Source organism: Melanaphis sacchari, unplaced genomic scaffold (assembly GCF_002803265.2).
Source record: "Melanaphis sacchari strain LSU unplaced genomic scaffold, SCAv2.0 Contig50_pilon_pilon, whole genome shotgun sequence".
NCBI classification, from domain to species: domain Eukaryota; kingdom Metazoa; phylum Arthropoda; class Insecta; order Hemiptera; family Aphididae; genus Melanaphis; species Melanaphis sacchari.
Window position 1 is genome coordinate 2172060 of NW_020271344.1, and position 144179 is coordinate 2316238.

A 144179-nucleotide genomic window follows, 5' to 3' on the forward strand; every position below is an offset into this window, starting at 1 on the left:
CAAAATATTTAAATTTGTATTTTCGGTTCACTTACACATTTCCAGCATATCATATTTTATTTTTATTTGAACTATATTACGTGATTATATGTATATTATGTAGTAGGTATTTATTAAAAAAAACTTAAGTTCCATGAGCATTATAGAATTTATAAAATAACATTTAACAGCTATTGATTGAATTATATTTAGAATTGTATTATCCTTAGACTATTTGAACTCTATCTACAATTCATAATCTTATATGAGAATCGTATTAAACTGTATATACTTGACAACACTTGAAGTGTACGTAATTTTAAACTAGATTTATTCATTTTTTTATAAATTATGTTTATAAAAATATGATGAAAAGAAAAACTTCCTTATTGAAACAAATAAAAAAGTATTATATTGCATAATAATGTACAATAAATATTAAAGGATATTATATTAAATAAAAATAATAAAGATATGATGTACCTACCGTATACAAATTATTAATAAAATTAGTTATTTAAAGTTAAAATTAAAACATATGTTTAAGAAATTATATTAAATAGCCAATAGGTATAAACTATTTATTTTTTTTTTTTAATTCTTAAGTAAGAAGTACTTACATTTGATTTTGTTATTAAATATTTAAAATAATAACATAAAATCTAAATTTAAATTATTTTATTTTATAAATTATAATTATTAAAATTTTGTAATCAACAAAATGTATAACAAAATAATAGACGAATTTATGAAACAATAAAATAAATTCGTATTGAATATTATCTTTAATATTAATAACATGAAATATTATTAAAAACATGCATATAGGAAAAACAAATTTAAATTTAAATTTTCATCATTGTAAACATGTAAGTAGATAGTTCGTGAATCATATAATCGTATTCGTGTTGTTTGCCGTACAAGTCACGGAATGCAATTGTCACATCATTATTTTTAAATTATTTCGTTAATGTTTTTAAACCTACGTATATTGCTACTATTATATGAAACGAAATTATAACACAAATAGTATACAAATGAAAATCTAACTATCCATCAATTTAATGTTAGAATAGCAATGTATTATTAAAGTGAAACATAAAAATTATCAGTAAGTGATATGTCCCCGTATATTAATATGTACAAAGTTACCTCATTAGTAAAAACTGTTAATTAGTAATTAGGTCCCACCAAATGGGGATCCATCAGCGATATTATAGTGAAGTACGATCATATATAACCCTATTGGTGTTGGTCAAATGTATCAGTCGTCTTCGATTTAGCTCCACAGAACATACATAGTCATAAACACAGGACACTTACATATAATCTAGAAATGGCATACAAGGTAAGTGTACTAAAAATAAATTTTTACCATAATATTAACGTTCATAAATACTAATATTTTTTTCTACCGATAGATGTTCTCCACCGGTTTAGTAATGCTCGCTTTCATTGGAGTGACTTTGTGTCAACAACAACTAAATCAATTAACCACCGGTATACCGTCTCAATACCTGCCGTCATCTATGTCACATGGGTCTTTCCAGGGGTCTTCGGTGGCTGTCCAACAACCACATGTCAAATTCGAGGACATCGAAAATCCATCTAATAAACTATCGGCTCCAATTATGTCAATACCTCAACAACCACAGTCTTACCAAAATCCTGAACAACGTCAAAGTTATGAACAATCATACCAGACACCTTTCGAAAACGCTGGAGTGCAGTACTCGATTGTCACACCAAACTCTTACCACAGTAACCAGGCTAGTCAACAGTATTACGTACCAGCCACTCAAATGTCAGCCGAACCTCAATTTAGCACCAAGGAATTGTATGCGGCCACCTTACCGGAAGTCGTCCCTGCCGCCATCCCACGACATGTTCAACCAGAATACAAAATACAGTACACCGCCCCGACTGAAAATCAACAAGACATCTCTTCCGTCAACGTTGCTCAAGCTCGACATGAATACAAACAACAACAACTTGCCGCTCTAGCTCAAGCTCAAGCAGAACATAAACTACAGTTTTCTGCCCTTGAACAGGCTCAACAAGAGTACAAACAACAATTCGCTGATCTTACCCAAGCCCAACAAGAACTTAAACAACAGTTCGCCGTACTTGCACAAACCCAACAAGAGTATAACCAAAAATTTTCCGTTCTTAACCAGGCTCAAAAAGAGTATAAAGAAGAGTTCGCCGCACTTAACAAAGCTCAACAAGAACTTAAACAACAGTTTGCTATCCCAACTCAGACTCAACTAGAATACAAACAACAGTTCGCCGACCTTGCACAAGCTCAACTGGAATTCAAACAACAGTTCGCCGGACTTATCCAGGCTCAACAAGAACTCAAACAGCAGTTCGCAACCACAGCTCAGGTTCCACAAGAATACAAACAGCGGTTCAACGTTCCAGGTCAACAAATACACAGGCAACAGTACGCCGTTGCAGATCAAGGCCGACAAGACTACAGACAACGATTTGTCGTTCCAACACCCACATATCAATACGTTCAAAAATCGACCGCCTCCGCTGCCACCAGTCCAGTCAATTATTCGTACGTCGCTCAGTACCCGGCCACCCAAGTAAAAGCCCAAACGACCACAGCTGTCAACCCTAAATTCCAGTATGCCATCATTCCACAACAATACTACTACTCCGTTCCCGTTGGGCAGGTCGCCGTCACCGAACAGCCACGCGTCCAACAGACAACTATGAATCAATCGTCGTCCGGAGTGATTATATCCACCACACAAGCTCCGTCTGAATCAACACCAAAAATGCAACAACAACAACAACAACAACAACAACTCAAAGCTGTTCCCAACAACTTCAAAACCATCGTCGCTTAGAAATCACACGTGACAATATATTACAATATTATTTATTAAATTATTTTAATACGTATTTAGGATAGGTATTTATTATCGGGAATATTTCCACACACTTCAGCTGGCAGGTTTTTACTTTGCAATGTGTTGTACGTGTTTACGTATGTATTCCCATTAAAAAAATGTTTGATTAAAATGTTAAAATGTTTGTATTTATTTGGTTTTAAAATAAATATTGAAATACTTTATTTTCTGGATCATTAATATACTCGTTTTCAATGCACCTAAACTTTTATAATTTATATAATACTCTAATAACTCAAGAAAACCGATGAATCTCATCATATGATTTTCGAATTATTCGCGCATAAATGTATAATAACATTAATAACACTATTAAATCGGTCACCGATTTCAAATCGTTCGACGTGCACAGCAGAACGTCATAATATTTATAAAATATTTAACACCACTCACGTTTATGTGTATATCGAAAATCAATCACATATTATATATTATTCAATTTATGTTAGGTAATATTTTATAACTTATAATATACACCTACTAAATACGCTAATAAGGTATTTAGCTAACGCATTATTTCTATTTTAACTATTAATTTATCATGAATAATGAAATGTTAAATCACTTAATAATTTTTGTACGGATAACGAAAACAGACGAATAGTGAGAATTTGTGAGATAGTTCAATAATATTACTATATACTTGAAGCATCACATACAATATACTTTATTTATTATTATTTATTAAAACTATAAGTTACAACACTTATTTTTATTGATTTTTAGCTTTAAGTTTTATTAAAGTATGCATTTGCTAGTAAGAACAACAAAAGTATTATTGGCAATCATAATTACAAACCAATACCAATTAATATGTGAATTACATATTTTGTGTTAAAATATTTTAATAATAACGTTAAATTCAATATAATTCAATGATATGGCAATAATAACATATTTTTTTAATTATTCAAATACGATCTATTATACATAAATATAAAAAATAAAAATGTTAATTTACTGAGACTATTTTTCTCACAGAATCTTCGATATTAAACTATATTTCTATGATAATTTAAAAAAATATGCATATACCTAGAAATCTAGTATATACTTTTATTATATGTTAGTATATTAATAATATTATGATAGATGTATTACCTGTATGACAATCGAATTATACATTTTCACACTGAAAATATGTTAATATATTTAATATATATGACATATAATAATCTTCGTAAAAATACATAGATATTAGAACAATTATGGTAAAATATTTTTGCCATTATTACAGTATAGAAACCTAATAATGTTATACATTTAACTATTTGGGCATTATCAAAACTGTATAAGCTTTATAGAATTTAGAAATAAATATATAAATTTATTAGAGGATATCAACGTAGTATTTTTTTTCTTCTAGATCTAACAGAAACATAGACAAAACTCTTTCACATAAAACCATTTTATTTTTAAGTTATCTCATGATACAATTAAGTATTAACAACATTTTAAAATATAATAATTTTACGTGTTGACAAATTGATTTTATATTTTATTATTATTTGAAAAGAAAAATATAAATTTAAATGGATATTAATTTTTGAAACAATACGAAAATACTTAAAAATAATATTCTTAATAAATTTTCTAATAGGTAAATTTATTCTAATATCACTCAAAAACCTAAACACAAAAATGATTTCGTATAAACGCGTTTTAACTGTGTTGTTTGTAGATCATAGAGATAACACACTAACATATTTTTAAATATCATTTAATTTAAATGTATTTTATTCATATTTACTATGATTTTATTGATTATTTATTCTAAAAATAAATTTCAAATAAATAAATAAATGTAAAGATATATTTCTCGATGGGTAATTTAAAAAAGCGACTGTATGAATAAGTTATTACGTCTTTTCACAGTACCTAAATATTATTGTGCGATATGAAATGTATTGGTACCTATCTGACAATGTCTTATTCATAAACATTTCAAGATATTCATTAAATTTATAAGAAATCGGTGACATAGAATTCTTTATAGACTGAAAAATATTATACAAGGAAGAAATTGGAAGAATAATAATTTTCTTTCACTAACTCGTCCATAAAAATATAATTTATTGATTCATTGTCAAAAAATAAAAAGCTTTGACTCATATTTCACAATAAATAGTAGCCTATTGTAATAGTATTTTTATATCTTAGTGCATATCTATTATTCAATTTATATAACTTTAATTATTCTATAGTGAAATTTATTAATTTAAGGTAAAACTATTGAGAAAGATATTAACATTTTTAAACAGTTATTATTTATTAAACAAATTATATCTCAAAATAAATAATATGATACATTTAAATCTATTTCTTAACAGTTATTTTTTGTATAGTATCAGTTTTTTACGTGTTAAAGTAATTTTATAAAATGAACTAATATTTTAACTTTATTATGAATTATACATAAACTTTCTATATGACGCAATACAATCATTAGATTATTAATATTTAAAACGATAAAATTGATTTCTTCAACTTATTTTTAATATAGATACAATACAGCATAATCAATATTACAACATATAGTAGGTCTTTATACTATTTATAACTATTAATTATATGAATTTAATTTAGATCTAAAAAAATTAAGATGTTCATAAAATCACTATCTATATTAAAATCATAAATATATGTTGTTTATCTATTTTATTTTTATTCAAAAGTCAATATATTATCTTTAAGCGATAAAATAGAATTCTATTATTGTCAATTTACTACATTTAATTAAGCTATAAAGTCTAAAATCATATTTATGTGCATTTTAAAATGGTTAAAATTAAATTTTTCTAAGATCTTTTTTCAAAAAGTATTTTACATTTTATACAAATTGTAAAGAATTTCTTAGTTTTAAATTTGAATTAAACGTACACAGATTTTATATAATTTAATATAATTTAAACATGGATATTGGAATAAGTAGATCAATTTATATTAAGTAGGAAACAAATTTCATAAGCTATTAAAATAGTGATACAGAGAATTTCATTATAGTGTTATTACAAATTATTTTTAATATTTAAAACGAACGCGTACATATTATTATAAAACAATTAAATAATGTAAACCATTATAATATGGAATTTGTTTCGTCTAATTGAAATGTACGTATGCTACATTCGTCCTACTAAAAACATTTTTTTTTTTTTTTTTTTATGTGCAAATATTACGTATTTTTCTTGGACTTAACAATTTATTGTGTAACATATTATTAATACATGATCAATAAAAAATAAAAATAATATATATATTTAATGGATGACGGTTATATTTAGACATGAAATGTGTATTAAAGCCATCGTCCATCAAACTATATTAAATCTAAAATACTTTCCCTTATGAATTGTTCCAATATTATACAATAGTCAGTAAACTCAAACAATTTTAATGATTCCGTCTCCAGTGCATAGAAAATAATGAAAATATAGAAGGAATTTAATAGTTTCTAAATTTCAGCGAAAGTTAAATAACTACCTACATATATTACGAATATATATTATTTTGTTTTAGATTTTAATATAAGTACATCAAGTATGAAAACTCCAAATTTATTAACTCGTTACAGCAATAACATAAACTAAAAATTAATAAAACCTAACAAAAATGCAATGACCATTGACCTAATTTTATGTTCACAATATAAATAAAATATACGTGTAAAACAACTCAATTATTTGAGCTCGCTATGCATGAGAAATTTACTACAGCTGTTATTGTATTATATGTCTTGTTAAATTTTTGTTTTGCATAATTCATAAAGATTAATAATTCTCAAAAATAAAACTTATCTGTTTTAATATGTTGACTATTAACATGTTTTAGTAAGTTTAATTGTTCAGATAAAAAAACTCTAAGTGGAAACTTTAAAAATAAAAGTTGAATGGTATTATTATTATTATTATTGAATTTATCGACTCATATTAATTATCACGATTATTGATTTTCAATAAAACCTTTTTTCCTCATTAAAATGTTTACATATTGATATTGTTATAAAATGTTAATGAAATACTAATAGTTTAATATTTCATTTTAATATTGTGCTTAATTTAATTTTTTATGACGATATAATATATCATAATTAAATTAATTATGTTGTTGCTTAATTATACTATCATGATAGTAATCCACAGATATTTATTTATTTTCATTTGCTATGTATATAGATTAATTTCTTTCACATATTTTCTGTTCATACATTTAGTGATACATTGCACATTAATAAAACGAATGTATTTAGAACTATATAACACAAATTATGATAATCTACCAAGTATCAAAAGTAAACTTCTCAAAAATCTTAAAATTTTGATTATTATTTTTATTTTTAATTCTGTCTATAATTACAATGGAATATAGACAATGACAAATTATAAGTTATAAATTATAAATGAATAACATATAGTAAATATATATGTATATTCTATATAACAAATAAAAATATTAATAATAATAATATGTATAATATAAAATATATTAATAAATAATTTATTAATAAAATTATGATAGATCACTATTTATCATACGCCTCATTCTAAAGATTGGCTGGATTATACATTAATACATTATTGTATATTTTAAAATTTTAGAAAATCTAAAATTATTTATGGTAAACCTCAATTTAAAACAGTCATGAAATTTTATTAGAACACAAAAGTTATCAAATAATTAACAGGAAAAGTTTTTCACGATTATGTTTAACTTACGAGCTATAAGACTAAATAAATTAGATTTTTTAAAATATTTAATTGTGATTAATCGACAAACTGTTGCTTAGATATACAATCAGAAGGTTTATAATATGCATTTATAGCATAGTAGTGTGCACACCAAGAAAGTATAATTCTTATCAAAAATTTAACTTAAGAATGAAAAGGACCGAATTTGTAGTCATCATGCTATATTTTTAAGTATTAGATACATATATTTTATCCAATAAACCAATAAGTCTCGAAAAATATATTTAAATCGGATTAAATGTGTTACATATTTATAGACTGTTATTATTTTAAACAGGGCGACTTCCAACTAATCACTGATTACCACAAACCAACAATAAGTCTTAAAGCTTAATAAAAAAAAACCTAAATACGCCACTGCAGTTCAATCTTGATTTTTTATTTAAAAGTTATTGTCTTGAGAATTTAAGCTGGGCTGTTATATGCAATTACTAATATTGTTATTACTTATTATTTAACAATTAAATATGAATAGTGATTACAATTTTAATAGATTTTGTTTGTTTATTTCCAATATTTCCATTTTCCATCATATTAATGTAAAATATTCAAAAATATTTTCTGAAAATAATATACTCGACAAAACAAATATACATAGTAGTACGTTAGTTACCTGTGTAATATATCGCACTGATTTTTATAAATTTTATCTACAATACAATATTGAATGTATAATATATTATTATGTTAAACTGAAATTTTAATTTTCGTAATTTATAGTAAATTTGTCTAAGGAAATATTTTTATCTAAAATCAAAACGAAAAGAACCACTTATGGATTATACATTAAAATTGGATTATAGATATTATAATAATATGTCAGCGCATAATACAATTTTTCATGTTCTCTCTCAGTTTCACTTAAAACATAAAAAATGTACATTCTGTTTTTAATTGCTATTTTTATTCTTGTAAAATTCTGAAATTCATTATTTTTTTGTAATATTTGTGATGATAAAAAATGCTGTTAATTGTATATTATATAAAATGTTTTGATCAATCTTAAAACACTATTATTGATTCAATTTATTCTCTAAGTTATTTACACTGGTACTAATATCTTGTCCATAAACTTATAGAAAACAAATTAATTTAGTTATATAAAAAGAACAATAAAACGTTCATATTACAATTATACCCAAGAGTATTTTATAGTGTTGCAATGTATTACATCAAACAAGAAATAACACATAATATTTAACAATAATAATTGTCACAAGCAGCAACACGTCATCTGAGTATAATATATTAATTTAATGTTTATAAAAAAAAAATTACACATGTGGTCGAGAGCACACTTTATGAGTAAATTAGTGACGGTTTAAAAATACGATTTATGAGGGAGAAACAATACAACAGAATTTTCTATATGTTTAAGGTGCTTGGGTCTTACTTTCCTTTATTATTTAATTAGTTTTTACTTAATATTTGTTTTAATTTATTGAACACATGAGTGTGGTTTTATTGCATTGTGATGAGTTTTCCACTTTCTGTCCGTCCACCACCATCCTTGCAATTATTCCGCTTTCTTGATGCGGAACTGTCTAGGATAGAGCTGACCAAAACGGACAGACATTCTTCAGTCGTTCAATAAAGATTTTCCGGCACGAGTCTGTTCGTCAATCTAGTACAGTCGCTCATGCAAAATCGTTGTTTTTTACTTAAGATACTATTTTTTCTCTCATGATATATTATTTTAAATTAATAACAATACCATAGAGCAGTTTATTTGATTATTTATGTGTATAAGTGTTACTGTGTGGTTTTTTTTTTTTAATCAACCAAAAATAATTTAAAAAAACAGAATCATTATGGCAAAATTAAATAGCATGGTAATACAAATAGATCTATATTTTACTACGGAATACTCTGTTTAATTTATTACTTATAAATTGTGGTTTATAATAATATCAACATTTTAATATGAAATTGTTGAGCTGTCATAGTTTTAACTAAAAGTTCTAAAAAAAAATAAATAAAAAAAAATAACTAATAATAATAGTATTAAATTACATTGACACTTAAGAAATTAATTTATTTTTTTTTTAGGTTATTTTTTGCTTAGTTCAACTAACGCTGAGCGAAGATCGAATATCCGTGGATACAGTAGGTACAATAACAGCTACTGCCGGTTATTCTATAGCAGATAATCATTCTCCTACAATTAAAAGTCTGACTTCAAGTATAGAATTTTCTGGTGATCACGATTCTTCTAAAGAGACGTCTTCGTCAAGTGAAGCTTATACGTCATTATCACCTGGCGTCCGAAGTTCACAAAGCTTGTCATTACGATCCAGACAAGCCAGAGGCAAATCGTCGAGCCAGATGTGGAGCGCTGAAGAAAAAGACCATGATAATCCATCTTTTTCATTGACCGATCATCGAATGAATGAACAACTATATAATGTCAAGCCTCAAACATTTGACAATCAATCACCACAGTCATCAGATGTAAAGAGTAATGAAAGTGTCGAGAAGTCTGTGCCATCAATCACGTATGGAAAAAAGATGCATAAAAACGATGAACACGACGATCGGCCAGTTTTCAACGATTGGTCCCAAGAAGTGCATATGGCATTTGACAACAACAAATCAATTAGATCACGCCGAAAGAATAAACACCAATTGGACACTGAACAAGAAAAAAGGAAAACGCAGAACAAAAAATTAACGGAAGACAGTAGTAATAATAAAGATGGCTGGCAAGAATTAAGTCCCAATATGGAAATCGCTACTGGCATTATTACATCAGTTCAAGAGCATGATTCTTCACGAGAATCATCTGGTAGTTCAGGTATGAAAAAAATAATTATTAATATAAAAATAATTTTTTCACAAAAATTATTACTTATTACTTATAAAAATAAGAGTACAATAGTTAGAAGTTAATGGTTAAAAAAGCAATAATTGAAAAATCATCAATAAAATATACCTGCATTGTTCGTATCAATTTATTTAATAAAATTAATAATTCAATATACTCGTAATATAATGAATATGGTTCTATAACTATTTAAATAAATATTTTTTATTAATAAAAATGGACCAAAAATCTATTTTTTAAATATTATTGTATAATGTATAAATCATATATTTTAATTTTTATTATTAAATACAAGTATGTATTTTATACAACTATAATAGGACTATAACATTAAATATTTGTTCAACTCAAATCTTGCTTGTGATTAGTTCGAAAAATTAATTAAAATCTATTAATGCTTAAAAAACATATATTTTATTCTTTTGCGTAAAATGTGCTAAATGTCAAATTCGAATAAATTAAAAATGTCTTTAGTTATTTACATAAATTGATAAATATTATTTATTATAATTAATATTGGACTTAAAATAATAAATTGGTAAAATAAATTTGATTGTGAGATGAATATAATTATAAATATAGTTATAGATGTACATTTTTGAAACAACTATTAAGATAATTTTTTTTTCACAAAAATATATTAGTCACTATGAACATACAAACTGTAAAATGGCTTAATTGCTATAGGGAAGTAAATATAAATTAGCCAAACTAAAAGGTAATGTTAATATTGAAAAGTAGATAGTCATTAATATTTTATCCTAAATAGTATACATGAAATATCTTTTAATACTATCAAGACTACAGCAATTAGTTTTTTTTTAAATTTTTTTCAGAAAAACTATACAAATTTAATAATACTGAAAACATAAACTTAATCTACTTTCTTTTCACATTAAAAAAATGAATTAATTAAAATTATTTTTTTTTTATCAAGATTAATGATTTTCATTGAAGTTGATATAGTTCTTTTCAAAATAAACATATATTCTATTTACAAATAAATTTTCAATAAAATGCAGATTTTAATATCTTTGATACACTATTAAAAGATGCTAAGATACCAACCTTTTTCTTTTTAATAACACATAACTATTATTTACTTCAGCTCTTTTACAAAATGTATACCCAATATGTACATATACAATGTAACATATAACTAAACGAGTCTCGTATTACGGGATATTTATCTTTTAATTAAAATATATGGTGATATGAAATTAGCATATAAATTTACTCTTGTTAAAATATCTCGGCGAGTCTATTAAACCATAATAAAATGTGTTTCTTGTAAAATGTGTAGATACATTTTGGTTTTTATAAATATTTCATTTTAATATTATCTCGTCATATGAATATATTATAATATATCAATGTATGGTCGTATTGTATAGCTAACGATTAGTACTGCGCGTTAAGCACGCGACCGAACAAATCGTTGTTTGACATTTAATTACGAAGGAAAAGTGTTAAAGATGAGGGTATATATATTACATTATAATCGAAACAATAACACGTCGGAGGTACATTTTATACGCTGTCATCGTATTTGATGACGACAGAGACTAAAAAAAAATTAAAAAATAACTTGTAATATCATTATTTTATTATCGATTACTACCAAGAACCGCTGGCGGTGAAAGTGTTTAGATCTTCAATTTTTTTCGTCGTTGACATTTTAAAAATGAATAATTTTGATTTGTTTTTTTTTTTGCTTCACGCGTTGCTGTCGCAGAATTGTTCAAGGCCATTCGTAATCCGGACCTGTACCACGAGGACAGAATTTCCAGCGTGGAGGACGACGTACACCAGACCGAACCGCCGCAGAACTTCGACCACAAGCAGGTGCTGTCGAAAATGAATCATTTCGACTTCAGCAACGCCGTGTCGCAGGCCAACAAGACGCCGCCGCCCAGGGAGAAGCGGTTGAACTACTTGCAGCCGGGCGGCGGCGGGAGCGGCCCGCCGGTGGCCAGGTACCCGTACACCGGCGGCGGGCCGCTGCAACAGCCGTCGCAGGTGCAGATGGTCGGACCCTCTTCGCAGCCGCACTCGGCCGCAATCAACGCAGCCACCGCCGTCAAGTCCGTGAAAATCGAACAACCGTCGGCGACGCCCAACTACCACAGCATCGTTGTTCCCATACCCATATCGCACCAGATGTACGCGTCCATCGGCGGCGACTCGTCGTCCCCCGTCCACGGCCACCAGTTGGCCAGCAGCACTGTGCAGCAGGCGATGATGTCACTGCCGGTCGTGCACAACGTGTTCTTCAAGACGGACGAGAACGGCGGCGGCAAGACCATGCCGGCCATCGTGATACCCCTGAAACCGGAATACCTGCACCAATTGCAGCAACAGCACTTCGCGCACGCGCAACAGCAACAGTCGGCGGCCGACGACTCGCTGAACGCTGCCGGACACCAGCGGCCGGTGCACCAGGGGGCCAAAGCGTTGCAGTTCCAACAGCTCCACCATCAGCAGCAGCAGCAACAGCCGTCCACGTCGGCGTCACCGTCGTCGCTGACGCCTTCGCCGTACCCGCAAAAGCCGAAAGCCGCCAAAGTGAAAAAACCGTTTGGCCTGCAGATGAAGGACAACGACCTGCAGCACCGCGTCAAGCAGCCGTTCGGCCTGCAACATCAGTTCTACAACAGCCCGTTTGTGGGCGGAGGCGGAGGCGGCCACGTGCAGCTACACCACGCCGGTCACCAGCAGCAACACGGCGGCGGCAGCGGCCAGCAACACCCGCAGCACGATCCGTCCGACGACTCGCGGTACGCGCAGACAGGCGTCGCGCCCGATTCCGTCCCCATCCACTCGTTTCCGGGCACCGGCCACCCCATTGTCGTGAAGCGGCCGCACGCTTACGGTTACGCGTCACCCGCCTCCCCGACGTCGACCAAGTACTCGCAAGCCGTAAACAAGCCGCCGCAACTGCACCATCACAGCCACAACAACCACCATCATCATCACCACAACAACAACAACAACCTGCACCATCACCATCAACAGCAGCAACAGCAACAGCAGCAACCGTCCACTGAGGAGCTGGCCACGGCCATCGCCCAACAGCAACTGTTACAGCAACCGTACAAGGCGACCACGTACCATCCGGGTTACGCGTACCTCAACGGGCCGGATGACGATTTCCCGTACAAGCCCATTTACAAGGACATGAACAAGCGCAACGACGTGCTGGTCGTCCGGACCGCCTGAGGCCGATGAACGACGGTCTGATTTCACACCGACCACCTATTACCTATACATTACCTATTATATTTTATGCGCTATAATAGTGTTATTAATTATTATAATTATACACGTATACGTAGGCAGACACGTTGGCGCCTTGGAGTGAGAAGGTTTGAGCAGGAAACACCCGTGACATTTTTTTGTTTTTTCATATTTCGGTATCACCTGTTTTCGTTCGCATACTATACAATTACGTAAATTAATAATTACAAAAAAGAAGAACCCTCCAACATAAATATTTCCTCGTGTGCGTGCCCGTGTATGCGCATATATTATATTATATACGTACACCTATATGTCCTGTATAAAGACTAAAATGCTTAGATAAAATAACGTAAATTACTATTGTTATTATTTTTATGCGATAAATTATTATTTTAAGTATTTCTATATTATGTTTTATGCAAAATTGTGTTTATTGAGTCGTATTATAGTAACTATATATTATAATATATTGTGCAATTCGCCATAGTATTCGCGAAAAATAAATCAATATATAATATTACACATACATAATACTTCGAAAGAATCTAATATTTTTATTCTAATCGAATTCCGTTTTAAAGGCACACCATCGATAAACACAGTAGATTATGCTGCAGCAACCTACTTAACCTAATTATCTTCGAACGGTTATGTGTGCATACTTTCGATTTGACTGCAATATTACGAATAGTACAAATATCCAAAGTAAGAAATTTCTCGACGACACGTGGTCTTCAATAATAATATAAGTCTAGGTACGATGTACATTATGGTTTATGGTCAAATTCTGCAGACACACTTCTGTATTGTTTTTATCCCTCTCATCCCCCTTCCATTTCATACAACACCCTTAAGTGGATAATCGTTGCTAAATTTTACGCTTGTGAAATGTCTCGGCTGTGTTTGCGTTGCTTTCACAGATATATATAATATAATTATGCATATATATACACAAAATATGTCCGTATTATTCCAATTCGTCCATTAAAATGCGATTTCCAAGAGAAATGTAGTAGAATTAGTGTACCTACAAATTGAGTAAACATACATTAGTATATATATATATATGTATGTATAGTAAATGGTCATTGCAACAATTTTTTTTTTTTTAATACTATCAACGAAATGAAATGCGAACACACCGATTTACGCACGATTATACCATCTTGCGAATCCGTTACGATGTTATTTCGTCCGTCATTATTCGAAGGAATAGTATCATTATTCCATATACATGCCCATTAATAAAATATCAAATTCGTTTCAAAGTCAACGGACCTTGTCGTTTTCATTTTGTAAATGCTGTTACTTCGCATGACCGCGTGTACCTATGCAGTTAATGATTCGAACGGTTAATATTCATGTTTAAATATTAATATCGTACGATAGATATTATATATTCTTATTTCTATACATGCCTAGTGGTTTTATTTTTACGATATTAAAAATAAAAATGTATTTACTTCTTATTTTTATTAAAACACTAAAATACCTTCCACTAAATAACTGATTAATAACCTATTAAAATGCATAGTGTTGAGTTACTACACTTTCATTATTTTATTTACTTTTACAAGTGGTGCACTAGTGATTTAGATACAAACAATACGATAGATATAATTGCTTGTAAAATATAATACGGTATAACCTATATTTTATGACATAATATTATCTTCATTGTTTTGTAAATAGAAAGATACGAATATGATCTTATCTCTTGATAAAATTTAAAAGAAATGCAATTAAACGTAATTTTAAATAATATTTATAAAATTATTGAGTATTAAGCGAATAAGAACCAAATGATTATGAAAAGATGGCAAACCATTTACAGTTATTCTGTTATATTATAATGCTTTAAATTTCGATAAGGGTGGATGATTATAATAAACCGTATCGTAGTCAAGTTATTGAATTGCAACGATTCAATTGAAAAGCTTTTTAAAAAGAATTATGACTGTCACTTTATCAATATTTTTATTTTAACTTCTATTAATTTAAATAGGTATTCTGATTAGATATGGACAAAAACAAATCAAATTTAACTGTTTTTTTTCTTATCGTTATTCAGTTATTGTACGTATTAATATTAAACCGGCAGAAACAGAATTTCTTTTTTTAAGCTTTTAGATTAGTTATTTTTAAGTAACATTTGATAATAATAAAATAATTGTGAAACTAAGAATTATACTACACTTCTACAATTTAATTCAGCTAGTAATTTGTTATGTATTTATATGTCTCGTGTTTTTTTTTTTTTTTTTATAATAAATAGTAATAGTGTCGTGATTTGCAATACAATTACGCGGTCGATGTCATAGTGACATTGACGATGACCGATGTGTGTGGAACATCGTAATGCGCATACAGAAAAATATACATATGTATTTAATTTATTTAGATTATATATATATATATATTAAATACATTTTACAGTAATGCCATCTAATAGTATAAGGCGCCTGAGCACGAAAACGTGAAATTTAATGATTTCATGCTTTCCCGTGCCCGCCTGCCAGAAAAATATACAAGGTCCGACAGAGAAATATATACTCATATACGCATTTTCGGACGATTCACTTTCAATGATTACCTCAGCTCGATGAATTCGAGCTAAACGGATTTATACATTCCCGCATTGAAACGCGGACCGCGTTCTATATCATATTATAGAAAGTGAAATTCACCGTACGCACGGCAAACAGTTGTAATTAGGATTCCGTTATTATTTTGATCATATTATACTAAGAATGGTTATTTTAATATTACACAATCAATATTTAAATTACAAATTTTTCTTATAATTTTTTTAGGTACGATCTAGTTTATTTCCGTGAACTCTTAGACTTACTCAAAACATGTAAAAGGTAATGTTTTTATAATATAAAGTTATTAATTTTAAGTCATTACACTTGATATTTAAAATTTAGTATAATTCTTTACAACACATGGCATACAGTATTATTTTTTTAATATATTTAGAACTTAAATTCTTAATCTATGAATTTTTTCAAGTTATATTTATATTTAAAACTATATTATGAGTAACTTAAAAATAATCACCCTGTATACTGAAATAGACTACAAATTATACTATGACGTATCCATATTGTAATAATAATAATAATATTATGTATGGCATATTTTTTTTTTATTGTTATATTTTATTTCATTTCAAACAATAATACTTTCGACACGGTAAATAATGAAATAACGATTGTGACATGTTCCAAAGGTAATGAACTGATACACTGGATACTGGACATCATCATTAACCGGCGTTAACAATTCTGTACTTGTCAAGTATATATTGTAGCTTCGTAGATTTGTAGTTCATTATTTTTTTATTCCATTCTGAAATATTCAATAATATTATAATCAACACACTTTTTAAAATTATTACTGATAAATGACGCGTGAAATAAAAATATTTTTTTTTCTTTTCAATACCACGGTATACCATGATTGAAAAATAGTAATTGCTGACAATAATCAATTTTACAATTTATATTTAAATAAAGCACAGTGTGTTATATACAAGTTATCTGTTTTATTGTACGCAAATAATTAAAAACAATACTGTATACGCATGGGCAGTCATTTAATTGCTATTTATACCAAAGTTTGTAATATTGATTGATGGTACTTATCACGATATTTATTTATTTTTTTAGTCTACGCACAAAACTATTTTTGATAATATGTTATCATTGTAAAAATATAGAAATTATTAAAATTATATGAAAAATAGCTTTATGAATAAAAATATAAATTATATATTTGAGTTATGCAAATAAATTATCATGATAATATGAGATTATGTATGCTATCTTATAATCGATAAAATAGTGTAAAAAATATAATATTTGCTAAACCGATTTCTCAATAAATATTGTACAATATTATATAAAACCATCATATTTAAATTTTGTATCAAATATAATAAATAACATACTGTAGTAATATTATTCAAAATGTAGATATAATTATTTATAGATTACTTACTTTATTAATAAATTAATATTATACATTAAATTTGAAAATTGAGCGTCTCCGTGACAATACTCCTTAAAATACATATTAAACGATATAAGATTGTTTACTTAATAGAAGTGTCTAATACTCAAATGTGACATGCATATTTTTTCATTTCTACATCCATTCCCGTATCAATATTTAAATAATAACTATAATATTTAATAACATAATATCTTACATAATAACGATTGGTATGACAGTTAAATAAAAATAAAGTAAGAACATTAGTGAAATATTTACACACATCATAATAACTTTATTTGTGTATGCTCTAAACTTCAACTAATTAGTACATATTTTGTCATATATATTATATAATCGATGGTACGAAAATATTATATTATTCAACATCATTTATTATAGTTTTTAAATTTCATAATTATTCATAAACAAACAATGAATTTGAATTGTTATGTAAAGACTACGATATATTATTATATTATATGTTAGTTCAATTTGTAGTAATCACTGTACAAGACATTAGGTAGGTACCACATTAATTACACTCTTGATCGGCTTGAGATGGTTGTGAGAAGATATTATGTAGCTTACTAGAATAGAATACGTCTTGTATTTTACGGTACGACTAAGTTATAATAATTTATTAATACTTTAAACAGTTTAAAATTTAAACAATAAATCAAATAAAAATAGCTAATTGCTATGTAAAAGTTACTAGTTCTTGGAACAACTAAGTACTCGCGGCGACGTGATTATGGCAAAGTCCACGACGAGCAATCGTTTTTAAAAAACAAAAAGGTACTGTGACTATTTTCTGATAATTATTTTATTAGTAGGGATGCTCTTACTCGTGTTAATATGAGTTAAAATAATTACGCATGTTGGTTTAATGGCCTTTTAATAATATGCTGATTATGGAAATATTACGTGATTTTATCGTTAGTAAAAAATAAATATACTATTCAGCGGAAATTGGAAAAAAACATGATGTATTTTTACCCTTAGATCTCCTTATTTCTGGGAATGCATATTCTACTAGTATGTGCACCATAATGCTAATTATGAAATTATATCTAATGCATTGAAATAATGTATTTAATATATAAACTATATTTTTGATTTGCTACAAATGTGTAGGTAACATTTTTTCTGTTTTATTATTACGGTATAGTGATATGAATATATGATATTTATTTACTAATGAACTGTTATAAAATTATTACAAGTTCCTTTTATTTGGAGTAGAAGCATGATAAAATCAGATATTACTTTGTTTAATACTTTCTATTTTATTTTAACTTCAAACTTACTAGTTTCATCTTATCCCAATCGGTAGACTTAATTTAAAATTATTCTAAAATAAATACAAAATATTAACATATTATTACAATATTGTTTTTACTCACAGGTTATATACTAGATATTATAGGATAAAAATGCATTGTTTATTAATTATTAAAATAATAATTCACTTTAATGACGTAATAGATACAAACAATAAAAATTAAGTAAAAATAACACCTAAAAATGTAGGAGTAGGCAACACAACGGTTCTTCGTGACGGAGTATATTATATTTTTATAACAATCATTCTTTACCATAAAAAAATCTACTATTCGCCTAATAAATAACTGCATATAAAACAGAACTATTTAGTACTTACATAGCTAATTAAAATATTTAAGTAATTTTCAAGTTGGCTAAAATAATACTAGTTGTTATAATAGCTATAAAAAGTTTGGAAAAATTTAATCATAGGTCAATAAATATTTAAATTTAGTATTTAAATAGACAATAGTTCACACTGCAAAAATTGGCAATTATTTTGACTGAATAATTATTTTAATATTATAAGCGAAGTAATTTTACTTATAGAGGGCGCTGCTTGAATTTGTTTTCATTAATAATTTTAATATTTTTTCGGAGAATTTAATATTTATTTTGTTTTTGATAAAAAACTCAAAAATATATGCACATACCTATGCTGGTATCTAATATCTCACGAGGCAATTTAAAACTTTTTCATAATTGGTTGAATTAATTTAATTTTTTATATGTTTTATAATTAAATACAAAAACAAATTAGAGAAGTAAAAATAAACACAATAAAAGACATTTTATTATTAAAAAATATTATAACCATAGGATATGGAGCGTATGAATTTTTCAGTATTTTGTTTCCTAATCGATACATAATAAGAAATAACCAGGAGAATAAAAAGTTGTCCAACAAAATGTGTAATACAAAATACAAAGATATGTATTCTTTAAAACTGCTTATAGCATTAATTTAATATACATACAGTATAATTTATTGCTATTGTTATTTTATTATTATTATTATTATTATTATTCAATCAATGTTTATAGTAAAAAATCTATTTTGCCACGCTAATCACTGTTTAAAATATTTTTTCAAACTTACGTATTTCAATAAATTAAGAATGGCAGTAGGTACAGTCAGAATTTATCAGTTAGCCTTAGTTATATGTTATATCTACTAGAATTTTGTTAATAAATACCATTTTTTATCTATTATAGTACCTATGGCAAAATCGTATTATTTGTATTGATATCGACTTTACCAACGATTAGAATATAGAGGTATAGATTAAAATAAATAATGTAATATTTTAAAATTAAAACGTATTATGATAATGTGAGTAAGTAATTAATAATTTAAACAAAAGTAAATAAATTGACAAATTGTCACAATGTAATGTACTAAGTGAGATAAAGTGTGAATTCTATTTCGGAATGTACAGAATAGAGATGCAAAATAGATTAATATACGAGGACGAATCTATATGTTTTATCTCTAATATTATTAAATACTATCTGATTAGCGGATAACTCCCGTTCTGTTTTATTCAAAACAGTTTGACGATTACAAATACCGAGAAAAGTTCATTATAGATCACTATTATATCGATAAAGGCATTTTAAGAAACGGCAAATATGTGACAATAACAGTACGTGTACCTGATGGAAATTTTGATCTTAGGTGAATTACAGTCCTCCCTCGCCTGCGGTACGAGCATAAATCAGTAGCGTCATTTTAGTTTTTAATAAAGGAGGGAGGGCAAAAGTTTTTGACTGGTTCAAATAGGTAATTAACAAAAAAATAATCAGTATGATTGAAACCAAATTTCTACTCACACTTTTATTAAATTACTCTTACCGCCTTGCATATTTTATAATTTAAATAATTTTTCTCTAATCTCTTCACAACAAAACATTTTTTATTAACTAATTACATCATTTATAAATTTAAAGTAGCAGATGTTTTATATTTTATTTTAATTAAAAATATTTCTAAGCTATTAATGGATATTTTTTTATTTTTATTTTTGAAAATCTACTGTGCAGACATAAAACCACAGGATATATTACATTTAACCAGTTCTACGATTAAACTATATATTTACTTAATATAAATGATATTAATAATGTTATTGCTATTATACATAGCCACATAGGTACAATAGTATAATGTTCCTTTTTTTTCACCAACTCAAACACGTGAACTTACATGCAGGTTCTCGTGCGTCTATGGCTGGATAGATATGCATCTTTCACCATAATAAGACTCAGCTCGTCTTGCCGCCCTTCTCCCCCCCCCCCAACACCGGCCCTGCGAACAGTGCAATGAAATTGCAATGGATCTACTTCCGTCATGATATTTTTAACTAACGAAGCTTATTCACGTATCTACACACTTATTACTGATCGTTCACACTGATATAAATGTATTGAACATCATTCTTCAACTTAACTGGGGATTGGCATCAATAACCGGGGAATGTCTACATTTACAACATTACCAATTTTTAGGTAAATGATGTAATTTACCACATTTACATCATTCACCGTAACATAATATATAGTGTTCACAGTTACCTTCTCGAGTTATAGATTCTATCTTCTGCTACTGATATTCAAGTTATTTAAAATTAATAATATTCACTTAATTATTGTGTGTTTGTGTTAAAATATCATATATGTTTATACTATGTTCCTATATGGCTATACAGCTATATAATAAATTACTGTGGAACTCTCTATACAACGAAATATTTTATGGCACCATAAAACTTTCAATCAAAAACGTTTCTATTCAACAAATATATCTTGTGTTATTTTTCTATAACAATTTTAAGAACTATAGTATTTTTACATATTTATAAAGTACACATTTGTCAATGAGACTTATTTAAATAAGTGCGATCATTTTTAAAGTCGGAATGGAACACAAGTTGTTTAACAGGCGATATCAGAAAATTATTCAATAAGAATGCATAAAAAATGTATAATTTACGTATTTGATGAAATTATATTTAAATTTAAATAATTATATTTTTAATTTTAATTCATTTATTAATATTATTATTTTACATACATTTCGTACACCTAAATGAATTTTATTTGAAAAATATATTATTTCATTTTAGTTTTTAACAAAATTTCTATTTAATAAATATTTTTCAAAAAACCTTGAATGTGTTACTGTTTAAATCTTTATAAATTTCGTTTAGACAAATATGTACTAGCTGTAATAAAGTCCTGCAAAAAAAAGACATCGCCAAACAAACTGGATATTGTAATATAATTAATATTAAATTAAGTAATAGGTAACTTATAAACAAAAAAGTAATAAATAAATAGATAAAAATAGGTAGTTAATTTAAATCTTTAAGGTAACTTGATTTATTTAACATCAAAGCTGAGTTTCCGAAGCCTCATCGTTAATATGATTTTATCATACAGGGCATACCCTATTTATTCTTAATTCTTATTATGTATTATATTATTCATAAAATAAACCTGCAGGGAAGTAACAATTAATCTAAATTGCATACAAAATTATTTTTTTAGTTTTTTAGTTTTTGTTCACATAAGGAATGGCCATAATTAATGAGTAATGGCCAATACAACCTAACCTCTATCATAACATTTATTAAAGTCCTACATTTTTCCGGGAAGACAAACATTTTTCTCTATGGCGGAGGAAGTAATACCCCCTCTCGAAATAAACACTGTATACGTGTATAATATTATCTTTAATCGAACATATCGTAGATACTAAACAAAAAAAATGGCGTGATAATTGCAAAGCGGTAAAATTAAGGTGTTGAGTATAAGTGATAAAAAAAACTATACCAGATGTATTCACCTAATATGTTGCTCGTTTTAAAAATTAATGAAAAACATATAATTTTAAAACACAATTAGTAAATTCTGACCCAGTTTTCAGTTCGTGTCTTTAAAAAACCAATGAAAAATAATTATGTAACACATTTTTTTTTTTTTTGTGGAAATAATCGTGTTTTATTCTTTGTTCTTATAATTGATTGATTGTTATTGATAAAATACAGACTAGTTAACAAAGTTATAGTACAATAAAAAATAAGGTAAAATTAAAAAAAAAATAAAATAAAATCATGTAAATGCACATTGATTTAACGTGAACGATCAGTCCAATTATCATCAGTACCGTAACACTTCTGTGCTTACATAATTTACAAACATTTATGTATATATAAACGCATGTGTACTTAAAAAAAAAAAAATTTTTGTAAGTCACGTCGTATTATCTAAAACAAAAAATAAACAACGATTAAAAAATAAACCGCATACCGTTGCATCGTTGACCGTTCAGTTTACGGTGCATGTCGGTGACATATAGCCACAGACAGGTTAGGTATACATGTAAAAATAGTTAAGTCGATTGGGTTATAGGTCAGGTTAGGTAAGTATAGAACCTAAACACAGCCCAGCCACGTTATGCGTGGTACGACTTATATAACATATTTTATGGCTTGCGTATACGGTTGTTACCAGCCACTGAGCCACTTGCTCCACTTGGGTTCGTGGTAAATGTGCTTGATCTTGTACACGGGCACAGGGTACGGTCTGTCGACGGGCACCGGGACTTTCTTCTCGATGTGCACGGGATAAGGCTTGTCGACTGGGTACGGCACGGGTTTCTCGACCGGGTACGCAACAGTCTTGACGACCGGCACCGGGTATGGCACACGCACGGCGACCGGTTGAGGTACGCCTACCGCGATCGTCCTGTACACTGGAACGGGAATGGCGCGGTTGATCTCTACGTGTTGTGAGATGACGTGTTCGGGTCCGTACGATGGGGCGTATCTGAAAGATAGAAAGATTTGAAAAAAATGATTTGTTCAACACTGTCGTAAGTTTGTTATTGTATAGGTTATGAGGTATATTGATCGGTTTTTTCCACTTCCACTTGCAAATTTGTTGTTATTTTTGAGCGGTTTTTTTTTCAACATCTTATAATAATTTTACATATTTTTACACATTTTTTTTTTTTTTTTTTTTTGTACAATTTTCCTCATTGTTTATCTCAATAGACGTTTTCACGGACTTGTACTCACTGTGGCGATCGTCATCTATACAACTAAATAATTGGTCGCGGCCTACTGTCAACAACTCGTCATTTCCGTTTAGCGGAATCGATTACCGAATAACGATTATTACCATGAAAACGTGTCCTGCCACGCGCTGTAATGTGATCACAGATGTGTTACGTGGTTATCGAGTGCGCAGTTTACACAATATTTATAGTATAATAATATGACAAACAGATAGACGTTAAACCTAATGACATTTTAATTTATAGAGATGCAAAACGAGAGAAACGTACGTTGAAACAATTTCAAAAAATATCATGAAATTTCGACTTTCGAGTCGGCTATTTATATTAACTCATTTCCATTTACAAAACAGTTGCAGCGAATAATATAATATTATAAATTATTAAAATTCAAAGCATAATAACATGCAGATTGGCTTTCTACGTGGATGGACCTTGCTACAATATAAAAATATAAAAATAACACGTTTATAAGATATTTACGTAAGGTTTTGGTTTTCTCTCATTCCGTCATTTGATATTTACATTTTCTTAGAATTTTTTTTAGTTATTACGCGTACCAAAAAAAAAAAAAAACTGTTTCGATTATTTACAGTCACACGACTAACCACGCGAATACACACCGTAATTTTTTAAAAGATAAGTCCGGCTAGTTCGGGACACAGGCTAATCACTGAGCCACTTGGTGGGGATTTTTTAGTATCGGCGTGACTATATACCTACCTTCTATGTACGAACAAATTATCTAATAACAGTTTTTCAATTATGTGCGGCTGAACTGTAAAGGATATGATCGCGTCATGCGTGTAGTACGACTGACAATGACCACCGGAGAAGGACGAAAAAGAATGTCCTAATCAATTTAGTTCGCGAACTGAACAGGGCGGGTGACACACTACTCACAACAAGTATCTACGCTTAAGGTATTTACTTACTCGGAAACTGCGGGATATGCGGACGGTCCGTATCCGTAGGCGGCAGGTGCAGTGGCGATGCCCACCGGTGCGGCGGCTGCGGCGTAAGCTGTGGGGCCGGCGTAAGCTGTGGGGCCGGCGTAAGCGGCTGGAGCGGCGGCGTATGCGGAAGGAGCGGCGGCGTATGCGGAAGGAGCATAACCTTCGGCAGCTGCGGATGGTGCATATGCTTCGGCGGCTGGGGCGGCGGGTTGGTATGCTTCGCCGCCGGCAACGGCTGACGGGTATGACTCGTCCGCGCCGTAATCTTCGACTGCGTCGCGTTTGATGGTCTGGTGATCCTCTGCTGGCTGTTGGTCCTGTTGCACCTTTTGGGTCTGTTCGGTCGACGCGTCTTCCGAGCACGTGGCCATGGCTGCCAAACACGCCACACCGATCAAAACCTGTCAAAGTGTATAAGCACGCAAGTTTATTGTACGGTTGATGATAACCACGCGTTGGACAGTGGTTTTCGTTAATATTAGATTAAATGCACACACAACTGTTGTGTTTTCGTGCTGATCGTGGGTATCGTGGTTGCTTTGGACTGTCGTAAAATATACATTTAAAAAAAAAAAAACGCGATAAAGTTAATTTCAGATTGGCTTGTTTGTACGTAAATCGTAGTCATTTTCGGTACACACATTAATTTTTCACTAGGGACCCGTGGCTTAACACTAACTATAAATTTCTGAATTATACGCCCGAGAGTTAAAAGTGTTACTTAACTAAAAAAAAAAAACAAAAAATAAAAAATAGTAATGATAATACAGAAAACTCACGTGTATTTTCATCTTGGTCGATTGAATTCGGTTCGTCTCGATGATATCAGTGTGCGCGTTGAACGATAATATTATTGCACAGGTACGATAAGAACGAACGGTGTGTGCCCCTTGCAGGTTGTTCGCACTGTGGCGTGTGCTGTTGTTGACTGACGATTTCCACGGAGCAATCGGATTTTATATACTACTTTGGTCGGGCGTATTTTTCTGTAAGACTTTCACCGGGGCAACCGGGGAGACCGTCCGGGTCCATCATCCTGTGCAGCACGCGCGCGCGTCAAACAAACCGGTCGACGGCGGGACATCCGACCCCCACGGTCCCTTGTCAACGATCGGCACGCGGATGATGTTTGGACGCGTAGCATTAAGTGTGTATGTGACATAACTACCCGGATAAACCGGTAAGTACCGATCGCGGCCTATAAGGAATATTACAACGGATGTGAAGTGTGTGAAATCACCGTTTTGTTTTTTTTTTTTTTGTGAAAAGGTGACACGACGAAACACATACGTTTAACTATAACTATAATATTACGTTGTTCTCCATAACATATCTGACTCGTCTCTACGTTGATTACTGAATATAACTGCAATACTTAAAGATTTTCTTATAAACGTCTTTCCAAAAATATTGTTCTTTTAAACTATGCAATTATTGTCAGTCTAAGTTAAAAATATTAGATTGATAAAAATTAAATTTACTAATCTGTTCGTATAACACTATTATTGAAGTCTTAAATTATTATGAGTATTATAGTTTTTTGTATATTTATATTGTAATACTGTAGTTATTTTAAATAAAAAAGATTATACATGTTATGTTTGCTACTCTTAGTAGTTGAGACAGAAAAGTTGTTAGATACCCATTACATCTTTTCGATTTTTCTGATTTAAGAATCAATATAATATAATCATTATTGTACCTATATTTTACGAAAAAAATAAATACGTAGTTATATTCAATACATTTTTATAATTTATATGAACTCTATTTGTTCAAAACCATGCATATAATATACAATACATTTAGTAAACAGAACAATAATCAAGAACTTATTTAATTTGCATAATATATAAGACGACTTTATTAAATTCAAACCTTTTATAATGTATTTCCACAAGTATACATGAATAATAAATAAAAAAATATGTACAAATAAATATTTTATAAATATTTAAATTTATGAGTGGAGCAATAAATGTATTTTTATAACATACTTAGGATAGCTACCTACAAATTTTTTTATACTGAACATACTATTATATTGATGAATCTCGCTAAAACTAAACATCTAAAAATACTTAAATTAAATACTCACTGATTAATAAGAAATTTATTTTATAAGATTTGTAAATAAAGATTATAGTACAATGATAAGAATACGTATACAATAAGAACGGGTGCACTGTTTAAAATAATAGGAAAATAGGTGAATTTAATTTTAATTTTATAATATAAATTAATATTGTACAAAAATTAAATGAAATATTAAAATAATATTATATAGAGTATAAATATTTTATTTAAATTGAATCGCTTAAAAAAATAATATGAAAATTCATGAAACTACAACCTATAATATAGGTCTCATGTGTCATTTAATCAGATGTCTTAAGCAGTTAGGCTAAACTTAATAATCATCAAAAATATTTCTGAAAACATATTTGATAAGACAGTATTATGTTTTTAAAATTATATTTTATTTTTTAATTAATCAATAACTATTTATAATTATTATGACATTTTTTACTTTGTGTACTAGTAATAATATGGGTTAGACCAAATTCAAGTGGATACAGAGCTTCTACAAAATTCAACTTATAAGACACCCCTATAAAATAAGTACCTACCTACTTAGTATTTTCACTGTTTGTAACATGTTCTAACCTGGCTATGCTCTTAATTCATACAGAACAATGTACTTTAAATTGGAATTTAAATTTACAATATAAATATTACATGATACATAAGTAACTTCATGACTAAATTTAAATTAATTAGATTATTTGAATTTACACTTGAAAATTAAACATAGGAGTGATGTAAACCCATCGTTTAAAAAAGCTTGTTGGTTGTATAGTTTATGATGTGCATTTATGCATTTGAAATGTTAAAAAGAAGCAATAGACTTGTTGAAAACTACAATGGTATCTTAAAACATATCAGTGGTACAAGGACAGATATCTTGATTTTACTATAAATTTTACAGCAACCCGCTGAGAAACTTATCGAAACCCACAGTACACCTCACCTATGTAAAAGAAGATATGGGCTAAACATATTAGTAGTTAGGGTATCATTAAGTATAATGCAAATTTAAATAAATATATTCTTTTAAGCAGTCATATAGATCATCTGTATTCTGTAATATGGGGATTTTAGACTATAAAACTATATTCAAGAATTGAAAAATAACCAAAAGCACAAAATACGCTCTATAACAAACATATTTAGCCGAACTTTTTTAACCAACCTCATAACTAAAGCTAGGGACTTATAGGAGTTTGTATGTTTTCAATAATCATTCAAAACATAGCTATGTAGTATAGAAATTTGTTTCATTTTACTAGAAGTTTAAAGCAATAATTTTTATTTAGCGTATATTGCATATTCAGCTCTTTTTCCTTTCAAATGCATAATTTGTTATTTTTGTATTTCAAATACATATTTTACATATTTTATTAAAAAAAAAAATAATAATAATATATACAGGTCTGGGGCACTGCCAAAAAATTCAAGTGTTTCAATCCAAAATTCTCAGACTTATAACCAATTGTCCTCCTTATATCTCTAATCACACCCTTCACACAGATCTCCGTATTCCTAAAGTCACTGAAACAGCCAAATTATTTTACTCTAAATTCAGAAACTGCCTTCATAACCACACGAACCCTCATGTTAAAAAGTTGCTATCCATCTCCATCCCTGGGAATCCTCCTAGAAGACTCAAGCGACAATGGCCTCAAGATCTTATTAATTAAAAATTAAAAAAAAAATCAAATAATAAAATCATAAATAAATTGTAAATTCACGCCGAAGTGCCTTCGCTGGTTGGTTCTTCTCTCAAGATATTCAAGCTCATAAACTATAATTAAATATAACCATCATTTATGCTTATTGTACTTTTTTTTTTGTACAGATTGTATAATTTTCTCGATTAAAAAAAAAAAAAAAAAAAATACTAATATATAACATAGTGAATAATATTTTATATGTACTATACAATATTTAATATTAATTTTCTAAACATTGACAAAAATAGATTAAAATGATTAAATATATATATAATCAAATAATCTATCTATTGCGTGTTTTCCCAATTATTTGTGTATTGTGAAAAACATAGTCATTAGATAAGAAGTACGTGTCAATACGATCAGTTGATGTCAATTCGTCTGTTAGTATCATATGTATTTTCGTCTGGTTTTAATATAGTTAGTATAATATATTTTAGACTAAATATAGTTTTTTTTTAAAGTGAATCTTAATTTAAAAACGCCTTGTTTAATAATAAATACATTTATAGTTTTTGATATTTTAATGAAAAATAAAATATTTTTAATAACTTATTTTAACGTTCTTGCATATTTTTAGAGAATATATTATAATTTTTAAGAATGTAATGTATGCATACTTTAGAGCATGAAGTTCCTAGCCCTACTTATAACAAAGCCAAAAGTTTTAAAAACCTTACAACACAAATAATATTATACTTGGGAACAGTAATCAAAGTAACTAATTCAAGTTAAATTCCACAATAAAATTCAAAACGGGGGGGGAGGAGTGTTGCAGTCCCACAATGGTAAAAAACTTCCGATTAGGTATTGATGATCGAATCTTAGCATTAATACTATTATGAATTAGTTATTGCATATTAGAGTGAGAATGTAAATGGTGCACCAGTAGTTACTAATCAGTATCATATCAGTACTATATTGAATAACTACATTAAATTCTGAAATACTCATTTATGTAGTACTTTCAAAATTGTATACAAAATAAATGGCCATTTTTATGGTACTAATTAATATATAAGTATCACGTAATAATATATTTACCTAACTTAAAGTAACTTATTTTTCAATAATCAAACGCATATTTTGACATTTGACGTCACGATAAAAACAAAATTTTTTTTTTTACAAATATTGTTCCATATAAAGTCGAGTTTAGTTTAAGAGAAAAAAGTACTTTTACCGGTTATATTTACACTTTCTATTGTTTAAAACTTCCATAAAATGTATTTTATAATTACAGCAAATAAGTTCCCTTATTTAAACAATAATTAATATTAACTCAAATATTTCAATTCAAAAGAAATATATTCAAAATATTTTCAGCATTATCTATTTAAAAAAAAAATATCTTACGTAACTATTAAATAAATCAAAAAATACCATTTTAATGACATTTATAAAGGTATTAAATATTTAAATAAATATATTATGTAGTTAGTTTTAGTTATTATTATAGTATCTACATTATTGTATTGATAATAACTCAAGGACTTAAAAACTATTTATATTTTAAACAATTATATTTTTCTTCAATAAATACAAAAAATTTTAACTAGTACTTTTAAATTAAAACTTTTGAATAACTAAACTTAATCTTAACAATTTTAGTTAAATTTTTATTCATTCTCATATTAACATTTTTAACTAATAACTATAAGTACCTATCCTAGTAAAATATGATTTAATTGTAAATTGACTCTAATAAATTGATTTCTGTATAATTCTCAAAAATAATGATTAAGTGATATTTTATTGAAATAGTTTAAAATACTAAATAAATAAAATACAGTTTTTTATTATTTTTTTTACGTTAATAATTTTTAATATTTCTTAAAACACTATTTTATTCAATTATATTGATTGGATTTAGAATTTTCACATTTATTCATTTTATTACAATAATTTATTAATTTTTATTTGTTGCAGTTAACACAAAATAATTTATGATAAATAGTATTAAAATCATATATAAATATATAATGTAAATATATACCCAATTAAACACTAATATAATATGCAATTTATTTTATATATTAATTTGATTTGCTTCCTATAACCATTTATTTTATTTAAACTATTGATTATTATTATTTTCAACAAAAAAATAGAAAATATAATTTTTCATAATAATTGAGTTTAAAATGTGTAAAAGATTTTTATTAAAATATCTATAAACAATTTTTTTTTTATGCCAGATAAAATTTTTTATCATTTTAGGAGTAAAATTATTTCTGAAAAAAATATTATTTATTTGATATTTAGTTAAATATAATATGTTTTATACTACAGCAATCAGCTTTCTATCTGCAACATTAAACTTGTCACCACTTGAATTAAAAAATTCAGAAGTTACATATCCTCTACAAATGAATCGTGCATCAATAATTTACTAAATAATTTCGCCTAATGAAATCACAACGAAATAAATCAATAGCGTTTTAATAATACCATTAGCTTTGCGTTGTAGTGATATCGTAACCGATCAAGTCTATACGAGGCGTGACTAGCTGGTTTATAACTTTAAATAATGTCATTCAGTCATCCAGTAGTCTTATGAATGATGTCTCTACATTTTATGAATAAATATTATACACATAATTATTTTTTATTTACTCGTCTCTTGTATGGTTATGTCGAACTGGTTAGGTATGTCGTATATGTATAATACTTTTAATACAACTTATACAAGAAACAGTGTACAAAAATAAATAACATTTATAATGTCAACACACACCGGAAATACATTTTTTATGATAAAAACAGAAATTAAAATATGTATAGATATGAATACAGCTGATAGGCCAAACTAGTTTTTTTCAAAATCAAGAAGGTGTAATCTTAATACATTGTAGGTATACTATCAGAAATAATTTTTTCTAAAATCATATGATTTTCTTGTGATACCATTTACTTTCTATTATTATTATTCATTAAAGATGGCAAAATGTCAAAGTTTGTAACTTTTTTTAAGTTCATTATAGTTATAAAATAATTAATTCTACTACACTACTCATTATTATAGTATTACTAAACAACTGGGTACTGGGTAGATACCTATGAGTAAATTTTTTTTATAATAAATCCTATAAAATATCACGCAAAATATATTTTTTTGAATGTTTAAAGTGTTTAAACATTGTTTTCAGTGATTGGTTTATGGTTATTGTTGGTTTTCATTAACTGGAAATAAACCTCTTTTACTTTGTTTAATCTAAATTTATTGATTTTTGTATTGATTATTATTTAAATTTCATAAACAATAGATTAGCCGCTTATTGAGTATATTATAATAAAGATATGCTTTTTTTAATTTATTTACATACAATTTAATATGAATATGTTTATGTATATAATGTGTTTCAAATAAAATAAACTAAATTTTATCTAAAATGTGAAATGTTTTCATTTTAAGGTGAACATTTGTAATACCGTATACTTATTTATAATTTATCATTATTACTTATTAATATGAAAGTTAGAGACATACTACACTGAGCTATAAATTATGAGTCGGGGTAATATAAGATGCGTACATATTATACTTATATTAATTGAAAACTAAAAACAAATCGTAATATCTTAAAAGTATTTTTTTATAAATACCAAATGAATCTTCTTAATTGAGCAAAAAATAACAGCATCTTATTTAAAAAATAATGTATGTAATACAATTTTCTAACATTATAATTCATTTTCATTCAATTAACATCAAAACTGATTTATTATTATATATATATATATTATAATATACAAGAAAGAAGTTTTTTGTTACAGGTCAACTCTAAAACTATTCATTTCATCATCATGTGATTTTTTTAATTTATAGTCTATAGAGGATATCGTGGAGCAGGTCTTAAGCATAGTTTTTTAGACCCAAATTCTGTTTAAGAAATATTGAGAAATAGAATAAATCAAAAGTATTATTTGTTCAGGAAAATAAAATTAAAAAGCAATAGTAAAACTTTTTAACTTTCTAACTAGTTTTTATTATAAAGTTAAATAATAATTATCATTAGTTATTTAAATATATAAAATAAGTTAATATTCGTATATTTGCAGCTATTATAGACTTAACAACTAATCGACCGATTTTAACGAAAATTATAAGGGATGCAAGAAAAGTTTAGAAAGTATTATAAACAGCGTTAAAAATGTATCAAGTGCTATTATCGTTATTCAATACGCTGCAGGCAGAATTTATATGCTCATCTTAATAAAATTAGTTCACAAACCTAATTATTACAAAGATGCTGCAATTTTCTCCTGAAATGAAGTACCTAATTAAAACAGAGATCCTTTGATAAAGCGTTGTATTTTATGTTTATTTATTTTGTCTCGATCGAAGCATCTTATACAGTTAATTTATTAATATATTTCACTAATATTTAAATATTTTATGAAACATTAAAATCATATTATGTATTACTAATCAATTATATGTTTATTTATTTTATTTCAGCAGGTTTAACCCAATATACAAAGCAGTAATTATTATGGCGATCAATACAGTAATAGTGTAATACACTATTATAAAAATAAAGAGAAAAAACAAAGTAATAGTTAATGTTTGCAGGTTCTAATAAAATTAAAATAAGCCTACAATCATTCTTTCTTACTATACAAAAAATAATGCCCTATATATTAGTGCAAACCAAAATTTTCTATATGCTTAATTCCAACATAAAATTGTTATGATAAAATATTTTTTAATTTTAATTGTTACATTTTAATTTTATTAAAATGTTTATTAGCACACATTTTTTTGTTCTGTTCAATGATCTATCACAATTTTAAAATGGAACAATTTTTTTTTTTTACGAACATAAATAAAGGGAAAATTTATTAGCGTTTATATGTATATAGATATATAATGTATAAATAATTATACCTACTATATAATTTAATACTTGTGGTTGATTATGTCACAGAAGAATTAAACTTAGAAATAAAAACATTATAGTTTATCAGTGAATGAAACAGTGAAATTTTGTTTCAAAAAAATACTATATTCCGTTTCAATAAATGTCACTTTAAAGAATACACGCAAAAAACCGGATTTACAAGATATTAGAAGTCAACTACCTAATGCGTATCAATAAATTAGACATAATCTTTAAAAAAAATTACTCATACGTTTAAAATGTTTAAATTTATAATACATTGTTTTATGACATCCGGTATCATCGTAACAACCAACATAATATTATAATACATTGTATCGCGATTATACAGTTCCGGTTGACTGTTACTTAAACGTTTGACTTTTTAATTTTTATATAATACGTTAAAAATTATAGATAACTCATTACTCATAAAATTGCATAAGTTAAGACTTATGAAGTTTGTAATACATTTGATCTTTAAATGAAGAAATACAAAATACGCACTCTTATATTACTCTTATACACAAATAGACAATCAATATAAAGTTTAATGAATAGGAAAAACAAGCATCTACTGCTAAAATTTTTTATTTTGGATAAAATTCAACTAAAAAATAATTTGTTTTTGTCTTTGAATATAAACATTTTTGATACTAAATAGCGATAATTAATAACATGGTATTATTTAATCAAAATGAAAATATTATAGTATTGACAGAGGATATCAAAAAAATGTGAAGTTAACAGTTTGCTTAGAATTGTTTAAAAATTATTCACCTACATACATTATATAATTTAATTGGTCTTTATGTAATATAGTAAACTAATTTCGCAACAAAACTGTAGAGACCGAATATAATTTAGGATGTGATATCGTCCGGTTAAGCGTAGTTTTGACGATATGTCTTGATTATCTGTATTTAATTCTTCTTGGAGTCTATCGGCCACCTTGTCATATACCCAATCATTAAATTCCAATTTCAGTGACCGTGTTTATTTTTAAATATATTTCTATCTCAACGTATACTAATAAAATATGGAAAACAAACTACCATGTATTTTATGAATAGTCTAACGAACGTATGTAATATAATATTATATTTATCACATATTGAAAATTAACTAAATATATACTATCTACATTTCTTATCTTGTTTACTATTAAGTTTACCTGTACTAATAAAAAAACTATTTGTATTAAAAACGTTGTCATTTTTAAAAATTTGCAACATATAATCTACAAGATAATAATTCTGTAAACATACATAGTTTTAATAGAATCATCTTGTAAGAATAATTAATTGTGAAGTAATTAAAAAGATCTTATTAACTGATGAGTTGAATATTAAAGGGCATTATGTCACTTTTATAGAATATGAACGCGGAGATTTATTATTGTTAAAAATGTTAACAATTTGGTTTCGAAATGATGATAATAGGAAGAAGATCGGATAAAAATGAAAAGAAAATGTGGTTAATTGTTGTGTACTGTGTAGTAATAATAATCTTAAATACATAGAAAAATGTGGTTTCTTATAATGCTTAAGCAACCTTCTAAAACTATTGTATGATGATATGATGACAACAATAACATTTTGATAATTATATCAAGATCTTCATCAGAGTATAAAAGACAACAGATCCGTTCAAATGTGAAGTATAAGCACTTTAGCTCTCGATTAGTTAGTATAGTGATTATTTTAAAATTTTTCTATCTATACCAACTCTAAATCTACAACAACATGATGAAATCTTTAGTAAGTACAAAATTTAACTACGCTTTATATTATGTACGTATAATTTTTTTTTTTTTGAATTTATTATAACACTAATCACTAGATAGTGTTTATTATTTATAAATTTAAAAAAGATATGAAATAAATATTATTAATTATTGTCAATAAAATATTTATGTAAGTCCTATATTCTTAAACAAACTAGTAAAATTTGAATATGAACCGTGATTATTATAAATTTATTTTTTTATTTTTTTTTTTATGAAAATTTTGTCTCATTATATAGGCAGTGCTTTTATCTTGGTTTATTCTCATAGTTTTAAAAATATAATAAGTTTATAAGAAAAATCTTCACATGATGTATTCAAATTAAATTAAAGTAACACTAAATAGTAAATACTAAAAATATTAAATTTATTATGCTTAAATGTAAGTCAAAAAATTGATAAAAAATTATTATTGAATATTTAAATATCAATCTAATTAAGTCATGCCTACTTGTTAAACTAAAATAACTCAATTAATCGATTTTATAAAAATAATCTTAACTTTGAAAAATGCATTTAGGCATTAATCATGAATGACTAATGAGCCTAAATTAAATCAAGTTCTTAACGATTTAATACATCAGTATAAATACTTAATCTTAATGTCGTAGTACAAACATGTTGTTAACGTTGTCAGTTGTGTAGACTTTGGGCCAAGTAAACTTTTTTTTTTTAATACAGTATTATATTGCCTGTAATAAGCACAATTCAGTACTGTTATAAATCACGTACCTATATCTTAAAATATTCAAATAAATATTATATGTTAATATGATTTTTTCTTAGTATTTATCGTAATATTTAACCTCCTTATTTTTTTTTTTTTATAGATTATCATGATGATCGTCGTGTCTGTGGCCGTAGCCGACGAAAAGGCGACAACCAAACAGGATAAGCGTCAAATATCTTCATACAACGGTGGTACTGCTGCAACAATTGCACAACCGTTACAAACGCCACAACCGACACCTGGTGCAGTAGCAATCAATAATGTACCTTCGTACCAACCAAGTTATTTACCGACTTGTGTGGTACAACCATACGGCAATAGCATTTTTACCAATCCATCGGTACCCGCATATCAGCCCCCGTACTATAACGGGCCCACTGAGTCATTTGTACCTCAATACCAGCCGCAGCAATATCCAATCGCTTATCAGCCACCGCAATATCCGATCGCTTATCAACCAACGCAGTACCCGATCGCTTATCAGCCACCACAATATCCGATCGCTTATCAGCCGTCACAATATCCGGCCACTTACCAGCCGCCGCAATATCCGGCCACGTATCAGCCGCAACAGCCCACCCAGAGTCCAGCGCCGTACTCGTACAGTTACTTCACTTCGGCGGCCAACAATGCCAACAATAACGCACAGTTGTCCTCCACTAAGAAGTAGTACGTGTTTTTAAACCCGAGGAGAATATGCCCAAATTTTTAACGCTGTTATAATTATATAGGTAACATGTATATTTCTGTCAAAATATAAATCATAATAAACGCAGACTTTTACGAGAATTCAAATCATTTTTATTTTATTAATAAATACATAATATAATATTTCACAATGATACAGACATATTTATATATATATACAAATAAAATAAAATAATATGATTATTAACAATGGTTTACTAAAACTACGATTGCCGACGATGTGGTAATCATATAATTCAGATTATATGAATGAAATGTTCTTATTACTGCGACTCAGCGGGTCGATTGAAGAGTGCAATGTCATTAACAATTAGTAGATAGACGGGGCATAGTACGGGGCCTTGTAGATTGGTGCATGGTGGTAAGACAGAGGGGAAGCGTAAGAGATGGGAGCGTGATAGGGGAGGGGTGCGTGATAAGAGAGAGGCGCGTGGTAGGAGATTGGCGCGTGGTAGGAGATTGGCGCGTGGTATGGCAGGGGAGCGTGGTAGGACAAGGGGTAGGACAGTGGAGCGTGGTATTTCAGTGGCGATACGAAGGTCGTAGGCAGAGCCAATGGAGCAGCTGGGTAAGTGAGCGGTGCGTGGTACGCAGGGTAGCCGTAGCCCAGTCCGTAGATGCTACGTTTGTCTGTCGTCTTGGCAGGAGACGCTTGTTGCGGCTTGGCTTCTTCGGCGAACGCGCAGACGGCAAAAGCCAACAATAGAACGGCAGCTACGTACTGAAAAACGAGAAAAACCGTAAAACGTTATCTTCATTGATCCGTTATTCGCGTTATCATCATATAAGTGTATAACCTGCACACATTGTCTTAGTTATAAGCTACAACTTACAAGTACATATAGAAGTATAGTGTGCCGCCACCAAATCGAAAAGACGTTGTAATGATATGAGCCATGAGGTACCTAAGTAGCTCATTATACTAATTGATTAAAATTTATTGTCAACAAGGCGGATAATAGGTATTAACAATCATAATTTAATCGACAATATAACTCTAAATGTATTAGAGACGATTTAATTTTTTTACTTGATATAAAATATATCAACTCCTTTATGGTATGATGTGTATTAAAATATTTTAAAACGATTATAACATAATTACACGTAGATCGCAGATGTGGTTTTTGTAAGTCTTGAAAATTAGTCGTATTGTCCACAGTTAAAAGTATTAACCAATAAATACATTTGCTATTTAAGCAACGCGTTTTATTTCGTACGAAAAACTAATCTAAACGTCTATACCTTAAATATGAGATACATATCGCAAACTTTTTTTATATTTTGAAAAAAACAGTGACTCATAACTAATAGATTTAATAAAATATTAAGCGCGAGTATAAAACATATAAAATAAACTTACAGATTTCATGGTGATTGGTTTTTGTTGGTCTGCACAATGTGGATAAGAGATAACAATATTTTATTCTGCTTGCTGAAGAAGCTGATTGATTTGTGATCTATTTCGAACAACAGTTGTGCGTTTTATAGTCCGACAAAACTGGATCAACGGTGTCAGTCAAAGTAGCCGCCCCTGTGCTTAATACCCAAACGGGCCATCTAGTGGTCAGAAAACTTGTTTGCGCTTTGTCGTGTAATAAAACCATTTTATCTTTAACACGTAAATTGCACTTTATAATTGTCATTGTTATGCACGTAGCTTTACCTACTGCTTACGTTTTACTGTAACATTCGAAAATCTTTAGTTAACAGCATTTGACTTGCATAAAATTAAAACAATATTTCCATACAAATTAAACAAAATACATTTCAATCTCAAGCACTCGTGCTTTGATACACGCAACCAATATAATTAATATTATAGACTATATTACGTTATAGTTTGCGTGTGTACACAAAAATACGAGTAGTAAGAAAGGTATAAAAAAAAAAAGTAGATTTACGATTTGGAAATCCACGTAATTTTCATTATCACTTACTCTTGGTTACTTTTTTAACTGTCATACAGTTATGTAAATGGTAAGATATTTTAAATTATTCAAAAATTAGAATTAAAATACACATCAAACTATATACTTTAAACTCAAAATTGGATCGAGCATAAAATATTTTATTTAAAATAAAAATATATATCCTTGATCTAAATAAAACTTGTTTGAATTACGAAAATAAAAATTACTCAAGCATATTAATTTAAAAATCTAAAAATCTATTTTATAAAACGTTTTATCTATCTTATACATTTTTATAAGCTATATTATGTATATTATAATATAACAACTTTTTTATCATTAATATTAGGTATAAAGTAAATTAATTTAAACATTTATTTAATGCAATTAATTTATCTTAACAATATATATTTTAAATCTAATATTTAACCATGGAAGTTTAAAACTATTAATTGCTAGCTATAAAGTAAGTACGTACTTGAAATTTTCTTTCAACAAATAATATTTACACCTCTATTTTACAATACTATACTAATATAATTATTTATGTACAACTTCTTATGTAGAATACAGATTTTTGCTACAGATGATCTGTAAAACATAATATAGTTTTCGAAAAAATCTAAAAACAAAATAAATTACATAACCACAAATAATGAAAAAACTAAAAACATATTATCGTAAGAAAAAATAATAACTATATATTAAACCAATATAGATCAAAATTACTCATTATTTGTATAATAATAAATGTTTGTTTTAAACTGGTAAAATATCTTTAAATTATCCTTTTTATAAAAGTTATATTCATTATTTATTAATTAAATTTTTTGCATAAAAATATTTAAAAAAAAATATTAATTTGTTTATTTATTCAGTTTTCTTTTTTATAGTATATAATATATGCCGTAGGCTTTAGAAAAAATGAGTTTTGTTTACAAAAAGACAAGGCTCTTTGCGATGAAATAACTCGTTTGCAAACTAATAATTATTTTCTTCAAATCACCAGGTTCTTTTAATCTTATTGCAGATAGATAATAAGAAATTAGGCTTTTTAATAACTATAATTATTATACAGTAACTTTATTCTAATTTATTACTTGTAAAAATATCTTACTTCTTTGCTTTAAAAGTTACTCGTACTTGTTAACAAAACAAAATAAAATAAAAGAATTATTATATAATATGTAAACTATACAAGTACATACCTATTATATTTATTTAGTGAAAATGTTTATTATTGTATAATTTTAAATAACTGTTATATTAAATTTATTTATAGAAAATCGAAAAAAATAATAACCTAATGGTTAAATATTTACATGATCAATAATAATAATACACTGTTAGCTCAAAGTGCCACAAAAAACAATATTTAACAATAAGTAAATAAAAATTGATACATATATTTTATTTTTCGTTAGTTATTCAGTGATATTAATAATATGCTTTAAAAACAAATAAATAAAATTAGTTGTTTAATAGTTAAAAACCGTGTAATAATATATAACTTCACTACTCTTCACTAAATAAATATAATATGTACTTATATAGATTAAACATAATACATTGTTTGTTCATTTTTTTGTACAAGTTATTAATTACGATAATATTAATATAATATAACAATTGTAGATTTTAAAAGGCCTAAATGCTGTTTAGATTTCTACAATAAGATTGAAAACAGTCTGCCGTTTGAAAAAAAAAATTAGTAGTTCACAAACAGGCTACTTCATTGTAAGGAGTCTAGTCCTTTTACAAAATAACTAATTTGTCATATGACCTACGACATTATAATAAATTATAAATGTATAAATGTGTTAATATATACCAATGAATACTTATTGAGATCGTCATTTTCGGGATACAAGGGAATTTATTTTCACTCCATAAAATGTAGATACTTTAAACATGTGTTTTAAAGATTTATTAATAAAATTTAAATTGATTCTCGTTTTTATAACATTAATAGCAAAACTTTAATGGTTTTAAAAATTTTTTAATTTTAATTATTCTTTATAACTACAGATATTTTTGTTGAATATTTTATATATTTTAATATAAAATTATTATTATTATAATTTTTAAAGTACCTAACACTGATTATGGGCAGCTTATTTTAAATTTTTTATACATTCCACGAAAAATTCTGAAATTACACCATAATCTATTATTATACTTAGCTTAAAGTTTTGAATACAATTATTGTACTTCAATAGCATAGATAACAATTAAAATTTATTTTTGATAATGTGATATTATTATACCACATTATTATTAAATTACAAAAGTTTTTAACAATTAATTAGTCTATATTATACTCCATACTGATATGGCTAATAAGTAATAATTAATTGATGTATCACATATGAACTAACCACTATGCGATAATTATTGAATGAAATTTAATTTTATAATTTTAAAAGTAAGTATGAATTCAGTTTTTAATTGATTTAAATTATTCATAGTAAGTTTAAGTTAAATTTTTATCTCCTATTAATTATCTTCAAATTCGTTATCTAAATTATTAAATTAACAACATAAATAAATCAATGAAATTTGTGTCCATTTTAATTCGGTAACATTTTGAAAAACAAAAATTATTTTATAAAATAAATTATTTGCAAAAATACACCATAATAGTTCAAAACCCTTTAAAATAATAATATAAATATATGTATATATATATTATAATATATTATATGTGTGTATTTTCAAGATAAACTATACTAATTAATACGCAATGAATGAAAATTATAATATTATAAAATATAGTAATTACATTACAATAAATTATACTAATAATAAGATAGTTATAATGCTAGTTTGATTGTATCAAACAAAGATTAAGGAGTATTTCTATTATATTTTAATTTATAATCAATTGAAACATAAAAATCGATCTAAAATGTAATAACACATCATTACAATTTTAGATTAATAAAAATATTTTAAACAAATGTAAAATTTAAATTTAACTTTTATCTACTATTTATATATACTCGTAGCTATCTGATTACTAATAATTTACTGTTTCTAAATATATAGATACTTAAGTAATACAATATTATAATTTATTATTTTTGATTTGTAATCTCGTAAATATAATCGTGCATGTTAACTAATTGAATAATAAATATAATAAATTATATTCAAATATTTTTTTTTAAATAAGTTTCATGAAAATAAACTGACTGCTTGATATAAAATATTAATAAATATTAATTTTGTATGTTAATGGCAAACCTAATTCAAGTAAATAATGATATTCAAAATCATAATATACCTATTAGGTTAGAGAAGTTTAACAATGAAAAAATTTAGAGCGTTTTAAAAATGTGATCTTTATAATTTTAAATGTTTTACAAAGTACTAGACCGTCAAGCATATTATATAAAATAACTTTAAAAAAAACAAACTCAAAATATTTAAAATAGCCCTCTACGTAAAGCGTCAATATATTAGGTATAATAATTAATTATATATTTTAATTAGCACTGAATAGTTTAAATACTTACTAAAATATTGTAGTTGAAATAAATCATTCATAATTAATTAATTTTATGATAATTTTAACAAATTATTATTTGAACTTCACTTATTACATTATTTATTAGGTACCTACATATTTTTAAACTGGTTTTTCATGGTTTATTTTGTTTAATAAATATATATTGTATTAAATTAAATTATATGACTCAATTTGTATAATAACATTTTATTTAATAACTGGTCCATAATTAAAAAGCTATTTTCAGTATTATGCATCTGTTTACAATTTGCTGATTATAATTATTTAGTTATGCTATCATTATTTTAAGTCTAGTGAATATTTTTAGTAATACATTATAACATAATAAATTTAAACTCAAATTGAAGAATATTTTGCTCAATAGATATCATTTTATATTAGTAGGTTATTATAATTATTTCTTAAATTTATATCATAGTATTTTACTGTAAATCAATCTTAAGTTGGTATATTTTTTTTCATCTAGCTATCTAAAAGTCGGAACACATATTTAATACATTAAAAATTATAAACTGTTTTAATTTTGTAAATGATAATACCAATTAACATAATATATATATAGCCACTGTTTTAAATTTTTTATCATAACACTAATAATTAATGAAAATTTTCTTATATATTGAAATCATTAAAGTAGTGCATACAAATTAATTTGTATAAATAACGAATATTATTAAAGACCATACATGGTAATAACAGTCAGTGGCGGCGGGATATAGGATTATTTGAAGCAATTGCTTCATGTTTGAAAGCTCTTTGGCCACTGCTACTTATTAAGGGTGGTGGTAAAAATATTTAAAATATACAATATGCTTCAAAGCCTCCACAATTTCGCGCCGCCACTGATAACAGTATAAATTATTTTTCAATAATAGAAAATATAAGTTTTCGTAGTTCACTGAGTTACTATTGCTTTAAAATTTCTACAAGTTACTTATTAGTATGGTGTTTGCACCAAAATGTATATCTATTCGTATATATTGAATTATTTCATCGGTGCCTTCGTTAACATATTATTATTAAAACACAACTAACTCGATGATAATAATCATTTTTTAGAACTTCTAATTACCCACCGCCTTATATGATAATAATCATTGTAAAATTTTACATCAAATTATTTATAATTTGCATTATCACACAATATTAAATTTATGATGAAAAAAATCTATTTATAATATTTTTTATGTTTTTTTATGTATAATTGTTATTAGGTAACTTTAAAATCAATACTGTAAAATGATGTGATTAAGTTAGTAAAATAACCTTCAAAAATATAAAATGGAATATTCTACGTTGTTGGCTTCTCATACTCGATCTGAGTTTGTACAAATCACAATTTATACATATTTTTACCTGGAATGGTACAAATTACATATCTTTATTTTAGTAAAAATTACAAATGCACTTCAAAAATGTTTGTGCAAATTATTCATGTAGTTTATATTTTGAGTCAACTTTGGTATAAACTCATTAATGCCAATATTATATTTTCATGATTAACGTTATTTACCGATACGTATAACATTAAAACCCACTTTATAGGTATAGCCGTATAGGTCTATCAACTATCAAATTACAACATGTCAAAAATCGGTAACTGAATAATGGCAAGAATGTGTAAACACTTTAAACGTATCAAATCTAGCATATACCTACTGTATTGTTTCATTTATTTTACACTTCCATTACGATTTATTTTTGTAGTATTTTAATGCAATATTCTGATATTGCAATTAAATTGAAACCGCTCAAATCCGTGACGATTGTTACACAATATCAGAAATAACTATTTAGGAGGAGGAAGGGAAATGAGGTTTTTTTTCTTTTGTTTTGAAATAATATATTAGTCAAAATATAATCAAACTGACATAATTTTTTACAATGTGTTCTTAAATTAAAAATCAATAAAATATTATGTTTTTGGAAGTTTTGCACTTGCATATAAATTAACAATTTATCCCAAGTCATTCATATTTTTTTGCAAGTCATTAGTTAAAAAGGCACGCATCTGCAGCAGCACACATTCTGTCTATCCTTGAACAAAATAAAACTAACATAATTTTTATGAATCTTCGGAATTCTAGGGTACACTGTAAACTGCAAATCTATAACAACCTCTTACGTCATTGGAAGTTGATGTTCTAGTTATATTATTGTTACTGCCTTATACATAGTTTCACTGAAATCAATTAACAACCAGTATAGATTATTTCATAAACTAGTTCGATAGAACGTGACAATTATTTTTTTCTATTTGTTGTTTTTACTTTTTACATGGTTTTCACTTAAAAGAAATCGAAATGGACGAAAAAAGGAAATGGGCGTAGTAGGAAGATTATAAGTTTTGTGGTGTTTACCTAATAGAATCGATACAAATAAGTACCTACGATTATTGTTCATACTCAAAAATGACTAAATTATGCACTGCTGTAGGTTAGGTTAAATTAAGTACTTAACCTAATTACCTAACCCATTACCAGCCATGTATTTGAGTAAAATATAAATAATCTACAAAAAAAAAATCATAGTGTAAGTATTGTTAATTTTTATTGTGCACATACTTATAAAATATGAATTATATACGATAAAATTGTTTAATACAGATACGGTCATTTAATTAAAAATAATAGTTGTTGTTTTTTGAAATATTAAAATTTGGTACATTTCTATCAACTTAATTAATTGGCATTTAATCCATTAATATATTATTAAGTATTTTTTATTAATATACTTAACAGATATATAATATACATATAGACTTTAATAAGTATATATATATACAACACTTCCGTATTCGCAATGTGCAGTAACGCGTTACCTACTTATCGTTGCGTTTGTCATATTTTTCAATCATTTATTTTTACGGCAAACCAATGATTATCCATCGTGGTTTCTGGATACAATACACTTATTATATATGTACGTATGTATTTACGTTTAACAAGCAACTAGGAAATACAATTTATACAAAAGATGTATTGTAGGTAGTACCAGCCTAGTTGATATATAAATACTACATCTAGTTACAAAGTACCTACCAACATACTTATAATTTTTTTCTGCCATTTACCAAACACGCCGTTCATAAGTAAAAATCTCAATATCTGTTTCTTTACTCCTTAGTATAAATAATCGTATAGGTAAAAGATAAATACTTTAATCAGGTACGTAGGTACACGTACACAAAACAATTTACAATAATCAATATTACATATATTAATATATTTTTTATTTTCGGGGTATTCAGTAAAATATTATGGTGACTTAAATTTAAATTTAAATTGTTCAGTTTTAATATTTCTAAATTAAAAATTAGTAAACAGTTTCACTAACCACAATCAGGAAATTCTAAAATTATGTGACTTTATATTGATCATTTTTTCCAGAAATAAAACATTATTATATTTTGTGGTGACTAAAGGGCCGGTTTAAAAATTTAAAATAAGACGTAAGGACAAATACCTTTTTTCCAAATATAATAATTGATTGTATTCTTTAATTAATGAATCCATCACATTTAATAAGCAATATTATTTATGTATTTCAAGATATTAAAATATATGTTTTAGAAATTTTCAAGGCGAACAAGTGAACGGCTGGATATCTCCAGAGCGGACAATGGCCCTAACTGAATCTCTCTCCCCTTAGTTAATAGGTAGATAGATACTTCATATACTTTATAAACTATACAATTTATTTAACAAAAAATATTACACACGCAATTATTACCCAGTCCAAGTGGTTACTGATCAGTGCTAAAGTGCGTCACTGTATCAATGCGTGTTGCAGAATTGTATGTCCCGATCACAATACTATGAATTGCTTACCTTTATATACACGTCTGCTATATAGTTGAATAATATATATCACCGAGACTAATCAATGAGAAAGTAACTATGCGGCGAGCCTTAACGTCAATAATAGTAATAATACATATAGATACACATAATAGTACAACACCTATCTACGAGTAGCTCTAGTATACCTACGACCTACCAATATATTGTTATATAATATTGTCAGTTTACTTGTAAAATAATAACAATAATAATAGCCTCGTCGTTGTTTTGATAGGTAGGTATCGTTAAACCTACTATACCACGATATTATATTTTATTATATTATATTATAAGCTAGGTATTATTGAACTTGTGGCCCCAATATAATACAAACGACAATACGTGACTATGTATTACGCTATAATCTAATATAACAGAAATATTAATATATGCCCATAAGGTTATAAGGTACTTTGATCAAAACTAACACTATACCTACGTAATTGATATAATTAGTACCTGTTAACCTGTCTATTAATCGTCCAGTAATACAGCTATACAGATATAAAATTATCTACATATTACTGAAAGAAAACTGAGCTTGTTCACTTTTTCAAGGCCAAAATTGATGCTGATCTAATAAAAGAAGTAGGTACTAAATGTATAGGTATACATTTTATCAAGAACTAAGAAGTTTGTATATTATTATAAACAATATAAACCATATTATGATATGATTTACTTAATACTTTTATTAATATTTAATTGGCCACTTATATTATTTTAAAATAAATAAATAATTTATTAGCCTTAGCGCCATTTATACATTATTATATATATATAAGTAAATTATTATTTTACTTTATTTTATTTTACTTTACGATATCAACTTTGACGCAAATAAAATCGAGAGTAATTGATATTTTATACAGTTTTAAAACTATTCTTCTATTGCGATATGGGGAACTTTTTTTAAAAATCTATATATATTATATATGTTTAAGGTTTTTAGTTCTTTGTTTATTAATGGTTTGTAGTTTCTCAGTCAATATTCACATTTATTTATATATATTTATACATCAGTTGATTTTGATGTTAAAAACATACAATACTTAAATCAAAGACATATCATCATAATTATTAATTGTTTCGTAGTACGTAAACATTGCGGAGCGTCTGAATTGCATGCCGAAAAAATAAACATAAATTGTAGTGTCCAAATTGCATGCTAACTCTTAGAGGAGTTTGTCCGAATGGCATGCCACCTCTCAGAGGGGTATGTTCGAATTATATGCCGCGGTGTAGCTACAAGTTTAACTTTATTTATCATGCACTTAGGTACGAGTACAACTCAAAGTTTATTTTTGATTTTTCTATTATTTCAAAAAAACACGCATGAATAGAAACTATATATAATTAGTTTCTAGTTTGAAATATTTTTATATCTGAGTAAACATTTTACCAAATTGAAGAAGATGACATTGTAAATATTAAGTAAAACGATTGTAATTTAAGGTAGATAATCAAGTGAATGTATTTTACATTTTTACATAACATTTCGAATAAATAATAATATTATAAAATTTGGTATTTTTTTGACAATTTACATTTTTTTTTTTTTTTAAACTAGAAAAGTCAAAAATAAAGTTTAAGTTGTGCGCATAAGTGAATCGTGCATGATAAATAAACTTGTAGATACACGGCATGCAATTCGGATGCAGCCAAACATTGTATTTTACCATAGTTTACTATAATCATCTTAATAAGTAAGTAGTAGGGTAGTTAGGTATTAACTTATTCAGTAGTTATATGATTTCTAACTTGTTAACTTTTTTACACCTCGCATAAAAAAATGTATCTGCTTAACAACATTTAATAAATATATTTTTTTTTTTATTTATTTTATTGAAATATAGCCACAACAACGAAGATTATTGGCTATAGGTGTTTTAGACAGTGTCTAGGATGTCGAGCTGATTTTTATTATATACATTTGAAAGATATAGGGATATGAATTTATATTGACAATGTTGTTTTTGTATAGGTATGTAGTTTAAATTAGATTGTACAATTTAGTTGTTTTTAGAAATTTTAAAATGTTATTAATATTGGTTGGATCGGGTCCCAGTTATTTGCAGAGGTTAATAAATATTATAGAGTAATAGTACCCAAATAAGCTAAACGTGTTGTAGCTGTGTTATATTCGTTTACCACATGTAAATCATCATTCTCAATTTATAAACTTAAACACACAGTGCATCATTTAGGTACCTACATCACACAAACTAAGTTCATTGATAATTTATATTATAAAATTATTATATACGCCAAATTACAGATAAAATGTTTAGCAAATCATTTTACCTAGGTAGGTATAGATATTTAATACACTTATTAAATTATTATATTGTAAGAATTTTTATTTTTACATCACAAGTATACCTATGTATAAACAATTTTGATTTTTTTCATTCTTAAACTACATACAATAAATTATCTGTAATTGAAATACATTCATTCCATTAAAAATCTAATTAATAAATAATATCCCAAGTCACGAGTTATTTATAAATTATAATAGTCAATAGGTAGCCGGTAGGACAGGTATAGTGCGTAAATAAAAAATAAAAACAAACAATATTTGCCTATCTATGGACCATGTTGGTATTTAGAGAAAGCAGTTGGGTTTTAGTTAAATATTAACCAATATGCTTACATTAGACATTATTATAACAATCAAACCGTAAAAATCGGAAAACTCAAGCACATGATGGTGGTGTCGCGGTTGTGGTGAAGGTGGTGGTGGACGGTTGTGTTATATAAATGGATTTTTCACTTTTCCTTGTACATAGTTTGAATATTGTGACTCAAGATACAACAACTACTTTTCAATAACACATAAATATTGAGAAAAACGAATATAAACATTTAAATCATGAACACCAAACAGGTATGATTTTATGATTTTACTTAGAAATATTGATTTTAAATATGTAGATATCTAGTGAGACATAGTGTATCCAAATGCTATTTTTTTTTTTAAATAATGGTACCTATTTAGAACTTAGTCACATAGATACAATTTATTAAATATTGAATTTTTAATTATCTATTATTTCCCTTGAAATATGGACATTAATTTTCCAAAAATATTCTATTATGAATTTATATACTTTAAGATATTGATGATAAAATAATTAACAATAAATAAAGGTACCTTAGTAAATATATTTTTCATTGCTGAATTAAATATTGTACTTATACAATTGTTTTTAAATTTGGTTAAAATTAGTTTTTTTTTATTAATAAATATTTTAAGTACCTAATTTTTAATAATAAATTGGTGTTCATACCAATGTATTCAATGTATACCAATGGTTTTCAGATCATTATTTTTTAATCAAGATCATATTAATTAAATATATGTATATTGGCTTATTAAAAGTGTATAAAACATTTTAGGAACTTAGTTTTTACATACAGTATTTATTTAATTTTCAATTAGTACTTTTACAGAACATAGATTCTAGATATGTTTAAGATACCTATATATATATAAAATCTCACAAGTTAAATGATATAGTAGTATTTATTTAAATACATATTTTAATATAGAAACATAATGCTTATAGCCAAAGCCTAATCACTAGATAACAAATTATTTTATTAATTAATGCAATTATTGAATACTGTTTTACTAACTATAGTTTATCAAAGTTGAAAATATATTTTGTTGTGAAATTTATATTATAAAAGGCTAAATAAATGTATAAAAGAAATGTCAAGTATTCTGTTTATGCAAAGATTAAATTCTAAATGAAATTTTTATATTTAATGTACAACTAAAATATTAAATGTAAATTGATCCACTATATGCAAATTTGCTACTACATATATAAAAAAAATAGTGCATTGTCATCATTGTTTATAGAAAATTATTAGTCAAAAATATTAATATGAACATACATTTACATTAAAATAATCTTTACGTTAAACAAAGTTGTTAGTTAAAAATTTGAAAATTTTTAAATAGAATTATGACATTAACATGATAAATTAAAGGATTTTATTAATTTATACCACTAAACAATTTATTTTTCAGATATTTTTTGTAATTTTTATCATCTCTATGGTAGCTACTTCTTACTCAAGAACTTTGAAGAAACGTGATTTACAAGAAGTTGAAGATAACGAGGCACTTTACACCTCACATGGTAATTATGGAGGTGGTGGTGATGGAGGTGGTCATGGACATGCTACATCATACCAAAGTTATGTGCTACATGCCTTCCACCCATCTAAATTCCATGTTAAAGACCATTAAACATTGTAATGACTAATGAGTCTTCAGTTATCTTAAATAAGTATAATGTTTAGTTATCAAGCTTGGTCTTTATTATTAGCTTACTCAATACAATGTTTATGTTTGAATTATTTTTGTTTACAACATACCATAATAATAATAATAATAAACAAATTAGTCATAGATTTGTATTATATACTATATTATATTCTAATTAAAATATTACAAACAAATAAAAATACATTATTTTTGAAATTGATTTAGAAATTATATTAATTACTTTTAATACAATTAATAAATTAGAAAATGGAATAATTATATGCAAACTTGTTTTTATTAGAAAAAAATAGTGTATCTGAATTTAATAAAATTACAGGTTCATTGTTATTACTTATTTGTATATATTTATTTGTAGAATTCATGTTCTGATTCATCCTTTTTGATATTGTTTTTGTAACCTTTTTCAAAATCTTTAGGTAACACAATGTAACGATTTTCACGTACAGCATGCATTCCAGCCTATAAAATAAAATACATATTATTTAATATAAGTATGATTGATTTCAGTGATAATAACCTTTAATAAGTAGTTATCTAACCTAAGTCATTTATACTTCCTTAAGCTTAGTAAGTGATCTACTAGTCTTTTATATGGTTTAGTGCCTGGGTAGCCTATTCGCAGTGCAATCTTGGATAAAATTACAACAAACCAGGAGACTTATCAAACTTTTACAAAATATTTTTAATTTTAGTACCGAGTCTAAATCTAACATGAATTATATAATTTTGTAAACAACCACACAAGATCATTTGGGTTGGCCACCCCAGGTAACGTAAATAATAACCTGGTTATTGAATAAATTTTTGTTTAAATCTCATATTAAATGTGTGAGATATTTCATAATATTTTGTATATTTTCTGTAATTTTAAAAGTGTATTTACTTATTAGTAGAAATATTTTAGTTAATAAAACTAATGAATAAACCGTTTAGATAAGTATGATAAAAGTAATATAATCTGCTATCCTCATACATTTCATACATTAGTAACATTTATGTTAGTTAATTTGTTAGTGAGCTACTGAGTAATGTAGACTGAGGTATAATAAAATATATCAATGATCAAAATATTATTTCTTATTATTAAATGAAATTAAAAGTTTAATGTGATAAAACATCATAAGATTTGCTTTTTTTTAAAAAAAAAAAAAAACCATATCTATAGCAAATAAGTATGAATGACTCAATTGATTTTAAATAAATAAAAATATTTTCTAATATAATGTAAAAAAAATGCTTTTTGATAGTAAATTACCAACAAATATAGTTAAATATTAATAATTCTGGTAAGTTAACAATTAATGCTAATATTTATAATTACAACAATTAATTGATATATATAAATATAGAAAATATACTTGAAGAATTAAATAAAAAATCCTATTAACACAAATTTAATATTAAATATTTTATGCTTCTATAATTTTTTTTTAATAAGAAACTTTAATATTATTTAAGTAATGATTATAAAATTAGGTATTTATCAGTTATAGCAATTACATATACAATTTTCTGGTAGTTTCAAGTTTACTGTCTTATCTTAAAATAATAAAACTATAAAACACTGTAAACCTAGAGTAGTTGCAATAACAGAATGGAGTTCAACGAAAAATTTTATACTTGATAGTTACAATTATCAAAAAGTACCAAATATGATTAGAAAACACAAAATATATATATATATTACCTCTTGACAAATTGCATTAATATCAGCTCCAGAAATTCTATCCGGTCTGGCCACATAATCTTCTAAATCAACTTCTTCACTGAGATTCATTTTAGCCGTTATTGTTGAAAATACTAAACGCTTTTGTCTACGATCAGGCAATGGAAACTCAATTTTTCGGTCCAAACGACCAGGACGTAATAAAGCTGGATCTAAGGTATCAGCTCGATTGGTAGCCATTATAACTTTAACATTAGTTGTTTGATCAAAACCATCCATCTGATTAAGAAGTTCAAGTAATATTCGCTGCACTTCACGGTCAGCTCCCGTTTGGGCATCAAAACGTTTAGTAGCAATTGCGTCAATTTCATCAATAAATATAATAGCAGGTGAATTTTCTTTAGCTAAACGGAAGACATCACGTACCATACGAGGACCTTCTCCTAAGTATTTTTGGACAAACTCTGAACCAACCACACGAATAAAAGCAGCTAGAAAATAAATTAATATAATTGTAATGATTGTCAAAATATTGAATTCTAACATTTTAACAAATCATTTTTTTTTTTTTTTGATTTAATTAAAATTGTTTGTATAATTTATAATTACCAGTAGTATGATGAGCCACGGCTTTAGCCAACATAGTTTTACCACACCCAGGTGGTCCGTACATTAAAACACCACGTGGTGGATCAATACCAATTTGCTTATATAGTTCAAAATGTGTAAGTGGCAATTCAACAGCTTCTCGAATTTCCTGTTTTTGCATATCCATACCTCCAATATCAGCATACTGGATATCAGGTTTTTCATCTATAAATAAACATATAATAATTGGTATATGGAAAATATGGATAACTAGAAAAACTAAAGAGAATAAGATAACTTACCAGCTTGTAGCATAGATATAGAGGAATCTGCTTCTGGGGGTAATACATCAACCAAAGCATTACTATGTTTATGCAATGCAACACTAGCAGATGGTTTTAGTAATTCTCGGTCGATTGTTGACAATATACGTACATAATAATTTGACCCAGTAGTACTTCCAACAATACCAGTATTTTGGTCAACTGCTTCTAAAAATTGACCAATAACAAGAGGGACACTTTGAATACGTTTCACTTCTTCTTGTGCGTGTAAGTATTCTTTTTTTAAATTACGTTGTTCATCTTTAATATATTCTTCTTGTACAGTCAAAAATTCCAAATACCTTTGTAAGCGCTAGATATTTCAATAACATAATAATAAGGTAACAATAATTTTGATATTCATAATATAATTAAAAATGAATAACTGAAATTTACCTTATATCTAGAATAATGGTCTAAACTGTCTAGACATGCCTCAACATTATTCAAGTTAGGAAGAGTGGGTTTAGCATCTTGACTATCATCCTACAACAATAAATACATTAACTTGACCATTATAAACATTAAACATTTAATTTGTAAATATTTTTAACACATCCTACATAAATCATTTAAATGATAAATTATATATTGAAAAAACTTTGTTACATAAAAATGAGAAAATAAACTTATTAAAATAGATTACTAGTTTGTTAATAAATTTTGTATAAAATTGGTTTTTAAAATCTATTATAAATCAAAATTTTATCAAATAATTAAGTACTTGATGACCTCAACAGATACATTGTATAGAAACAATGCATGAATGTCTATTACATTTGATAGATATACCTAACATATGTTGTGTTTTTCAGTATTTTGTAATAAAAATATGTATAAATTACAACATAAATTTATGTTTATGTGTATGTGTGTATTAAGTAACAAAAAATAGTAAAACATTAATGACATAAAAATGATGATAAAATATTTATAAAAAGTATTTATAAATATTATTATTCGAAGTGGTAAAAACAAATATAAAGCAATAAGTATTGCTTTAGTGTTCAATTAGAAATTAAGAAGAATATGATATTTATGGTACTAGTAAAATCATAGAACAAGTACACAAGAGTATAATACGTGACTAATATTATAAATATGAATTTTACAGAACTAAATACGTACCCTTTCTGGTAAGACAATACCGATTTCTTCCATTGCAAATTACTGTGTTTAAATTGTAAATTTGTGAGTTGTGTAAAAATATTATTGTTAACCGTTTGATGTCTAATGCAAGGAACCGAGGACGAGAATATGATTATTGTTGTTTTGCTTTTCTTTTTACGTTATCATAATGATTAATCGAAATTGAAATGATAATGAAACATAACCTCAAAGAATCGAATATCTTTGTTGTTGTATATATTATGTATGAATTAAGCTACCAATAACGCGGTTAAAATTGATTAAAATCGTTACCGAAATGGCGAGGGAAATTCAAAGAACTCGCCAACATAATATATACACAATAATTATTGCTCGCTTGTCCAGCAAAAACAACGCCGACATTAACTCACAACGTTGTCGTCACTGTCACTGTAAATCGACCAAAGTTTTCGAGACCTGTGCGTGTCGATTTTACAATATTTTACGGTTCGACCGGTCCAAGTTATTACATATTATAATAAGTAAGTGTGTTTATCATAATTTAAAAATTTAAAAACTATTGTAGGATTGTAACTGTGATACCAATGAAAATAATGACATAAAATGTACGTATTATTGAAAATTAGTATATGTATTTAAGTATATTTTTAGTAGTTAATATAAAAATAATATTGACGGACAGATACGCTAATAAAATTCATCGTCAGTGTTGAAGAACTTAAAACTATTCGATATGTGTATAAGTTCTTTGTAATACGACTTCATTAATTTTAACTATTCAAAGTTGAAAAGATTTATGAGTTATATAATTAAAATATAGACAATCGTAGTTATAGTTCATATATGCATATAAATATAGCATTATAAATTTAGATAATTATTCTGATAGATATTATAATGAATAAATGAAATAATAATTCAACTACTCAATATTTAGAAATAACTCTAATAAACTAAATAAACTGACTAGAATAGATAAGTATTTATAATATTTATCATAGTTAATTGCAAAAAAAAAAAATAACTATTTTTTAAAACTAATTTAAACAATATTTGCTTACGCCAAGTGACATATTATTTTAATGGTATAGGTACATAAATTGTATTGATTATAAAGTATTTATAATCAATGATAATATAAATAGAATTATCTAAATTGAATAGACATTTTCAGGGTTAGCGATCTTAAGTTACTAAATACTTAAATACTTACTAGCATAGGTACCAGACTAACTTATACAGTTATGTTAATATTTATTTATTTAAAATATTTAAACGGGTTTAGACCCAATAATATACCTAAAATGAGTATATTTAGTACACCATAGTATTATTAATATATTTAGTTATTAATAGTACAGGAATTAGCAATATTTAGGTATATCAATGTTAATGTGTATAATATATTAGATCTGTACAGAAATATGATTTTTAAATAAAAGAAAAGAAATTGAACCAAACGGACCAATTTTATAAATATTTACAACGTTCATAATTCGTAACAGTAGGGTATTAGTGGTAAAATTTTTAGTTTAAGGTTATAAATAAAATAGATCGCGATAATGAAAAATAAATTGAAACAAAAACATTTTCATCATTGAAGTTAACACAACTTTGGTATATAAATGTAAACTGTTTTAAGGCATTATTTTTACAAGTGAATTTATAAGTATTAAATGTAAGTTTAGGATCAAAAAACACACCGAAACCTTAAGGGTTTCAGTAGATCTAGATACCTAGTGTATAATATATATAATACTTATATAGACTCTTATAGTCATATTCCCATGTACTGTAATTCTTACATATGAAATTTTTAAGAGATAATTATGATAAAGTCATTGAAATTCAATAGATGTTACTGTTTTATAGATACATTAAATAGATACTAAGTAGTAAATTATTTAATATGATGTAACTAAGTTTACATTTTATTGGATAGACTATTTAATACATTTTTTATGAATTATCGAATTCTAAGAATAACAATAATAATATGACTTATTTGTTCTACTTTGTAACTAATTCAAAAATTGTTGTGGTGAATAAATATAAAAATACTAAGAGCAATACATTTGCAAAGGACAAATATTGAAATATTCCTATTTATTAATACTTGTTCAATATTCTACCTACCGAACCTATTATAATTTATACTCATAGTTTTTATCTACACAATATACTTGAAATATTATTTTAATTGTTATAAAAAGTATGGTATGGTAAAAAAAAAAAATGCGCATTATTTAATGCAGTTTGAAAGTTTGTTTAGCAAATGTGTACGGCAACATTTAAATGATATATATAATAACACATAATATATTGAATTGAAAAATTACTTAATTGTAGTTTGCTTAAAAAGATATTTCGAAAATGTTTTTTCCATATTAAAATAATTTTAATGAACTGCAATTACCTAATATTATTTTTATTGTACTATTATCTCATTATAATAATTAACTAAGGTGATATAGGAAAAATGTTTTCATAATTAAATATATTTTAAATGTAGGTAGTTATATGTTTATAGTTTATACCTATATACTATAATACTATATTAGATATATTACTAACGTTAATAATATTAGTATGATTAATATTCAATGTATCACTGTAAATATGCTCTTAAAAAAAAAAAAAAAAATATAATTAATAGTTCAGCTAAACAATTAGTAATCTATTTAAATATACCAAGCTACTAACAGAAATTATTTATTTAACCGTTTTGAACATAATTATAAATTATTATTTTGTATTTATCACAATAATATAAGATATTTTATAAACATGTTTAAATTTTTTAACAGCAATAGCTAATTAGGTATTTCGTAGAGTATTTATTTTTTATAATTTTATATTTATGTATAAATATTCTTAACAAAGAATTCTGTTTTTGATTATAAAATTATAAATTTACATTTATAAATCAAAATGTGTAGCTATCTCAAAATGTTAATGAGCTAAAGACAAAAAAATATATAAGCTATAGGTACGTAGAAAACACTGATTATCTATTAGATAATTGAAAAAAAAATTGTTCGAGCAAGTGGGTACAAATCTTCTGAACAGTGTTAAGCTCAGGTCACTAAAATGGATATTCTAAATTTGAATTTAATTATAGTAGGTATATAAATGTACACAAAAAACAATACTGAGCAAAAACGATCTGTCTTTACCACTAAGTATATTTTATAATATGCTTTTTCTTTTTGTTATTGCTTTCAATTTTTTTATTTTAGTGTTAATAATAAGATAGGTTGATAAAGTTTTTGACAAAATCATAAAATTTATAAATGTACTTAATATTTTATTATTTTAGGTTAGGTTAAGTTATATTAGGCTAGGCCATATTATATTATTGCTTTATTTGCTTACTATTAAGTTTTGAGTCATTACTATTTTATTGATAAACAGTGGTGAATATATTCATAATCGTATCTAAAAAATAATCTACATGTTTTGAAAATTTCATTGTGGGAAAATAAAATTCATTATAAACATAAAAAAGTTCTCATAAATAATATTTTTGAATTATATCAAAATAATGAATACTTTTATTCGTAGTTTGATTTTATATAATATTATGTATATTTGAAATTCAAATGTTTATAAACAAAAATTGTGTTTTTATATTTGTTTGATATTTTTAACTACTTATAACTTATAAGATATTTTTTATTTCATTTTTAAGTTATATAAATTAAAAATTTTAAGCATTTTTAACTAAAATAATTTTTTCAAATTCATAATTTTGACGAATTCAGTCAAAATTTAAACTTTCAAAGTCTTAAAACTCGTTATACAGACAACTTATTTATGAACTTGTATTACATTTTCAAGCAAGAGTGAATGGATTAACTACCTAACCATGTTAGAACCAACAGAGAAGTTATATTTTGTAATGTATTTAAAGCTTTAAAATCATTCATTGTCGTTTTTGTAACAACATGTTCATGTGAAAGATTATTTTTAAAATTCTACATAGGTAGGATAAACTAAATTTAGGTAGAAGAGCTATTTTGTTAGAACGTTAAATAACCCTTTGACTATGTTCGTATAACAGAAACTAGTATACAATGTAAACCTCGACAAAATTATTGAAACTTTCAAAAAATTGAGACCAGCTGATCGACGCATGGAGTTTTAAAATATGTGTATAGAATGGTATAAATAATGAAATTATTAATTATTCTCTTCTAAAATTCATATCATTTTTTTTAACAAGGATTTAAAAAGAAGTATTAAAATATATCAGTTTTAGTTAAAAAAATAATATTGTTTTTAATAGACAACTAGTCTAAAAATTTGAACAAAAAAGTGTCAATATTTTACTTCAAATATTTTTTGGCTCCCCTACAAAGAAGATCTAGTATCTCTTATGTCTTAACATGAATATATATATAAGTATATTTATCAACCTTGAATAATTGACAATATACTAAAATAATTATTAAAATAATTCTCTGTGATATATTGTAAAGTACACACAATACACTATATCTATATAACATAATTATAATAAAAATTAAAAATAATACATTTTTTCAAGGGTAATGTATCTATTTTGGGAAGGGGTGTCCAAAATTAAAAAAGTCATATCTGAGAGCCGAAAATAAAGAGGGAAGTACAAATAATACTTATTTACTAACAATTATACGTATTCCTCTTAGTAAAAAGATTAAATCAGTAATTCAACAGATCAATATTTTTTTAAATTAAATGGCCAGTTATTTTAGTGTGTAGTTAACAAAATCAATAATGTATTATTGTGATATAAATTTATGCGTAATAACCACGAATTAAAATAGTAGGATCTTAAGAACTAAGATAATATGATCATAGAATAAACATTTATAAATACAACATCAATTGTTTGTTTTTATTATTAAAAAAATCAAGAATATACAATTACTTTACATTTTAGTCATTTTACTTTGAATTAGTTTTGAATAAAATTAAAAAAAAATATATATATAATATTGATTTCAGAACTAAATATGGAATCTTGGAAAAAGGTATGCATAATAGTCTCGGTGTATGTCATACTTCGAGAATTCCGTCCAATAGATCCTTTTATTATTAAATATCTGAGGTTTCTTCCAGAAAAATATACGATTAGAACAGTAAGTTTACCAGTATTAATGAACTAAAATTTATATACCTATATAGCTATTAATTGTAGTTATAAACCATAGATTTTCGCATTTGTAAGAACTTAATATATTTAAATAATATATAGTTATTATAAAAAAAAGGTTTCAGAATCGATTTTATGCGTAAAAATGTATGTTAAAAACCCACAATTATGAGTCTTAAAAAAGGAATACATGGATTAGTATCTAGAAGATACTGTATAGAATAACAATAATTCATCGTACCCTACTGTTTTTATTATTTAAATTATATTTTTAAAGTATTATTATATTTTAAATTTGAAAGCATTTAATATATTTCATGATATTTTATATACATTTCTATTTTTAATTTTCTTTTATCCTCATTAATTTATGTTATTATTATAAAACCAACTTAATTAATTTGTAACCTAATGATAATGCTGATAAATGTATAATTGTTAAGTATTGTTTGACATTTAAAAAAAAAAAAAATATATATATTGTAGTTCTATAGATAAATTTAATGTCCATATAAAGTCAGCATTAAAATGTTATTATTATATAAAATTTTAATATAGCTTAGAGAAGAGGTTTATCCAATGAGTAGTTACGTTAGCGTTTTATTCATAGTAATTATATTCCTCATCACCGATTATCTACAATACAAGCCAATAATAATTTTAAATGGATTATCTGGTATAATATCATACAGTTTACTGTTAGGATCTCCAACAATAATTTTGCTAAAAGTATGTATACCTAACTCTTTTTTAAATTTATTTTAAAATTATTTTTTTCTTACATAACAAATTCATGCGAATTTAAAATTTATAATTTCTTTTTTTTTAGTTAAGTCAAATATTTTTAATGCTTTTTAGAGCAGCTGAAGTTGCACATTATACATATATGTTTGCAAAAATTAAGAACAAAGATCAATATCAGATCGCTATTAGCATAGTGAAAACTTCAATTATGATTGGAAAATGTAGTTGTGGTATAATAGCTCAAGTTCTTATATCATATAATATAAGCTACGAATATTTACTCTACTTAAGTATACTTGGTGAATAAATATTAAATTATATGGGTTTTTTTTTCAAAAATTACTGTTCTCAGAAATATATTTTTATATTTAAATATAATATAATATATTATATAATTAAAAGTGATTACACTGAAAAATATTTAAAAAAATAAATACAATTTTCATTTTTTTCAAATCTTTTAAATGACGGCATATCTTTTTATTTTAAATTTCTAAACAGAATATATTTCCGTTAAAATCGGCAGATTAAAGAGTAATTCCATTAAAATATCAAATAAAACTTATAAGTTATTACTGATTAATCTTAAATTATTATTGAAAAAATAACTTACTTGGGAATATGAAATCAAAAATATGTGCTGCAACAATCAAAAAGATAAATAATATTTCTAGGAACATTAAATACATTAATATCTTTAATGATATTTACTATAAAAATAATTCGTATATTATCCCTATATGTTTGATAATAAATATATTTTATCTATAACTTTTTAATATTAATAATATTACATTTTGTTTTTGTCAACCTACTGTTTACACTTTAACTTGCATTTGAAAAATTTGTTTTAGGCATGGTTTTAACTACGATATGGTCATTAATTATGCCACCAGTTAAGTTTAGTTTATATTTTTATAAAGAAAAAGAATCCGCTTTAGACTTATTTGTAAATGATAGTAAAAATATTATTCAAACAAAAATTAATGAATCTACTATTATAAATCTACATAAAAAAAATATAAAAGTGTGTAAAATATAATATTCTTTCTAATAATAATATAATATTTACGATACTATTGATTATATGAATATAGAAATATTTTATAAAAATGAAATGCTCTGAAGTTATTCAAAAGCTGTGGGATGATTTTCATGTAGCATACACGGATGCTAACGTATTTAAATGGTCAGTTTGGTGGTCGTTGTCACTCAGTGGTTATGTATTGGTAAATATTTTTCATTTTAAATAATAGTGGATATTAAATTAAATATTTTACAACTAATCATAGATTTATGTAAGACCGGATTTTTTAGGTTTCTCATTATATCCAACTTCATTGGGAAGAAATTGAAGCACACGGCGAACGAAACTCTTTAAACGGTGCAGTTGAATCATTGACCACACTATTAAGTAAAGATTGCAATTTTTTTTTATTTATACATCCAATACACCTATTTTTAATCAAAGTTAAACACTAAGATTTAAATGTTATTTTAACTATTTTTAATAATATTTATTTATTCTTTATTAGGTAATTCAACGTATTTTAAATAATTTTTAAATGTCTTGTCGTCTTGATTATATTTTATTATATTGATATTATTGTTTTTAAATTCGTTGAGGCGCTGCTGCTATATATGCGTTTGGAAGAGTTAACGGAGAATGGGAAAAATATGGAGACATTTTAATGGCATTAGTGGCTATGGGACTTGGAATCATGTTATATTTTCTTTCTTTAACTAAATCTTTAACAAAATCGTATGCATACTATATAATATTCAGTTGCGCATATCAGATTATGGCAACAATATCAAGGTATAATCAAAATGTAATATTAAGGAAATAATTCAGTGATACAAATTTATTTCTCTGAAAGTTTATTTGATTTTGTTTTGAATAATTGATATAATATATTATTGTAATAAATAGATTATGATATATAAACTATAGAGAGTGTATTTTGTTTTTTAATGCTAATTGATATTTTTTCAGTATTAATGTCAAATATTTTTGAATATTTTAGCTCAGAGGTTGCCAAATTTTTGAAAAGGAATTGTTATGCTTTAATATTTGGATTTAATAAATTGATTGCGTATATCTTAATTATTATATTTACCGTTATTATCATTGAAGATAAATTATTTTATTCTGATATTCATCAACAGGTAAGACTTGTATTAAGGTTTATATTATATAACCACACACTTTTTATTATATAAATATTGATAAAAAATACTAAACATATTATATTATATATAATATTAGTTAAAAGATAGTGTTTTAGCTATATTGTTAATTTATTTACGTAAAATATATGGAGAATAGATAAATTAAGGGTAAGTTTATCATAACAGTTCTTTAAAAAATGCCAGAATTTATCAAAAACTATTTTAGTAAACATATTAAAAATATTAATTGAATGTCTTAAATGTCTTATATTATTATGTTAAAATACAATTTGAGTATTTTAATGATATATTTTTTCAGTTTTTAATCTACAGTGTGTATTTTATGTTCTTGGGATGTTTGTTTTCATTAATGGCTTTCATATCATTCAGGTGACTACAAAAAAAAAATTGAATTATTGTCTTAACGTTTTTATACAATAAAATATAGTGTGCATCTCATAAGTGATGTATTTGGTATATATATTATACATATGAATACATTTTTTTTTTTTAATGTATTTACAGGAATCATTATAGGTATACTGTACATAATTTCTAAAGTTCGTGAAATCATTTCTAAGCATATTTAGTTAAAATCATCAAATTTATAAGCTAATATAAATTTTATATGGCTTTGCGTGAAATTATTCGCGATGACAATTATTGAAGATCAAATATTGAAATTATTAATTATTAATTTACCGTTAACATTGGTATGAAAACATTTATTTATTTTATTTTTCCAAAATGTTTTACTGGATCTAAAAATTTTTTAAGGTTATAGGTATATAGATAACTATAATTTTAGTTAATATATATTATTTTTAGTTTATACTATCTAAACGGAATTCAACATATAATCTATTAATTTTAATTTATTTTCTTATTTGAATTATATAATTGAATGTTTCATAATATTATGTATAATATTTATTTTTTAAATAGATAAACGAAAAATATAGATAACTGTTTATATTTCATTGTTTTTATTGTTTTCTAGGACTGCAACTGTTACAAATAATTACAGAAATAGAATATTGGATGTATACATTTACAACATCAATTAGATCTAGTGGACTATTTATTTAACATACTCTTATTTCCACGAATAAAATCTAAATAAAATAAAAAATTCAATACCAACAAAAATTAGTACCAGTTTCGATTTAAGTCTTTAAAGGTCCAATTATTTCCCTGCAGCGTCTGTACGCTATATGTATCTGGTATTAACTCTGATCTAGACATAGTCAGTGTCACGACACTATGCCATTCCTCTGTTACGGTCTTAATATTTTCAAAAAGTTCTGATTAAAATACCGATATTTTTAATTTCAGTTTCAATTTCTAGACTTCAAGCTTTATCGTAAAATGGCTGCATCCAAATTGGTTCACACTATTCTAAGGAGAATAGTATATACCAGAGTTAGTCAACAGCCAACCCAATAATTATCTTGCGGACCACTTTAAAAATACATTACGATCCCGCGAACCACTTATTTTTTATTAAAATTGTTTAGGTAATTGTGTTGAAATTTCAGCGGGTCACATATAAAATTAAATTAATATAATACAAAAAAATATAAAATTTATTAACGTAGATAATATATAATAGTTTTGATTTATTTATTTCACTATTTAGTGATGTTTGATAAATCTCGTGGGCCGCAAAGTTTTCCAAGGCGGACCGCAAATTGGCTATCACTGGTATATACGGTACTTTAATCAGGTCTGCAAGGTTCAATAGGGTAATATAGTTTCAATTTATTTTAAATAAGTCTTAATAAAATTAACGAAGCGTTAAAATCTTAGTAAGGGTACCTATGATATATCAATTCGTCTAAATATTTGTTCTAAACAATTTAATAATTATTTAAATTTACAATTGCTTTTTATTTTTTAAGTTAAATATAAAGTCAAAATAGATGAGTCAAACCCTCAAAAAAATTATCTTCTATAATTTTTGTAATAGGTGAAAGTAGTCTAAGCTTACTCAAAAATTATAAAAAATAAATAGTTTTACATGAACACGTTTTATCTAATTTATACATGGGTATAATCAAGTTTGATTATACTTAAGTAAGTGAATATTAATGATTAAGTTTTTGTTTAAAATATTATTTCCCTATATTTACGTAATATTTTTATTCAGGCTAATAAATTATTAAGTAGTTACGTATGTATTGATACAGAACTATTTTATTTTATTAAAGTCTTACTAAAAAAAGTTGGCTCTACTGGCCATTAATCAATAGTTTCAATGTTTTCCAGTTTTTATACATCTATAAAATACTGAGTTTATAGTAAACTGTATATGGAGTTGTTTATATTTTAGTTGGTGTTCTCATTATGTAAGCATTATGTAAGTAAAATTATTATATTGTAGAATTATTTTTTTATATAGTTTTTATCGTTTATTTTACTTTTATTAAGTACCAAAATGTATTAAATATCTATATATTCTATTTGTAAATACTATTTAATATATATATTTTAAAACCAATGTTTTTGATTTTCAGGGATCGGGATTTGAATACCGGAATACAGAAAAAGTAAGAGTACAAAGTACAAATTCAATACTTAATAAGTTATAAGCATAAAATAGAAAAACAATTTAATATAGTGAATAAATGAAATATTTAGCACAATATAGCAAGACATAAATCATCATTTGATGGTTATATGTTAAAATCAACTTCAACTTAAAGACAAGTAGTCAAGAGTTTAATTATTTAGGTATGACAGACACCCAAAAAGGAAATATATTGAGGCTTTATAGAAATAGAATAATAAATATAATTTGTCTATTTCAGTTGATTAGATCCAAAGTTTATAGACAGTATCAAAATTGGGCAAGTTAGCCGTTTATTTTTTCAATTAGGTAGTTGAAGTTATTTATAGTTTCTAGTAGTATATTATCTAGTAAATTATTATTATATAAAAAATAATACAATTAGAATGTAAGTTGGTTTCTAAAATTTTAATTATATCTTAGTTAAACGTTTAGAAGTAAATAATAATAACTCGAATCTAAATAAAAGCTAGCGGTTAGTTTTTTTTTTCGTAGCTTGAAATATCAATTTAATAACTTATTCGTTAAAATGCAAAGAATAATACATTGAATCAATAATTAAACTAAAATTATTGGTGATAATTGATTACTTTATATCATTAAAAAATGTCCTAGTTGGATTTAGGGACGCATACTAGTTGCGGACGAAATTATTCAGGTCAATATTGTAACATAACAATTGCGGACACGTTTTTCGTTATCATAGTACTAGTTGCGTACAAAGTTTTTTTTAAATAAAAATCACGTAAGTTGCGGACACAAATATTTCCCTTCACCACTTTTTCATTTTTATAGTTTTTGTGGCAAAAATTTTTTTGAAACAGCATGTATAAATGATAATCTACTGATTTCACCATTTGAATATTGCAACATTTGTTTACTAATAATATCCTCTTTTTCGACAGTTCTTTTGGCTCGTTTTAAATTTCTTACAGCAGTATAGTTCATTTTAGTATAGCTACCAGTCTGTACTTCATTTATGGCCTCGATCAATTGATATATATTAGGGTGACTGCGATAAAACATACCATTAAGTTTAGCATGGAAACTTTCACGAGCATTTGTGGTTCGTGAAATAGATGAAGAAAATTCTGCCCATATTTCTGGAGGAAATATTGCAGAATCTGTATTTATATAGTTCAAAAAAACATAATCTGTAAAATCGTGTATAGCAGTACAGCCAGCCGGCAGCGTAGACATAAAGTCATCTGTAAAGCAGTCATCCACTTCGTTAGGTGACAAAAACGGTAGACCAAAAAATGATTTTAAAAAAGTTCCCATTTTCGCCCTCAGTATTATATACTTTAGCTAGACCTAATAACTGTATTTTTTGGTACCAAGCTTGTCCGAGATGGAACCGACATACTTTTATTTTGCTCATTGGCCATACTAGACGAACAGCTGAGTGAGTAGATTGTTCAAAATCAATATGAAAAGTAGTTGGTAGGATTGGTGAACTTTTTTTAAAAATTCTAGTGCTGTACAATAATCAGTAACTAATTTGCCCACCAACAAACAAAAAAATAATGGTACGTAAATACTATTTTTTACGCCATGGACCACGAATAATTGATTGTACGCAATTAGTATGTTATATTTGTGTCCGCAATTCGTATGTTACCTTTTTAGATTTCGTCCGCAACTCGCATGGTTTTTGTGACTTTGTCCGCAACTAGGAAACATCGGGATTTAGAGATTTTTAATAATTTTTATACCTTAAGAAGATAATTATATACGTCCCATTTTCAATGTTTATATGTTTTAATATTTGTTCAGGAATACAAAAATATTTGAAATATTATATATTTATTAAATTGTATATTTATTTTTGGCAAATATTGTTTACACAAAAAGTCAAATATAAAATAATATTTCATGTTTCAACACGTGTTTTAATAAATAAACATACTTAAATGTTAATTTAATGATTAAAAATAATTGTATTTTACGTAGTAAATACCTACTAGGTAGTTAGCAAATTATTTAAATTAATGTATTAAAAAAATGTTTCGTTAATTTTTCACTTTGCGATTTTAGATATAATAATTGCATTATATGATAAATATGACTACTATTATGGAATAAATTAATAATTAATCAATTAAAAAAATATTATAATAATTTTTCTTGAAATAAATTTTAATGAAAATTATAACACGCTAATAATCGGTATTGTAATGTAAATCTTAGCAATTTTAATACCTATTATTTATTAATAAAGTCTAACTATTCGTATAAATTATACTCTGTAGATCATTAATTTTAAAACTATAACAATTGTATTAATTGAAATTAATTTCATATTATTATAAATTGATTGATTACTAATATTTATATATATTTATTATAACAAATTAAAATTATAAAATATTACAATGATATAATATAATTATTGTATTCAAAAATTCAATTATTATTCGATATATTTTAAAACAACTGATTTACTTAATAAATTTTATATAGAGTTCAATTATAATTCCCAGACATTAAACTGTTGTAATAATAATAATTATTATATATTATTTTGAATTTGAAGGATAAGCTATTATGTAAATTTATTATGATCGTAAAAATTATTAAATTTTCAACCAATATTTGATATTTATAATTATTTTAATTATCATTTTTACCTTTCTGTAGCTCGGTATGTTGATGCGCAAATACGATGTACGATATTTTGACACAGGTGTACAATCAATGCACAAACGATAACCGACAACTCATATACATATAATATGATTTACTTTATTTTTATTTATTTTAATCAAAAATAGAAAATATACAATCTATAGCTTGTGAACAACAAACAAATATAAAGTAATATATGATATAGAAAAATACATAATATTTCAAATGCGGAAGGGGCTGTCCAGTAACAAAATCCGTATGGCTTACGTTATTTACAAACAATTGGGTGACCCAGTAATAATGATATTTTACATTGGTCTGTCACCTTAACTCAACTTTTTTTATCTGTAATTTTGTATGTATTCTATTATAATCATGATACAATTCGCTTAATAGTAATCTAATCGTGATTCATATGGAATATTTTAGCATAACTCAAATTATGGATACGACACAATATACAATGTAGTTGTAATATTGACTTTAAAAAAAATCTGTGACCACTGACTGTTTTCTCAGCAGGTTCTCCTCACTTAGCTTTCTGATTCTTAATGATTCCTCTAAGACCTATCAAAGGAAATACTATGTTATTGTATAGTAAGGTCGAAGTGGTTTGAGGAGAGCTAAAATTGTTTTATATTATAGGCTTATTTATAGACTTATACTGATCCCCCTTAAATTTTAATGAATTTCGGCTAAGCACTAAAATAATCACTAATGATTAGTGACTATAATTTCCTGACAAGCTTGTAATTTAAATATTAAATAATATCTTAAACGTCCCTACAATTTATAGAAGTTTTATAGTTGAAAATTGAAATATTATTAAAATTGTCCAAAGAATTAAGTACTTCCAACAATAATTGTGTAGCTTTGTTTTATTAATTTGTTATTTTCAACAATATTTTAAAGTTTTATTAAAATATATATTATGACCGCAAATTTTAATATAATATAATATACATTTTTTTTAAAGTTAGTTTAGTATCAACTATGCATTAGACAAACGAAATGTGCATTTATCGCAGAAGTCTACTTTTCTTCCGGTCTTTCGGTCATCAAACTTGGTGTGCATTCCAAAAACAATTTAATATTGCACCTACAGGTCGTATGCCTGATCAGAAATCGATTTATTTACTGAGAGATACTGAAAGCGTAAAAAAAAAAAATATAATGGACTTTACAAAACTGTCAGAACACATCATGAAAAAATCGATAAGGCATAAGGGTGAAGCTTAAAATATTCCTTAGGCGATCTGTACGCAAAAATTCGGATATTTTAACGATTTTTAACTCCACAATGAGACAAATTGTAACAACTTAATCCACACGATTATGTTGCGTGAAAAAATGCATGTGATTATGTGAAAGATGAAATATTCTTCAAAAACCAGCTCATCTCTCTTAGAGATAATTTTCAGTAATTTGTGCATTTACTAAATTTAGCCTCATGTGACTTCTTTTGTGAGACTACTTTAAATCTTTAGTTTACACGGATCGTCTAAAGATCAGCTGAAAAATAATATTCGTGCTGCTATTGTCAACATAGGCACAGATATGCTAGAAAAACTGAACTGTAATTTAAAATTTCGGCTATCTCAATGCATTGACGAGGACGGTGGCCAGTGGTCACCTCTGTGATGTCGTTTTTAAAACCTAATAAAATAAGACTTTATTTGTACCCCTGTACTCAAAAAAAAATTAAATCGATATTGCCAATACTTTTTTTGTTATGATTTTCTTAAATAAAGTAGTAACCACAAATCACTCTATACAATATAGCATCATTGTATTTATTGTTTATTATTTAAACATATGCATTTGTTGTTAATCGTTGAGCTGTGATGTTTTTTAATCAAAAAAATTATCAAGAAATATTACTAAGTGAAGAAACAAATTCATTTAAGTAGGTGACCAATAAATAAATGGTGAGAGAAAAAATAGAAAACATGAAGACACGCGAGATAAAATTGTATACAAGCTGCAAAAGGACAAAGCCATAACGGGCACATTTGTCGAGCTGTCGTTAAATCGGTATCTCCTCGTGAGTTCGTTACATCGTTAACTGTTACGGGTAGGTAATTTAATTCAATACAAAGTCACAACTAAGTATGTTGCTGTGCGATCAAATTGTATATGTTACATAATGTATTTTTATAATTTAAAAACCAGCTGTTTCTTTATCTCTATATTAGGTAGTCATTTTTATCAAAAAGTTTAATGTGTGTAATGTGTATCATACAAACCATAAAGTCGTCTAAAAAACTAAATAAGGGCATATCAAAATTATTAATATTAAATACTAAGAAATTTAGTCTATTAGAAATACTAAATAAGTATATTCTATTATTAATTGCAAAATGTAATGTGAATATAGACCATATTATTATATGAATATATTATTTAAGTTTAATGTTTGAGACAATGTCAATAATGTTAAGTACGAGTATATAATATCATGTTGAATATTTCATAAAATTAAGTCGTATGGTTTCAGAAGTTTAAGCTGTCTGCCGACTGCCATTCTAATGTCTTAAAAGTTGTCTAATTTCTGACCTTAATGGCTGCTGTATGTGTCGTCACTCGTCCCAGACCAATCTTATGTTTGTTATTAAATAAATATGATATTGTTTTGTAATATTAAAATATTGGTGTACTTACTAGATATTGTTAATAACGGCTATTGTAATGAATGATTGATAATAATAAAATTGTCATCTACCAAATTTAGGAACGGTGTAAAAACTTATATCATAATATTATTTCAATATGTTTGATTTCTAATCGCTCCTATGATAATTGACTAAGGCACTATGTCTTTACAAATGCGCTTTTGTCTTCAATTTTAAATTGAAAATTCAATTTCTCTTACGCAGTTACGCCAAATGCAAACCTTATTGAATGCATTGAACACGTACTTTTTTTTCTCTTCATATATCACAATCAACACATTACATGATTATCACTCAGTCAATTTCCAACTGTATTATCGTCGGCGGATTTCCGGTATCCGCGATTTATTTCCACCGTCGCCCGACATCTATTCGCTGCCTTCAAGCAGACGATGAAAAACATGACCGGTTGAGGGAAAATCGAAAGAAACTTTGAAGGAAACATACGCAAACCATTGATCTATAAATTATAGCAGTTGTTATAAACTTAGTTTATTTGTCCGTGCTACGTCGCAGATACCTACTCACTTACACGGCGGCGGTGAGTATTTTGAGAACTCGACGATAGACGCCAGGAGAAGAATAATGATAATAAAAACGTTGCACAATCGTGGCGATGCTGGATGCGCGTGCGCGTGCCCGGAGCTAAAAAGATTAACGCGACCGCCACCACTCGCCCTCGCACGTTGCACAACAGCCGTCCGCCACCGCCAGTAGTCGCGTCGGTGCGCCGCACCTTTTACAACGTTATGCTTACCAGTTACCGTACGTAATAGCAGTAAGTAACCAGCCGTTGTTCAGTTGTTGTCGCGGTTGAGCGGTATGGTACACGCGACTAGCGAGTATAATCGCGAACAGAATAACATTATCGTTATCGTTTTATACTATATAATATAATACAATAATATAATTTTAATATCGTTATTCGCTTGAAAATAAACAAAAGAGACAACCAAATATTTTATAATATTATTACTTACTAGGAATTATTGTCTCATTGTCAGAGCTCTAGTTGCGACGGTGTTGTTGTTGTTGTTGTTGTTGTTGTTGTTATTGTTATAAATTATAATATTATAATCACCGTCGTCGATTCATTGGCGGCGCGTGGTGACTGACTAGTGAGATAACAGCGTAGGTACTTAATCGCAATCGTACTTTCGAAGACAAAACGATCGAATTGACGTCTTTTTTAAATTATCCGATATTTACTAAAGTGCCTAAAAATACGTTCATTAATGGCTGCACTACTCGAGGTGAGTAACACTTAAGTCATAACAACGTTATCGTTCCTGATGCAATTTATTTTTAATCCTTCGTCGTATTACCAAACACGCATTTTGTTTAGACTCCGCAGCGAATAATAATGAATAATAATATTAATCATTAATCGTATCCACGTGTGACGCCACCGTGTGTTTCCTCAGAACTCGTCACGACATGTGACCGCCTTATAAATCTGTAAACAATAAAATGTAAATTATTATTCCGGTAACGTCGAAAAACAACACAACAAATGCACCTCATACCTCTCCGACGGATTGGTACCTCCTATATTGGAGTATTTGCGTTTTGACGTAGATTATTTTAAAAGTTTTTAAATTAATTTACATATTAACGTTTAGTTTTTAATACCAAATTTAACAATAGATTTCTCATTTAAAGACAATTTTTAATTCTTTATGTTAAATAAATGTATTAATATACTTTTTAAGAAAGTTATGATTTTGGTATATTTATAACATTTATAATAATAGTGTAAAAACGCCTCTTAAGGGAGGGGGAGGAATACCACATTTTTTGTACATTTCTATGAAATAAAAATTAAAATCGTACTGAATATTATTTAAATGTACCGATTAATATTTAAAATTTGTAGATCAAATATTTTAAAATATCGTTTCTATGTACGTCCGCCGTTATTAAATTTTATTAAACAATGTGCAATACATTTTGATGAAATATAATATTATTTGCGGTTTTTATAGTTGCAATTAGAGTATAAGAATATAATAAAATACAAGGAATATAAACTAATTTATTGAATTTTAATTAAAACAAAAACTTAGAATTAATATCTAACTAGTATTTACTGGTAGATGTTAATTTTTAAAATTAAAATTCAATTCAACATTCAACGGGGTTACGGTAAATGCCGTGTATAGTTTATTGGTTGAACAAAAGTATTATAATAGAATGAATATTAAAAACGTTCTGATATTGAATAAAAAATAATATAATATTACCATTTAATTATCAATAGAGTTTAACAACGTATCAGGTATTTACTCAAGACCATTTTGGTAGGTACCGTACTATCCACAATATTTCATATTCCAAACAAGTTTTAAATGACGGACATTTGATTTATTATTATTAATTTATTACGAAGCCTACAATATCGTTTCATTCGTTTTTATCTATATTATTTCCAGATAGGTTTATCCAAATACTTCAATGTCAATAGTCGTTTGTTTTAACCGATTCCGGCACCAATACATGCACCAAGCAATAAGCGCTCACATGAAGTTCTCAATCGAGTCGTATTATCTTAACTTATCGTGATTTTATTATTATCGTAGCTTGTTAGGTCATCACCACCACTACCTGCTGCTCCACTACGTTCTCCACCACTACCATTCAATACTTGCCGCAGTATACCGCCTGCCACTAACTGCGCTCATGTAATAAGCAATAACATTCATAATAAGAAACAGAATAATGAACGGTACCTACGCCGCACCGTGTGCTTATACGGAGTATTGACGCAAACGTTCGCGAGGTTAGGTCTATCGTGTCCCGTGACAAGTCGAATCAATGCATTCAGTTGACATTACAACATAACTATCGTATAATGTCAAATGTTTAATAACAATTAAATAATCACTGCAACAATAATATTGTTCGAGAAATTATTTATATCTATTATAACACTAATATGGAAATCGGTTACCGGTGACCGCCTCAAAAGCTTTTCTCCACGCCGCCATCGTGATCGAAATAGGTAAAATCGTATTACCGGGGCCGCGCGTGTTTCGTCTACCACATTTATTATACCAAGGTATCTAATATCGACGACGTTACAGCGTAACCGCTTCGACGGTTATTATCGGCGGTTCGACTTCGAATCGCGCCCATTCATCGAAAGCGGTGGCGACAGTCTTGTCATAGTTGTTGTTGCTACTTTTGCGACTTTTGCGTCCGCTACGACGATGGTTCGCCGCGAAACGCACCAGTGATTGCGACTCAAACGTTCTATGGACAGCGACGGTCACCAATTACAAAAACAACATCAACGGCGGCGGAGGTCGACGACGGCCGTGCTGTTACATCAGCCGGGCGTGAGGTGGCGCGCGGTGCAGCCAGCCAGGAGGAGTTGTTCGGCCGTGACCGAAAGGGACGTGATGATGGTGACCACTGGCGCGTGGCACCCGTCCCGGCAACATTCAGTCACCGCTAAGAGATCGTCCAGAGTTTACAGGTACACTTCACACGCGAGAATCGACCGGTAAATGTTTTAGTAGGAACCTAATTCCACAATGGTTGCGATAGTCCATTAAAAAAAAATTAACTCTAAGGCAAAATGTTTTGCCGAACAACGAAATTTTCTCCTAAATCATACACTAAGAAATAAATTAAATAATATTATTATCTAGTTGGAATATTTGATTAAATTTTCCCATGTTAATCAAATCTTACTCTCTTTAGGTAAAAGTCAAATCTTTAATTTCATTTACATTTTTTTCTAAATTCGTAGTACTCTTTCGAATAATCTATTTCATTTATTTATTTATACTCTACCTATAAAATATGAGAGAATAATATAACATAATATCGTACTATTAAAAGACACATAAATTGTGATAAAAATGTAACTATTTAATACCAATTACTAAATATAATACATTATAAGTATCTACTTATAATTAAACAACATTAATTATTACCCAAATAACTAGTAACTATACCCATATGTTTACAGTGGAAACGGGAAATTAACTTCTGGTATGTAGGTTCGATACCCATTACTGGACTGGAGTTACAGTGACTTAAAATTGTCTTTTTGTAACTGTAGAATTTAGTCGAGTCGTACCTAAAAACTTTTTTTTTGCTTTTTCCACATTTTATAGTAAAATTTACGTTTGGTATAAGAAATAGAATTTAGTTTGAAGCGCAGGGGAGTAAATGCCACCCTGCCACACCCTCTCTACGCTCATGATGTCAACCATAACTACCTCACTACACATGGTTACAAAAATGGTGTTGTTAGTGCTACTGCAGGTGTCATCCGTTTCCTAAATTAATTAATTATTGACCTTGTTTGATAGTTACACTTTGAACTTCTTTTTTAAGGTATTCGAGTTTTTGAATTTTTTAGTGTTATTCTTATTAGTTATTACGTTTCCACCATGGCCGCATACCTCAATACGAGTAATCAGTTATCAAATAATGTGTCGAAAACTTATGCATTTGATTGTTTGAATATTTGGACTATGATATTTTAATACAATTATTCTGTGCATGAACTAATACAAGACACATCATATGAATAGTCATAGATGATTATTAATATAGCTGCAGGCTGCTTATATCATCTTAACAGTTAACACGGAATATATAGAATAGATACAATGTTATTTGTTAGTAACTGTTGTAAAGATCGCCTGAAGTTTATCTTACATTAGATGATATTTAATTATTTGTAGAGTATAAAATATTGTAATTTTTATTAGAAAATAATTTTAATAATATATAAAATAATATTAGTCGAATATTTAGTTTCTATTTTTAGAACTTCATATTAATTTGACTTAAATAATTATAGTGAGTACCTATGATGAATGCATACTTGAATAAACATAATTAACGACGCTAGTTATATATAATATGCAATAACTTTAATGACTTTAATTTACCGTGTCGCGTCATGTATGTATGAAGCGCGCGTAGTTCAGGGGAGCGATTAGCAAGATGACCTACAAAACAATTATATCATTTTATTATACTCCGAGGAATTTTTTTTCAATATTAGGTATTAATCATTAATATTTTTATTAGTCCTGTAATGTCAGTTACGTACTCACATGAGATCAACCCGTCGCCTATATTATTTTGAACCAAACAGCCATCCGTATCAGTCTCATAACATTCAAAAAAAAAAAATAAATAAATAACTAGCAGATGCTTTCCAAGGCAAACAACACACACATACAAATGCCTATTTTTAATTCGCTCTGACATCAGTTGTAGCACATTTACGCAAGTTTCGAGCAGTTGAAACTCACCAGACTGGCCAAAATAAAGTTGTATACAGAGTGTTACCTATTTTTTCGCACTGATCTCTCCTGCACACCTGAAAACGAAAATTAAATTATCCGAAAAAAATTCGTTACAGTCAATGCTGATTTTTAAACGATAAAAAATGTTACTCAAATGTTTTAGATAAGTAACTAATTTTTCTGTTTTAAAATTTATCAAACATATCATTCATTCCCGTCAAATAAAAACAATTAGACAATCTTTAGAGAGAGTAATAATTAACATTATAATTCTGTGTATAATAATTATATTTATGTGTAATTGCATTAGCTCATTTTCATGTATCACGACTGACGTCATTTTGAATATATTAAACATTTGAACTTTTAATAAAACCATACGCTTACCACTCGGTATTTAAAATAATGATGTCATGATGTAAACATAATGTGTATCCAGGTACTAGGGGGTAGCCTACATCTGCATCAAAGTCCATCATTCATAATAATTAGTAATTGTTATTATCAGAATATAATATTTATTATTTACTTATTATTTTTTCAAATGAACGAATATGACAAGTAAAATATTATTAAGTATACCATAATGTCACAATGCGCTTCATCAAATGTATGTGTTTGAAATAAATTTCTAAAACATTAATCAAATATCAACAAGTACATTATATCATTATCAATAATTTATGCGTATAGCTTATAGACGTCATATAGAAAAACTAAATATTTAGATAATATTATTACACAAAAAAAATATTTTTATGAAAATAATAATAAATAAATAGATTTATTACTTATTTATAAAATGTATAATTTATATAATGTACATAGTCATAAATATCTCAAGTCAATGCTCTTTGATATATTTGTTCTAATTATATTTTCCAATATCAATATGATTATTAATAATTTGTATTGAATAAAATTTAATACGAAACGACAAGTTAAAAAAGTAACGACTGGAGTGAAATTGAAGTTTCATTTTCTAATTTATTATAATACTAGTGGGTTACTACCATCTAAAACAACCATTGCCTACATACCTAAGGTGCCGTCTTCGGTTCCAACGTGTCTATCGACGTGTTCAAGAAAAACAAATCATAATCATCATCAGGTGGGTTCTCTTCGTTCTATTCGATGGTGTTCGGTCCAACCCACGCAAATGTGCGTGCGTGCCCTACCAGAAATAATCTGCCCACGTGTCCTACGTGTGTAGGCATAGTATTTTGTGTGTGTGTGAACTATAATATAAATGAATAAATAATAAAACATATACAGAGTGATATATATAACTGATTTCTTATAAAAAAATTGCGATTTATAAAAATATTTTTGTATCTAGCTTGAAATAACCATAATATTACATTATTATTTTTGTATGACATAATTTGTATTCAATATTCAGCTATAAAATATTTCTAAAAATTAGTTTCAAATCAAATTTAAGCCATTAACTACTAGCCTTGACTTTAAATAATTAAAAAAAAATAATTATAATAATGTTCTTTTAATATTTGGTAATTTTTATTTTTTGTAAATATTTATTAAAATAATACAATTTGTATGTTGTATAATGATTAATGAATCATGTCTCCATACTTTCAAATTGTAAGAAAACAATTTTTTTTTTTTTTTTAATTGACTAAAAATTGGTGTTGATCGATGGTTTTTTAGCGGAACAGTCTGTACATTATGTGCCATTTATCTCTGTCTACCACCCGATATATGTGACTCCTCGATCTGGCCCCTTAATCCCACGACTAATAGCTGATCCGTAGGCGATCCTGGACCAAATAACTTTACGGCGATGTTGTCGTTTCCTTTTTGATTTTTTATTATAATGCCATGTACACACATGCTTACGTGTATTATTATATTTTAGCGTGAAATTATTATTTTTTCTTATTTTGTTGATATTTACACATTTTAATTATGTATTCGTTGCCCCCTACCACCAGACAACCGGTTTTCTACTTAAATCTGTAGATCAGTCAGTATAACTGGTCTATTTTAATCAGCATATTATTATAGTGATTCGGACTGTCTACAACCGCGATGTGCTAGTATTGCGATTCACGATATGTATCGATCTCTCGTAGCCATTACGATATTGATGGGCCAGAGTTGATGTTAAACACAATATGTCACGTGACTAACTTTTTTTGTTTTTTTGTAATTATTTATAAATCATTGTGTGTTTAATGATGAAAATTCTAAGAACACAACAACAATAATAATAGTTAATTTATAATTCGATAATAACCAATTAAAATACCAATAGTAAAAAATAAATTAAAAATAAATGTTCACATATATATAATCAATGTGACTCGTTTATTATTATAATTTTTTTTCTTTCGCCGACAGTAAAAAAAAAAATAAAAAATAAAATATAATTCGGCAAGTATGACAAAATATGTTGTTTTACATATAACTTGCTGCATAACATAGTAATTTAAAATATATGATAAAAATTCTTACGGATTTTTTAAATATATTTATCATTTAAATGTGTGTGATTTCGTCTCCTTTGGTTTCCGATAATTTTTAAATGCACAGGTGAGTAGATGGCTTTTATTAGGTAATAATAACTAATAACTAATAAGTAATAAGCAATAAGCAATTTTTTTCAGTTGTAAAAATATTTATTTATTTTTTAATAATGTTAAAAATAATATAACATAATTATATGTACACCTATTTATAACCACACTGAATACCTATATGTATTCTTTTAACTGAATATATACATTAAAAAAATAGGATCGTTTTTGTTTTGATTATCATTTTAAACAGTGTTTGTATTAATTTATATGATTTTATCATAATTGAGGTTTTTATCATATAGTTTATAATGTTATTTAATACAACGATTTTGTATGAAAGATTTGTATTATTTGTCGGTTTATTCAAGGTCCAATATAATTGCCAAATACCAGATTAATTTTGAAAGACTGTTGAAAGCGTTGTTCTCGATGGATTTATAGAAAATATTAATAATATACTAGCCAAAGTCATGTTCACTGTATAAATAAATATCAATTTTATAGCTATATGCGACAGAAGATCCTTGAAATAAAAATCTGTATGATTTATTATGTTAATAATATAAAAATATAGATATTTTCTAATGATTTTACTAATTTTTATACATTTAATTTATAAGCGTTTTTTTTTTTTTTTTTATCAATTTATAAATAATTTTCATTTTATGATTTTTACGTCAAAATATAATATTGCTTACATTTTATTATAACTTTTTAGTATTGGTTTTAATTAGGTACGTTATGTATTACTATATTAATAGCCCTGATATGACGGTTATATAGCATATTTAAATATCCCTAAATTTTATATCTATAAATATTAATATAGTCTGACTATGCCTGAGTCATTAACATTTTAAATTATTATTTTTGGTTTAAATATCCTTTTAATTTAATTTTAAATATAACATAATATTACGCAATATTAAAAATTTAGAAACATTGGTTTTTATTAATTAATGGATCTACCAATAATTTTTAATTTGACATTTATAAAACGTTATAAAAAGTGTATTTAGGTTTATACATTATTTCAAACGAAATTGTAAATTTGCGTACAATTTTCTATTGTAGTGTTATATTTCTCCTAAAGTTTTATCCTAAAACTTTAAACAGTGGCTAAAATACGACTTGGAAAGATTGATTAGCAAATAAACATGAACTTATGAGCCCGGCAGGTGATAAGTAAGATATTTTGGACATGGGTAATACACGAAAAAGAAGCTATTCATTATACTAATAGCATTAGTTACAGCTTGTGATGTAAATTTGTTTTTTAGTGTATATACTTTTTATTTATATTATTATTACTAATATATTTGAAATAACTTAGGTTAAAAGAGAGATTAGGAATTAATTATAATCACTTAAATTCCTCAAAGAATTTAAAACTTATTTGTTGATATCTACCTTCATAGTTGATAGGGTGAATGGGTTGGGTGGTTATAGATCTCATTTAGTCTCATTAGAAGCGATTGGATTTTTAATAATTAATATAATAGTAATAATAATATTTTATATTATATTTACTGACGCACATTTAAAGGTATTATGGAGTACACTTATTACTTATCATATAATGGATTAAATACTAAAATATATAATAAATAAAATTATTGAATGTAACAAAATGATTAGATATTTTAAACATAAACTGATTAATATAAAACTAATTTTTAAATATATAATTGTTTTATAGTTTTTAATCATCACTTTCCTGGGATAATTTTAGACAAAACAAAATCTATAAGCCTTAATGAATTAAACGGAACTTGAATTATTGATACGTATAACACGATATGAATTTTTTTTTTACTTAATTTAAATATAATTATTTTTAAAACGTTTGTACATGTGTATGTTAAAATTCAAACAGTTATATTAGACGATTTTAATAATAAATAGTCAAAAGTGTTCGGTTACCATACTTCATAAGAAAATTGAAATGTTATTATATTATTAACTATCAAAATGTCCACAAAATTTTTAAATTTGAAAAAAATTACATCACTGCTTATTAACATTTACGCTCCAAATATTATAATTAAAATATGAGGCATAAGCTGTTCAAATTTCCACACATTTGACAGTATGTTTTCGCCTAAGTTTTTTGTTAAAAATGTAGTTTAATATATTATTATAAAATATGTTTAATATCTTGGTCAATAGCCCTGTCCTTCTTGGAAACAATGGGTGTTTCTTTCGCTGGATTTCGCTTATAATGCAAAACATTCATCCATTGTCCATCCAGTCCGTCGCACTCCGACGTAAGAGGTCATTGTTTTATTAACTAATGAATAACATTTTATTTTTCGGAAATCTTTGTTTGTATAATATTATTGTATATATTTTTTTTTATATGCATAAACCGTGATTTTTTTTAAAAATAAATATCTAGGTATCATAATTATAATAATTTTAAAGAAATGTTTTTATTTTTAGTGTTATATTTTAGTAAATACTTAGTAAAATTATTTATTTGCTACATTTTAAAATTAAGCATGAATGATTTTTAGTTTTTATTTGACAAAATAATGTTTAAATTTCGACTGAATTTTTACTGTTTCTATTTATATATTATAGAGTATCTATATGCATAAAACTATAATATATATATATATATATATATATATATATATAAATAGATAGTTTCATATAAATAGGAAAATATTAATTAATGGTGCACTCTAAGTATACAACTTGTACATAGAAAAAACGTTGGGCATGTCGAGTTAATTATTGTTGGCTCACACGTCAACTTAAGCAATACAATTTGGTCGATTTGGCTTCTTATTGTAGTGCATAGTAAGAAAAACTATGAACTATTTCCGTTAAATATTCTTATAAATATGATAAGGTAATGATTTCGTTATGTTTGGATAACAACGTCGTTGTACTCTAATAATCGAAAATATTCTTTTTTTACTATATGTAACACCACGAAAGGTAGAACTGGAAAAATAAAATTCACTCTAATATTAATCTTAACATAATTTAATTAGATCTGTTGAACATAAATTTGTATGTTGTGAGTGGTTTAGAGTGATAAAAAAACAAATAGTACGTTGACATAATTTAAATAAAATGTATACATTTATTATTTTATTATTATATAGGTATAGTAGAAATAATAGTCTTATTAGTTTAATGTAGAAAAACTTTTGTTGAGGTTTTAACCTAGTTCATTAATAAATTAACACAATAATTATGATAATTATTATTACTAAGCTTGTAAGTAAATACAGCTATATAAATTTTTATGTTAATTTTAAATAAATCGTTTTTTTATAAAGTTTAATATTTAGTGTCGTTATTCTCAATACACTTATCTACTATTTAGTATACTTATTATAGTTGCATATTTAGGACGATTCTAATATGAATCTTATTGTTAGGTATGCCTTCATTTTGGTATGCTGTCATGAGTTCGGTAGTTAACCTTTTGAAATTGTGTCATGATGATGATTTTTTACATCCCGGCAAGCGTAAAGATGTTTGTAATTTTTTTATATACCAATAGTACTCATATCAATATATTTCTAAATTTTTGTATTTTTCATGGCAACTGGCAACTTTTGCAACTTTTGCTCATGCACTTTTAACTTGGCATACATTGTTTTCAATTTAATAGTTCTATTTTAATGCTCTAATTAAATATATTGTAGAAATCTATAAATGTAAACGGGACAATTTAGAGAAACTTAAAATTTATTTGGCCATATTACTTTTTGAATGTTATGATTATGACTTATAATTTTAAAATTATCAATTAAAATCTTTTTAAAGAAGTAAAATATTCAGAGCGAATAAGTCATTTTTGCTTGCAGCCTTTAATACTTGCAAGTTATGTATTTAAGCACTATAGCGACCCATCTACCTATCTCCAAATACCACTATGGGATACGACGATACAATCAATCGACTTCTCCTCCCGTAATTTCATAATACTTACATCTTGAGTTTTAGTCTAGACGTTTATTTTATAAATTAACCAAAAATTAATTTTTAGTAAACCTTTAGTAACAAACAATAAAATTTTTGGTAAATATGATACGGAAATGAGGAAATAATTTTAACCATTAAATTTTTTAATAAAGTTTAATGAGTAATAACTAAAATTTTACAAATGGTAACGTTTTGTCATTATTTTTTTATACGTCTATACATAATTCGATAATAGTTATAATAATAACTGTATTTTTGGTTAGTTTATTTTATAAGTTATAGCACTTAATAATATGATAATTATAATTTGAGTATAATATATAGTAGTTTGATTTTTGATTATATTTACTTCCTACACTATTATGTATCATATATTATAATATTAAAATATAATGTTACAGATCATACTATTTTTTTAAACTACATTCTTTTAATTTGAATTATTATTTTTTTAGTTTATAAATATATTACATTAATTTTTTTGCTTTTTAAATCATTTATTTATTTTCCCAAGCGCCCACTATATGTAGTCAAACAAGATATGCTAAAATAAGTATCTATTTTCATAACACTCCTTGTAAGACGAACACCTAAAATTGATGAACTAACTCTGCTAAATTAATAAATTCCAAAAGTTTTCATCTACATATTATTTTTTTATTTAAAATATTCGATTTAGTGATAATGTTTTACGAAAGTTGGACCACTTTGGCACAATAATCATACATGAAACATATTTATGGTTAAAAAAATATCCTGTTTTCAAAACTATACTTAGATGCGTGACTGTTTAAACTATACGCATGTGTGTATGTGTAATTATACACAAAAATAAAAATACGCACTCACAATGAAAACAGTAAGTATAGTCAATTTATCTATTGAAATAAGACAAACAAATAAATAAAGACGTGAGTGATTAATTATTCTTGTATTCGTGTATGCGATGTTATTTTTCTGACGATTTAAAATATTTTAATGATTTCTTTATTGTCGTATATTTTTAATATTTTTTATTTAAAAAAAAAAAACAACAATAATGGTAATTTTGCATTTGAATTTCGGTTATACAATTTTAAATAAAGAGGCTATAATATGAAAGCGCAATTATTATTGTATTATAAGTATTAGTAATAAATTGATTTTATGAAATACTATAAATATATGCATAGGTTTTAAACAAATGACAATAGCAGGAAATCAAATATTATACACTACATTTGTATAATAGTCAACAATTAAAATATTTTTCCATATACCAAGTACCTATATATTCTAACAGATTGTACATTTAACTGTTTTATGGTCGTATAACATATACAGAGTGAAACATTTCTTATGTATTTATTTAAATTCTAGAATTTTTAAGTGTATACTTAGGAACTGTGTTTTCAAACTCTTCAAGTTTTTATATAATTAGAAGGGTTTCCAGTGGTGATACAAACAATGAAAATCAGCTTTTTTTATTGTTAAGTTTATTAAATATATATTTTTAATCAAATTATACTCTGAAAGTGTTAGTATTTCTAAATTTAAATTAAAACGAAAAGTTTATCTAAATTACTTAAATGTATGTATTTTTATACTATTATACTTATAATAAGAATAGACGATAGTACCTACTCCTTATTTATGGTTTTACAAAATCATAAAATAGATGTATTAATGTTTTAAGTTTTTAGTCTAGACACTAGACAGTCTAATACTAATTTTAATACCTTAATTTTACCAAAAAACACATTTTAAAACTAAAACGTCTAAAATATTGCATTTGTTAGCACACATAGTTCAGTATCGACGTTTGGGCTTCTCCTTTTAATCTATGCTCCTATCCAAATTTTTTACGGGTAAAAATATGTATTACGTATTTTAGTTATTAGCTATAAGCTACAAACATGCAGAGAACATTTGCCTTTTAATGTACATTTGAATAACAAACATTATTAAACTACTATTGTCTTTTATTTTACAAACTCGTTAGGTTACTTGCTGATTTTTATAATTATCATTACCTGACTCCTTACAGGTAAATTTTGTTTTTAAATTTTTATTGAACAGATTGCGTCACTTTTGTTTTTTTATTTTCTTATTTGATCTGTCTTAATATCATAATATGTACAAATCGGCTTAACAAAACCTTTTCAATAATGATAAAATATCTATTTAATAATATCATATATTATGGCTGGACTATTGGAAATAGCTACGAAAAATGCTTGCGGATTAATATATTTCAAAGAAGTTCGTAACTTCGACAAAATTTTAACTTTGTCTTACTGTATCTTCAAAACAAATAATAGTTCAAAACTAATTTTAGTGCAAAAGTTTGGTGTAGGTTTATACGTATTAGTAACTTACTGGTAGTAAGTATTAAAGTACTGGTCGAACTTGCATGGCTAATTTTATATTATTTTTTATATTTAAAAAAAAAAAGATTCCTATCTATATTTTACATATTATAAATCCTTTTGTAGTTTAATTTAACTAATAAATAGATAATTCATAGATATTAAAAAAAAAAACAATTGTTTTTTAGCATTGACAGTATGTATACATAACATAATTTTTATCATTTTAGGCAATAACAAAATTATACATTAAATTTAATTTAATTAACATAATTTAAAATTATATAGCAAACATTTAGTGGTATACAGTTTTAATAATTATAATTCATAAAACATAATTAAAATAATTAAACTGTTATTTCGTAACACATAAAAATAATATGTCTAAAATAAAATACTTTAACTTTTATAGTTTTAATAATATATATATATATATATATATATATATATAATAATATAATATATATTTGTCTTATTGATAACAACTAAACATGAATGCCAAACTTTAATTTAATTATACTTTTGTTAAGTTAGTTGTTGTGTGATTTTACTAGACATGTAAGTTAATTAAATTACTTTTTTATTTATTAAAAATAAATAATTTAACTTAATATATTAGTTAAAAATTAAGCACAGATCTCATTTTAAAAAAACTACAGTATGGTCAATAATATTCTAAAAACTAACAATTCTGCCCTAAACCTCAAAGTATAATACATCTACAGAATGGATTATACAAAAGAGAATAACATTTTTTTTTTGCCAATTTTGACACTCCTTAATAGTTAATGATATATACATTTAAATATTGTAAATTGTAATATATAATTTTAAAGTATACTTGAAAATTAAAAAAAAAAACAAGTATATAAATAAAAGTATTATTCAAGGATAAAATAAGTGAGGTGAACAACATGGTAACATTGGGCTTAATGAAAGTCAATAGTTTTGATTATCTACAATTGTATTATATTATATAATATAACACAAATTAAGAAAACCACTGTATGTTATAAAGGTATAAAGGTTATAAAGGTAGAATGACACAAATTTTCGTTATCACGACATAAAAGTCAAAGCACCATTAATTATGTGTATACAATGTTATGTAAAAACAACAATCTATGATAAAGTATTATAAGACATCTATAAATTAAAATTTATAAATTACATTCAAAATACATTTATTGAACTTTTTATTACCTATGAGTAGATAAAAAATAATAATAATTAAAATCAATATTTTGACAATTAAATAAAAATTAAATTAAACAAAACAAACCGTGTATTCTTAATTTTATTCATAATTAGTTTCACTAACTACTTCATTTCATTCGTCTCGAGAGAATGTGATTGCGTATAGACTAAAATACATCGTTCCTCAACCCAACAACCCACATCTTAACTTATCTCGACTCCAATCGTATGCACGAATTAGCCACATTCTTCCGATAAACGGTCTGTAGTTTTTTCATTGTCATTTTATTTATTTTAACATAAATATTATACATCGTCTGTATTAATTATATATAATATTAAGAAATTTAATGCATTTTTTTACTTTTTTTTTTTATTGGATTTTCCAATTTAATTATGATTGTTATTAAATTATCTGTTATTACAGTATTTTTGACTTATATCGAGTGTACTGGAATTTAATTAGATTATGTAGGAATTTTATTCTGTACACACACTGTATTAATGCAATTCGACCGGCTGATATTATTAGTTCGATAGTAGGTATAAAAAAATCCTCACGCGCGCATATCTAATCTGCATATTGTTCTAATCCTATCATAGTAGGTACCTACAATACTTTTATGTATTATACACTATCTAACTATTTTTGTTGTCTCTGTGCGTTGTTTGATTTAATAGCGTCAACATGGTTTCTTTCTGTGCGCACTTAAATGTAATACAAATTAATAAATAAAAAAATAATTAAAACTAAATGCTAAGGCGATTCCAAATTTTTCTTTCTTGTATTTACCTAATTATACAATATGATATTTATACAAATATTTGTGTTTTATTTTATATCTTGTAGAGAATTGTGTTCGGCATGGAACTCGCGTGTGGGCTCCCAAAATACGAACGCGCCGGCCCACAGAGTTCAAGCACTGTTCAACGACCTAGGATTGTACTTGACCTCGGCCCAAGGTAATTCTTTTGCAACAAAACTTTTCCTTATTTGCATGTAACTTTACTTTAATACATTTTGTCATTTTACCCGTTTTCAAACAGTCGCTGAAATGATGCAGTGCGTAATGAAATGTGCCAATAGAAATTCGCCGGTGTACATGACATTTGGTGAATTTTGTTTATTGGCTAAGAAACTCAAAAACGGCTTGGATAGAGGGTAAATAATAAGCAGAAATTTTAGTTTGGTTTATTACAATTATCTTTATGTTCTATTATATGTGTAACTATTATTTGGTTATATCGTAATATCGTATATGCCATATGAATACCTATATCCAATATTGTTTCATATTAGATACTTGCTGCATGTATAGTGTATACCTACAATAAAAAAAAATAAATATTTTTGAAATTCAAGAGATTCAGTTGCATATGTAAATTCACGTTTAGATGATTATTAATCAATATTATAAGTTATAACAGTTCGATGTATTTAATTTGTATCTTTATAGTATGCTCAGTGATTAGCTATACATGTTGCACCATTGTTTATTAATTATTATCTATATATAGATATAATAGATATTTATACGTGTATAGTGTTGTATAAACCTTGTTGAAATTAAAAAAAAAAAACAGTTATAAATAATACTGTAAAGTGCTTTGAATTTTAATACTAATCATAAAAATCATATATGACAAAATTAAATAACATTTTATATTTTCCTTGAAAATTGCGTGTACTTGTAAGTCAATTAGGTTTTTATTATACTAAATGCATAAATATTACAATTTTAAAATATTTATAACTTACTATGAAGTTAAAATATAAAAAAAACCAACGTTAAGCTCTAGATCAGTGTGTCTCAACCAGTGTTCCGCGGCACACAAATGTACCACGACCGTGGTACATGCAGAGTACACTACAGTGTTAATAAAATGTTAAAATGGAAAGTTTTGTTTCCGCCTTACGTACAAATATGTGTTTACATGTATCAATAGACGATTTCACACTCTAAATAATCTACTTAATTCTGGTTTTTTAATATTAAAAAGTTAATATTGATCTATTAATAAATTTAAAAGATGATAATCTAGAGCAATGGTTCTCAACCTTTTAATGTTCACGGCGCATTTCTTATAACTATACAGTTTGACAGAACACCATAGAAATAAAATAACAAAAAGCAATCAAAAAAGACATTTTTATTTTAATTATTATTTTTTATTATTAATATATTATATAATTAAAAATTAATACCAAAATACTAAGAAACCAGGAAGTAGTCTTAAACATCTATATAATGAGTAATTTTTGGTGATTATTTTATCAATAAATTCTCATTATCTCGATAAGCTCTCACCAACATTGAATATATATATATATTATGTATGTATATAAATATATTTTATGTTAAGTCATTATTATGACAAAATAACACTTTGCTATTTTTATCGTTTTTTATTATTTTTTTAAATTTTATTTACATGAATGATAACTTATAATTTTTATTTCATATTCTAAAGCGGAATTTTTTTTATCTTTGCTTATAAGTTATAACCAATAAACTACTCGTTGAAATTTCAATTTTTATAAGTACATCAAAATTATTAAAAAGTTATGTTTACTTTGAAATATGAAATTAAATTAAACATTTATCTATATGTTTTATTCAAAAAATAAAAAAACTTAAAAAATTGTCCAATATATAGTTGTTGATGTATACATTTAAAAAAAAATGTGTGACGTTAGATTTTTTTTCAATTAAGATATATAATATTTCTGTATTTTAAAGTAAAGATATACAATTGAATAATAACTATTAATAAATATACCAAAATTAAAAATATATCTATTTAGCATACGTATTACATACATTAAATAAAAAAAAAATTATTTCAACAAACTTTTGTACTATTTATCTGCTTGATGAGATGATTATTTAAGTATTCATTCTTTGTTTAAATTTGTATTTATAAATAATTATATTAAGAGGATGCTACACCCACATGCGTTGTATCCATCTTACAAACGTACAACATAACGAATTTGCTTTCAGAAGAACTAATTTTATATTGTTAACTTTAATATTAGAGTGAATTAACCTTTTATCAAACTTTAAGGTATAAAGATTATTTATTATCTCTCTTTGGATTTTTGCGATATTTTGACTTTAAAGCAAAGAATGAGTATGTATAATATTAAAATATATAAATGCTCATAACTTGCTTGAAAATCAAAACATTGTAAAATTTGACAACAAAAAATAGATAATGTTGAACCTTTAAGTTTAATCATAGGTAAATTGGCTCTAATATTAAAGTTAACAACACATGATCGGTTCTACTGAAAGCACATTTACCATGTTGTACGTTTGTAAGACGGAGACAATACATGCAAGTGTAACATAATCTTAGTATAATACATTAATATTAAATATATAGTATTATTAAAAAATACGTAATACCTATATATCTATTTAAAATCAATTAAATATCTGGTAGAATTAATTTATATGATGTTTGCTCATACTTTATATAACTGAACATTAGCTGTAGTTTCAATTATTTTTTAAATTATCATCTTCTTTGATATAAAATATACTCTTTCAAAGATAATAAAACGTTGGATGTAATTATATAATACTTAATGTTAATGATGTCATTAAAACATTGAATATACACTATCTTATAATACTTGTCATATTTCTGCATGATCTTAAATATACATTCTATTTATAGAGTTACCTATGTTGAATAATAATAAATTTATCATACAAAACCGATAAAACAAAAAGAATCCTTCATCATATGTTTTTGTTTTTTAATTGTATTTTTATCAATTAATTTTTTTATCTGATGGGTAAATTAATAACGACTCCGACGCAAAGATGTTATTATAATTAAAATTAGTCATTTTATTGTAATACTTTTCGCTAAGCAATAATAATCATTATTGTTCTTACTTAAACCATTAGTCGTAAGTTTTAATAATTTGATGTGCTCACGTTTATTTATAATGGTGATATACTCACAAAATAATTCCTCTGTAAAATTGGACAAATTCCCATAAATTAATATGTCGGTGTATTCTTTTGAAAAATAGTACAATATCACTCTATGGTTTATTGACATTTACAGCATTGAAATTGTTTCTAATGTTTGAATATTAAAATTAACCTATAAATATTATTATGTATTAAATTATATATACTATATATTATATTCCTGAGAAAATCGTCTCTATTTGGTCATCTGTTAAAATATATTTTCCAAAAAAAACTCCATTGATGGTGTAGTGTAGTTATTTTCCTTTGAAATGTTTTATACTCTACAATAACTAAGATATATAATAATATATTATGCTATAAATTATATTGTGTGTAAGTTTAACTACGCAACTAGTGAAAATCATGTAGGTAAATCATTAAAATTATTTATTTTAATTTATGACACGCCACGTATACTTAAAAGGATTACATCATTTTCTATTCTCAGTTATATGTTTATCCTTAATAATATATAGTTATTATAATAAACAAACGATGCAAACATATTACTATTATTAATAATATTTACATCGACGTAGTAAGAATAATTTGAGCCTCAATGCAATGAGTATTGAAATATCCACTCGTCTGTCAATAGTTAATATTGATTTGATTTGAAAATATTACAGTTTTGATGGAGAAGACACCGTACGTCAACTGTCAACTTCAAAAATTCAAAATAACATACTCACTTATTTGCTAATAAGAAGTTGTATTTAAGTTTAAGATATTTTCTAAATTCACAACTATTAACTGTAGTTTTTGGAATAGATCAATTTTAGTCCCAGTAATATGTCATTCAATTGTTCAACAGACCAGTAATGAATATAATATTATGCATTTTACTATTTATGTTGTCCCCGCTACTGAAATTCCTTAAGAATATACAATAATTTTCACTATTAAATAACACATTACAATTATTACTTACATGCACTGACAAACGAAAAAAGAATAATAGTGAATGATGATGTATATTATATAAACTTCCAGAATCTATTTATATTTATTACGAAAAAAAGATTCTATATTTTAATATGCCTCTGTGTTATGCATTGATATTAAACTTATGAATGAGACATGGTATAAAAATGTTTATACCAACACAATTAATACTGTATAGTAGTTAACTACAACACCATTGCATCTCTTGTCACTCTTGTTTGAATGATAATTTATTTATCGCTCAGAAAATTTTCTGTGCGAATCAAAATCATAATTGTTTCTATCTTCGTTTTGTTAAATAAAAATAGGAATTTCATATTCATGTGTTGAATACACATAGGTACGTATAATATATTGCGTCGTATACTACGTTTCACTAATTAGATATCTTCACTATGATAATGATATACTGTCCATTTTTACTAATATTCAAACTTTTCTTTTGCAGTATACCAAGATCAGTGCAATTTTCACGGATATTAGAAAAAGATCAAGAAAAACACATAAAGGGAGTAAAAAAAAACTCGAGTAAGCCAAATCCAAACATAATGTCCAATTGTAATAATATTAAGTTACGCCCGCCGGTGACAACTATATGCACACTCTTATTCCGAATCCTGTTATCATTAATATCCTCCGTTTATGTAGGAAGTCTTCACAGCTACGATGTGTTCCTGGGCGGTTCCTGCAATCCAACTACGTGGCGCAAAGACTTGGCCATACCGTACTTGCAAGATACCGGTGTGTCATTTTACAATCCGGTTGGTATTCATAATGTAATACTAAACTGTAAATATTATCAAGCGAAAATTGTTAGGCGTAACTTGAATAAAAGTTATTTTGTACGCATTAATTATAATATTTACATTGATAATTTTTTTTTAATTTTCTCAAACATTAAATATTCCGCATCAAAACTTTTTTGCAGAAATTAAATCGAATTATACCCATATAGTCAAAACGTTTTGGTAAAAAATAGGTTTAATTTTTCTACATATGTAGAAACATATGTCATGGTATTAATGTTTCATTTATTCCGTTTAAGGTTTGCTTTATATAAACTAACTCATACGATTTGTTCCTTTTTAAATATGGCATAATGTTAAGTATATGATTTAAACGTACTTGTTTCAACATGCTTACAAATGCATACTTGTATTTCAAATTTTTTAGGATAATATTGTATCAAGGTCTATACTTGTTTTCTGTTCTATTCAATATAAAATCATCAACCAAGGATTCAATTATAAAGAGCCATCGCTTCAAATGATAAAGAATATGATCATTGGTCTCGTAGTAACAATTTTTTTCACAAAATATAATTATTGTTAAAATTCTAACTGATTGTAGTATAGATCTTATTAATTTTTTTACATTTAAAAAAAAATGATGTTTTTTAAACTTAAATTTATTGTAAGAAGCACAATTGATTTTAATTATTATTTAACGTATATTGCATTTGTTTAGTTAGTCATTAAAAAAATGCGTGTATAGGTATTTAATATATGTCAAATAAACAATTAACTTATATGCATGATGGTATTTTGCAAAATGTAATTAAATTGATATATTTCCAGTATATTATACAGGTACTGGAGTAGGTACAACATTAATTTGCAACGGAATTTGTTTCTATATAGCATAATATTCACATTTTATATGATAAATTATAAGGTAGGTATTATGTAGCTATAATAGCTAATTATGCTAATTTGTATTTAATAATATATTATTATTTGATGACAAATGTTTATCGTATCATATAATTTCATAGCAGTAAGTATAACTGCACACAATTTATGAAAATAGGTAACTGCGTAAATATATGAATAATTGTAAATTTGTAAATTTATATTATCCATCATTCGAATGACATTTCTGGTATATATTAATATCAAATATAGCATGTATAAGTACTTATTTATTTATTATAAAATATATCTACGTGTTTGGGTGTTCCCCCTTTTTTACGCATAAAAGCAATTGACAATCTTTATACAATCAATATTATAGTATTTGGCACATATTACTGCGGCCTGCGTTCCAACATTTAAAATAAAAACTATTTTATAAGTATATAATATAAGATAGGTTTTTTATGTATTATATATTTTCTCCGAAGACAAATATGTTGACGGCAATATTATCTTATCAAAATCAAATTTAAACAAAGGTTTCTACAAAATTTAACATTTCGTTTTATGTGGTTTATAGCAAGTGGACCATTGGAGCCAAGATCTAATCGAAATAGAACACGCGGCCAAGGAGAACGCGACTATACTGTTTTACGTGATCGACAACCAAACCAGGAACGTGGTCAGCGACATAGAGACAGCCAATTTCGCCGGTAATCATAATAATTTGGTGTTAGTCATCCATCCACAAGACGCAATTACCGGATCGGTGATCGCCGGCGAACTCATCTCTTACCGTGAAGCGGAAGACATTAAAGAAGCCCTGACGATGTTACAAAAAATCGCTGCTAACCAGAGAACGCTAGTATTCGATAACATACCGGAAGCATTGAACAATGTCATTCAGGTATTTAATATATTAACACAGAAAGACTTAGGGGTGGATATTATGTTGTCAGTTTAATAACTTTTTGTAAAAAAAATCTAATTTGTTATAATAAGTAGCATACTATAACCTATCCGTATTGTACTCTGAAAACAAATAACAAATTATTCTCAAATATTTAAATTTCCCCATCTTAAATAGCTTTCAATTTTTCATCAATTTATTCATTTAGATAGGAAAAAAGCCCGAGAACCATGTGATATAAAAGTAGTCAAAAAAAGTGTATAATTTACTGATTGATTTCATACAATGATCATCGCTTATAATTTTAGATTCTGAGCGAAACGATGAATGTATTATTTTATTTTATCATAGTGTGTTTCTTTTTTTTTATATAAGTACATGATAAATTTTCAATATAATATTTTAATTAAAAAAAAAAAAAGTGAGTAGTCTTGGATATCAAATTGAATCTAGTTTTTGAGAAGTCAAACTTAAAAATTCTGAATACTTACTTTATGATCGAGAAAAATAACAAAAATTAAGGAAAAACGCAAAATTTTAGACAAACCCCATTTTTAACAACATTGATTTTATTTTTTTTTTATATAAGTAGAAAACGAAAAAAATTACTTAAGATTTTTAGCAAATATTAATATTATCGTTTTATGTTTACGATGAAATTATCAAAATATTTTGACTACTTTGAACTATTTATAGACATACAACTTTCAATTTTTTTATTATTATTTTTACAAATATTGATTAAAAATGATTTGCTTGGTAGAAATGCATGAAAATGTAATGCAAAGCTTCTAATAAATTGTTAATTTTTCAATTAAAAACTATTGATAATCTTTAGTCACAATATTTTTTTATGAATTTTTAAAATTAAAATGTCAAAATTCACGAAAGTTGCGAAAATTAGTGATTCGTTTGTTTTTAGAAATTTATGAAAAATTTTTTGTTTCTAAGTTTTGAAAATATTATATAAGATTTTTCACAAGTAGTTTATATTAAAACAATAAAATCTAAAAAAATTAATTAGACAATTAATTTTTTATAGACATTTTATGTTCCATTTTGGACGAAATTACTTATTTAAGTGATACATAACGATATGTCAATTATTTTGTTATAATTTAAAAACATTATTCATTGGAACTTTAACTTCTATGAATTTTATTATATGAAAAAAAACATTTTTGATCTATTTTAAAGTATTATCTATTTGTAGGTATTATAAATCTATTTTTATTGTTGTACGATATTTACAAAGAGACGTTTTTAAATTTTGAATAATATAAGTAAATTGATATAATAATATAATATGGTATAAATATAAAATAATATAATAAATGCATTATTTTTGGAAAAAAATATTTTGATATTCTATAATACTAAAAGTAAAATATATGACTTTAATAGCTATTTCAAAAAATCATATCACTTGCTGATGTAGACTGATAGACCGTTTTTGCTCAGAATCGTTTTTCGTGAATCATTACATTTAATTTTAACAACAATAATAGTGATCCACTTCAACCTCCAATGTACAGCATAGCGCCCATAGCGGTATTCACTTATTTACTTTTTAATCAATTAATTTATTTGGATACCAAATATACATTAAATAAATCAATAGTTTAACATAAAAATAAATCTTTATTAAATATTTTAATCATTAGCGGTCTTTTTAATAAAAAAATTTTAAATTTCCAGTATCTAAACTTAATTTGTTTTCAACTAATTAAATAGGTAAAATGTTAGTCTAATCTAAAATTCTAACCCTCCCCCCCCCAAGTTACATTGAATAGAAAAGCAAAATAGAATAGAATATATTAAGTGTATCTAAGCTTTTTACTTGATATTTATATTAAGAATTATTATACCTTTCAAAATGTAAGCTCTTAATGGCCTTAGTCCACCTATATATTATAAACAAATTCAAAATAAATGCAGATTTGAGTGACAATTTTTTTTTTAATATTTAATATTGTGTTCAATTTTGTTGTTTTGTCTACAAATTCAAGATTTTGAAAAACAAAAACCGCCAAATCAACGATACCAGCGAAGACGACATTACGTATCGGTAAGAATTAAATATAATATACAAATATATAATCTACGTGCACACACTATATGGTATTTACCAAACTACCAATGTTATAGTTAAAAATATAAAAGTATAACTTCTTGATTCGTATTTCCTTTAACACATTTTAACTTGATCAAATCTTTAAAATTTGTTTATAACCTTTGAGATATAACATTTTAATAAGCTTAGTCAATTTTTGTATCTGAGACAACTTGAAAAATAATTTATTAAAAAAAATTTTATTACAAAGAAACTTTATAATATAATAATATAATGCATTATGTTTCATTTCAGCAAGATCCGTGATGCATTTAACAAGTTCAACGTCGATGCGCCGGGGGAGATTAACATTTCCCATGTATGTTGTGGGTAGGACTCGAATAATAATTTACGATTAACGTCAACGTACTTATAGTTATCGACTGACGGCATGTGTGTGTGTTTTTTTATTATTATTCAGGTGACAAGAGCTATCCAACTGTTAGCCAATCAGAATCTGTCCGAAAATGATGTGCTAAATCTGACATCCGAATACCGCGATACCAAAGGTATAAAAAACAAAATAAATTAACATTTTATTTTTAATATCATAATAAATTAGTTTTTGAATCGCCTCAAAAAATGAGTTTTTTTATTAGAATTTTGTTTTCTGCTATTTTTATCTTACATTATCATTTTTGTTTTATTTGCATTTAAAAATGTGATAATTTACATGTTAACAAATATAATAATTCAAGAATTACTAAACTTTAATAGACTTGAAAAAAATATAGGTAATACACATTTGTCTAGTCTATTGTATGAGTTACAGCAAATAAATTGTTTGTAAGTTAAGAATTGTCTATTACAATTTACAAACCATTTGAAAATTGTTACTCTTTACGTCGAGAACTTCTATTAATGTATGCATGTGTTGTTACAGATGTCGGAAGTAACCATCAAGTTTATTTTACATTCAACCAATTTTACGCTATTGCTTCTAAATTTCTACAGTTACCAGACAAAAGCAATCACAGGAGTGGATTCGACATCGGTGAATTATAACTTATTAACCTATAATAGCTAACAACTAACAAGTAGCATCAAACATGTTTGGCTATTTAAATGTTAATAAAAGACTATGGTATTAAACATTTAAACATTTTTACAGGACATTCGTATCGTTCAAATTTAGGCAAACCATTTTACTTGTCACAAAAGAGTGTTGAAACAAGATCTTCAAAGACGACCGATATTTATCTAGCTGGAGAAAGTGGTGATGATATTCGGTGGAGAGAAGATATTGCTATTCCCATGATCAAGTACATTTTTAAACATTTTTTTGTGAGCTTGATGTTATAAGTAACTATAGGTACTAATTTTTTTGTCTTTTTGTAGAAAATCTAATTTAACATATCATGCAGCATCCAAAACAGACCTATCAGTATTATTAGATGCACGTATTTTGTTATTTGTAATTCCAAACAATTCAAGATCTTTAGCAACCATGACACTAGTAAATTCCATTATTTTGATTTTATTTAACAATAAATAATTAATAGAATTCCGTAATAATAATTACAGGCAGCATATTGTATAGCCAAAAGCTATAGAATGGTATTATGTATACAGAATCTCAGTAAAGATAACTGCATAGTTCGTGGTGAAAAGGTATACACACATTAAAATATTAAAACATGACAATTTTAATACTGATTAAATAAAGTTGTTTATTTTTTAGTTAACACAAACGGCGATCAATGACTATAATAGAGGACGGACTTATCTAGCGGATTTGGCATCACGAGAACAAGTGCCTGTATTTGAATCAATAAAAGACGCTGTTGAAATCACATTGCAAAAAATCTTATAGCATAATATATTGTATTTTATAAATTATATTGCACATAGAAAATAATGACCATTTAATTATTTTGAATTACATAAAAACTAACAGAAATGCACGAGCAAAAATATTATATTTTTTTTATTTATAGAAACTATTTTAACTTATAAGTACCATTTTTTTGAATTTTATTTTTTTTTAACTAACAGCTAAGGAATTATTTTTAATTTTAATTGTATTGATATTAGGTTAATGCCTGTTTCATAATATATATAAATAAATTTAAATACTTAAAACTATTCAGTTATACTGTTGTGTTTGATTTCCTATAATTATTAATTTTATAATATATGTTATATTATATTATATATATTATGGTATAAAATTTAAAACCTGTGATATTTGATCTAATTGAATTTAATAGTTTGAAATATTTAGTACAAGTATGTATTTGAATATTTCTTATTTTTAACATTTTAAAAGAAAACAATGTTATTATTTTTAAAATGCAAAAATGTTTTAGTTTCAATTTTGACCCATAAAACTAAAATCTAAAATTTAACAATGTATTTTTTATTGTTGCTCGAGTATTTATAGAAAAAAATTACAATTTATAAATACAGTATTAAGAAGTATAATACAATAAATTATATATTATAAAAAATAATAATCCTATTTTTAATTTATATATTAATCATTTTTTACTTCCTTAACTATGTATTATACATACCAACTCTTCTTAAAACGTTTATAGGATATGTAATAAAATTGTTAATACACTAAAAGTCTAAAAGCTATTAAATACTATATGGTATTAAATGTTATTTTAAAACAATTAAAAAACATTTGACATTCAATAGGTAGTCTGAGAGAAATTATTACAAATTAATTATTATTTAATTAAATTTAAATGTATAAAGGTGTAAAAAATAATTGCTTATACTAGTTGTAATTTCAGATGAAAATAGTAAAAATAACAACATATTATAAATATATTTTTAAATTAAATTTCAATAATTGGATGACATTTATTTTTGTGATTATGCAAAGTCTTAATTCTCGTGAAGTATTTTTCACATGCATCACATTTAAATTGTTTTATGCTATATCCCAATGCATAGCAACTGCTTAAATGTTCCTTGAGGTGTGACTTTTTTTTAAACAATTTTCCACAATGAGCACAACTCAACTTAGCTTCTTCGTGTGTTTTTAAATGTACCTTAAACAAATCTCGATTTTTAAAACGTGCACCACAATGATCACAAATACAATTTTGTGGCTCATGGCTAGATTTGTGATACCTAAAAATATAAAATAAAACAAATAAATAAAAATAATTTACTATGAGCATTAATCATACTTCATATTTGATGGCTGGCTTGTAGAGTAATCACATTTATCACAACGGAACCAAACTAACTTTTGATGAACAAGACGATTATGTCTACGCAATGATGATACAGTAGAAAACTCCTTTTTACATTCCTGGCAACAATACTCTTTGACTTTTGAATGAGTATTTTCATGTATTTTTAAATTGTACATAGTCTGAGCTTTAAAGTCACATTTCTGACAAGGGTATAAACCAATATGAACATTCAAATGGATATCAAGAGTTTTTTGTTGAGTAAACTTCTTTTGACACATTTGACAAACGAAAGATTTTTCTCTATGAACCTTTTCGTGTATATCTAAACGCTCTTCGGATAAAAACAGTTTTCCACATTTTTTGCAACTATAATTCTTTGGCATGTTGGTGTGCACTTCTGTGTCATGCATAATGAGATCGTTGAATTTTGTAAATTTTTCCAAACATAGGTTACAAGAATACGTTTTACGCTGATATCGATTATATTTAGCCATTGATTTTGAAATTCCATTTTTTAAAATAGGTTTTTCATTTTCTTTTTGTATTTTTTTCATAGAAATAGCTTTAGGATTCCACCAATTGGCTTTGGTAAAATTAGAGCCTTTTTTGCTTAATACATTCAAAGCTAAATCCAAACATTCCTTACCAGATATGGTATCATTAATTAAATCTTCAGGTGGTTGTACTTTTTTCATATACTTTGGAAAAGGAGAATCCGTACATATAGGATCATTTTCGTTCCATGGTTGTGTTAAACCATTCCATAAAGAATCACTTTCAAAAAAACTGATGCTCAAGTCTGACATTTGAGATGGTGTGAATCCCATTGGTCCTAAGTTTGTTATATCAGAATTGAACTAAAAGCAAATATACATTTATTAACAGTGATATAATTATATAAATGCAAACAATTTTATTTTTTTATGAGTGGCTAAAGTTATTTAAATAATATAATTGTTAGAATTATATTTGAAGGACATACATAGAACTGGCTGTAACTTTAAAATAATTTCAAGCCATTAATTGTTATAGATTTCGTCAAAAAATATTAATATATAATAATTGATAATCTAATCTGCTGGAGATGGAATTAAATTTTAATATTTTTAAATACACAGTATTAAGTATTTAAGTAATTTACCTAAGCAATAATTCTATAGTTTTTCATAAAGTATACTCAAGTTAACAGTTAACTTAAAATGAACAAGAAAAAATACAATTATTTTTAAGGTTAATTTGTATATAATATTACCACTAAGTCAGACTCGTTCTTATCCTGTCTGTATTGCTGTAAAAATGCATTGGTATTATCACACAGTAATTTGAATTTAGCCCAAGAATCCAAACTTAATATGCAACTTGTACATATATTAGTTGGTTCATCAGTATTTAATAACACCTGAGAATATTATAAAAATTAAAAAACATACCTTAGTTATAATACCAATTTGTAATTAACAGATATTTACCTCAATTTGTACACAATTTCTTATAGTCTCTTCAAGAACTGGTTTTTCAAATATTGATACCATTTTACTATTTCCATCATCGTCACGAAGACATAATCGACAAACTTTTTCAAAATCAATTATAAGTGGTGCCATTTTTAAATATTGTAACATAACTCGTTACCATCTTATTATTTGTATTTACAATAAATAAAATACATAATATAGATTTTGAATACTTAGTTAAATCTTATAACATATAATTGTAACAAAATTAATTAATTAAATATTGGGTTACTGACAGGTCAATAGTTATACAATTTTTTTATAAATAAAAAACAAAATAGTTATTAAAAATTAATAATAACTCTAATGTAAAACACGATAGACTGATGTTAATGCAACAAGTCACAAATTAAAAATAATTTTAAATTCTTGATTTGTATAAAAGTATTTAATGTTACCTAGTAGAAAGTTTTATAAATTTAATGTAAACTTAAATAGATAATACAAGTACTAAAAATTATAATAAATAACAGTTTGATAACAAGTAATTTTTTATCAAATTATCATTATATTATGTTTTATGGAAAATATATTTATTTAAATAGAGAACTAATCTTGTAATCGTCATCGGTTTCCGTAGTGTAGTGGTTATCACGTGTGCTTCACACGCACAAGGTCCCCGGTTCGATCCCGGGCGGAAACAGTTCAATTTTTTATTATTATTTTTCAATTAAATTATTAGAATTCATTATTTGTATTAGTTTTTTTTCTATTAATTATTAATACAATGTACATTTTAAGATAGCAATATTATAAATACAATTAAGATATTTAACTATTCTTTTTTAAAATTATTTACAATACCTAATGCAGAGTTCTGTATTACGGAAGGTTAATAGGTATAATTTTAGTAAAATATTTAAGAATTTTGCTATTTTTTTTTTTTTTTTTTATTATTATAAAATATTTGTTTTTTGTCAAAAAGTTCAAAAATGTTATACAAACTGTTCCTTAAAAGTATAATTAGAAATAGAAGCTTATATACCATCTTTAATCAGTCCAATCAGAATTATTTTTTGAATACAATTTAATATGACAATTTAATTCATATTTCAAGCTTAATACGTCTACAGTCATTGAGTCAATACTTACTCAATGTTGAAGTGTGCTTAAGTCCCTATGTTCAGCTAAGTAAATTTCTTTTTTTTTTTACGTATTTAAAAAGTTAAGAATACAGTCATCCTTTGTTTCTTAGGACTTAGGACGAGTGCTTTTATCGGATATTTCATAATTTCTGAAATCTAGTCTACTTGAAAATTGCAGATGAGTGAGTATACAGTTGCATATTTCACTGGGAAGGCAGCTGTCACCCAGCCTCTCGAGTAAACAATATTTTTAATTTTTTTATAAGAGTATATTATATATACCAATACCAACGTACCTTTATTAATAATTTTTGTTTTAAAAATTAATTATTATCGTCCTAGAAACTAAAAATAAAAATTTTAATTTTAATGTTACTCGGGATTTTTTTCTCAAAGACCATATCATATTATATTATTTTTTTCAATGTATACTATTAATACATATAATATTTAACATTTAACTAACTATTTAGGTTTCAAGTTATCTATAAAATTATTACTACCTATCTATTACCTAATACAAGTAAATATTATTAATTATAAACACAAATTTTTTGCCAATACTCTTCGTAAAAAACCAATACGACTTCATATTTTCATCTACAAACTACAAACCTAACGCAATCCATTTTTGAAAGAACTAGCTATCTCAATATCCCTGATAACCTTGAGAGGCGTCTAAAACGTAAGTGGTGTTGATTGTTGAATCTTATTTACTAGTTAACTGAAAACCATTAACCAATAATGCACTTATGCCGAAGTGCCTTCATTGTCTTTTTATTTAATTACAAACTTAAGCCACTAAATACTAATAACACTTAAACTTACTGTACAAATATTATTTATAGATTGTGTAATAAAAAATGCATTATAGCGTCGCCAAGAGTGGGTACGGGTGGACTATGCCCTCCCTGAAAATACCTGACTTATTCACTGATCGGCCCTGAAATTTTATGGAAATTGACTTTACACTCAATAATAATAAAATATTTTTCATTGTCTTTTAATAGTACGATGATACGATGAGAAAATATAAATTCATAATAATTGGAATTTTGGAAACATGCAATAATTAATAGGTACCTTGGTCTTCAATGATCTAGTCACGTAGTATACCTATTACCTACGAGTACTTACCTACTAAACTTGTTTGTTATAAACATAAAAATGAGTTAAATATATATTTAAATGTATAATGTCAGTTGTTTCATTCAAGTTAATAATATGTTCTAACGTTTAGGTATAACTTATAATGAGCAATATGAAATAAAATTTGTAACTATTCCAATATTATTTTATTTCATTATGTGGATGGTTAAAATTATATATGATATAAATGTTATTAAATTAAATACAACTATTATGGTATATTATTTTGATTTATACATAATATATAATTAAGTACCTATATATCTATGTGTATTACGGTTTAAATACTATTTTGTGGATTAATTGAATGATATAAAATAGAAGATATTGTGTAGCTTAGATTTAATTTTATTGAAGGGGTTCTTAAGTGATGATAATTTTTTTTAAACTTTTCATATTAATGGAATAATGTATTATTTATTACTTTAACAAAAATGTTGTTGGGGTCAAGACCTCATAGATTCCTTCTCTGGGTGACTGGGTATGATTTTGGTAGGAGTTATGGAGCAAAGACTTAACACTTTATTGGTAGGTATATAATATATCGGCGCTACAGTAAAATTACATACTTTAAATTGGTCCTACTAGATATAAAATCCTAGCGCCGCCGCAAAAAAATTATTGTTAGAAAACACATATATAGTATGTACTGGATATGTATTTGAACTTTTTAAATTGTCCCATTCGTGGTAAATATTATCCATTCCAATTGGCAATTTGTATCATTGTGATAAGTGATAACAATTTTAAGGTTAGTTTTTTACGAAGATTGGTCGACGGTCATTCTTTAACGGCTACTTCACGGTTACAGTTTACAGATTCGCGTTTATGCTATTTAGTAGTTTAGTACTTACTATTCACATTATTTAATATTTACAATGTAAAATTAAAAATTTACAGCGATTATATTTTTTCGTAAAATTTGTGTTTAATTTCTATTTGACTATTGTTTTAGAACGATCATCTATTTATTTTGTTCTCGTTATGAACTTTTAGACATAAACTTAACATCATAAATCGGGATAATGTTTTCAAAAAAGTTATTGCCTATTGTCCTACTTGGCATTTTATCTATTAATAATACTTTTGGATCTAAACTCAATGTTCCCCGAGTATTGTTACCGGTATTTGACACTTTCACTGTGAAATTTAATATAGAAGTGACAGACGATGGCTGTTACAAATGGTAAGTGTTATAATTTTTATGTTGCTGTTGCACACTATTTGTACTAATATCTCTTAGAAGTGTAATAATTATAAATATTAATGGCGTTTATACCAAAATTTAATGTATGTTATAATTATTTGTAATAATGTTTTACTATCATTGACTTACCATGACTTTGTTTGTAGTCCAAATAAACCAAAACATTTTTATTTAGGTTTTCATTGTTTGTGACATCTATAATTCTTGTTTATCTACTAATATCAGTGTAATTTTCTAGGTCAATATTCAGGGGTGACAACATTATAAATCTCGTTCCTTTAGACGTTAATCCAGTACTTGGATGTTCAGGCAAAGTTGCTGTATCTTCACTAACAAACGAGAAAGTGCGCAGAATAGCAATTATATTTGCAGAAGACGCTAATTCTGGTGAAACAATACGTTGTGATGTCATTGTTGACACTATAAAGTCTTTACAAATTGTTACAAAGACTAGAGAGTTATTTGTTGGAGATGCACCAGAACTTTTTGAAGTATCCGCGTTTGATGAACAAGGTACTTATAATCTATGACCATTATAAGTTGAAAGACTTAATATTTAGGATATATTGTTATTTTATAGTTAGAAAAACTAATATTAGTACAATTAGAATAAAAAAATGAATTAATTTTTAGGTATTTATCGTTTTATAATAATTCATTCTAGCTGATAGTTCTAATAATCGTATATAATATGCAGACCTGGTCTGGGAAAATACTGGCCTACTATTCTCAGTAAGCAGGTTGCCCATAGGCCCATAGATAAAAAAGGCTTTACTCATTAATTGTTTAAAAAAACTTAAGTATTTTATTACAAAATTGAAGCATGCGGCATATTGTGCAGTAGCACAGTGGTCCATTCCAGGCTTGATAATATTTATATCAAAATTTAAAATTTATTAAATTCAAAAATTCAAGTATAAATTTATTTTTCCCATATTTCTGGTATTATCACTAAAATATATTTTTGATAAGAAACTATTTTTAAACATATAATTTTCATATTGAAGTATTTTCTTAAAATGTTATCTAAATTTATAATTTAAAACTAAGGTATGATTACTGTAAAAATATGTTCAATGTCCAATTTATTTATCAATTTTGTTTTTATTTCAGGAAATAAATTTACAACATTGGATGGTGTAGAATTTAATTGGTCTATAAAAGTGCTTAGAAGTCCTATAAACACTGTTTTAAAATTCATATCATTTAAAGATTCTTCGTATAGAACTCCACCAGATCTTCATGATTTAGATCAAAAAAATAGACAAGGTCATATGGTTCTCGTTGAAGGGGTTAAAACTGGATCAGCGTTAGTACGTAAATTATCTGAATTTTTGATTATATTTAGTACTACTTAAATTAGTTAAATTATTAATTAATTATTGTTTTAGGTTTCAGTAAAATTATCTATGTTTGATGAGCCTACCACACAAGTTGAACTATCAGTCATTGCAAATTTAAGACTTGAACCATCCCATATTGTTATCTTACCTGGGGATCTTATCCAAATTGATATATATCAAGTAAATAATATTAAAATTTATTTATAATATTACATTATAAAAAGATATATATTATGAGATTTATTTATATTGTTTTTGTTAGATACAAAATGAAAAATTAGTTAAGATCCAACTACCTTCTAGTCAATATTCTATAGAAATGGATAAATCAAAAACTTCAGGTTTATTAAAAATTGAAAATGATTCTGGTCTCTTTCGTGGTCTTAAAAGTGGTCAAGTTAGGCTAAATTTGATTGATAATCATGCTGAATCCAAAAATGATACTATTCCTAAATCAATCAGCAGTTTTATTAGTATCTCTAATGTAGATAATTTATCAATTTTTGTTAAACCTTACAATCGGCGTAATTTAATCATTAATGGTATATACGAATTGGAAGTTCATCTATTTAACAAGTATAGTATTTAAAGTTATTAATGATCCATTTGTATTAAATACTTTTTTTTTCTAGTCATAATCAGTCCATTAACATTGGACCCAACGTAAAAGTAATAATGAATTTACCTGAAGAGTATTTTAAAATATTGGAAACAGTAAATAATGGATCATACGCTATTGTTCAACCTATTAAATTAGGATCACCACAAATAGAAGCATCATTACTAAAACCATATCAAGATTCTAGATCTTCTGCAAGAACTTCTGTATCTATTTATTCAAAAGTGAAAGTTAAACCAGATTTAATTGTTTTTCCGTGGCATGCAAACCTAAACAACAAGTAATATTATAAATTTTTTTATATCTAATATTTATGTTTATGATTTTGCTTTATAATTTATGTTAAGTTTTAAAAATGAAAACTTATTATTTACTTTAAATATAAATTATTTAAAAAAATTAATATTTCATTAATTTATAATTATTAATTTAAGTGTTTAAAAAACTTAATTTCAAAAATCAAAAAAGATATGTAACTTATTGTTTATTCTAATATATTAAAGTCAATGAAGTAAAATCGTTATTCATAAGTAGGTCAACGTATAATTTTTTATGGTATTCAGTTTTTTCCAGTACCTAGAAAACAGTTAATTTCATAAAGTTATAAAAATCAATTACTAATGAATGTTTTATTTAGTACTTTTTAGTTTCTATTATACACTTATTTACTATATTGTTAAACATAAATATCAAATTATATCATGCATAAATATTTTATTTTATATTTGAATAATTTTAAAACCCATCTTAAATTAATTTTTATAACTTTCGTATTTAAAGTGGGGCGTTTCAAAGTATCTGTCAACTATTTATGTTACGAGTATAGTTTGCTAACTATCTTTAGATAAATGGTCAAGTATAACATTCATATGTATCAATGTTTTATATTTTAAATTTCAGATTACAATTTCTATTAGAAGCTACTGGTGGAGATAAGAAATATACTTGGAATAGTGATGATGTTACTATAAGTACAGTTTCATCTAATGGACTTGTTACAGCTCAAGGATTAGGAAATACATATATATCAGCTGCAATGACAAGAGATTCATTAAATCAAGATAGTGCCAATATTTTTGTTCTTGTACCAGACGATTTGAAAATAATTGCTCATCCTGTTGAACAAGAAGTAGGCAAAAATATTATTTTATATATGCAACTTTTTGCAAAATTACCTGGAGTTGAAGAAGAAATAAGTGTAACAACTTGCAATCATGATCAATTTAAAGTTGAAATTGAGAGCTCTCAATTTATATTACAACATTTTGATCATACTTCAAATAATTCTTGCATAGCATTTGCCTTACGTTCAGATTCAGTGGTTTCTTCCAAAGTAACTGTTACCTTTCATACAAGTAGTGCAATTTTAAAAGCTTCAGTTATTGTAAGTACATATAAGAAATTAGTTCCATTACGCCCAGAATCTAAACTTACAGTGCTAGCTCCTGGTTGTTCAACTACTTTGTTATTTTATGGAGGTCCACAACCTTGGTTGGGCCATAGTGCTGGTTATAAAGTAGAATTTAAAATTGATGAAAATCTGGTAGCATATAATGAACTTTCTGTAATTCGAGATGTTGATGGACATAAAACGTATGCATACTCTGTTACATGTTTAAGTTTTGGGTCAACTCGAGCAAATCTAACTATCAAGAGTAATCCTATTGTTAATAGATTTGATTCAGAAATAATATCACAGACTTCAGTAGACGTTTTATGTGCATCTCCAAAGTTTGTAAAAGTATTTGTAGCAGATACAGAAGACGATTGTCCAATGTCTAAGTCTTCTAATAATATATTGGCTTATATACATGAGCAATTATTTGTTCGAATTAATATTATTGATGAAGATGGAAATATTTTTGATAATGCTACAATGATAAATGCAAGCTGGGTTGTTACGGATTCTGATCTTATAAGAGTTATCAATTCATTTAATTTGAATGAAGTTACAGAGTATGGTTTTCAATTTCCCAACTATCATTATAGTATTTTAGAACCATTAAGCAAAGAAGGCTCTACTGAAGCTGTTTTTCAGTTGACTGGATATAAGAAACCATTTGCTGTTCCAAATAGCTCACGGTTTGGTTCTTTTTTAACATCTAATGATGAAGTATTTGAAATAATTCCAACAATTAAACATTCTATATCTCTCCTTTTGTTTGATAATCCTCGTGTAACACATGAAGAAATGTTGGTTATTAATAATCCTAAGATCAAGAAATCAATTTATGGTCATCAAGGAAGTGGATACTTTAAAATACAATTGAGTACACAGACAGTAGCCAAAGTAACACATAATGGAGGAAGACAAATAGACATAAGTCCATTAGCTCCAGGGGATTTAGTAATAAGCATTAAAGATCTTTGTGTCAAATCTGAGCCAGTTGAAGCTACATTTAAAGTACGAAATATCCATAACATGTTACTATTAACAAATACTTTTGTTGAAATTGGAAGAAACATAAAAGCTATTGTAAAACTTTATGATTCTGAAGGCCATTCTCTTCCCATTCAACCAGATGTAGTACATGTTAGACCAGTAATCGAAGTAAATTCTATATTGACAATTAAACCAGAATTGAGTATACCTGGAAATACATATGAAACCGAATTTTCAATTATGGGATCATCATTAGGTAAAACAAATTTATATTTTGTTGCTGATATATCTCCTATGGAACAAATTCGTACGCAAACTACGTCTATTCAAGTTTATTCTCAGCTTCGTTTATCACCTAAAAATTTAACATTAGCAGTTGGATCAAGTTATCAGCTAACAGTTTCTGGTGGACCACATTTAGAATGTGTATTTGAATTTATTTCTGAAGATGAACAAATTACCAAAGTTTCGAATGGAGGAATAGTTAAAGGTTTAAAAGTAGGATCTGTTACAATAACTGGTATGGCTGTTGGTGTTGATGTGATAAGTGGAATGAATGTTGTATATTCTAAAGATACAATAACAATTAGAGTAATTAAATTAAATAATGTTAAAATTGAAGTGCCATTATTAAAATTGAAAGTGGGAGAAGTGATGCCAGCTTGGGTTCGTGGTGTACCTGACTCCCTAAATCCTATTATAATTGGCACTATTCATCCATCTTTAGTGTTCCATTGGACCACGTCATCAGCTGGAATTGTTCAAATTTATGACATTTTAGAAAACACAGGAATACTAGTAAATATTTGGTCATTTTTTTTTATAATTTTATGGAATTAAATTATGTTATTATGTTTATTAGGTTCGTGAACAAGATAGAATATCGATTCGTGTTCGTGCTGTGAAGACAGGAAACACAAGAATTAGTGTTTCAGTATCAGACCCATCTACAAAGGTTGTTTTTACCAATTTCATCGATATAACTGTGTATGAAGAGTTACATTTGATTTCTCATGACTTATTATTAAATAGTTTATTAGTTACTCCAAATACTGAATTCACATTAATAACAAATAAAAATAAAGTAAGTGATAGTCTTAATTATAGCCATTAATCTAGCCGTTTATTAATTTATTTATTTTACTAGGTAGCTAAACAATCGTTCCAAATTGTTGGCAATTCTAAACTGGATAAGAGTCATAATGGATTAAATGCATTAGCAATATCTGTCGATGAAAACTCTGGAAACGTTAAAACAACGAATAAAGTTGGACGTGCTCATGTATTTATTATTTCAACTGAAGATTTTGATATAACACAGTCTTTAGAAGTGCCCATTGAAGTACATTTTTAATATTTTTATTTAAAGAAATGAGATTAGTTTAAAATATTTATTATACTATTATTACAGGTAAAACGTGTTAATTATATTATGATAAATATTGAAACCAATATAAATTCAAAAGATTCTTCACAAATGTCTGTTTTACCAAGTGGAATGAATTTAAAATTAATAACATCTTATCATGATGAAAAAGGAGTTCAATTTAAAGCTGTTAATTCTGATTTAAAATTCCTTACAAGTCATCAAAATAAGGTATGAGAATATTCTTCTATTTATTATTTAAACTTTTGAATAAATAATATTTTAATTTTTAAAAGATTTCAATGACACCTGGTGATCAAAAACATATTATGGAAGTTTCTTTGTTTGAATCTGGTGAAGTAATATTAAAAGTTTGGGATGATGGAGTATATCATTTCAAAGAAGATTATATTAAATTTCATGTTGAGCATCTTATATATCCAAATAAAGTAAGTATTTAATTATTTAATTAAAATATTTTATGCATTATTATTTATTGCTGATTAAAAATATAAATTTTATTTACATATTTACTAATTATTTAAAATTATAATTAATATTTAAAGTAATGAATAAAAATAAAACTGAAAATTTCATAAATTTTTTTTATTAAAATTATGCCTTGACAATTTTGTTATTAACTTCTGATATTATATTTATTCAACGATGTGTATTAATAAAAATAATAAATTTACTTTTTGTATTTTATTTTGTACCTATAAATTCAAGTATAGCATATTATATTTTATAATACATTTTTAAGACATTTGAGTTAACTTGTATCCGACAGTATGAAATACATTTTAAAATACGAATAAAGTTGTTAGATTAAATAAATTTTTTTTTCACAAGCAATACTTAAACAATGTAACAATCCATTTCCAATTAAATCCTATTTAGAGACTTGTAAGTATTTTTTAGTAAGCTAATTATTTTACTACTATTAATGAACTATAAATAATTAAATCATTGTACTTGTGAATATTGAAAATTGAAATATGCTAGTTTTACTCAACATATGTCATATACTCATATACCATGTCACTTATAAATATAAAATTAAGTCTTATGATTGAACAATATAAATATCCATAAATTATTTACTAAATAACAATTTAATTTTAGTTTTATAATTTAAACTTAAATAATTTATGTTTACAGTAATATTAACTTAAACAATAATATATAATTATTTTATTGAATAATTTATCCAAAATATATTCACCAATTTAATTGTTATTTGTAGGCTACTGTTACTGTTGGAGATGTTATATGTTTTTTAATGCCTGTAAAATTCAGTGAAGAAGATGCTAGTGAGTGGGTATCAGATAATTTGAAAACATTAGCTGTTGATAATTCATCTGGATTTAGTGTAGCTATGGCACCTTCAGAAGTTTTTGTGACCTATTCTAATAATAAATTCACGACATCTACAAGCATCAATATTTTACCAATCAAAACTGTATGTAGTTCTCATACTTAATTATTATATAATAATTTCATATATTAATTAAATGTACTTACAGATTATAATTTTACCTTTTGAGAAAAAAACATTAAGCAACAGTGCTATTATTGATATTCCATTAATTTTACTGAACGAACAAGAGTCAGTGTCATTAGTTAAAAATAAAAAAGGAAATATGTGGGAATGGCGTGATGATGATTGTTCAAATCGAGAAAATACAATTAAACGTTTTCCATTTGTTTGCAACGTTCATTTTGAATCTATTTTATCTAGTCAAGTGAAAATTCCTTCAATAAGTCGTGTGTTTGATGTCAGTCCTCATTTTAACAAAAAAACAGGTGTTTATTCAATATTTTATTATTATTAATCGTTATTGATTATTTTGTAAAAAGTAATAACTAATAATGATTATTTCAATATTATTCCGTTTTAATTATTATCGTAGTATATTTACTTAATATTATTTTATAATATTATGTTAATTCAAAAAATGTATAACTATTTTCATATAAATTATTCCAGAATATAATATGTATCAATAATAATAACTGATCCATATTGTATTTGTTTAATTTTTTCAAAATATTAATTTATCAAGATTTAATTCATTATGACATAATTTTATTATCTTATCGTTATTGCCTCAATTAGAATTTTATTTTTATTCACTCCTTAACAATATATTGCTAATAATTACTACTAAATTTTTATAATTATTTTTTATTCAATTTATTGGTTTTAAAGTCATGTACTATACTGTGCATGTAAAAATATTTGTTTATAATATCTACATATTATAATATAATATATACATATGTTTTTAGGTTTTTATAGTTGCAAATTGACACCCCTTCCAATTATTGACCAAGATTTGAGTCTCTTTGAAGCTAAAATTGCCATTCAGGTTTCTACCGGTAGTGTATTTACTGAGCTTAAAGATATTAGATTCTTACCATCTGTCTTTATTGACAAAAAAGAGTTGTTTTTTGGCCAGTTCAGTGGCAAAGATAAACTCATTATTGTTGGTTTACCTCAAGTTTTATCACAACTAAAGGTAAGAATTTTTTTAAATTCCTATAATTCTAATACTTAATGTTTTTTATAATGTATTAGGTTACATCTAGCAATAATTCATTTGTGATTCCTATTCTGTTAAATGAAAGTCAAAATGAAAAGGTTTATACATTTGATGTGAGTGATAATTTTTGGAATGGTCAACGTTTCGATACTTATATTATCGTTTCATCAAACTTAACTTATCAAAATATTAAGGTCTGTGGCATAATCTTACTTTATTAATAGATAATAACAATAATACTTTATTTTTTAAATTGCAGATACCTGTTGTGACATCGCGTTCATTAAACGAATATGATTTTTCGAAATCTAAGTTGCCCAATACCAATCAACATGATACTAAAAAAGTTCAACAGTCACCACTACCAGGACTGTTCTCTGGTTTTTCAAATAGTATATTCTCAAACCCGTACATCATTGGTTTAGTTACAATAATAATTACGTCTTTAATTGGTAAACATTATTTGTATACAGTTAGTAACACTTAATAATTGTATTAAAACTTTAAAATTTACTTTTCAGTTTACTTTTATGGATTTTCATTAAACAGCAAATATATTCCTCTTATTAAAAGTAAGCCTAAGCATTGATTATAGTACAACATTAAATTATAATTTATTTAATTCAAGGTAATTCTATAATTTTAAATAACTTTTAGGTCCACAAAATTCACCGTCTCCTACACATGTAGGTTTCTATAACAGAAGTTATTCAAGTGATCACAATAAATCACCTGCATTGAGTCTGAATAGATCTCTTACAAGATTACAATAAATTTTGTCCAAAATAATCATAATACATTAACAGCATTAAGTCTGATATCAAACAGTTGATAACTGTTTTTTTTCTTTTTTTAATGTTAATGTTCTTTTGTAAATAGTATATTTGTTTGTTGTCTTTAGTAGACTTGTAGAATTTATACTTTTGTAATTATAATGTAATATTAAAAAAAAAAACAAAGTAAACTTAATATTGAACTTATTTGTAAATTGTTTGACATTGTATTTTACTTGTTGGGTAACTTTTTAACTAACAACATATTTTAAATATTTTAAGTTATTAAATATATAAGAGTTCAGTCATACTGTATAGCCTATAACACTTAATAAAACATACATTAATTAAAACATATGTTTTCTATCATCTCACTTGATATTAGTATACTATTTAATTTAAATTTGAAAAATTAATTTTATAAGTTATTAGTTTGATTGACTACAGTTATATGTCAAAAAAAGTGTCAATGTCAAGATAGTAATTTATAAATATTTATTTTTCCTATGATTTTTAAATAAGATTTTAAGTTATAAACTAAAATAAATTGAATGATCTATGATTTTAAATTTCAGCTGTAAGCTTTATGAATTAATTAAATATTTTTAATGTGAAACCAAAATTAATGAAATATGATCATAAAGAATTTAATAATTATTACTATACAACATGATAGGATTTTATTACTAACTTAGTCACAACTATATAAACTAGGACAACTTAGTCATAATTACCTTAATTTAAAGTTTAATGGTTAAATAATTTTAGTTTGGTGATTTACAAATTATAGTTCTTAGTAATTTAATTCTGGACATTAATTTTTAAAGATTAGAAAATAGTCTTTAAATTCTTTATTAGCATTTTATAATAAAAACAACATTAATAAGTATATTTTAGTTCTTACTTATGCAAATCAATCTTATAAAGACATATCAAAATAAAAATTTTTTTTAATATTTCCGTGGTGTGGAGGGGTGAAACACTAAAACTTTCTATATAATTGCATTTAGAAAGTCTTTGAATAAATAAGTGTATACTAATTTATGATCAATTATAAGTTCAAAAGTTTATGTAATAATGTAGCATATTTTTAGAAAAATAAGTGTTTATTTCTAATTGTCTTCCTGCCTGTCTTATTATGACCACATTATTTTTTAATATTCATCAGAATCCAATGTCGCACATCGAACTCTATCCATAGTCCACCACTAGCAGGCCGGGGAACCTAATATGGTATATTGATAATCAATTAATTCGCTTGACACTGCGTAAAAGCCGGTCACCATTATACTCGAATTGTTCTACGTTGTCGCCTAAAAAATATCCGTGAATACGTGAATAACTAAAACACACGAACACATCTAATATATTCAAGTATTAAATATACGTGAATACAAATATTTCATTCAGTGCGTGTTAATCGCGTTTTCAATCAAAACTTAAAAATTTATGATAAAATGTATGTTATGATTTCATTTTTTAAGTCACGATAATTAAATTGAGCCAAAAAGTGTAGCATTTTAAATAATTCACTCTATATGTGTATACTTGTACATATTTTATTAATTGATTAAATGATCGAAAATTTTAATAATAAATATATATTTTTAGGAATATAGGAAATCAACAATAATATGCGCATAAAAGAGATCTAACTAAAAATAAAATAAACGAATCAATTGTATACTCTTTATAAATAATGTTTTAGGTGTGGGTGCAATGGGTGTGTGGCCAAAATAAATGAATTTGTATTAAATTTATAATTACTTTATACTTATTTAAATGGGAACAATAATTTTATGAAGATTGTTAATACGAGCAGTGTATTGGGTGTGGGAGCAAAGCCTCTTTGTATAATATACATCATTTTAGCACTCCTTAAATTGTTTAATAATGATCAAATAGTATAATATATTATTAAATAGGTACTTTGGTACTTAACATAGATCCTATAGAACCTATCTAGTATCTAAATTATAAATTATAAAGCATAAATAAGTATAAATGTATAATGTAACTAATTTTTGTTATTATGTTTTAATAATATAATTTTAATAAGTATTAAATCACTCTTAATCTTATAGAGTATAGTCTATACATACTAATAGAGAGTGTTTAATTTGTATTGAATATTGTGGATTTAAATAGTGATTTTTATGCGTTACCCAACATGATATGTTGATTCATAAATTATAATACGGGTCAAACAATACTTAGGTAATAATACTTTTGTGAGATACTCGAGTTGCATCTTAACGAAAAAAAATAAATTTAGCTACACAATTTTTTGCGGTGGGCCGAGCTATTCAAATCAAAATATTTGTTCATTTTAATATTATGAAGTATGAACATTATACAATATACATTTATTTTAAACAACATGTTGTTTCATCATATTTGTTACCAATACAAAAATATTTAAATAAAATTATTTTTAAAAATAACTATTTAAAACCAGGAAAAAATGAACATAGAATAGATCTTTTGATAATATTTTTTACCAATAACAATTTAAATAGTATTGCATTAATTCTGTAGGTACTCTGTAGTCTCTTTAATTTAATAGTATGCTAATTGCTAGTACTTGTGTTCATTGCACAACAATCAATAACAGATAACACTACTTTATCCATATAAATATTTATTAGTATATTGAACCTATAAGTTCACAATTTAAAATATTATTCATCTTAGATAAATATTGGCATAAAAATTTATATTTTAAGTATAATTAAAAAAGCAATTGTTATAAATGAATTAGTTAATATTATTAATTAACTATAGGTATTAATCTTTAATAACTATATCAATATGTATATTAAGTACTTATATATGCAATCGTAGAATCAGACGATACGATATAACAAAACTATAAAGCTAAATTTATTAATCAAGGGAATTACTAAAAACATTAATTAACCATTGTAGCAATTAAAGAGTAATAGAATAATCCTTTAAATTACTAATACATCCATACTTTGTACTTACGGTACGGTACAGTTAACATTTTTCGACCTTATTTTACTGAATATTTTCATATTCCATTTTTTTATGTGTCTTAACAGTATTTTTTATAGTATATTTTGTATATATAATAATATAGTCTTACAAAAATGAATCACACTAAGAATATCGTTAGATTTTGACATAATTTATTGTTTCTGCCGAATAACAGAGTAATAAAAAAAATATTATGATCATAGATACGGTATAGGTACTTATCGGTAATTATCTTGGTAAGCTGAGATATGTAAATGGGTCAGCGGCTTATATTTGTCATGGACCAATATGACATACGTATGCATACAACTATTCAAGGCCGTAACTGGAACAAATTTTGGAGGGGGAGGATGTTAATCAAATAATATATTTTAAAAGACATTAATAGTAGGTAGTTAAAAAAACAACTAACATTTATATTAAATAACAAAAACTGAATTTTTATTATATTAAAACATTATAATATTTTAAAATATTTTAAAGCAAATTTATATTTTATACAATTATTATTTCAAACAATATATATTTTATAACACAAAATGTAGTATTCACTTTTTTCTTTGGCAAAACGATCGATAACATCACCCGGATCGATTTTAATTTGCCTGTGCACACACAAAACAGCTTAGTTGTAAGACGTTCTTAGCCTTTAGCCCGATGAGTTACGTATGTGGACGATAATATGTAAAATATTTATAGATTTTTCGTCCGTTAACAAAACGTCTTTAATAGTGTGTTACTTATCTATGCATAATATAATATTACTTTATTATATTAAAGAAACGCCATAAAAATTTGTTTCAGCTCGATTGTAGTTAAATATTTAATAATATGATCAATAATCAAGTATAGTTATTATATTATTATTATTGTACCCACATGGCCACATAGTAAATCATTATAATTAAACAACTTACACAAATTAAATTTATTAACTATAAAAAAAAATTAAAAGAAGGGTTCGAATTTCCCCTAATAAAAACCTTGTACACATATAAATTTTATCAAATTATTACTCTTATACATTATTAATTATTATATATTAGTATCGAGTGTTAAACTTAACTAACAGAGTGAACCGTATTATTTTCTATTTTATTATTTTATATCACTACTTGTGGTACAAATATCAATTATTTATTATAGGAGAGTAATTAGAAATATAAACGTGTAATCGTGTAGATATGTAGGGGGAAAATTTAAACTTATAATTTAATCATAGTTACTTTAATACTGCATTATCAGTGGCACCATTATTGGCAAGGCTACCATATGGGGCAACAGAACTAGTTGTCACGGGGCGTAAAAGTCTTTTGGAGTTCCACAATACTGTTTTAGAAATAAAGAGTATAATTTCTAATATTTTAGAGATAAAAAATATATTTTCCCTTTTATGTGTAGTTATGTAACTACTAACTAGACACTCTTCAAGTGATACTAATGGTATTTTAGTGTACACTATACTATCAAGTCGAAAAACTTCATGCATTTAATAAATAAGTATGTTCATTAAAAGTGGAACACTGCCCTTTGTTTTCTTTTAAATACACCCCAAATTGTGAATAACATTTTTGGATTTTTTTCTCTTTATTAGATGATAATATTTATTATTTAACAGTGTTTAGGCGATGAAGTCAATACTATCTTTACGAATAGGCGTGGAATATAAATCTCTTGAATCGTGGCACCACCATCGCACCGTCACACGTCAACACATATCTACCTCCAAATAACAAACAACAAACCGAACCCAATCACTATTCAAAAAATGCTCAAAGTTCCCCCACTTAGATACCACAAAATCGACCGCCAAACAAGATATGCATTTTTATTTATATTACTTAGTATAAATTACCATCAGTACTTACTAAGTGTTACTATAGTGAACGTTTGACAGCACTCTGTGTTCTATTGATTTATAATTAACAACCCCCGGAGGAATTTCGTTAATAAATTATATATATTCTTAGGTATCCCTACCTATCCAGTCTAATAATACATAAAAAAATTATTTTATAATCATAATTCGTTAACAATATTTAACTATTGTTTTTGTTTAGTATAACAATTTTTTTTTCGAAAATGTCGTTGTACAAAGTCACGTATTTCAACATCACTGGTTTAGCAGAACCCATTAGATTTCTTTTGTCCTATTTAAACATCGATTTCGAAGATTTTCGTTTTGAACACGAAGAATGGTCTGCACTCAAACCAAGTAAGTTTTGAATAAATATGAATTGCTGTTACTTTAATATATTTTATTATTACGTAACTATTTCGCATTACTTCAAAACGTAAATATAGTATTATAGTATGAAATTAAAATATTTTATACAATTCATTCAACTTAAAAACGTTAAATAATTGAAATATCTAGATATAATTATTGATAATTGACTTTAAAAAGATTATTGTAAATTACTTTAAGAATACTATATTATATTTAATTTAATCTTTATATTTAAAGAAATTATTTATTCATCTTTTATTACTCTCCCAGAAAAGACTTTAAATAACTATTTATTAGAAATGTTGTTACAATAAATTGAATTTTCAAATATTTATTAAATGTTTAGTATTATTTTCATGTTTTAAGATCTGTCCGAAGTTATATTAAACATAATATATTAGTTAATTCTTTTATGCTAAGATTTAATTGTTAAGCATTGTTTTCTTTACACCAAGTTAATTAGAGATAGTGCAATATTGATATTCATACAGGTAGCTATGTTATCAAATGTACCATCTAATATTGTTGTAATATAGTCATTATTAGTTTTTTTTATTTCTTTTATTTATATATACACAATCTGTTCCTAAAAGGTACAATAAGAGTATTTGCTATAAATTAAATAAGTAACATGAGAATTTAATAAAAGAAGCAAATAAACATAAAACACAATGTATAAAATTTTTTTATTTATAGTCACAATAACAGGGTAATATTATGTTAGACCATTCCACATTAAACGATATTAAGGATTACTTAATTTTATCATGATATTTATTAAAAATTTAATAGAATCATAAAAGTCTATATTCTAAGAATAGATTGTGTATTAAAATATAAAATACAATATATTTGACAAAAAATTTGTCGTAAATAAAATAATATAATATGTATCAATGATATGGTGAAAATATTATCCTGGTGTATTTTTTGAACACTGTTTCTATCATAGATGTATAATACTTATATTTATATGCATCAAACCTATAAAACATATTATTATTATTGATTTGTAGTAAATTAAAATAGTTTTATAAGCAAAGTTGGGTAAGCATAAATCCTTAATTATGTATCTGATAATATTTGTACACGAGTTGTTTACTATCTGTAATATATTATACTATAGTTTTGATGTGTTATTACTGTTTATATTTGTGTAACTCTAGATAATATATTCTTAATTTATTAGTTAAATATTAAGTGTCATGTTGGTTTTATTTGTTTTAGCCATGCCATTTGGCAAAGTGCCAACATTGGAAATCGATGGGAAAGTATTAAATCAATCGACTGCAATTACTCGTTATTTATCTAAAAAAGCTGGATTAGCTGGTAGTGACGATTGGGAATCTTTGTTGATTGATATCGCTGTTGATAATATTCACGATTTACGACAAGGTAAATATTACCAAGAAGTCATTATTAATAATAATAAATATTATTTATCAATGGTATTATAATATATATATGACTATATTATTTTAATAGCAATAGCATTATATGCATACGATTCAAATGAAGCAAGTAAAGAAGCAAGATATGCACTATTGATCAATGAAACAATACCGTTTTATATGAATAAATTTGAAAAAAGTGTTGAAGAAAATAATGGATACTTTGTAAATGGAAAGGTACTTATACATTTAAATATATATATATATGTTGCTTATTCATTAAATATATTTATAATTCCTCCAAAAACTAAATAGAATTTGTTTTTGAAAACATTTAATACAACTCAAATTTAAGATCAACTCTCTTTAAATATTATTTGTTAATTAAAATAAGCGTCTTTTGTTTCTTATTTGATGACATAGTGATACAGATTTTCCTAATAATTGTCATTCTTGATATCTACTTTTATTTTTCTATTTCTTATTTCTGAAACTTCAATGCATGAATAAAAAAATTGAATGATAATTATAAATGTTAACTTTTATAAAATATTTTATAAATTGTTATTGATCAGTACCTACTTGTATGTTTTAGGTAGGGTCTTTAGGTTTTTAATGTTTATGCTTAAATATAATAATAAAAACTGTGTTAAACATTAATCTTTGGTCACATTATTGATAGGTTTATGATTTTTTTTTTTTTTTTTTGGTTTTAAGACTACTTAAATTGTACGACTTTGTATCCACACAGTCTGACGTTTGTGATTATATTGTTTTATCTACTTGGTTAGTTATTTATATTTTCTTCTTTAATTTAAGTATTGTCATTTTTTTTTGTTTTTGTAATAATTAAAATTTTAATTAATAATAAAACAAATTCCTAAACATATAAACGTATATAAATGAAGTATTTTATCTTAATCATGATATTTTTTTTTCAGTTGTCATGGGCTGATTTATTTTTTGTAGCTATTTTAGACTACATGAATTTTATGGCAAAAATTGACTTATTAGAGGGTCGTCCAAATTTGAAGGCACTAAAAGAAAAAGTGTTAGAAGTACCTCAAATTAAGGCATGGGTTGCTAAACGACCAACAAATAATCCTTAAATATCAAACAGCATCAAGCAACACATTATAATAAGATGATTATATTTATTTTAAAATTAATAATACTTCATACAGATGAAATTTATTTTTACACATTTTTAATTATATAACATATTAATTTTTTTGTGTTTTGAAAATAAAGCACTTTTTAAAAGTTTTATGAAAGTTAATTAGTATACACTATATAAGTTTGTAATTTCTGTTTTATACTATATGCTTGTTAAAAACTTGGTGTTTTTTTTTCTTAGATTCTAAGTGAAATGGATGAATGTATTGATTTAACAGTAATGTGTTTTTTTTTGTGTGTACACCTCATGAGACAAGTAAAAATACAAGATCTACTTGATATTTTTGAAGTCAAAAGTAAAAAAGTTCTTATTCTTCAAATAAACTGTGAAAACCCTGCAAGTGCTAAATATCCCTCAAAACTTAAACAAAAATCTAGAACTTTTAAATGAACCAGGATATTACTTACAGAAATATAAATTTAAAACAATTAGACTTTATAGTAGTTTACACTGACAGATGGTTTCTGTTTAAAACCGTTTACGTCGTATTCAATGATTTATTATTGAATTGTAATGTAACACATCCATTACAGTTGCCAATTAAATGACGCGATAAACTCGACATATTTACAATATAGCAGAGTAAGTCCCTCTGTTTGTTAAAATATTATCTCGAGAAAATGCATACTTGAATGTATTTAAACTTAACTATTAGTTACATATTTCCATTATACTCTGTTCGCCTAAATAATATCGTTACTTCATGCATACGGCTGGTACCGAGGAGAGTGAATTGGGTGTTAACACGATGTAATCAGATTTGTGCCTACTATATTTTCTTGGCGAACGATATAATCGCAGAGAACTAAAAAGTACGTTATAATAATAATTATTTATTTCAACAAAATACAACAGTTATGTACCTATTTTGCCTATACTATACGCCGGGCAACACTATGTTTGCACGAAGTAATTAAAACAATATTATAGTATTGAACAAATGAGTACACTTCATTTTTAACAATATTTTTTTCACGCTAAAAACGATTTTTACCGTAGTCAATAACGTAGACGGCAAGTATTAAATATTTTACAATTGTTTACCACATAATATTTTTGAATATTGTAATATAATAATTAATCGCACTGTCCGAATAATATGAACAATAAGAAGTTTAGAATAAAGATATAAATTCGGCTTCCAAAGATGTACTTTTTTCTGAATTTTTTCTGGCACTGAAATTTTACAGTTATCGTATCAATTTTTTTTCAACCCGTGTAGTATACATTAGGAATTATTCATATATTTTTTAAATATTAATGTTCAAAAATATTGAGCTATTAAGATTAACCTTAGATGAAAATGGAAATAGATTTAAAAAAAGTAATTTATACATAAATTATGTTTTAATTGAAACAGAAAATAAATAAAATAATAACTTTGTAAAGTGTAAATATATAATATTGTAATTTACTTATTGATTGTTATTATTTATTTCATGGCGTTTGAAAATGTAGACTTAAGAAAATATACTAGTTTTTTTTAACTATTTTAAGTATTATAAATCAAAATTAATTTTTATGTTTTAAAATACTTTAAGCTATACGTTTTATTAAATATAATTATGAATATATGTCATTAAATGTGAAGAATAGTAGTTATATACCTTCTATAAGCAATTCGATTTTCTTATGAATTTTCTAATTATTAAATCCTTATAAAATACTGTTGAAATTATTACTTTTTTTATTCAATGTTAATAAATACTCTCAAAGTTTAAATACTTTGACAAAATATTCACCAGATAATTACAATTCATAATCGTTTTGTAAATAATGGACATTAATTAAGGTTATGTTTGTCATGTGCGATGCAGAAAAAAAGTATTATACCTACCTACATTTCATTGTTCTCTTAAACGAAATTGGAATCAGTAGGTTTAAATTGTTTTTAAATTTAATGATCCAACTTTTATTGGAATAATTTAATTTATTTAAGCGTCTAGTTTTGATTTATTGGATAGTTCTTCAATTATTATAATATAATTAACAATGGATTGGTATAAAACTTTTTGGTATAAGTTTTGTATTTTTTTTTAGAATTTCAGTTGTTATGATAGTTTAATAAATAACAATATTTTGTTTTCTATTTTCATGATTAATTCAATGAACGATAATATGAAAAAATATAGATTTTGTCGTTTAATGTAAATAGTCGTTTATGTTATTTGTTTTGTTTTTATTTTTAATAATACAGGAAGTATTTAATTTTAGCAAGGAAGATATTTTTTATTAAAGTAGGTTAGGCCTATGAAGCAGATGTGCTGAGGCAACAAAAATTGTACAATATTTAACGCCGCAAAATAACAGTGCGGAGACTCCGGGTCAGCCGTAGAATCCGAGTCGGTCCGTGGTCGTCGAGGTATCGGCGAGATACGGAAAGACTATATAGTTGACAGTGTTTTTTTTTAATAAATTGTGTTTCCGACCATTAACCGTATATTTTGTTTGAGTTACTACTAACTACACGATTCTTTCGTACTATTTTCTATTTGCTCTGAAACTGGTTAATTTTATGGTCTTTGAGGATTGAAAGTCTAAGCAGTTAGGTAGCGATATCGAATTTTGAGATCCAACTAGAACCGGTTAATTTATGGTATACAAAAATGTAAACTTCAATATTATTAACACGTTGACTGCCATGTATTCTTTTTTGTGTACACTACAAACTTGCTGTTCATGTGCAGGTATATTTTTGTTTCTTTGCCAAAATGTAAATTTAAATAATTGATTTAATATTTATTTTTTTTTATTTTATATAATTTTTATAATATATTTAAAAGACATTTCAATATAAAACATTCAAAATTTCTATCGTGTCAAAATAATGTACACGTGGTCTCCCAGATAGATTTCATTGCAAAGTATTTATTTTTATTTGTTGTTATCTAAGTTTATTTTAAGACTTCTAACATAAATTTCCAGTACTCTTTATCTAATTGTATTCATTATTATCAGTCATTTCATCATGCCTATATATAAATAATTGTTGATAATATTTTGTGTGGTTTCATTTAGTGTATTATTACGTGGTGTTTAGTAGTCAACAAATAGAAAATTTACTTGACGACAAATGACATTGATGTTCTGTCGAGCTCACTATCTGATTTTGATGACACCGACGAAGACCCCGATTGGCAAAATGATGATGAAGACAACGAAGCTAAGAATAATATTATTAATTATGAGTCTGACATAGATGATATTGAAAGTGAGTGGAATGATAACTTTGATTTATCAAACAGAAATTCAAATATAGTATTTAATCCATTCGATAATGTGTTGGTATAAAATATAAATACAGATATTATAGATACTAGTGATACTACGAATTCATTGAGTCCCTTTGATTTTTCACTTTGTTTTTTGACGATGAAGTCGTAAACCTTTTATATGTAGAAACAAATAGATACCTATGCCCATGACAAATTAAATGAAGCAAGTACAAACAGTAATTCAAGAATAAAAAAATGGATTGATATTGATAGAGATGAACTTTATGTATTTTTTGGTATAATTATGTGGATGGGGTTAGTAAAAATTCCAAGTATTTCTCATTACTGGAGAACTTCTATTTTGTACAAAACCATTCAATACCTGTGTACATGTCTCGAAATAAATTTAAATTAATATTATCTGTAATTCATGTATCAGACAACAACAATGCTTCTCAAAACAATCGTCTTTATAAAATCCACCATTAGTTGACATGTTGGTAGAAAAGTTTAATAATGTTCTTACACCAGAAAAAAAATTGTATCGATGAATCAATGGTTTCGTTTAGAGGTCGCCTTCTTTTCCGTTAGTACCTATATTGCTAACAAGAGACATCGATATGGAGTGAAGGTTTTCAAATTGTGTTGTCATGATTTTTATACATTACAGTATAAAATATATGCAGAGAAAGAAGCTGAAATTGGACAATCAGTATCTACTAAAGTTGTAATGGAACTTTTAGAACCATACTTAGATAAAGGCCGATGTTTTTCGTAGATAATTGGTATACGAGTATCGATTTGGCTGAAAAACTTCTTGAGAGAAACACTCATGTAGTAGGGACATTAATCTTATTCTTCGAATATCAATCGCGTGCCGTTATTATTATTGAACAATAGATTATTGTAAATAATATTATATTTACATTAATAATAAATTTATAATTTATATCGACAACCAGTCAAACACACATTTACAAATTTATAGTATATACTACACTACTACTACACTACTACACTACTTTATTTGGGTTTGTGGTCTAATTTATTTTATTTTAAATGTATTTATTGTCTGTATGTTTTATTATTTAGTGTAATACTAATATGTTTGTCACACAATAAAATTTTTCGCTGTGACATTATTTATACTCCGAGTAATTTTATAATAAGTGCTATAGTATTTTGTAATATTTTATATTCTACATGGTTATACCGGGAACGTGAATCATCACATTTTATATTACATTTTATTCGGAAATCGTTCTTGCTCTGTAAATTAAATTACCTATTAAATGTACCTATTTTATATTATTTTTTATACCTTAGTGTGTATGAAATCATTATAATTTGTTAAGACGTGGTAGCAGCTAGCTAAATTTGAATTAAAATTTTTTATATTTAAACATTTAATATACTACACATTTACATTACTCCATTAGTCAAAATTATCAGTTACATTTTTTACTGTTAAACTAAAAAAGATGGGTATTAATTATTATTATTATTATAATTGAATATTCTTGAGCTACAGAGATAAAATGGTTTGGATAATTATGTAATTTGTTATTTATTACTTTGTGTTACTATTAGCTATAAATTGTACTTTTATTGATAAAATTAATTGCACAACAGCAATACGTAGGAGATTATAAATATATTAATAAATAAGTTGTCTGCATAAATTGTGAAAATCCATTATTTTTTTTATCTGTTGGGCCAGAAGTGCTACTCTATGTTATGCTGCTATATAATAACTTTTAATGAAAGTGGTTTTTTAAAAAACACTAATCAAGCCAATCAGAAATCAGAATACGGTAGACCTACATAAACAAAGCACTCCATGTCAAGTGTGTAGGCAAACAGGATATATACCTATACACAACGGCTGTAAGAACATACTTAGCGGGTTATTTAACAATCTCTCGTACATCTGATAAACACATAATAATCGAAAACTTGAAGTTCCAATTAAAAAGGGAAAACCACATTCGACCTTATACTTCATAGTATACTTAACAATGAAGATATAGAAGAACAGTGCCGAGGGTAAGCATAAAACGAGAACTACTACGAGTGGTCCAAGATACTATATAACTACCAGTGAAATTTAACTGCAAAACAAACTTGCAACATTTCTCAAATCTTCAACAGTTAACCGAAAAATTTAGAGATCCAGGATTCAATATAGACGCCAGAAACTATGAGGCGGTTATTTACTCAATATTCCCCCAGACGAACTTACCAGACAGAAATAGTTTCGGCATTCCGAGAGGGGGGAGGGAAGACTAAGAGACAGCGACTATACATTTCCGACAGCGAACGAGCTCGGCAACGATGACCGGAAAAGACACCGATATGAAGCCACTTTTAAGTCATAAGTACTAGGCAGCAGTAATCGACGAATTCGCCCTTTTCAACCAGCCAAAGGCTTCGATTCACTTGGCCAGTTGACCAGTACTGCTCGAAAAGAATTAGCGAGAAAGACCGGGAAAACACACTCCGAACGCAGAACGACGTATAATATGATAGCCATGCGTAATGGCATCGTACGACGACAGTCTCCGCGACTGTCGTTGGCAACGACAGATAACGAAAGACAAAATATTTATATTTTTTGTTATAATTTATAATTATGTTATGAAACAAAAATCAGGAGACTTTGTTCTCACCATATTCGTTGAGAATTAAACAGTTGCAAAGTTTTATTATCAAACAAAAAACTACTGAACTTAATCCTGAACTAACATTATAAATTGAACTATAAAATACAAGTGATCCGAGTATTCCACTCAAGGGAAAGCTAAATAGTAAATACCACTGGGGTTCGTTTAGTCGTTCTTATAATGGAAAAATGTATTTATAAAAAAAAAAAATTTTAATTACTTCTATTAATAACAATAATAACTAACTTTTATGGCCTGGGTTTATCGCAGTTTATTAAAACATAATATATAAACACGATGATATTACTCAAGTAGATACATGTTTTATGTATTCAACACAAACGCTGCTTAATGATGGTAATACAATTTACGTAATGATATGTAATAAATGTGTAATTATACATTAATATTTATATATATCTATACATTATATTATGCAGTCATAGTTACTTATCACTTATCAGTTGTATCAATTACTCCTTATTCGGGTCGAACGGCAATTATTATTTTAATTTTATCAAACGTACGGCTATTAGAATAATTTGTTTATTTTTTTTTAATTAATTAATTAAACACTAAAATTTGGTGATAAATTAAATGCCCTTTTTTATTTGATGAATTATTTATTGATTTTTAATTTAGTCACATTTATTAGTTATTACACTTTTGAGCTTGGCGATTGACGACGAATTGGTCGCAGTTGTCCGTACGTTTAAGTTTTAAAATAGGTGCAACGATCCGATTTGAAACGCTCTGCTTGTGTACTTATTTTTTAATGGCCAATAATTATTAAAGCGCCTTTATATAAAATGATAAAATATAATTAGTATAATAACATATTCCATTATAGTATATATGTATAATAATTAATATATTTTTGTTATACCTATTCAATAATAGTGGTACATAACATATTAATCTTTTTTATAATTTTTATTTATGACCAATTAATTATTATAATATTTTTTTTTTATTTAATTAATTATAATAAAATAACTAATATTGTTATTCTTTGTTTTTAAAAATGTATTTTCTTTCAAATTTTCTTAACTTAAAACATTTATGAAAAATGTACTTAATATACATTTTTAGATTCTTAGTAGAGTGAAGAATGTAATGATATCATGATGCGCGTTCTTTTGTATATGAGTACATGATAAGTTGTCGATAAAATGGTTCAATTTTCAAAAATGGGGGTGGTTTTGAATATAAAATTGGATCTAGTATGTACTTTAAAGAGGTCAAACTTAAAAATTCTAAGTACACATTTTGAACAACTGGGAAAAACAAATAAAAAATTAAGGATAAAAAGAAATTTTACGCAAATCCTATTTTTGATAAAATTGACTTTGTTTTTTTTTTTTTTTTTTTGTAACTCGAAAACGAAAAAACTAGATATTTGAAATTTTTGCTAAATGTTAATATTATAATTTTTATTTTACGATAACATTTTCATTTTTTTAAAATTTTTTTTTATAAAAGTCAATAAAAAGTATTTACCGACTAAAAATACTTGGATATTTATTAAAAGAATTCAGAAAAGATATTCTCATATCTATAAAAAAAATATTAAAAACGCATAGCAACAATTTTTTTGTATGCATTTCAAGTTAGAATTTTGACGTAATCGTCAAAATCGCAAAATTTGCAAACTAATTTGTAGCTGAAAATCCATAAAAACTTTTCTTTTTGTATCTAAATAGTATATACGATTTCTCATAAATAGTTCATATTGAAATCATACAATCTAAAAATATAAAAACAATTATTTGTCATAGACATTTTAAATTCCAATTTGGACAAAGTTACTTACGTATTTAAACAATAAATAACGATATTATATTAATAATTTTGTTATACTTTTAAAAAATTATTCGTGGAAACTTAATTAAACACTATTATAAACTTAACATTACGCAATAACATTTTTGATTTTTTTTTTAAATAATATTTATTATACTAATTAGGTACTATAAATCTATTTTTATTGTTTTACAGTATTTACAGAAAGATGTTATTTAATTTTGAGTTAATTAAGTTGTACTTTACCTAATACTTAATCGTTGGTATAATTATATATTATTATAACAATAGTTAAGTTCTTATAATATAATTAAATGCAATATTTTCAAAAAAAAATTAAATCAACCTACTATAATACTAATAGTGAGATAAATAAGAAAAATAGGAATGAATTATTGTTAACATTAAATATTTTTGGTTAGGTTAGGATTAACAAAAGAAAAAGGTTATTATTATGGTACGGTGGTGGTATGGATACGTGAACATTTTCCAATTGTGTTGGTGATATGCGGATATAAAAAGATTGAGAACTGTTGCAATATTTAAGGTATAGAGTATAACTTTATACGAGTTTAAATACAAATATATAGTGTACCTGTATAATTACGTGTATAACTCAAACATAAACAAGTGCAATAGTTTAATTTAGCTTCTTATTCTAAAATTATTTATTTATATTTATTTAAAAATAGTTATTACATTGTCTATTATATTGAAAATTTCCTATTTGTTTCCTGATTTGTAACACTTTTGGTGTTCATATTACATTCATTGAAATTGATTATTCACAAAATCCGTCCAATAATTGTTATTGTTGTTTATAAATTATAATATAAATAAGTGAAAAAGTAGGTATTTTCTTATTTTTTTTAATACAATAATACGTTATAGTAAATATTGTAATATAGTGTAATATCACAAGCACAAGACGACGCATAATTGCGGAAATAAAAACGTTATCGATAAATGTAAATCAGATGATATTCAATGTATTATTATAATGAACTCTTTATTAGTATTATAATATCCAAAGTAGAAATATATTTATGAACATAAATTTTATGGTCTTTAAATAAATCGTATCAATGTTAATTTTAATAGTAGTTACCAAGTCATTATGTTATTGCGTGCTCGGCGGTCACACATGTATATGCATGTCTGGGTTAATTTTGATAAATTAAAATAATTATTTCGTACCCTGTAGCTTTGGTTAATTACCTACTTGAAAAAATTACAATTATTCGTTACATTTTCAAAATTTTTCATTACATGTTTATTTTTAAGTATAAATAAAATTACTTTACTTTTCAAACAAAACTGTAACGCGACTCTGTAGTTGTGGTCAACGGTAATATTAATTTTTAGATTTTTATCATTCATCGTATGACGTATGGGCTCATGAAATTTAAGGTTTCGTTCCTTGAAAATTCGTTATGTAAATACGCGTAGTTAAGCTTTGCTATTTTGTATCATTGAAAAAAATTAAGAAGTTTTTAATCCAGAGTAACTATTTAAAATAAATATATAGGAACTAAAAAAACGGAAGTAAAATTACTAGAACCTAAAGCTTAATTTTAAAATTTTGAATTCTTTATTTCCTATTTATAGGATTGTAGTACCTAAATGATTTTTTGATTTCTTGTATTTTAATACTACTGAATAAATTTCTTTTTTTTTTATTTAAAAGAATATTTACAATGTATTTCTACAATAATAAGCATGATGACAAAATTAATTAGAATAAAAAAATTAACATTTAATGTAGTGTTAATGAAAAAATCAAATTAAAATACATTTACTTCAGAAGTCCAGAACATAGAAAAAAGGCTAAAACAAATTCAAATATTATTTAAAAAATTAAAATCGGACTTCTTTATTATTATTTTTTTTATTATTGTTTTAAACGAATGAAAGAACAGGCAGCATTATTTAATAGTTTTAAAGCTATAATACTCTTACACTTCTCATGGTCACCTCACTCATAACTTCTGAGTCCTCGTTACATTAAGTTAGAGGTTACCGAAGGGTTGGTTGAATTAATGATTCTATATCGTAGATACGAGATACCTAATTATAGCCAATAGGTATGCCAACGATCTACCTATAAGCTGTAGTTACATATATTGGTAAAACGACCTTGTAATTTGTACATCATATTGCATCAGGTCTATAAAAATATAAGATTTGATATTCAATTATTATTCATTATTACATATTCTGTGGTAAATTATTTAGATGCACGATAATTTTTCGTTGAAAATTAATAAAAACGTGTAGATTTGATTGTAGTTTTATAACAGTTTAAAAGACTAAAGATTTGAACGCAAATTTTTGTACGCCGAGCACAGGTTGTAATAATGCTTTACCATTTTGGCAACACTGAAATAACGCATTCCTCCTATTTAATGCGTGCGATTAAACGGTCACGGACGAAATACCATCAATAATGTATTATAATTATTGTAATTACACGTTATTATTGTTATCGTTGACGTTATTATAATAATATACTGGGAAATGGGAATAGGAGAATAGGCGATGTGATCATTATCGTTGCAATTTTCACGAATAGGCGTGGAATGTGAATCTACTTGATCATGAGCGCCACCGTCGCACCGTCATGCGTCACAACTCGCCTAAAGATAATAAACAACAAACCGAACCCATCCACTATAATCCCCCCCCCCACACTAAGATACCAGAAAAACGACCTCGAGACGAGTTATTTTGTATTATATTTATTAATTTTACTTGGTACCTATCATTCGCTGATTCACCGCTAGTGCTCAGTGCTTACCAATTATTTGTTAGTTGATGTCGTTGATGGTCGACTGTGCTCTGTGTACTATTGATCTGGTTAACAATCACCGGAGGAATTTCGTTAATAAATTGTTTATATTCTTAGGTATCTATTTTTATTAATACATATTCAGTTGGATATTACATAAAAAGAATATCTAATAATCATAATTCGTTAACAATGTTTAACTATTATTTTTGTTTAGTATAACAAATTTTTTTCGAAAATGTCGTCTTACAAAGTCACGTATTTCAACGTCACTGCTTTGGCAGAACCCATCAGATTTCTTCTGTCCTATTTAAACATCGATTTCGAAGATTTTCGTTTTGAACGCGAACAATGGCCTGCACTCAAACCAAGTAAGTTTTTATTAAAGATTAATTGAAGTTACCTTAATATCTTTCACTGTAAGTTATTTCACAGCACTTAATAGTATAGTATGGTGCTTAAATACTTTATTAACTTGATCCCTAAATCCTAAATTATTTGTTATTTAAGTAGATACTTGTTTCAAATTTTAGATACAATAGTTGGTATTATAGACTAGTACAGAGGTTCTCAAACTTTTCAGCGCAGCCTCCCCCCCCTTTTAGTTAACCCCAGACCTGCGCCCCCCCCCCCCATAAAAATAATTTTAATAGTCATGTTTAGAGTAAAAAAATGTTAAAAACAAACAACAAATATTGATATTAATATTACAAATTTATTTTAAAATAAAATGTATAATACAATGCAAAACGCGATTATTATTACGGACATTTCACAATTTTTTTTTATTTTTTCTACCAATGCAATGTTGATTTTTAAAATTGTCTTGCGCCCCCCTCTCCGGAAGGTCGCGCCCTACACTTTGAGAACCTCTGGACTAGTAAACTAAGTTTATGAGTTTAGCATTAATTCCAATCTGTTTAATTGTTCGATAACATATTCGTAAATAGAAATTTTAATAAAACTGTAATTTATTTCATGAATCAAATTTTTAGTATTTTTTTCTATTCTCTTTTATCAAACATTTACTTTCATGTTTTATTTTAGTTATCAGGTATTTAAAATTGTTTTTATTAACTAAATAGAATTTATTTACTTAGCATAAAATATACATAGATATTAGGGATAAAATGTTTTACCTAAATAATATTTTACTCATTAAAATACACAATGCATATAATAACTAAAACGTGTTAAAATTTTTTTTTAAAGGATTTATTTTTATTCATTATTTATCAAATCTTTAATTGATTTTAGGTTTTAACTTGTTTTATATCAATCAATTTAATTTATAACTTTTATGTACCTAATATCTTATTGATAAATAAATAATTTACATAATATGCTAACCATGCACATATCTATTTCAGTTTAACAAGAAAATATCTAAATTAATTATCTAATAAATTTTTATATAATCAACTTACTCTTTCAGTACTCATATCTAGGTACTTGGGAGGGAGCTTTAATAACCATTAATCTAAAAATTTTAATATTAATTGAACTATCAAATATTTATTAAATTTGGTAGTATTATTTATTTTATTTATTTATTTATATATATTAATGCCCTTTCGGGCAGTGTATACAAGTGATACTGTATAACATAGAAGATTTATAGTAATAATTATAGAATTATAAAATATATGGAATCGTGAAAAAAAATATTAAATTTCAATTTCAATATTTATACAATTGGTACTTATCAGTTATTTATCTGAAACGTAGATATAAACGGTATAGTTTATAAATTCATTGCTAGAAGACTGGTACATGAAAAGTAGTTGTGGATTGAGTATCAAAGGTAAGAACTTGCCAGCTTACTTTTTCAAGTATTTCAGGGCATCTACTACTTTCAAGGTATTACTTTAATTTATAAAGAATTTAATGTGAATGATTTTCATGCTTTAGACTTCAAATTTTACGATTAACTTGTTGATTTATTTATTATTTAATTTATAGTTGGTTATACTTGTGCAAAAATTATAATTAAATTCATGGTATTTTTATTTATTTTAATTAATATTAGTACAATGGTTCTCAAACTTGTTTATGTTCACGGAACATTTATTATAACTATACAGTTTGATGGAACACTATAGAAAAAAATGATAAGAAGCAAACAAAAAAAATGTATTTATTAAAAATTTAATAGAATCATAAAAGTCTATATTCTAAGAATAGATTGTGTATTAAAATATAAAATACAATATATTTGACAAAAAATTTGTCGTAAATAAAATAATATAATATGTATCAATGATATGGTGAAAATATTATCCTGGTGTATTTTTTTGAACACTGTTTCTATCATAGATGTATAATACTTATATTTATATGCATCAAACCTATAAAACATATTATTATTATTGATTTGTAGTAAATTAAAATAGTTTTATAAGCAAAGTTGGGTAAGCATAAATCCCTAATTATGTATCTGATAATATTTGTACACGAGTTGTTTACTATCTGTAATATATTATACTATAGTTTTGATGTGTTATTACTGTTTATATTTGTGTAACTCTAGATAATATATTCTTAATTTATTAGTTAAATATTAAGTGTCATGTTGATTTTATTTGTTTTAGCCATGCCATTTGGCAAAGTGCCAACATTGGAAATCGATGGGAAAGTATTAAATCAATCGACTGCAATTACTCGTTATTTATCTAAAAAAGCTGGATTAGCTGGTAGTGACGATTGGGAATCTTTGTTGATTGATATCGCTGTTGATAATATTCACGATTTACGACAAGGTAAATATTACCAAGAAGTCATTATTAATAATAATAAATATTATTTATCAATGGTATTATAATATATATATGACTATATTATTTTAATAGCAATAGCATTATATGCATACGATTCAAATGAAGCAAGTAAAGAAGCAAGATATGCACCATTGATCAATGAAACAATACCGTTTTATATGAATAAATTTGAAAAAAGTGTTGAAGAAAATAATGGATACTTTGTAAATGGAAAGGTACTTTTGCTTATTCATTAAATATATTTATAATTCCTCCAAAAACTAAATAGAATTTGTTTATGAAAACATTTAATACAACTCAAATTTAAGATCAACTCTCTTTAAATATTATTTGTTAATTAAAACAAGCGTCTTTTGTTTCTTATTTGATGACATAGTGATACAGATTTTCCTAATAATTGTCATTCTTGATATCTACTTTTATTTTTCTATTTCTTATTTCTGAAACTTCAATGCACGAATAAAAAAATTGAACGATAATTATATATGTTAACTTTTATAAAATATTTTATAAATTGTTATTGATCAGTACCTACTTGTATGTTTTAGGTAGGGTCTTTAGGTTTTTAATGTTTATGCTTAAATATAATAATAAAAACTGTGTTAAACATTAATCTTTGGTCACATTATTGATAGGTTTATGATTTTTTTTTTTTTTTTGGTTTTAAGACTACTTAAATTGTACGACTTTGTATCCACACAGTCTGACGTTTGTGATTATATTGTTTTATCTACTTGGTTAGTTATTTATATTTTCTTCTTTAATTTAAGTATTGTCATTTTTTTTTTGTTTTTGTAATAATTAAAATTTTAATTAATAATAAAACAAATTCCTAAACATATAAACGTATATAAATGAAGTATTTTATCTTAATCATGATATTTTTTTTTTCAGTTGTCATGGGCTGATTTATTTTTTGTAGCTATTTTAGACTACATGAATTTTATGGCAAAAATTGACTTATTAGAGGGTCGTCCAAATTTGAAGGCACTGAAAGAAAAAGTGTTAGAAGTACCTCAAATTAAGGCATGGGTTGCTAAACGACCAACAAATAATCCTTAAATATCAAACAGCATCAAGCAACACATTATAATAAGATGATTATATTTATTTTAAAATTAATAATACTTCATACAGATGAAATTTATTTTTACACATTTTTAATTATATAACATATTAATTTTTTTGTGTTTTGAAAACAAAGCACTTTTTAAAAGTTTTATGAAAGTTAATTAGTATACACTATATAAGTTTGTAATTTCTGTTTTATACTATATGCTTGTTAAAAACTTGGTGTTTTTTTTTTCTAAGATTCTAAGTGAAATGGAAAGTGTATTTTTATTTTTATGTCATCACTTTATGGGGCAAGTAGAATGCAAAGATCTACTTGATATTTTTAAAGTCAAAAGTAAAAAAATTCTTTCATTTCAAAATAACTGAAAATCCCTTCAAGTTCCACATATACCTGAAAACTCAAAGAAAAATCTGGAATTTTTAAATGAAACTAGAATTTGAAAAATCATTTTATTTTTTTGTTTTAGTGTAATTTTTATAACAAATAATCATAGATACTTGGAATTTTCACTAAATATTTATGTTGGTATTTCCAATAAATAGTAAAATAATCTATATATTTTGGACCATTTATTGATGTTTTAATTTTCAAATTTTTTTACTTCAATGAATTGTTTGCTGTGCCAGAAATTTAAAACAAGATTATTTTAAGTTTACTATCTAATGTTAAAAAATTAAAGAACAGAATAGTCACATTTTCAATAACAATCTCAGCATGCTGATTCCAGTTCAGTTTAGTGTATAATATATTTGTATAGTAAAGTATATTCAGTGAAAGTATATATTTATGTATAATGTTATTGATAACATAAAAATATTATTTTTTCTAAATGTTTTTCACACATTACAATATTAAGTCTATCAGCTTATATCATGAATAATTATGTACCTACAATAGCATGTTAAACTCTTAATTTGAGTATACATAACAATTTGTAAAAGTATAATTAAATTAATTTTTTTATTAAAATTGACGCTAACTGACTTTTTTTAAATACAACATATTAATATACAGTGAAACTTCTATAAGTTGAAATTCAAGGAAAATGCAATTTTTTTGAATTATCAAGGTTTCAGAAAATAAATTAAACTTTAAAGAGTTTTAAATGTATTATCATATTTTATTTTTGTTGCAAATTTATAAAAATAATTTTTGGTATTATTTTGAGTTAGGTTCTTACACCTAATATTGTCAATAGTATTTTCTACCTCATAAATCAAAATTTACTTCATCATCCACATCACTAGAATGTTCGGCAAATGTCCTAAGCAATGTGAGAGCAGTTTTTGCTTGTTTTACTGAAACATGAGGTACGTACTGTCTCAAATGACTTTTCGTGCCATTTTTTAAAATTTTCAAGCCAATCATTACTGTCTTTAAATTTTTCGTGGCTTAATGATTTTTAAAATTCTTCTGATTTTTTAGAATAGAACCACAGATCCGCAGATACTGATAAATAGTATTGGATAATTTAATGACACTGGTAAATAGAATTAACATTTAATTGTAAGAACCACCAATCACTAATCATCTATATTCAAAATGTGGAATTTTCGAGTTATCTATAGTTTTTTTCGAGTTATCGAAGTTTTCACCTAGGAACGAAATGTATTTTGACTTATTAAGGTTTTCGACTTATAAAGGTTCTACTGTAATAACTTCAGTTAAGACTAAGTTTGATTATAAGAGTAAGTAATGATATGAATCGTTTAAATGATGAATAAAAAATGTACCTCCATATTAAAAATGTTAAAGATAGTTTACATTACGCATCATTTTTGGAAGTGAAGGATTCTTGGAAAAGTTAGACTTACTGTTGGGAGATAAAAAGAACACTGACGAATAGCAGTATTGGGAAAACGAAAATCAAATAATTCAAAAAGCCTTGGAGCGTTGACTTGGCACTTGATTAGACCTAGAATGAAGTTGGTACTAAATTTATCACGCCTAGCTGAAAAGGATCTAAGTTAAAGGGTTTGACTAGTAGGTAAATTATTATGTTTTAAGATGAGAAATTGAGGTCAAAACCAGCGAAGCTCTTAAAACAAATCTGTATACCCGTTTAATCCGGTAATGTTGGCGGTGGATTATTCATATAAATTTGTGATATAAGGATATTATTGGAATAATAATATATTAACGATATTGTGTACGTGTGTCGGTTAAAAAAAAAAGATCATAGATAAGTGGTTACATAAAACACTGTTAGGTACCCCGTAATTATGACGGTGATGGTAAAGGTGCCATAAAAATAGATATGATGTTACTTTTAAATTTTAAACATAATTTTGTACAATTGAATCTGGTAAAATGAATTGTTAGATACTCAGTATATTGATATAAACTGCTAATAGTTATTAATTATTTGTAAATTTTTAATTCAATTACCTATCTACTATATTTTGCTATGGACACTAAAACCTTTTGTTAATTATTTCATTCCATTAACTTAGACTAAAATTTAATTCTGTTGTCTTGGACGTATACTAATGTTCTTCATTAAGATAGGTACATTAATTGTATGTGTTTACTCGCAATGTAATTTTTTTTTGATTCAAAATCGATATTTATCAATGAACTATTTATAGTTAGTATAATTATAATTTATAATACAAAATTTTATTAAAGCTTAAGCTTAGTGGTTGGATAGTATTGGGTACCTATTTAAGTGTTTGTTATTTATCTAAATATGTATGTATGTATGTATATATATAATATAATACATTGTATTATATTTATGTAGTGAGATATTTATAAATGTTTATATATTTCTATTTTTAACATAAACGTTTATAAGTTAGTTAAATTGCATATTTATAGTTATATTTTAATAATTACTAGGTACCTATTTAATATATATGATTCGTTTTTGATAATATAATTTTTACATTATTAATATTTATTTTACTGTATTGTCGATAGAACAACATTACTAATAAAAATATAAATTTAAAACAATAAAACCTTAGTAGTATACACTGACAGATGGTTTCTATTTAAAACCGTTTACGCCGCATTCAATGATTTATTATTGAATTGTAATGTAACACATCTATTACAGTTGCTAATTCAATGACGCGATAAACTAGATTTATCTGCAATATAGCTAAACAAAAACCTCTGTTTATTAAAATATTGTTTCAAAAACAAGCACACTCGAATGTATTTAAACTTAACTATAAGTTAGTTTAAACAAGTAATAAACTAGTTATGTAAATACAAATACGTCTATACTATTCATAATTATAAAAATAATTATTACCTAACCAGTTTTTTATTATCAACTCTAATAAAGTGTTCTCGAATTATAATTTTATTATGACATGATTTTTATACATTTTGTTTAATTCAAACATTTTTCATGGACTGCTCTCTCATTGTTTTATAGATTTTTCGTTTTAGATATCCCCATAGTTGACTGTATACATGTCTCGGTTACAGGTATATATTTCTATTATACTCTGTTCGCCTAAATAATAATATGGTTACTTCATGCGTACGGCTGGTGCCGAGGAGTGGTGAATTGGGTGTTAACATGATGCGATAAGATTTGTGTCTACTATATTTTCTTGGCGAACGGAATAATCGGAGAGAACTAAAAAGTACGTTATAATAATAATTATTTATTTCAACAACAGAATACAGCAGTTATGTATCTATTTTGCCTATACTATACGCCGGGCAACACTATGTTTGCACGAAGTAATTAAAACAATATTATAGTATTTAACAAATGAGTACACGTTATTTTTAACAATATTTTTTTTACGCTAAAAACGATTTTTACCGTAGTCAATAACGTAGACGGCAAGTATTAAATATTTTACAATCGTTTACCACATAATATTTTTGAATATTGTAATATAATAATTAATCGCACTGTCCGAATAATATGAACAATAAGAAGTTTAGAATAAAGATATAAATTCGGCTTCCAAAGATGTAATTTTTTCTGAATGTTTTCAGGCACTGAAATTTTACAGTTATCATATCAATTGCTTTTCGACCCATGTAGTATACATTAGGAATTATTTCTATTTTTTTTTTACGTTTTTTTGTAAAAAAATGTGTATTTTACTTTGTTAAGAATCTTTATTACTGAAAAATTGTAAATCATTCTTTTAGACAACTCGTTCTTATCACTATTTAAGTACTTTTTCTAGTAGATATAATTATCAAATATAAGAAGATAAATTAATTAGAGTAAAACATATAAAAAGAAAATTTGAGAGAAGAACGCAATTTTTAGCTACTATATAGAGTTTATTGGATAAGTTATTGTCGGCCGATTAAAAACATTACTGAAAATTCGTAGTTTAATGTCGCATATATGAAATAATCAGAGACTAATTTTTATAATGGTTATAATTTTAGGTGATATGTTATGATATTAATTAATAAATATAAATTTTACATTAAAAACATTACAATGTTATCAGAAATAAAAAAATATTAAAAAAATGATGATTGAACGAGTAAATTTGACCAGAAATTTAGAATTTTTTTAAATTAACTATAAATTGTTTTGACATTCAATAATTAATTACTCCGAGTAAAAAATATATAGCTAGGTTACGATAAGAGTAGGTACATTTTAAATATGGCCACAAATAGCTACTGACAGTGTTGTAAGACAATCAGTTCTTTTCCAATATTTTTAAATTCAAACCGGAATTAGATGGAATAAGGAGTTTAGTGGTACTGAGAACATTTTTGATTAGATGACAGGGTATGTGCAATGGGCCTTAAGCTTGGTTAAAAAGCCCTTTATTTAACCAATTAAATTTAAAATTAATTAAAACTACGTTCATGATACACCTTCACGATTATTTTGTAGATTTTTTATAATTTTTTCGAAATCAACAAACACATTTACGTATAAAATTCCCTATAAGTACTTAAGTGCTAATTATTTTATATTTTTAATTAATATAGATTTTACAAGAAAGCTGTCGAGTGTTTATACTTAAATATTACATTTAAATATTTAATTGAAAATTCAATACATTAGCAGTTCTACTCGGTACCTTATATTATTATTTTTATTTTTTTGATCGTAAATTTAAACTTTACCATAATTATAAATTGATTATAATTTTCAATCATTAATTTTTGATCTTTATTTTTTAAATATGCAGTTTTTAGAACTTTGAATAATGAAAATAATAAATAATATATTCATTATTTATAGTGACTAACATGTTTTTTATTCTAACAAATAATTATATAAATATTTTTTGAAGTAAAAATAATATTGATAAAATATAATTAATCAGCTTGTATGACGAACAACTTTATTTACAGTTTAATTTTTACAGCATAGATCATAAACATATTTTACTGAATTACCCGATTGTAGTAACGATGTCCAATATAAACTTTCATAATATACTCATTTATTTGTATAGTATTGTAAAAAAATATATCTAATTTGTAAATTTATGTTTTTTTAGCAGAATGATATCTTGTTTATTCTTTTATATTTTTAAAAAATAGTTTAGCTTATGATTTTATCAGCACATAATTTATTGGATTGGTATTTAGAGAGACGTTTATATTGAACACAGATTATCCAAGCGAGTAATACATCGACGGTCAAAATAATGGGCATAGACCAATTGTGCCTAAAACAAAATTTTTTTTTAGGGTCACTGTACCAATTGCGTTCCTTATATTTTAGGGTCAGTATATCAATTGCGCTCCTTGTATTTTAGGGTCAGCGTACCAATTACGCTTGTATTTAAATTTTTCTATCTTCAGCTATGAAAATATTATTGTTCTATCTAATTCCATCAACATCGATATAAACAATCTACACACAAAAATGCTTAAAAATTAAAAACTTATTTATTGATTAATTGATTACTGATTTATGTGACTGATTATAATATATTTTATAACAGTATCAAGAATTTTACAAAATATTATTATTACGCATATTTGATAGTACAAGTATGAATTTGAGTGATAGCAAAAATAAGTTTTCATTATCGTAGGATATTTATCAGCCTAATTGTTTCATTGCACAATATACTCGTAAATTGTACTATATAGGATAACACATTGATGATAACCGTTACTTATGTATTTTTGTTTAGTATTAGTTTGAGTTGTTTGACATTACAATATGGATTGTTTTAAGCAAGCTCTTAATGAAAAAGGTAAACCTTTGTTACTCCATGATGATTTTAAGTTTTGAAAATGTACTAAATCAAAAAATGGAATTAAGTGGAGGTGAACAGCAAAATCGTGTCTTTAAAATTTATTATCTGATTAAAGTAAAACGGTGTTTTTAAAATCTAACTATAATTGATGTGTGTATCCGTTTATTATACAGTTATAATTAACTATTAAGTTTACATTAAGTAGGTATTTTAAAATGTTTTGAGCACAAGTGGTCTATCGACCCTCAAATGTATACAGCGCAATTGGTAAAATAGTAATCTTAAGCGCAATTTGTAAACTCTCGAAACAATTACAATAACCGGTATGATCTACTAGTAAATTTTACATAAAATGTATCATAAAAACAGTAATACTAAATTTAATAATAATATATTAAATATAACTTAACTATCGTGTTATAACACATTATAATATAGTATACATATTAAGGTTTTTAACTATATAGTTTTAAAAAATAAATGAACAATCATAATACATTATTAAATTATAATATGAATATATACTCGTAATAATATTGATCTAGACTAATATTGATTTTGAAATCAATGTATATTGTAAACATACATTTAAATATTAAATACCTAGTGAACGTTTAATAGCTTTTGAGCCATACGTAACATATTTGAATGTTTTTCTGAATAAATTTGTTTTTCCCAATTATAATTTCTTATAGTACATTTTTAAATACTAAATAATATTACTTAATATTCAATATTCATAATACTCTATGTTATTATTACAACAGCTTACAACAAGTATCATTTTACATAATTCGGTGATAGTTGGTGCTTCGAGGTTGTACAGGGAATATATTAACTAATATTTTTATATTAGATATTTTTATGTATTCACAAATATACAATTGTGTACGAAATAATATAATGAATCTTATAAAATAAAAATATGTAATGATAACATTAATGGAAGGTCATTATTATAAAGACAACAATTGGTATAGGATTAATAAACGATAATTTATTATACACTTTAAAATTGTTACCTACTTTTATATATTATTAAGAAAGTAGTATTATATAATAATAAAAATATATAAGGTAACTAAATCAGAGACTGATAGTATTTTATGTTTATTTAATCCATTCAGTATTGAAATATTATAAAAATGTATGATTTAAAATTTTTAATATAATATCAACAGATACTAGATGGAGATCACTGTTGTATAATATTTTTTCGATATATATATTTTTTAAATATTGTTTTGAATAATAATCAGTACATAACAACAATAAAATAGGTATGTATTAGTGAATTAAGAAAAAAAATATTTAAAATTATGACCGATTAATTATACAACTGTAACCCATAAACCTATAATATAAAGAAAAAATTGACACGAATATATTGTTAAATATATATTAATGGTAACGGTTAATAGAAATGCAAAGAAATACAAGTTGCAGGTACAAGAAGTATTGTAGATTGGGAAAATTCTCGATGAACAATAAAACGTTATCTACTGTGTCATTTTTTTCATGTAAATTTACAATTTAATATATATAGTGGCCATATCCGTATAACTTAAAATCGGTTATGGAACAATATATATTATACAGCCGCTACACTGCATTGTAAATACTTGATGCCGTTTAGATTTATTTCTACTTTGAACTTCCTGTGATATAACGACTTTGCGTAGTTGATACATCTTGTTGTCGTTAAAATTGATATATATATATATTTGTTCGGTATACGAAGGATTTCGGTAAGTCGACAACAACGAAAAATATATCTTCAGAATCGTCTCATTTATAGGTATAGGTAATAAATAATAATTGAATAGAGAAGTAATCAATAGTTAATTTTTTTTTGGCAATAAACAGTTACTGTGTGAATGATCGTCGTAGTCGGTTTTATTATTATAGATATAGATTATTGTTATGACACAATTATCGATTTGCAAGTTTTCGAGAAATTCACAACATCAACTCCGTGGTAATATATTTTTATTCCATGTTCTTGATAAATAATAATAAAACAGAATTGCCGAACATTTACTACATAATTTGAGTATATCGAATAACATAAATTTGACCATATCCGTAAAGAAAAATGAATCTGAACAAAAATGCTTTTTGACGCCACAAAAAAAGAATACCTTCATTCTATGTATTATATAATAAGTGCTGCATGAGAGTATAAGTAATCTTTAAGCTATTTAGTTTATTTGAGTGGAGGTATACTTGAACACATTTCCGTTGTTTAAATGAAACAAGGGTTGATTTTATGAGTGCTTGTCAGACAAAACTTCGACTTTAAGAGGAGTTAGATGTTTGTAGGTAGAAATAAGGGTTAAAGGTTTGGTAAACAAAGACAAGAAACCGTTTCGATCTCTTTAATTATTAGAAGTAAATATATGAATAGCGTACAGACTAATTAATCTTTTTTACGATTGACCAGTCAGTAAAACCTAAAACGTTTAATCAAATCTCAGATATTTGGATGCACAAATCAATTAGAAACTTATTGGATGACCGTAGAGCTTTTAATTATATATACCTATAATTAAAAAAGAAAATCAAAATAATTAAATTTATTATTTGCGTCAATAAAATATCACACATGCGTAATAGCCTATGAAATTATATTGAGTTCCTCTAAAAAGTAACTATGAGTATTTTAATAAAAGAACACAACAGGACAGCTGCTGAGAAACCATCACAATAGTATGGTACGTGATCAGAGTACCATGGTGGTTATCATAATTTTTAAGTTGTGACTGTAGTGACAAAAGAAACCTACGGTTTAACGCAAAATTATAATCGGAAAATTGTAACAAAACAAGCACATTAAATATTTAGTTTTAGTTCACGAAGAGGGTTTGTTGAAAATACTGATAACAAAATATTCCGTTGTTTTGAAAATTGATTAAAAAATAAAATTACAAAAATCAAAAACAGCTTAATAAAAATCAATAATAATAGTAATAAAAACTACAGTAATTTATTTCTACTACCTATATAATATGTTTTTTTTTTTAAACTGAACGCTAAAAACTAGGTCATTTTTTTCATGTTTGGTTTTAAAAAAGATACATACATTATATATTATATTCAATTTTTGATAACTAGAATTATCTTAGACTCATGGGACTTGAGAGTTATAAATATCCCACTGCATCAATATTGTTTATTATAGATTTTATTTTTTGAGAATGTTTTTATACTTATATTAAAGTTAAAACAAAGAAAGTTTTGTAGTTTTAACTATCTAAAACTATTCTGAAAATTAATCAATTTCCATTTTTTTCTCGCAAAAAGACACACACAATATACACGAACATATCCAGACTTATAAGTTATAACTATCTTGTTTTTAATTTTAATAAAAGGAAAAAATATTGAGATTAAATTTTTAAGTTCTTTCTACTTTTTGGTCTTTTATCATTCCTTTATGGCTTATATATAAATAACCCAAAAGGAAACTCGTTATAATTGGTCACCGTATATGATGGTGTTTTAAATATTTATTTTGGACACGGTTATTATTCGTCGACTTAACATGAATATTGATAAATAATCACATACAATTTAAACAAAATGTAAATTAATTAAATTTGTCATCGATCAGTTATACATCAAGCATTAAACTATACTATATATATATTTAAAAAAATAATCAATAATTAAAT

General features: G+C 25.8%; 13 protein-coding genes and 1 non-coding gene across 21 annotated transcripts in view; 9 read left to right on the forward strand and 5 right to left on the reverse strand.

Moving 5' to 3' along the window:
• The first annotated feature begins 1272 nt into the window (after window positions 1-1272).
• Window positions 1273-2841, forward strand: LOC112599372 (mediator of RNA polymerase II transcription subunit 15-like). The gene is made up of 2 exons (XM_025346255.1): window positions 1273-1327; window positions 1401-2841. The coding sequence occupies exons 1-2, from the start codon at window positions 1316-1318 to the stop codon at window positions 2838-2840; spliced, it is 1452 nt and encodes a 483-aa protein (XP_025202040.1). The 5' UTR covers window positions 1273-1315; the 3' UTR covers window position 2841.
• Window positions 2842-9249: 6408 nt separating this feature from the next.
• Window positions 9250-15256, forward strand: LOC112599373 (TPR-containing protein DDB_G0280363-like). Its single transcript, XM_025346256.1, has 3 exons — window positions 9250-9483; window positions 9701-10445; window positions 12211-15256. The coding sequence occupies exons 1-3, from the start codon at window positions 9463-9465 to the stop codon at window positions 13692-13694; spliced, it is 2250 nt and encodes a 749-aa protein (XP_025202041.1). The 5' UTR covers window positions 9250-9462; the 3' UTR covers window positions 13695-15256.
• Window positions 15257-23379: 8123 nt separating this feature from the next.
• LOC112599364 (vitelline membrane protein Vm26Ab-like) lies at window positions 23380-26023 on the reverse strand. Its single transcript, XM_025346242.1, has 3 exons — window positions 25856-26023; window positions 25056-25477; window positions 23380-23870 (listed from the first exon to the last, which is right to left on the reverse strand). The coding sequence occupies exons 1-3, from the start codon at window positions 25865-25867 to the stop codon at window positions 23549-23551; spliced, it is 756 nt and encodes a 251-aa protein (XP_025202027.1). The 5' UTR covers window positions 25868-26023; the 3' UTR covers window positions 23380-23548.
• A 9403-nt stretch (window positions 26024-35426) lies between these two features.
• Window positions 35427-37058, forward strand: LOC112599319 (repetitive proline-rich cell wall protein 1-like). Its single transcript, XM_025346168.1, has 2 exons — window positions 35427-35513; window positions 36370-37058. The coding sequence occupies exons 1-2, from the start codon at window positions 35499-35501 to the stop codon at window positions 36937-36939; spliced, it is 585 nt and encodes a 194-aa protein (XP_025201953.1). The 5' UTR covers window positions 35427-35498; the 3' UTR covers window positions 36940-37058.
• A 41-nt stretch (window positions 37059-37099) lies between these two features.
• Window positions 37100-38447, reverse strand: LOC112599320 (cuticle protein 12.5-like). Its single transcript, XM_025346169.1, has 2 exons — window positions 38341-38447; window positions 37100-37698 (listed from the first exon to the last, which is right to left on the reverse strand). Exons 1-2 carry the CDS (start codon window positions 38347-38349, stop codon window positions 37288-37290), a joined length of 420 nt encoding a protein of 139 aa, XP_025201954.1. The 5' UTR covers window positions 38350-38447; the 3' UTR covers window positions 37100-37287.
• Window positions 38448-50844: 12397 nt separating this feature from the next.
• On the reverse strand, window positions 50845-54432 carry LOC112599294 (26S proteasome regulatory subunit 6B). The gene is made up of 6 exons (XM_025346119.1): window positions 54273-54432; window positions 53541-53630; window positions 53124-53457; window positions 52843-53046; window positions 52255-52724; window positions 50845-51026 (listed from the first exon to the last, which is right to left on the reverse strand). The coding sequence occupies exons 1-6, from the start codon at window positions 54303-54305 to the stop codon at window positions 50913-50915; spliced, it is 1245 nt and encodes a 414-aa protein (XP_025201904.1). The 5' UTR covers window positions 54306-54432; the 3' UTR covers window positions 50845-50912.
• A 258-nt stretch (window positions 54433-54690) lies between these two features.
• Window positions 54691-63374, forward strand: LOC112599406 (thiamine transporter 2-like). Its single transcript, XM_025346309.1, has 11 exons — window positions 54691-54775; window positions 59244-59377; window positions 59950-60120; window positions 60221-60434; window positions 60990-61162; window positions 61233-61364; window positions 61453-61549; window positions 61762-61954; window positions 62163-62304; window positions 62627-62697; window positions 63308-63374. The coding sequence occupies exons 2-11, from the start codon at window positions 59252-59254 to the stop codon at window positions 63372-63374; spliced, it is 1386 nt and encodes a 461-aa protein (XP_025202094.1). The 5' UTR covers window positions 54691-54775; window positions 59244-59251.
• A 1275-nt stretch (window positions 63375-64649) lies between these two features.
• Window positions 64650-96965, forward strand: LOC112599412. Of its 8 annotated transcripts, none has more exons than XM_025346319.1 (16): window positions 71170-71429; window positions 72609-73177; window positions 73260-73654; window positions 86336-86448; window positions 86533-86647; window positions 90874-90953; window positions 91074-91186; window positions 92640-92966; window positions 94979-95037; window positions 95338-95401; window positions 95504-95591; window positions 95966-96076; window positions 96194-96344; window positions 96421-96538; window positions 96607-96693; window positions 96764-96895. In XM_025346319.1, exons 3-16 carry the CDS (start codon window positions 73431-73433, stop codon window positions 96893-96895), a joined length of 1782 nt encoding a protein of 593 aa, XP_025202104.1. In that variant the 5' UTR covers window positions 71170-71429; window positions 72609-73177; window positions 73260-73430. The 8 variants fall into 8 exon arrangements, with proteins under 8 accessions (XP_025202109.1, XP_025202107.1, XP_025202104.1 ...); XM_025346321.1 differs by having other exon boundaries at window positions 72756-73177; XM_025346324.1 differs by lacking the exons at window positions 71170-71429; window positions 72609-73177; window positions 73260-73654 and adding exons at window positions 64650-64666; window positions 64824-64856 and having other exon boundaries at window positions 96764-96965.
• A 739-nt stretch (window positions 96966-97704) lies between these two features.
• On the reverse strand, window positions 97705-99885 carry LOC112599322 (zinc finger protein 595-like). The gene is made up of 4 exons (XM_025346171.1): window positions 99707-99885; window positions 99490-99636; window positions 98229-99094; window positions 97705-98169 (listed from the first exon to the last, which is right to left on the reverse strand). Exons 1-4 carry the CDS (start codon window positions 99857-99859, stop codon window positions 97872-97874), a joined length of 1464 nt encoding a protein of 487 aa, XP_025201956.1. The 5' UTR covers window positions 99860-99885; the 3' UTR covers window positions 97705-97871.
• A 436-nt stretch (window positions 99886-100321) lies between these two features.
• Window positions 100322-100394, forward strand: Trnav-cac. The gene has a single exon. It is a non-coding gene; the product is annotated as a tRNA-Val (tRNA).
• A 2383-nt stretch (window positions 100395-102777) lies between these two features.
• Window positions 102778-112408, forward strand: LOC112599273 (nuclear pore membrane glycoprotein 210). Its single transcript, XM_025346081.1, has 18 exons — window positions 102778-103171; window positions 103431-103705; window positions 104306-104505; window positions 104584-104715; window positions 104798-105111; window positions 105168-105434; window positions 106055-108335; window positions 108400-108621; window positions 108685-108879; window positions 108949-109134; window positions 109200-109352; window positions 110150-110365; window positions 110430-110709; window positions 111196-111425; window positions 111485-111643; window positions 111709-111901; window positions 111971-112021; window positions 112107-112408. Exons 1-18 carry the CDS (start codon window positions 103011-103013, stop codon window positions 112220-112222), a joined length of 5631 nt encoding a protein of 1876 aa, XP_025201866.1. The 5' UTR covers window positions 102778-103010; the 3' UTR covers window positions 112223-112408.
• Window positions 112409-117273: 4865 nt separating this feature from the next.
• LOC112599306 (glutathione S-transferase-like) lies at window positions 117274-120047 on the forward strand. The gene is made up of 4 exons (XM_025346139.1): window positions 117274-117437; window positions 118680-118847; window positions 118938-119080; window positions 119785-120047. The coding sequence occupies exons 1-4, from the start codon at window positions 117305-117307 to the stop codon at window positions 119950-119952; spliced, it is 612 nt and encodes a 203-aa protein (XP_025201924.1). The 5' UTR covers window positions 117274-117304; the 3' UTR covers window positions 119953-120047.
• A 10402-nt stretch (window positions 120048-130449) lies between these two features.
• LOC112599336 (glutathione S-transferase-like) lies at window positions 130450-134423 on the forward strand. The gene is made up of 5 exons (XM_025346197.1): window positions 130450-130606; window positions 130707-130860; window positions 133081-133248; window positions 133339-133481; window positions 134161-134423. Exons 2-5 carry the CDS (start codon window positions 130728-130730, stop codon window positions 134326-134328), a joined length of 612 nt encoding a protein of 203 aa, XP_025201982.1. The 5' UTR covers window positions 130450-130606; window positions 130707-130727; the 3' UTR covers window positions 134329-134423.
• Window positions 134424-143570: 9147 nt separating this feature from the next.
• LOC112599367 overlaps window positions 143571-144179 on the reverse strand; it is a 190777-nt gene continuing 190168 nt past the window's right edge. The window contains exon 6 of the mRNA XM_025346248.1: window positions 143571-144179. This exon is cut by the window's right edge and continues 249 nt beyond it. The gene's annotated coding sequence lies outside the window, so the exon portion shown is untranslated.

What these genes read in the sequence shown, in the direction of transcription:
- LOC112599306 (XM_025346139.1), top strand. Translation starts at nt 117,305, where the DNA reads ATGTCGTTGTACAAAGTCACGTATTTCAACATCACTGGTTTAGCAGAA. An exon ending in ATGGTCTGCACTCAAACCAA is followed by an intron (nt 117,438 to 118,679) that starts GTAAGTTTTGAA and finishes TATTTGTTTTAG; the next exon opens with CCATGCCATTTGGCAAAGTG. An exon ending in GATACTTTGTAAATGGAAAG is followed by an intron (nt 119,081 to 119,784) that starts GTACTTATACAT and finishes TTTTTTTTTCAG; the next exon opens with TTGTCATGGGCTGATTTATT.
- LOC112599373 (XM_025346256.1), top strand. Translation starts at nt 9,463, where the DNA reads ATGGCAAAATTAAATAGCATG. An exon ending in TGGCAAAATTAAATAGCATG is followed by an intron (nt 9,484 to 9,700) that starts GTAATACAAATA and finishes TTTTTTTTTTAG; the next exon opens with GTTATTTTTTGCTTAGTTCA. An exon ending in AGAATCATCTGGTAGTTCAG is followed by an intron (nt 10,446 to 12,210) that starts GTATGAAAAAAA and finishes TTGCTGTCGCAG; the next exon opens with AATTGTTCAAGGCCATTCGT.
- LOC112599406 (XM_025346309.1), top strand. Translation starts at nt 59,252, where the DNA reads ATGGAATCTTGGAAAAAGGTATGCATAATAGTCTCGGTGTATGTCATA. An exon ending in TACATAAAAAAAATATAAAA is followed by an intron (nt 61,163 to 61,232) that starts GTGTGTAAAATA and finishes ATATGAATATAG; the next exon opens with AAATATTTTATAAAAATGAA. An exon ending in CACTCAGTGGTTATGTATTG is followed by an intron (nt 61,365 to 61,452) that starts GTAAATATTTTT and finishes CGGATTTTTTAG; the next exon opens with GTTTCTCATTATATCCAACT.
- LOC112599412 (XM_025346322.1), top strand. Translation starts at nt 73,431, where the DNA reads ATGGACAGCGACGGTCACCAATTACAAAAACAACATCAACGGCGGCGG. An exon ending in CATTGAACAATGTCATTCAG is followed by an intron (nt 92,967 to 94,978) that starts GTATTTAATATA and finishes TACAAATTCAAG; the next exon opens with ATTTTGAAAAACAAAAACCG. An exon ending in CGAATACCGCGATACCAAAG is followed by an intron (nt 95,592 to 95,965) that starts GTATAAAAAACA and finishes GTGTTGTTACAG; the next exon opens with ATGTCGGAAGTAACCATCAA.
- LOC112599273 (XM_025346081.1), top strand. Translation starts at nt 103,011, where the DNA reads ATGTTTTCAAAAAAGTTATTGCCTATTGTCCTACTTGGCATTTTATCT. An exon ending in GAAGTTCATCTATTTAACAA is followed by an intron (nt 105,112 to 105,167) that starts GTATAGTATTTA and finishes TTTTTTTTCTAG; the next exon opens with TCATAATCAGTCCATTAACA. An exon ending in TAACTTATCAAAATATTAAG is followed by an intron (nt 111,644 to 111,708) that starts GTCTGTGGCATA and finishes TTTAAATTGCAG; the next exon opens with ATACCTGTTGTGACATCGCG.
- LOC112599364 (XM_025346242.1), bottom strand. An exon ending in GCATATCCCGCAGTTTCCGA is followed by an intron (nt 23,871 to 25,055) that starts GTAAGTAAATAC and finishes TCTATCTTTCAG; the next exon opens with ATACGCCCCATCGTACGGAC.
- LOC112599294 (XM_025346119.1), bottom strand. Translation starts at nt 54,305, where the DNA reads ATGGAAGAAATCGGTATTGTCTTACCAGAAAGG. An exon ending in ACCATTATTCTAGATATAAG is followed by an intron (nt 53,458 to 53,540) that starts GTAAATTTCAGT and finishes TGAAATATCTAG; the next exon opens with CGCTTACAAAGGTATTTGGA. An exon ending in TTAATGCAATTTGTCAAGAG is followed by an intron (nt 51,027 to 52,254) that starts GTAATATATATA and finishes TTTATTTTATAG; the next exon opens with GCTGGAATGCATGCTGTACG.
- LOC112599336 (XM_025346197.1), top strand. Translation starts at nt 130,728, where the DNA reads ATGTCGTCTTACAAAGTCACGTATTTCAACGTCACTGCTTTGGCAGAA. An exon ending in ATGGCCTGCACTCAAACCAA is followed by an intron (nt 130,861 to 133,080) that starts GTAAGTTTTTAT and finishes TATTTGTTTTAG; the next exon opens with CCATGCCATTTGGCAAAGTG. An exon ending in TATTCACGATTTACGACAAG is followed by an intron (nt 133,249 to 133,338) that starts GTAAATATTACC and finishes TTATTTTAATAG; the next exon opens with CAATAGCATTATATGCATAC.
- LOC112599322 (XM_025346171.1), bottom strand. Translation starts at nt 99,859, where the DNA reads ATGTTACAATATTTAAAAATGGCACCACTTATAATTGATTTTGAAAAA. An exon ending in AGAACGAGTCTGACTTAGTG is followed by an intron (nt 99,095 to 99,489) that starts GTAATATTATAT and finishes ATTTGCTTTTAG; the next exon opens with TTCAATTCTGATATAACAAA. An exon ending in AGCCAGCCATCAAATATGAA is followed by an intron (nt 98,170 to 98,228) that starts GTATGATTAATG and finishes TTATATTTTTAG; the next exon opens with GTATCACAAATCTAGCCATG.